Here is a 101,820-nt window from a genome sequence, read left to right on the forward strand (position 1 = left end):
AATGGGCTTTACATTTAGCAGGAGCTTAGATGATTTGCAATTTCTTGTATGCAATAATGAATACACACTTGAATACATGAATTCACACATGCATACTATATAGTACTCCTCAGCTTTTCTTTGTGGAGAAAACACAGAAGCTCCAACAAAATGAAATATTGTGAATCAGTGCCACACTCTTGGGTGAAAGATGTATTAGGAAAATCTATGTAAACTGTGTGTGTAGTGGGACGTACAGAAATAAGGAGTGAAATAGCAAAGATATCGGAATATAATTTCTCTACCGTGCCGAGAGTGCAGGTTGGGGTCACAGAAGAATGTTGCCAAAGTGCACTTTATGGGGGACGAGGCATTACCCCTTATCACATTCATCTTCAAGCTCCCCAATGGCGCAGTCACATGATTGTGTACATGCATTTGCCTGATTTTTTTTTTCTTTTTTTTTGGGGGGGGGGGGGGGTGGGGTCTTCCTTTGGCCCAAGTTTGAACAGAGTAAGGGCGAAATGTGATCACATGTGGTCCCCGTCTCATGAACGTTACCTTGAGAGCCGTGATATCATCACTCAATTATGCGGAAGTAACCACCCGAGTCAAAGAAAAGGGCGGTATTAGGGGAATGCAATAAGGCCGCACATTCTGCTGGGACGTTACCCCACATATGAAGTGTAATGACAGGAAACATGACTTCTCGTGATGTTCATTTACCACCAGACATGTGGAATATCAATGCAGCAGACAATAGAACAGTCGGCTTTGAGAAACTCGGACCAGGGAGAATAAAAACCTCGTTGTTTTATTGGCTTTTTTCCCCTGCTAATGTCATTTATTTGGTCAAAACTTACTTAATGATATGAATCAGGTGAGAGCTGATTAATTTTTTTTTTTCCAGAGCAAAAATGATAGTTTATGGTGTAGCCGTACTTCAAAAATCCTACTTCATTTGTGAAGTTGCATTCCAACGTGTTCCCCCCTTTTTTTTTTCCAGCATTGTCAGGGCGTCACATCCTGTGATGCCACACTGATTGGATCCCAAGGTCAAATTCTTGTATCTTTATGACATACCATCTGTAATGTCATCATTCCCTCTCTAGTTATTGCGAGGCAAGGTTAGTCAAGATGTTGTTGCTGTCAAGTTGTAGTGTGTAAGACAAAATGCTTGTCTTTTACATTTTTTATTTGTTAATCATGCAAAAATGTGACAACTTTTGAATGGTTCTCCTCACTTAATGTGTCAAGAAGAAATGAAAAAAAAAAAGCTGTTTGGGGAATATTTTCTTTTGCAAGACAAAGATGAGCAAGTTTCACATATGAAATGTAGCAATGCAATGTTTGTTTAATGGACCTTTGATAAAAGGAGTCAACGAAACTTTTGGGCAAGAAAAGTGTGTATATTGTTCTGATTTGTGATTCTATATTTCTGAGTCTATGCCATGCTGTTCTCCTCTAAAATCTTACAAATTTGGTAAATGCCCTAGTAATGCATCAACAAGAGCTTTGATTTGCAAATTTCTCATGAAACACCAGAGATTGAATGACCCTGTAATACATGATGCTTTGATGGTGGCAGAATTTACATGGATTTAGTCTCTTTTGGTATTTCTCTTTGGTTTCAACATGTCTACAAGTCACACAGTTCCTTGAAGAGCAGGCAAGATGTGTAGACAATATATTGCCATTAACAAAGGAGCATTTATAATCACAAAATAATTGCATTCAGTTTGCAACAGTCATGATGATGATAATTACAGTCACAATATTGATGTTTTATGAGCAATTACAATAATAGCAATAATAATTGTAATCATAATAACAATAAAAATCATGATAAAAAGAAGAGGCAGAAGAACTGAAGACATGTGCCAAAATACTGTAAAATGAGGAATTTTCGTGTGCATTTTAATTTGATGATGATGATGATAATTACAGTCACAATATTGATGTTTATAAAAGCAATTACAATAATAGCAATAATAATTGTAATCATAATAACAATAAAAATCTTGATAAAAAGAAGAGGCAGAAGAACTGAAGACATGTGCCAAAATACTGTAAAACGAGGAATTTTCGCGTGCATTTTAATTTCGCGAATTTCGCGAGCACCAAGATTCGTGAAATTAAAATGCACGCGAAAGTTCTTGTCTACACTATATGCATTGAATGCCAGTGGCAGTTCGCGAAAATTTCATGCCGCAAAAAAGGCCGTCGGCTCCAATTCGTGAAAAATTCATGCCGCGAATATATCATGTTTTGCAGTATCATCACAAACAGTAAACTAATACATCAGAGGAGAAAGGGCAGATTTAATGTGTGACATATCTGTAGCCAAAATGATTGACCTGCAAATAAAGCAACTAAACATGTGTAAGGGAATCAAAGAGATGTGACATAATTATGCTTAATGTTGTTTTGACGTAATCCAACATACAAATTTTCTCAGACAGTTAGAAAGAGGATTTGTGTGTGTGTTTTTTATCAAATGCATTTCAGTATATTGTATTAAAATATGTATTCTGATGGTGAGACGCGATAAGATGCATACTGCGTATCAGTCCCGGCTATCTGATTACGTACAGCATCACAGGGCTGACTTCAGTGGCGGTGGGTTCAGTACGTGCTGTCTGGCTTAACACACAGGGTAGACAGGCAGGCTGGTAGACGGGCAGATTGAGGCAGCATCCTGGAATCTGCAAGCATGAGGTTGCCATGACAACCAGATACTCTCCAATTTGTATGCAGTGGCCAGTAGGAGGTGGGGATGGGGAGAGAGAGAGAGAGAGAGAGAGAAAGAGATGAAGAGGGAGCTTAGAAAGCGGATGGGGGCAAATGTTGGGGGGGGGGTGGATGGAGAAGGATGGGGGAGTATGGAGATGGGGGAACAGGGGTTATTCATGGCCACATCATCACCGAGGAAGAGGAGGATGCCTCGGAAGAGGAGGAATACTCGTGGTGAAGGGCCCCTCCGTGTGCTGAATTGATTTGTATGCAGCTTGCTGTGGGAATGGGGACTTCTTCCTTTTCTTTTTTTTTTTTTTTTTTGAGAAGCGAGGTGGCAATGCGGTGTGCCAGATGGTACGAATGTGTACACTAGACAGCCAAGCTGACAAGCAGCTGCTTTTTGTATGTTGTAGCTCTGTGCACACGCACAAAATTGAGCATTCATCACTACTTATCATGAGAATCTGTTGCTTCTTTAAAATGAAAATTAAAAGTGTTTTATTCAATTCAGTGTCATGTTCAGCCGACATAAGATTGCAAAACTGCAGAAGAAAACTCTCACATACACATTCAAGTGCATTTGGTTTAATTCTTGCCTGCTCTTCATCCAATCTTGATATCATAATTAAATTCATATTATTCCCCTATTAAAGTAGCTGTAATGGAAAGGACAATATGTTTATAATTCTTCATCCAGAAACTTTGAAAAAAGGAATTCAGAAAATTATTTTCTTTGCATTTTCTTGTGTGGAGTATAATCCCAGCAAATCAAAATAAAATGTAAAAACACTAATACCAGTAGAAGATAAAGCAATGCAGAAATCTATGCCTAATTTGTGTTACTCCTTGGCTTTGTGGTGCAGTGCAGAGTCGACACCGAGCCAGTGTGCACTGCACATAGAATTATCTGCCATATACAGCTTCACATCACACACACCATATGGGAGAAAGTAATTACACAGCTAATCAGGAAGCATCTGCATGTCATTGTTCCGTAAAATGCTATTCAGCTCACAAAATGTACTATGGAGTACTATTGAGGCAAGCAAATTAAATGTTGGCAAGCCAGAATCTCAAAGACCCAATCAGTGTTGGGAGGAACAAATTTAATTTGCCTCCCCCCCCCCCCCCACCACCAGATTGCACCCAAATCTAGTCCATTGTTCCTGCTTCTTATATCAGCAACTTCTGCACAAAGCACCATGTTAATCATTGTTATTACTTTGTGTGTGTGAAGGAGACATCTCCATAACTCATCGGGTAGCGTGCACCTATTTTTAGAGGATAAAGAGAGTTTTAAGTCTGCTAAGATGATAGTGAGAGGGTAATGACCTGAGGAGCGGCTGCATCCATCTCCAAATTACCATGGGAGTTTGGACGAAAATCAAGGTCTGCTATGATCTATGTCTTAAAACTGCACTGTATGATCAATGCATTATGAAATATCTTTCTTTTAAGTGAAACATATAATGATATGAACACATCTAATGTAAGGGCTACAGGAAGATGTGTGATAATGCTAAGCATTTTAATCAACATTAGCAAGAATGAATAAAAAACCAACACCCACACTTCAAAGTAACAATGAGATAGAGTTGCAATGAACTGGCTTACTAGCATATCAATAACCTATATTACTTTTGTGCATACTTTTATGGCAATGTTTTCTCAAACACAATTAGACAGCTTTCCTTAGGAATGCCCAGTGTAGCAACAGACCTTTATGCAAGCAAACTAGATGCATTGACTTGAATGCACTGGTGCATCACCCTGTTGGTTATGTGCAGCTGTGACAGCTGCTGGTGTTTTTACCTGATTTGAGGCTGAAAATGTGAAGACCTAAAATTGAGGGAAAGACTGTCAAGAAAAACTGTTCCATTTCTGCTATCTAATGGGGACAAGGTTAATCTGAAAGTCTGATTTTGTTGGACACAGAAAGGATGTTAAATTAGCACAGTTTAGTTATGACTGATCATTTGAATGTTGTTCAAGTTTCGTCTATGTATTAGACATCATCGGTTTCTTTCTTGAGCCGCGATAGACTTCCAAATCAGCTTTGAACCATTTTGTCTACAAATGCTCTGAAGCTAATGGAACATTTATGCTTTCCCCAATCAAATTGATGGGGGGGGGGGGGGGATGTAGGCAGTGTGCTGACCATGTACCCCCCCCCCCCCCGAACTGTTCCTGTTTAGTGCAATAGCTGGTCCCTGCCCTGCGTAATAGGTCAATAAATGCCACCAAAGTAATGTGATTCACAGAGAGGGAGAAGAGTTGTGGCTGATCAATTACCGGCACACCATTTGACACTGAAATTCCCCACACCGAATGCCTGCCCTTAATAATTGTTCCATAATATCCGCCTGCTGCTCCCTCCCCCCCCCCCCATGCTGAATTACTCTGTAGCCATTTTCTCTGTGTGTGTTTGTGTATGTGTATAGATTTATGTATATAAATTTATATTATACTGGCATACCTGTGATTTCCCAAGGCTGTTGTGAATAACCTGTAGTCTTGAGACCTGGCTGTCCAGTCAAAAAAAAAAAATAATAATAAAGAATAAACAAATGAATAAAAATGCACAGTTGAGATGCCTCTTGCCATGTGGCATTCCCTCTTATTTTCATGCTTAAAAAAAGAACAATGGTCACCTGAAGTTTACCTTGACCTTATCAGCAGTAGATGGCATCTTTCTATATATATTGTTGTTGCTATTGAGTGGGTTGAGGTCGTGCATTATTTGATCGTTGTGAAGAGTGCAACATTATCATTTTCTTTTGCTCCCTTTGATGCATATTTAACTTTGCAAACGTTCATCTATCTTTCCTATCACTGCCTTTCCATAATAATGTCATATTGAGACTTCCATAGCCCTGTTTCATGGCAAGAGATAGACAATCATATCAGAATTATGATAGATCACAATGGACAAAATGTCCACAGCCCACTCCTCTGTTGTCATGTTATCTGTCATAATCACATATAACGACTGATAAAGATTTCTTGGTTCTGAATGATATTAAATGTTACATTGATCTACTTATGTTTGATCATTTCACATTCCTTTTTTTTTAATACTTGATAATATTCTGATGATACACCTACTGCATTGACACAAATTATTGTTTTTATTTTTTGGGGGTTAAAAATATGAGAGACAATAGAAAGAAAAATTGACTGAATGGAAAACTCTGAATTTTATTAGCTTTTTGGTGTGTATAACACATCCCGTCTCCTAGAATACCTAACCCCCCTCCCCAAAAAGACCAACAACTAGTTTTGTAATTTTCTGTATACCACAAAAGTGTGACTTGTATGCCCTACTTCATGTGATGCACCCAATTTCTGTGATCACTTTAATGATATATTGCTATTTGATGAGTGAATTCCTTTAATATTCTTGCAGTGCATTCAATTTATCTCTGTCTTTCTCTCAAGATGCTGAATCAGATCTCTCTTTAAATATTCAATACAAGACACCATCTAACCCATCATTATATTCATTTTTGCAACAATTCAAATGCTTCTTTTCCCCTGATCTTCATGTCTCATTCACAATGCAATTTTAAGCCACTCACTTATAATGTTCTTTGTAGTCATTGGTCTAATACAGATCACTGTTCCTAGGACCTCAATAGTTAAGTCAGGAGAAACATATATTTGTTGTTAATTATTGTATATCATGTTAATTACTGTATATCTTTCTCCATTCTTGTCATCATATCATCTTATTAAACAATTGACTAAAGTCTCATTGCAGTTTTTTTCCCCTCTCTTTCTCTTGTCTCATTCTGCAGGAATATGTAGAATATGCTTTCCTCATCATCTTTCTTATTGAAGCCCTGCTGAAGATCACTGCCCAGGGTTTCCTCTTCCATCCAGGAGCCTACCTTAGGAGCGGCTGGAATATATTAGATTTTGTCATCGTAGTAGTAGGGTAAGTCTCATTGTTTGAACCCACAAAACCTCCCTGCAGCCATAATCCTACCATTTACTCGACTGCTTCTCTTCTCCTTCTACTTCTTCCTCTTATTTTCTTTCTTTCTTTCTTTTTTTCCCCTCTCTCTCATGTCGCAGGGAGACGGCCGTAGGATTTGTTTCCATGGCGATTTGCACAGGGAAGATGAAATTATGTTAATGATGATTTTTGAAATGCAGTGATGATCTATGAATAACTTGATAAATGCTGGACTCTTCTCCTGTCTTTCCCTGATGTACTTCTTCAGTTTGCATTATCTCTTTTTTTTTTTGGGACATAGCTGGTATGGGATTACAAATTATACATCTATATGAACCTCCATTTTTTTATGCCATACTGTATTTTCACTAGCCTGTATCACTTACTGTTTGAATCCAAAATTCTCGTATGATTTGCATTGCTCAGTACCCAAGAGAACTTTAGTGAAAGCAAAGCTGTTTTAACCCATTCCCAGTGGATAGTGGATGTGTCACATATCAAATCTGTAAGACACAATCGTATCTTAGAAGCAGTGGGTTACTCACCAACAGTTCTCTTCCTGTTCATTGCAGTGAATATAATCTCATTTAGTCTGCAAAATCTGCCATTAAGTTGCTCCAAGTAGCCTATCAAGATAATATTAAAAAAAAAGCCCCAAACAGACATTGTTTCCTCACACGGGTAACCACAAATGAAACATGAGACCAGTTTTCACTTCGTGAAATGAGTTACTAAATATACCACACTGTCCAAGTTTTGCAAGCTGAGTGTAAAAATAAATAGTTAAAATGCTGTGTAATAGTAAAACACTGTCAGGCAAAGCCACACAATGTTTTGTAATGCCGTTTTGATGGAATTGTCAAAATCTTACATATCGAGAAAAAGAAAATTACTCATACTTGTTAAAATGAAGGGGAATAGATCATGAGAGGAGAATTTTTAGAGTAATCATCATTTAGTATTTTATACTGATTTCCTAGATAAGCCCAAGGCATACATTTCTGTTTTTTTTTTTTCTTTAACCAAAACCCGACCCACCTTGCAAACTAGATATGACTTTTTTTTTTTTTTTTTGCTTTGGATTTGGGTTGTGTGGGTGTCATGTTTGTGCTTTAAACTTACATGTGACTAGCTCTATCTTAGTGATGACAATAGCAAGGTTAGGAACGTGTTCACAGAATGTTAACATTATCATGATTTTTATATTTTCACAGGGCTATCAGTACAATATTATCAGTTGCCAAGTTCAAGAACAACAATTTTGATGTCAAAGCTCTCCGCGCCTTCAGAGTGTTCAGACCACTGCGCCTTGTATCAGGAGTTCCCAGTGAGTATACTATGTTCAATAGTGTATTTCTTTTAAATGTGAACACAATCAAATGGCTAGAAGTTAAGTGAATTTGTCATATCAGTTTTTTGCTGAAGCAGTGTGTGTCTTTTAGATAGTATGTGGTTTCACGTTCAAAGTGTAGTCATCTTAGAAATTTGTCAATGCAAGCTATTGTAAATTGTCAAAGAAATTACACTTTGTGCAATTATCATTGCTGCTAGGTTAGTAAAAGTGTCATAATTCATAGATAATAGAAACTTTGTTATTGATGGTATCCATTTTTAATTCAGTCATTTACGTTGAGGGAGAAAGATTCATTGTTTTCTTTCCGGTCAAGATATGAACATGTTATTTCTATCTTTTTGTATATTCTTCAAACATCTGTCCAATTTCAATCATTGTGTTGTATATTCTGTTAAGGAAAATAGATAAAGTGTTAATTGAAAATTTTATGTGTATAAATATATATTAAACTATATGCATACATATATGTAAAATGTATATGTTTCTGTATATCTATGTGCTACTTGCTTCTCTTTTCTGTGTACCTAGGCTTACAAGTTGTACTCAACTCAATTGTGCGTGCCATGGTTCCCCTCCTCCACATCGCACTACTGGTCATCTTTGTCATCATTATCTATGCCATCATCGGCCTTGAGCTCTTCATGGACTACATGCACAAAACATGCTACATCAAAGACACAAGTGAGTTCTTCCATCAGATAAGTACTGTGAAACCAGAAATGTTTGCGTGCGTGAAAATTTTGCAAATTTCGCAAGGAGCCAAGATTCATGAAAGTTAAATGCATATATGGAAGTTCTTGTCTGCACCATGTGTTTAATGCCAGTGACATTTTGTGAAAGTTCCATGTTGCGAAAAAGCTCCAATTTGCTTAAAGTGCACCAATACCCTGAGTATTATATCTATACTTAAGACATGCGCATGCCCTCTGCAAAATATATGTATTTTGCCACTCCAATATATTGGGGTTTAAATGTAAATTTTTAAGAGTGTACGAAAACAAAAATGACTTAAAATAGACTAGTTGATCACCCGATTCTTTCAATCAGATGTTCGCGATATCAATATGTTTTTCCAAAAACGTCTTGACTGATAGTGATATATGGATGCGTGTGCCCGATCAGCTAACTGATCGACATGGAATCTCGATAATTATTATTCATAAAAATCGTATGTGTATAGAATCTCGATATTATTCATAAAATCGTATGTGTATAGATAGAATGCGCGCACATCAGTTGTACGGGCGCTTACAGAGCAGAACTTAAATGCGTGGAGCACTGATACCAAATTTTTATAGAGATATGATCTGATTTATCAAAATATGTAAACTTTCAGGGTCTATCACAGCTGAATTATGGCTGTTTTTTGTGTATTCTAGCTGTGCACAAATTTGATTTCCAGGGTATTGTTACTCTTAAAATTTCATGCCGCAAATGTTTCTAGTTTTACAGTTACCCATCTATCACCTTTCACTCCACCCCTCCCCCTTTCCCTACCCCTCCCCCTTTCCTTATCCCCTCCCCTTTCCCTACCCCTCCCCCTTTCCCTACCCCCTCCCCCTTTCCTTATCCCCTCCCCCTTTCCTTATCCACTCCCCAACTGGCACTTTTCATATTTAGCCAAGCTGTCAGCTAGTGGGATTTGTTGTTGTTGCTGTTGTTGTTGCTGTTGTCTCAAAAGTCTTCTCGGCAACTGTAAGATATAATGTAAATATCAGCAAGATTCAGTTCAAGCTCTCTGTTAAGAGTTGCTTGCAAAATACCAAAGTTCACACCACAACACACAAATATACCCTAATACCTGAGCTAGTTAAAACTACACTGTTATAGTGTTTGGCATTCCATACCATAAATTGATATATCTGGGTGAACATTGATAATCTTTTTGAGCAGGGAATATACAATATAAAATCCCACATCACAGCACTGAAGGTCAGTGGCGTGTCATTACCTACACTGGACTGCCTCCCCCGCCCACCCACTTTTGGAACAAAATTTAAAATTCACAACTTTTGATAAATGCATCCAATCTGCAAAGGGATTTTATGAAATCATTTCTCTTTATAAAGTGTATAACTACTATTAATATGTATATATACAAACTGTTATTTATTTCTTCTAGTTTGATATTTCCAAATTTGGACTTGTAAGACAATGTCATGAATGGTTGAATTTGCAATCCAGAACCACAATGCTGGATTGAGAATGAATTATTTTCACTTTTCAAGAGAAAAATGAGCAATATTTCCACTTTGAACTTGATTAATGCACCAAGCATATGTAATATGGATGACATTATTTCCACCAGTGATTAATTTTGCAAGTATCAGTCAAAACGTGAAAATGACCACGTATAGAGAAATCACTTATGTACATTGAGCAGTAAATCTATGGTTTTGTGTATTGTTGTCAATATAGACATACTGGACATGAAAGACCCGCACCCGTGCGGGGCGGGGTACTCATGTCGCAACGGGACATCCTGCGACGAGGGCTGGGAGGGGCCCAACAACGGCATCACCACGTTCGACAACATCGGACTGGCCATGCTGACCGTGTTCCAGTGCATCACCATGGAAGGGTGGACCGACATCATGTATGACGTGAGTAAATATCTTATATCTTACATTGTAGTATACAAGATCTTATTCTTACTTTATCATAATACAATAGTATTATATTATACTGTACTGGATATGGAATATTGTCCAAGCAGGCATTTTCACACAACCTATTGCTCTTCTCGGCAGGGTGAGATGAATTTTGTGTGTTTTCTGTTTCGCTAACAGTGACCACAAACAGCTCACTTCTGCCACAGTGATTGATGGCCTTAGGAACACATACTATAGTAAAAGGTCTAATTTCTTCTTGTCAAGAAAGGGCAATTATATCGTAAAGCTGGCGAGAAAAGTGTTAGTGAATGACTTATCTTCTGTTGTAATGTTTTGTATGATTTCTGCCTTGTGTCATTAAAGGGATTGTATAGTTTTGGTTGAGACCTAATTTCAGTTTTCTAACATTTTTTGATGAGATAATGAGAAACCTCTTATGAAATATAAAAGAACATGTAATTCTATGAGGAATCCATCGTTTATTTGATGAAAATTGGTTTTGAAATGGCTGAGATATCCAAAAAAGAGCAATTCTGATAAAGTGCGGGACCCACACTTTATTACGATCACTTTGTTTTACTTTGTTTTTGGATGTTTAAGTCATTCTTAACCCGATCTTCATCAAATAAACTTTGAATTCCTCTTAGAATGGTATGCTCTGTACTATATTATCATACATGATTTCTTGGTATCTCGCAAAAAAGTTAAAAGCCTAATTCTCATCTCCACCAATACTGTACCATCCCTTTAAACCCTTTGTGAGCTTTGAGTGCCGACTAGCACAGAAAACCCCATAGAGTTGTACACACTGTCCAAAGTCTCTGGTACAGAAGGGGTTAAGGTACTGTAAAAGTGGATATTTTCGCGCGACTAATTTTTCGCGCTAGGCCGGGTCAGAAGAGTTTCGCGTGTTTTTAATTCCGCGGAATCAAGACATCACGCACAGGAACGTATGGCAAGCAAAAATATTCTCGTGTTTTTATTTTCGCGCTAGTTTCTGGTTGCGCGAAATGCGCGAAAATTTCAACACCGCGAAAATTTCCACTTTTACAGTAGTTGAGGCCTCACCTTATTCAGACCCTCAAAAAATTCCAACCATTATTATTGGTACAAAAGTGGAGTGTATTCTTGAGTGACATGGAGTTAGTTTTTCATGTCACTTTGGAGAATTCTGAGGTAAATTACCATAAGATTTTATACATAATGTTTGGAGACATTATTCTTTAACTGTGCTTATTTTTGTGATGTTTGCAAAAGGGATATACTCGCGACCATTAAACATTGTTTTTTTTTTTCTAAAAACACCAAGAAAACCATGACTTGCTGGTCCCCGCCCCTTCCCAATGTCCTGTCTTACATGCATTGAGCATCCATGATTTGTGAGCACAAGATGGAGAAATGCATCGAGGACTCATCGTCTAGAAAATTGGAGAAGAGCGAGAAAGAAAGAAAAAAAAAATGAGGGCTGTGTTTGCAGTGCCTGGGGTTTAATTTATGGCTGGACGGGAACCGTGCAAACCTCGCCAAAACTGCTCATTAGCATTTGACAGTGTGGCGATGTATGTCTGAGATGTAATAAACATAATGAGTGCCAACGCACACACCTTAACCAAATGGTTCATGCCACATTCAAACCGCTTGTACCCGATTTTTTTTTTCCATGATCCTGGCAGGCAGAATTCCGTTTTGTTCTCTTTTTCCATGAGGTAAATAGTGTTTATATATTTCAGTGATAAATATGTCATTCTATACCAGCCCAAATTATTCAGGCAGCTCTTCCTTTATTCACTTTTCTCAACCTCACCCCCCCCCCCCAAAAAAAAAATAACAAAAAAATGAACAGAACTTTTAATGCTTGCTCCTTCATTTTAAATGGATGCTTTCTTGTGAGAGAAACTACTTGAGAAATGCAGGAAATATATTAAAATCTATGTTGCTAGAAATACAGGGGATTTTGGAATAATTAGTTTCCATAGAGGAAACCAAAACTGATGCAAGGGGGGGGGGGGGGGGACACAGGATGACAAAAGATAAAATCATGTAATAGGGATCCAAATGGGATAAGGTGGAGCAAAAATATTTGATTGTTCTGTATGAAATCAGTTGAGATCATGAATTTGAATAGGTAGATATGAAATATAAGAAAAGATGTAGAAAAGGTGAAATTGAAAAATGATTATACCTATTACCTCCTGGAATCTAGTAATCCTTGTACAGATCCCTTGAGGATTTCTGGAGCTGGTAAGTAACAGGCTAATCTGGACCCTGTCTTATCAAAACTTCTAATCGACTATAAATTTCCCCACCACACAGGCAGCCATAGACTTACCATAGAAATCAACTATATAATCAATTATAATGCTTCATATAACAACCAACAGGTGTATTTAAAGAGACTGTACAGTACTGGTTGAGGTGGGGATTCATGTTTTGAACATTCCTAAGTGAGATAATGAATAGCCTCTTATGAAATATGAAAGAGCATGTAATTTTAAGAAGGATTCAATGTTTATTTGATGAAAATAGGTTTTCAAATGGCTGAGATATCCAAAAAAGTGCTAATAATAAAAGGCGACATGCCACAACTTTATTAGGATCTCTTTGTTTCACCTTGTTTTTGGATATCTCAGCCATTTCAAAACCGATTTTCATCGAAAAAACTTTTGATACCCCTTAGAACTGCATGCTCTTTGACATCTCATAGAGTGGTTTCTGAATATCTCGCAAAACGTTAAAAGCTAAATCCTCACCTCGACCAGAACTTTACACACCCTTTAAGATATGATTATCCACTAGGTGCATTTACATTAGAATTAATGTACCTTGGAACTACACTGTTAATATTGTTACTGTTCTCATTCCCAAACTCTCACGTTCAGTTGTTACCATTTTCATTAACAAAATACCATGGTGCAACTAGTTCAAAAGTTTACCTATCCAACACAATCCATGTGAGAAGTACACCGCAGTGTAGTGAATGGTTTTTCGTGACACAATTCACACACAAAAATTGCATCCGTATTTTGTCTGAAAGTTGAATTACCCTAAATACAACCATATTTCACTATAAGAGTGAATGGGGCTAGTGTATTTCTCATGTAGGCCACACCCAGTTCATATGAGCAATGAGTTGCGATTGTTTGTAGCAAACTAGTTGTTCCATTGATATCATTAACATTAGAACAAGCCCTTTTAGAAATGATGGTAAGAGTAATATAAATGTATGTGGATAAACAAAAACAAAAAACAAACACAAATTTTTCTGTCAAGCCAGAAATCAAGAATAATATTAGAATCATGTGCTGTAAAATACTGATAGGGAGATGGGATGCACATAGGTGTGTATGTCAATGCATCAGTTCCCTGTGTGGTACAAAACAAATGCTTGTGACTTTGTGATGTGCACTCTGCAGTGGAAATCTGTCAATTTTCATGATACGCCGGAGATTATTGTATACAGATTGCGTGTCGGTGTCATGTGACTTTTTTCCCCCGGACGACCACTGATCGATGTGTGTCGACAGTGTGTATGTATACCAACCCCCGGCAGGAAGGTTTCGGATGGTTACCGAGTTCTCCCATCCAAACGACACACTGATTGATATGTGTTTGTCCTGCAAGATTGGTCAAGGCAATATTACAATCATTAGGGCGACAGCTAGGCTCCTGACCGATCAGACTTTTTTCCCCTTCATTCCCCTACCTTGATGTATCTTGTATTCTATCATTATAATTTTTGCTCCATTTCCCCATCTTTTTTTCTCTCTTTTTTCTCTGCTTTCAGTCTTTTATTTCCATTTTGTCTGTACCTTTTTCTCATTCTCTCTGTTCTAATCTCTCTTTCTTTCCCTTACTCACTTTTGCTTTCTGTCTTTATCTCACTGAATCAAATAGTTGTGACCAGAAGATACATTTATAATATATATATAGTTTAGAAAGAGTGGAATTATCATTTTTTCCCTGCCTGCATCTTTTTTCTTCCTTTGTCACATCAAATTTTCTGGAGCAGGAGTGTACAAGATCTGAAAAATATTCCCAATCCAAAAAGCATGTCTAATGTGAATGACTTCATGTCTTTATGGAACCTTCTTTACATGTATCAAAAATATTGACTCATCCCTGCAGATATAGCTGTATAGCCTTGATGTCATGTTAGCTTGAAAAGAGTAATAGGTCTTTGTTAGATCAACTTTAAGATGCACTGTATGTTTCCAGCCCATGAGAATCTGGAGGAAGGAGGGGTGGGGTATACAGAGCTTCCATGGTCAGTCAAGGAATTGGGAATGTTCAAAGAGTCGTGTCTATGCTTAGAAGGGAATGAAATTCACAATATACGTGAATTGAGAGAATACAGCAGTATTAGTAGAACACCATCAGTGAAAGTTTGAGGAAAATCAGACAGTTTGTATAAAAGTTATGAAACTTTAAAAGTTTTGGTGTTGCCATTGCTGGATGAGAACATTACAGTACTTTGTGTCATCATGTATGGAAAGTGATGTGAAGAAAATATGATTAGAAATTTAACATATTTTCACTCTTCTTGCACAGTGAAAAAGCACTTGACCTCTTTCAGAACGAAGGGGGAATAATATTGCCACGATGGGTTTTCAGTGACAAGTCGAGGGAATGTAAGATTTTCTTAAAGAATGTGATTTTGTGGAATTCTCTGTATATTTTCCTTATGTCATTTTCCATAATGTGACATCATGAACTGTAGTAGTCCTCTCATCCAGCAATGGCTGTACATAACTTGAACAATTCATAACTTTTCAACGGATCATCTTATTTTCCTCAAAACTTTTCTGATGTGTTCTGCTAACATTGCAGCATTTACTCAATCCATATGTATGTTTGAGTTTCATTCCCCTTCAATTGCATGCCATCATGTGATCTTTTACTGCACAAATGGCAGACAAATGGCAGACATTATTTCTTTGGAACCTACACCCTACAAGCATTGCTTTTTAGTAGGTTCCTCATATTTACACATCATTATATTACTGTCCTTATACATTTGTGAAATTATGTCTAAAATTGAATGTTGTGTTATACATATTTTACTCCGAAATCAAATGGAGTATGAAACCTGAATATAGAATGTGGAATATGGAACTTGAATAAAAAAAAAAAAACATTGCTGTGATCTTTCTACCATGACAAATTTTTGTGATGGTCACATGGTTTAATGGCAAGTAGATGGAATCACAAGCCTTTGGCTTTCTTTATGAACCCCTTGACACATTTTACACTGTATATATTTCTGTTTTTATGATTATCAATAAACTCAATTGAATTCAACTTTTCATAAATGCAGTATATAGGCACCCAAATTTTCAATTCATTATGCATGATCAAGTTCAGCGTTACAAAATATAGACAACAACAACAAAAACAAAAGCACAAGAGAAATGGAAACAAAGATATTTATATCATGAATTAATTTGATTGTTTTCATAAATTTCTGGACTGTGAGTTTTACTTCCTTCCCTTCTCAGTTGATCTTTTTTTTTTCTTTCCCTGTCCCTCTGGCCACTCAGAATGTGTCAATGTGAGGTTTGTTATTCTTGAGCCATTTGTTGCTAATGCCATCTTTCTTCCAAGCAACCCCTTCTACCCTCTCCAGTCGCTTCTCAAAGCGTGCCCAGCCTTTAGGGTGATCCTCGGGTATATGATACAGTTACCTACAGCACAACAGAGCCGTGGCAGGGAGGGGTATGTTGAAAGATGGGGACATGGGGGTCCCCGAGACACAGCCCTTCTTCCCTTGCCCCCCCCCCCCCCCACACACACACATACCGAAATGTGTCAGAATTAATCCTAGAGGGTCCCAACCCTCTCCCCTCCCCTGGGAGGATGCCTGTCCTCATTCATGAGGCGGTGGAAGGTTAATGGAGGAAGTGATTCCATGAGTAGACTGTTGTCGTAATTAGAGCGTGTCCGCGTACATGAGGAGTCATTTCATGCTTAGAGAGTGACTTTCAAGAAGCTTTTCCTATCTTGCTCTAAGGACAGATACAAATAAGGGGGAAAAAATCTTTGAAAAGAAAACAAACAGAAAATTCACTGGATATCTCATAAACATGTCTCCATTTCACTGTACTCCATTTGTGCGTTTCCCTTCTGTCTGATTCAAGTATGTCATAAAGTATACTCAGAATGAAACGGAAATTATTGGTGTAGATTTCCAAACTGCTAGTGGGCGGATATCTGTGACTCTGTGGACATTCCATCCTTGCAAAGTACAAATTTCAGAGGAAGTCACCACTTGACAGCTAAGTATGTCCTCTGCACTTCTGATTAAAAAACACAAGAAGACAAAAAATGTCCTCTATTCAGGTTATGGAGGGCCCTTCTTGCAATGCTCATCATATCATGGCCGATGCCATGACATTTACAAACTTCTGATTCTGTTTCTTGTTTTGGGTGTGCATTTATGAAATCTCCCCACCCCACCCCCCCCCCCCACCCAAAAGAAAAATACATGTACAAACACACAACCATGCGCATCTGATCTTCTAAACAGCAGGGACAGTTTGAAACTGAAAACAGCATGGTGTCTAGCTTATGGGAGGTGGATGAATAGTTTGTGCCTGGGATTGGAATGTGAGGCCAGACTGTGTGTTACCTGGTCATCCTATCTGTGTCTATAGCTGACCGCCAGATGACCGGGTGGGAAAAACCATGACCTTTGCCGAGCAAACTGGTGCCGGGCAAAGTTTGTGGTCTGAGTGGGGTTAAAGGGGGAGGTGAAAAGGGAGGAGGGATCCGAACGTAGCTGGTGTGCACGGAGAAGGTCAAATTTTAGTGAAGACAAAAAATACTAGTAATCTTTAAGATCAAATGAATAACAATTTAGCTAATGATCATAATGGTTGTAATAATGGTGAGGATTTTCATCACATTGACTGTTTAGCAGTGATCAAAATATTCATGGTATTCCAGATATTTGTGATAATGATTGATAATATGATAGCAGTGGAAACAATAACACCTCAACCATCATTGTTGTTTGTGATAGTATATAACCCATGAAAATATATCCAAGGAGATTTCAGCTGAAATGCACACATTCATTATTATATAAAATTGATGAAATGTATTGGCTCATTATGTTGACTGATTATTTACCCACTGATATATTACAGTAGACTTTTATAGACCCAGTTGTAATTTTTTGCCAAACTCAATTCAGAAATAATAGCAGCCACTATTTGAGCAATATTTTATTATTATTGTTATTATTATTATTATTATTATCATCATCATCATCATCATCATCATCATCATTATATTATATTTTATCATTCAATTTTCATCATTATTCATAACTGAAAACGGAATAGCAGAAATGAGAAGTACATGGAAAAATGTAGAGAGTAAACATGTTTAAAAGAAATAAGTGCATTATTTGCAGAACAGGAAGTGAGCTGGCCTGAAGGAGAGGAGACAAACAGAAGGAAAAACTTAAAAATAAGCTGAAGAAATGAGAAGATGTTGTGATGAACACAAGATAGGGAAATGAGCAGAGATAACTGCAAAAATGGAAGTTGATAGAGAGGAAAGGGGGTTATAGAAATAAAACTGTTGTGATAAAAATGGAAGCAATTAAACAAGGAATAGCAATTGGAAAAGGATTGGTGAGAGGTGGATATAGATAGAGAGATGGAGAAGGAAAGGAGAAAATACTTTGTGATAAAGAAGGGATAATTGAAGAAGACGGAGTAATTGGAAGGGAATTGATGAGAGATATAGGTAGATGGGGAGGGAGAGAGAAGGAGAAATAGAGAGCTTGAGTGAGAGGGAAATAATATAAACCTTAATTCACCTCTGTTGAATTTTGATGATGTTTGACAATCTGCGTCTTGGCCATGGTGCTACCTCGGCAACGACTCGGACAGCAACGTCTTGGGAGAGGGAGACTCTTTCTATTGCTCTAATTACCATGAAAAGCAAAATCTTTTAGCTAATGTACTCCAACCTTTAAAGCTTGTGCCTGTAGTTTCCTCTGTTTTTTGTTTTACTTTGTAATATGCTTTTTTATGATGATAAAGCCATCTCGTAAATGCGTGGAAATATAACCCACGTGGTCTGTCACCATTTTACTCCAGTACATGTCAGAGATATAAAACCAAGAAAACTCTAAAGTAATGAGATATGGCTTAGTGATGATAAATTTGGTATTGGATCAGAGTATGTCCAAATTACCTCCTGGCCAAAGTTTTATTTTAAGGGATCCTTTGAAATACATGTAGTTAAGAAATCAATATATATCATACAGATATACCTTTCATGTAGAAAATATTATATTTCCTGAAAAAACATATCTTGTACAGATATATCAAAAGAATGGAAGAAAATGATTTTACTCACACAAATCACTTAAGATTCATTGATCAGTGTTAGTCTGCATTGCCAAATATTGGTAGAGGTATTTTGGTGATATTTTCTTTTACTTCTTCGATTCCTTGACATCATGGCAGATAGAATCATTTGCATCTGTAGGGCGATGCACAAGTAGTTTTGTTCCTCTCTCTCTGATAGGGATTTATAAAATCAAAAGTCAGATTGAAAACGGGAGGCTAGATTATTGAGTAATGACCCCACTGCAGTGAAAATATCTGTACTCCTTTTCTCTCCCTAATAAGAAATATCAAATTAGCCCTCTGCAATCAACCTGGAGGATTCTTAGGAACATTATCGAAAATTGCACCAATTCTGCCGTCTGGTTGGTTTACGAATCGGTGCTGAATGTTGATTCATTCGGACATCACCTGACTTTTTCAGTAATCATGTGACTCTGAACATCTTACTTTCCTACGTGTGTATGTCGTGTCCATCTTCACCCTCCTTGTGGAAGTGGGAGCAGGAAGCAAACAAATTTGGTAAAAGAGCTGAGAGGGCAGGTGGGGGAAAAAAGGGGAAGATTGCATGCATGATGAGCATTTAATCACTCTGATTATGTTTGTTCTGATCTTGGACTTGGGTTAGCTTGCTGGTATGTGCCTTTTCTGAAGACTCCCCCACCCCCCCCCCCCCATGTATTCAAGTGTTGTGGGACTGATTGATTTCTGCTTTTTTCTTTTTGCGCGTGGGTGAGAAACAAGGATGGCAACACGAGCTGTACAGTGGATATGAGACGTAAGAGGCCTAATGTTTGGGATGGGACCCGCGATGCGATTCACTCGATACCCCTTGTACGTTTGGACTTGTCTCCATTTCAAGGGTCCGGGTGATGGCAGATGTTTGCCAGTGCACTTACATCAAGCAGGCTGAGGTCATCGGTGGGAGGAAATGGAAAAGGATAAGAAGAAAAAAGAGAAACAGATAGATAGAGAAAGAAATACAGACAGAGAGGAAAGATCATGCTCATTGAAACTACTGAACATAGAAAGGAAGAGAGAGAAACAGAGAGAGAGAGAAACAGATAGACAGACAGACAGACAGACAGAGAAAGATGGGGATGGGGGGAGAGGAAAGTGTAGGCACATTAAAACTAAAAACAAAATAGGGAAGGAGAGAGAAAGTTTCGGCTCATTGAACTAATAAACATAAAAAAGACATTAAAGGGGGAGATAAAGTATAGGCCTATTAAAATGATCCAAATATGTAAAGGGAAATAAAGACAGAGAGATGAAGAGAAACTGTAGGCAGGAAGGGGAGAACAGGAAGGCATCAGGGCAGAGTGAGTAGTTTGAAAATCCCAGATTTAAAGAGAGTTACTCAACTTTTGCCCATGAAGTAGTGAAGAGTAAATGTATTTTGCCCGAGATACAGATGTGTATTCAATAGGATGATGCATTGTTGGAAAATGTTCTCTCTTGATTTATGTATTCATATCTTTTTTTGATTTCATCAGATCAACGACGCAGCAGGAATGGCGTGGCCATTTATTTACTTTGTGAGTCTGATCATCATCGGGTCCTTCTTCGTCCTTAACCTGGTTCTTGGTGTTCTGAGTGGGTAAGTCACCTGGCCTGAATGTATCAATGGAATCTAGTTCTGTCAACTCTTGCCAGTCCAGCTGCATCAACTCTCATGCTACAACATTCCTTCATGTGGATGAATTCCCATGTTGGGATGTATGTATGTCTAATGTCATTACTACAGCATGATAGGGTAAATGTACGTGATTATATGGCAAAACAGAGAGATGAACATAATTATGATCTGTAGAGATACTAAGTTGTACAATCAGAAACATTTCCCAGTGTTGGTACCCTCTTGTACCATATTTGTCGAGTGGCACATCAGCTTACTAGCTTTCTTTGCAGATTGGTGTCAATGTCCCAAACTAGCCGCAAATGGATATTTTTATATCATTACCGTAGTCCATATCTTGCTGCAATTTTGTTTGAATATTTGTGTGCGTGCGTGTGTGTGTGTGTGTGTGTGTTGACTATAGCATTGTTACACATGAGTGTACTGTCATAGTTCACCCACCACAGTCAAGTGTATTGTAAAAAATAATCTGCAGCTGACAAAATGGTTTGGCAAGGTAGAGGATGGCAGTATTGATTTCTTGTAATGTCATCAAGTGAAAGGGAGATTTTGGCAACCCCTTTCTTCAGGCCAGCTCCCTCTCTTGTTACAGTGGATTCCAGGAGTCTTTCTTTTCTCTCTGTTTGCCATATTATTACATTTCTCATGTGTGATAAAATCTGAAGAGCAAAAAAAGGCTTCCCTAGCATCTTTTTGCAAGTTGTCATATAATTCTGTTCTGAGATGCTAAATAAAACAAAAATTCAATTCAATTTGATTCAGATTTCATTTTTATTTTTTTTTGGACAAAAGATAATTATATATTCTTTTCTCTAGCAATTTAGTGATGCATAGGATATGTATGTCATGAAATGGACAAGGTATTCAATAGCAAAACATTGTAATAAATCATCACCAAAGAAAAAAATATGTAATGTATGAAAAATTTAGGTTCATCCAATTAGACAAGTGAACTGTTCATTGACAGCAGCTCATGCGGTATTGCTCAGTCTTACTTGAATGCATTCGGAGAGTACCGACATGTTTACAAAGTGGAAAGTGAATGTGTAACACAGGTATCAATGAATTTATGAGCACATTACATCTGTGAGACGTGTGAAAAGAATACTGCGCAGCTGTTGGGGTCAAATTCAGGACGCATTGGGTCGACCCCCGCACACCCAATCCGGCCGTCCGAGTTGCCCCCAGGGCGTGGCATTCCATGCGTTGCGAGGCCCACTGCCAAATGGTGACGGATCTGGGAGGCGTCAAAAGACCAGCCTGTCTTCCCCGTGTGAAAGCGTATTGACTCTGTCATCTTCACCGTCACATTACTGGACGCTAAGGCTCTCAAAAACACGCCTGCAAAAATGTGGGGCAACATCACAGCAGTCGCCATCGATTCCCTTCGGGAAAACGATCAATCATGTCAATTACCACTGCATTCCAACTTATTGGTTTAATTGCCCTATGCAAGCACAAATGTTTGTTTTCTTCGGTACTTTTGGAATGGTTTCGTCCAGCCAGGCATCGTTGAGTGAAAAGAATGACGAGGCTGTGAGTGACATGTGTCGACCTGCAGTCATACAAAATAAAAGGGGGAACGGGAAATACAGCTGGTTACAATTCTTTTTGTCATCCTGAACTTAGCAATAACCATAATTATTTGAAGTCAGCCCAAATGTCACACTTTTCTCATTTCATATCCCTTCAAGGGCTCTTCCTTAATGGTCACTTACTCTTGTTACAACCACCTGACTGTCCACGCAGAACCAAATCTTCAAGAGACTGCAGGAAAAAAGAAAACTGCATGCAAAGTCTTGAAAGATTACAGAGGGCTCAGCTGCGTAGGTGCTGGAATATAAAAAAAAGAGAAAGAAAGGAAAAAAAAGGCCTGTGATTCATTTGTGGAGCCTGGGTCTCGGGTTTCCTCTGTCTTCAAAAGTTATTAATCTCCGGTCTTGCTATTGAGGCGAAAATGAAATAGCTGAGAGTACAAGGAGTGAACACTGCTGTAGTGTGTATAATCAAATGCAATGTTATCGTGCCATGCCACATAAGTGGCTTTGGGTACGTAATATCAATAATGCACATAGTATGTACATGTGCATTGACAGAGTGCCATGGCTAGATGGTTCCATGACATTTGCTCCTGCACCAATTGTTCCCATATGAAATATTATTATCTATTATTCATATTCATTTTGTGTTGGATATAATGTAAATAGTATTGGAAAATTGTTTGTTATGTTGTATATACTTTGTGAAAAAATGCAGAAATAAATCAAATCAAATCAAATATCAAATCAAATCAAATCAAATCAAATCAAGTATCTGAACACTAAGCCAAACATAAATTCCACCCACAAACATAACCCTAGTCTTAATCCTCTTACAAAAAGATAGGACTGGAGAAACTGTCACAGGAGCAAATGTTGTGTCACCTGGTTAGCTACATCGAATTGTTATCTTCTGAAGATATGAACATGGGATAACCTGAGACCTTATAATCATACATGTGTTTATATATTATATGATCATAAAGAGAGAGAGAGAGAGATAAATATGTACAGTACGTACCAGTATTTATACTAAATATTAGAATATGCATTACCTGTGTGTATATAATAATATGTATGCAAATATTTATTTCGTCAACATGAAATTCAATATTTCCCTTACCCAGACATGTAAGCAGGAAGATCAGAGCAATTCTGTACCATTTATGCACTTCATGCATGTAGAACTTTGCAACTTGCCTTGCTACGTGTAGTTCATAGATATTTGGTCAAACCTCAGCTTACGCAAAGCACCTCCGACATACATTTGTTGTAGGACATATTGCTGTGATTAAGAAGTAGTGGGTCAGTTCTTATATCACTTGACCCCTGATGTAATATCGGTCAACCAATTCAGACTCTGGAGAGTATCAGAGATCCATTTGAGGTCAAAATGGTGGGGTAGGGATCTGAGGGATTATGTTAATCCCTTTTCACTGACCTCTAGTTCACCCCCAACATCTGACCACAGTGGTGAAAAAAGCGACACAGTGAATGGCGTGATTGGCAAATGAAGTGCACTGAGAGTTGAGGGCGTCCTTGTTCGGATTCACAACTTTACACCCTGGCGAGTGCGTGAATGTCGTACGAGGTGTTGCTGAGAACACTTCACTTTGAGGCTGGTACATCTCAGTTGGAGGCGTTGTTGACATCAGACTTGGAGCCGTCAGTGATAGGTGCTAATCCCATCTTCCCCCTCATCTTATTGATTGCCTGCCACAAGAGATTGATGCGACGTCACATTAATGTCAGAACTTAGCTCTCCATTCCATGTGTCAAGATTACCAGTCAGCGTGCTTTTCATTAAACACTAAACAAAATCAAAGTGCACTTACTCAACACTTTTAAGCCTCTGGTTTCCAGTCACATTTCTGTCTCAATATCAGACACGTCTCTACAAGCGCTTATTCTTATTTTCTCCACCAAGGAAGGAGGAGGTTAGGTGATCATTGGCATTGGTTTGTCTGTTTGCAAAATAACTTTAAGTAGTTGTATACGGATTAAATTGAAATTGGTTTTAAAGGTTGATATTGCCAGAAAGAACACTGTATTCAATTTTGGTAGTGATCCAGGAATTTTTATGAACTTTTGAAGGATTTTTCATCTTTTAGCATATAAGGTCAACGAACTTGGGATTCAGGCTGCGTGTACTGGTGGTTTACACACGCGCGCTAAAGCGCGTGCTCTGCTCGGGCAAGGTACCATGCAATGAAATAAAAAAAAGGTGTCTTCTTTGGGAAATTGCATGCATGTAAGGGTGCAAATGAGTTGCTAGCTGGGCAGAGGTCTGTGCTCTCCGAGTGCTTTTTCTAGTTTTCATTTTTTTTTTTTTTTTTTTTGAGGGGGGGTTGGGAGTTGTTCAGATGAAGTTCTATTAAGTTTATTTCAATCAAATATGACACATCAAAGTTTTTTCAATATTTTTGCAGAATCAGTGTACAAACTTGTGATACAGGTGATTACAAAGCAGAATCATTCGTAAATGTAGGAATGTTTATTTTGGCTGAAAGCAATGACATGTATTAAGCACAAAAAGAAGCATTGCAGCAATATCCAGAGTTTGCACTTGTTATGAATGAATTATAACCCATTGAGTAATCACAACTTCATGGCCTTTCTTTTAGAAGTCCTGCATTTCGTAGAAATTAAAAATTGATTAGTAGAACTGACATGACCTTGCTCTTGTGGTCTTACTTTACCCCAATACATGCAAACAGCCTGGGATGATATGCTGTCATCTGAAAGGGTGCTTAGAATATGACTGCTTCAACAAGAAACCAAAGTATGAGTTTTGATGGCCATGTGCAGTGGATCTAATGTCCCTACTTCCATCTGGGTTGACAATCATCTAAAAGACATGTCAAAGTGTAGGGCCGACATTAAAACATTATCACCCCCTTTTCATTAGGGATCCCAGTGCACTGTCAGAGTTTAGCTCATGCGTGTGAGTGTGTTTGTGTGTGTGTGTGTGTGTTTGTGTATGTGTTTGGTATGTGTGTGTATGTGTTTGGTGTGTGTGTGTGTGTGTGTTTGTGTATGCATATGTGTGCAAATATACACAGTTGTAGATGTCTACAGTATAAATTGTAATAGCAACAGCCTTGATGTTTCTTGGAGGTTTTTTTTTTTTTTGGCAAAAAAGAAACTTTTGAATATGAATTCATCTAGATTTCCTGCTTTTTCAGTCAGCAGCACCAAACTCGCATTTTCATGACGACAAAGTGGAGTGCTTTTTTGGTGCGACATTGAATGTGCTGCTGGCCTTGTGTGTTCTTGGAAACTATGCACTCAGCAATACAGGCTCTCCCCACTGCATCTCTCATTATAAAATGATGGAATTACGACTCGCTTCATTACACCTTGTGGTGATGGGTAGCCGCGCTGTGTCCGCTAAGTGGAACTAATGTCTCCATAACAAAAGACGTCATGCATTGTTTAGTGAACTGATGTGATTATATCAAACACATTTTGTTGTTGTTTTTACCATGGTTACAGTGCTGGAACTCTCAAAATTTCCAAACTGAATGAACAGCATATTCCTTGACGTTCTTAAAGCTTTGTGTGTGTGTACTTTATGTGACCTGTCCAGATTGAGAAATGTGATTGTGGTTTCTTTATCAAGCAAGACGATTGATTTCTTTTTTGAATAAGTGAACAAAAGGCAATCATGTATGCTACAGTGAGTTTTTTTTTTTTTTTTGATCACCGTCTTTGACATCTTTTGATGTGGATACATTTCATTCCATTGCTACCCAAAAAGAAAATGTTTAGAAGCAGAAAGGCCTTCTTACTTACTGTAAGAAAGCAGTATTGTCCCTACGGCCCCTGATTGCCAAGATATTGTACCACTTCATATTTAAAATCATCTTATTTTCAAGATTTATGAAGACAGCAGTTCATTACAGCAATTATTATGAAAATGAAGACTACAAAACATCTCTAAACCTTTATCTTATCACCACTGCATCTTGCATAGACCCCAACCCACACATGAGAGTACTTTTGAAAGCACCATACTTAATCTTGTCCCCTGTACCTCACTGGGTTTCATGTCTGGAAAAGTTCATGCAAGACTTTGACACTTCCCAAGTAGCATGACTTTTCATAAGCTTGTTCCGTACTAGATGTTTATGTCTCAATAAACTATGAAGAAGGCCCACCAGCAACCTGTAAGCAAAGAGGTGAATAAATGGAGGACCTTTTGTGAATAAGGAAGAGTCTCCTTGAATGTAGCTTACCCCCTAAAACCCCAACAAAACAAAACGAAACAAAACAAAACAGACCATCTATACAATACCTGTCTCCGAAAACAAGGAGAAGAAACTCAAATCTAGGCTGTCCAATACGTGATTGGCTGGGTGCCAAGCTACATGTATGTTTCTTTTTCTAGCCAAGCTTTATTCTGTGCAACATCGATCCAGGTGCATGTAACACACGTAGATGGGTGGAAATGATATCACTGCGTAGCTTCCTTTAATAAGGCATTCGAACGTCACCGAAAGAAGAATCCCAAATTCTCTCTTAGGGCTGTTGCAAGCAAAGGTAAAAAAAAAAAAAAAATTATAATAATCAGGGTGATGTTTACAAAATTGTAAAGGGTGAAAAAAATGATTCAGGGCAATTAGACAGTAGGAGCAGTAGAGCCTGCAAGATGGGGAAAACTTAGTGAACTTGACATAGCCATCTTCAGAATTGTTTAAAGGTATTGTTTACTAGTGAGGACAGTGATTTAAAAAATGTTTGAGTTATCAAATTTGATGCATATACATGTATGTGTAGGTCAGTTGTATCATAAAATATTCTACCATATAAAAATTTCAAAATAAAGCCTAACATATAGGGAGATATCACTATTTAGTCTAGAAACAATTTTAGTATAACTATTATTCACTTTTTATGTATTTAACAATACTTAGCATTTATTATACTGATTAACATTTTTTACATTGGTTGTTTCTTTCCCTAACTCAAATATTAGAACTATTTTGAAGCACTAAAGCTGGGTTTTTGTTTCATCTGCGAATAGTAGGTAATGCCTTTAAAAAAGTGTATATTGTGAACGAGAAGAGCACATATGGAAGTCAAAACTAGATTCATGCTTCATTCGCTGCACTGAAAATGGCACAAGTAATTCATCACTGACCTTAATCAGTAACCTGGGCATTGGAAGATATATTTTTCCTTCATTCCAACTGACCATTTGCGGTGAATTAATGGCCATTTTGAGTGACCAGAGGAAGTGGCGGGGTCGTCCGCCCATCCACTGAGGGGGGAAATTTAGCTTGATCTATTGTCTGGGGCCGTGACAGAGAGAACAATTTACAATATATAGACTGCTGAGGTTTGCCAGCTTTTGTCTTTCTCTCTTTTTTTCCATCAGTTCTCCCTCAAATAGGCCTCTGCTGAAATAAAGTTCTGCAATCCAAATGATGTCATTACTTCTAATCAAAAAAGTTTACACTTCATTTAAAATATATAATGCAGGTTGATGTGTGCCAATAGCCCTTAACTATTTAGAAATATTTTCTACAGACATTTGCCATTATCATTAAGAATATCATTACCATAATCATCATCATGTGAAACTTTTATACCATGTCTTTCTAATACTGTATACGCTGGATATCTTGTGGGGTTTTTATTTTTGCAAATTTCGCGAGTCAGCTGCTATTCCCGAATTTAAAGACATGCGAAAATATTGACTCTGATCCCGATATGTCTGTACATATACATTTCTCCGTTCAGTACTGTGTACTCCATGATCACGAATATAACCACTCGCGAAATCATCGGGAAGTCCCGATTCGCAAAAATTTTGACTCGCTAAATATATATATACAGTATGCAATTTTAACCTTTTATGTACCAGGGCACCTAGCCTAGCTAGCCTACCAAGGTTTTTCCAGAAGTTTTCTGCACATTGACGATACTGAGAATTACATAATGTGTAGATTCCAGTGATATATGCCAGTTGGCGAAGAAAACACTCCAGCCTGTGTGCATATGGGCAAACAAAGCAGCCTCGGGATTAATGACACTTCTACGATGTGTTTTTGTTTCCAGTTATTCACTGAAGTAAACTTAAATTTTGTTTGGCACCCTCCTTTAAATTGACAGAGGTGTTAAGACATCCAACAACAACAAAAACATGAAGATACTTAAGAAGATATTAAGAGCTCCCTTTGCCAAGCTTGTCATCAAGTTAGCAATCCAAGCAGTCAGTTTATCTGAATTATTTTCCCTTCTGAGGATTGCTCAGTTGCCTTGTTTGTATGTACAATATGTATGCTTGTATTTCCCCTTTCTTTTTCCTTTCTTCTTATATCAAGTATTATATCATATTTGTCTTCAAACCCATTTTTCTTTTTTCAGCGTTGCATTCATCTTTAGGTTTGCCTTTATGAATACCTCAGTAACTCAGTAATCTGAGGAATCACATTTAATTTTTTCTTTCTCTTGATGAATCCAGTAATTTACAAAATCAAATCAGTGAAAGACTTGCAGATGTCACAAAAAAATTGCAGATAAATCAAATCAAACATTTAAGAGTTAGTGGTTGAGTGCAGTTGACTTATGGTATCTTTCGACAAATATCAGCTGTGATTGAACATGATCCATAGACCATCAGCAGAGGGTGGTATGCATCATGAAAAGTGTACATGCACAAAATTTTGATTTACAATGTGTATTGGAACATGACTATTTCTGTTCTTGTCACATATTCACACCCAAATACACAAACACACAGACAGACAGACAGACAGACAGACAGACACAGACAGACAGACACACACACACACAAAATAAAACTGTTGTAAATTCAATCATGTTGCAATCTGAAGACTGCGCATTTCCTTTGTAAACAGAATTTCCGTCTTTGTTCTCCTGTGGGCAAGCTATTTTTGGATGTGAAGTTTTCAGCAAAGCATTCATGCAGATATGTGGGTTGAGAATTCTTCCCATAAAGGCAGCCAGCAAGGAAGCTACATATAGTATGTGCTGTTACCTTAATTGCAACATTGGAGTTCTTTGTGGGGTTGTGTGCTCTATTTCTGCCTACGACTGCACATTGAACATGATGTATGGATGTGCTAGTAAATGATACCGGCAGCAGTGTAGATGGTACTGAAATATTGTACCCGAGGTTCCCCCCCCCCCCCCCCCCCCCCCGAATGGCTCTTCAGCAGTAGAAGCCAAGAACGAGAAAATCTTTGTATGTTGGAGATTGAGAAAAATGTACTGTATCCGCCATACATTTAACGAGTCTAATTTTGGGGGGAATCGGGACTTCTCATCAATTTTGCGAGTGGTTAGATTTGCAGTTGTGGAGTACAGTAGTGAATGGAGGAATGCATGCGTGCATGTCGCATTATGTGGGGGATCAGACTTAATATTTTCGTGAGTTTTTGAATTCGTGAGTAACACCCGACTTGCAAAATTCGTGAAGATAAAAATCTTGTGAAATATTCGGCGAATACAGTACGCCATAGAAGAGAGAGGGGGAGACAAAGGAGGAGGAAAAAGAAAAAGAGCGTTAGTGGAAAAAGAGAGGGAGATATTGTTTAATCATCAAATTATCCGTGCTCGTTTTCCTCATGGCAAAAGATAGTTTATGTTTCATTGAGTTATGCAAGCCAAGAATGAGAAAGCAATTTCATACTTATAAAAGAGAGAGAGAGACACACACACACACACGCAAACACACACACACACAAACACACAGTGTTTTTGTCTAAGCATAGACGCAATTAACAAGTGACCTCCGCTTTGTATTGTGGTTGGGTTGTGTTCTCATTACCGTGATTGTCTTTATGTTGCAGAGAATTTTCCAAGGAGAGGGAGAAAGCGAAAGCTCGTGGTGCCTTCCAAAAGTTGCGAGAGAAGCAGCAGATAGAAGAGGACCTGAGAGGATACCTGGATTGGATCACGCAGGCGGGTCAGTATTGTTACCATGGCGATCGGTTATGTAATGTGTTCAGTTCTGGGGCATGCTGTTGTAATAGCTGCTAATCGTAGCATAACTAGATCATATGATATGATTCCACAATAGCTTTCTGATATGAAAGCAAGCCCGTGTATACTAAAGATGGAACTTTTTACCCATCCTGGATGTCAGGCGTAGCACATGCAAGTCTTTTTCAGTGCTAGTTCTTAGGTATCAATTTGGCATATAACAGAACAAAAAAAAAAGGAAATAAGAGAGGGAAAATACAAGAAAAATAAGTTGGAAAAACTTTTTACAAAAATATAGTGAATATTATGAACAGGACCCTATCAATTTTTTATTACTTTTTATTTTTCTATAGACTTGTGACATAAACTTGGAGTATGTATGATATGGGGTCATGCATGTTGGGCCTCTGGATCTTATCGAGTATAGCATATTGTAAGCTAACTAAAGTTCTATTGGTGATAAACATCCTATGAATGCAACTTGAACACCTGTAGTTAGGAGGTAATTTTCAAGTTAAGTATTAGTGCATGACCATGTGAACATTGCCTATGTCAACAAGGCAAAAATGCTCTTGCAGTTTTTGTCATTGCATGTTATACATGATCATCTTCATTGGTTTATTTCCTCCATTCTTTTTGTTTACACAGAGGATATTGACCCTGATAATGACAGTGAACAAAATCAGGGGCCACCCAAACACGGTAAGTTTGCATATTTTTGGAATAGAATTTGTGAAGACAGGAACCATAGAATTGATTTCTTCAGTTTGTTTTGATTTAGCATCTGCTTGTAAACTTTGTAGTGTCAGAAAGTATTGCTGTTTGGCATTTCTTTCTTGAATTTTTATTTGACGTTCTCAAATTAAATTTTCTGTTGCAGTGGTCATTGACAGAAGATGTTCTGGACACTAACTTTACTTTTTTTTTTCAGATATGGTATTTACAAAATGTTAATTTACCATGAATACAGTGATAATGAAGGATAAAGATTCAGGATGCCATGTCTGTTCAACAATTTTTTTACACATTCCAGAAAAAGTATCTAACTGTGAGGAATTAATTCACTGTAAGCTATCTAGCATTTTACACACAGTTGTATTAGGAAAAACATTTGGTGAAAGTTTAAAATGAAAGATATTATATGGAGCATCACCTGGATTTTTTTTTTAACATTTTTTTTTAAATCTATGAATTATTATACTTCTAGTTAAACCATCTCATAACCAAAGGCAAACATTTCCAAGTATTTGTCTTTCATTTTAGGAAAGCAATCAGTAATTTAAATCCAGTTGTGAAGTATAGTAATGATTTTAGCATTGAGTGCAAATTTGCTCTTACTGTTGGAGTAGGAGCATGAGGAATTGAAAGTTTGTTAATATGAACATTATGACCCATCCTTTAAAAGTGATATCTGTGATGTTAATGCTGTGAAGTCTACCATTATGTGTGTTTTCCCTAAGGAAAAAAAAAAAGAGAGAGGAAATACCCAAGTCCTAGTACACTTTCCACTGAAGTGGTTTGATGAGTTTATGCATTTATGCATTGCTGTCTTGCATAGATGTGAAACTAGTCTTGCCTCCCACAAAAGAAGGAAAAAAAAGTCAAGCATTGTTTTTAACCCCTTCCCATCACTATTTGCTCAATCATTGCAATTACCTCTGTTACCCTTTCCTGAAAAATCAACGAATAAACATACCAGAGCATTGATCTCATGTCCCCTCCCTGTTTTTCAGACAGCAAAAGAAATGATTTTTTCCCCTTTAGTTACTGATTGTTGTTCATGCCCCACCCATCCCTACAGAAACCAGTGTGTCCATTCCCTGATTTGGTACTTATTATGGATTTTATTCCATTGTAGACAATTTGAAATTGGGAGAAAAAGATTAACTTGTCATCTATCTGTTTGCAGAATAAAATGGCATAAATTTGAGAGCAGTTACAATGAAAATCTTTCCATTGTTACCAGATATGGGATATTAAATTCTATATTTTATAAACGAAATGAATAAATGAAATCAACAAGTACAAAACCTTTCTAGAACATCAACTCATTAAATGAAATGATGACTGAATGAATTACTATGCTTCAGGGAAAAATGACATCAAGTATCTAAAATTCTCATATGTTTGATATATCAGGAATGTAACAGAATGGAGTTGTACTCTTTTTTGTTTACTTTGTATAGCTAAGATTCTTATAAAGCTGTATAAGTGCCTTTGATAAGGTGATAAGATGTGATCATATCCGTATAGCAAAATGCTCTTGTTGATCTCTAAGTACAGCAATGCAAGTTCGATGAAATTTCTCCCATTGACTCACTGTATAAGTATAACATTTACATGCTTAATCTTGATTTTAATCAGTATGGGACAGGTGTTTTTGACTTACTTTAATTTTGTGAAGTATTCAACATTTGAAAAAGTTATAGATAATAGAATTCATCTCATGTTCATTGTGAGTAATACTGTATTTCATTTGAATGCCAATTTTCCTCCATTTGCAGAAAAGCGGTTTTTCAAAAAGGGTAAACTCTCCCCCACTATTTCCATTTGAGTGAAACTTCTCACACATCACCCTAAATGGATGTCTTAAAGTGTTCCTAATCCACAGATAGTACTAGTTGAGCAGATAGCTACTAAACATGATACTGAAAGTTAGATAAGAATAACCATAAAAATTCTTGGACTGCCAAATTCTTTTGGCAGTCCAAGTACTAACTAGTTTTGGTGTAAAATGCAGAAAATAGTTTGCTTTTTCACTTCTAACTCTCTTCCTTACTATATGGAGGAATTCATATAAGTACACACATTCACCTCCAAATGTATTTGACTTGGTGGCAGACATATATATATATATTTATATACACTTCTCATCTGCATAATATGAGTATATTCACATGTCTGTTCATATGTATATACATTTATAAGCACATGTTGGTAATTTGATGGAATGCATTAACCAAACCTAACACTCTCTCCTTGGGTCCATCTTTAACCTATAATACACCCCTGTTGCATTAACCTACCCAACTGACATGATCTTGACCCCTCACCTTGTGACCTTTGACACACGCAGTCCTCTGGAAAAGACTGGGTACCTTAAACACCAAAGGTATTATTCATGTCATGTTGCATGCTTGTCACATGATATTTTTTTTTCTCCCATCTTATTTTTTTCCTGGCTCAAACACAAAAGGAACAGCTGGGAATGTTATTATGAACATTTTGCTATGTTGTAGATTTCAGCTTTAGAATGTTTAGTATTTTTTTTTATTCTTTTTTTTTTTAAAGATGGGAGAATGCAATGCCCTGTGATGGTATTTGTCCCTGGATGTTTCTGTTTCAAAGCTGACCATTACTCTGCTAGACTTCACCTCCCAGCAACTTTCTTTGCAGTACCATTTTTAAAGTAAATTTGTTCCATTTGAATATCCCTTCTCCTCCTTCACTGCAGCAAAAAATACCTCTGCCCATTGCAATGCCATTTCATGTCTCCATTCATTTCTATTTGCATTGATATCAGTCCTTATGCAGATATGCAACCTGCTACTTTTATTGCAGAATTTTGTACTGTTCTAGCCAAAACTGCTGCAGATTTTACAAAAATACTATTTTTCCCAAATTGTATTACTATGCATGTCAAGTGCAGGAAAGGTAAAAATATTGTTTTCCTCCAAGAGTACGCCTTTTCAATCCTCAGAATACTACAGTGCTGTTTACAAGGTTGGCATCCCTGCTTATCTTTTTTTTTCTCCAAATGATGAGAAATCTTTGCTTTCTTTCTTTTTTCAAATGATGAGAAATCCTTTTTTTGATAACTGCAAGTGTGGTGGTTTTGGCAAAAATGTGTTGTGATGAATTTCAAGAATAGGAAGTGTACTTTATAGGGGACAGTGGTTTACAAAGGGGGGAAAAGATCAAAATAGTTCTTATTCTTGTTCATCTTTTAAATCAAACTTCTGGAGAGTTACTGATTGAATCAGACATTTTTTCTTCTTCAGAATTTGTAGTTGTGTTCTTACCTGAAGATATTTGAGATACCTCCTTATACGTTGTCTAGAATATAATATCTTAAAGGTTGTGTGTGATAATATTGTAATGAGAATAAAGTGAAAAACAGTATTACTTTAAATATCAGTGATGTTAAAAGCAGATATTTATTACCAGGGAAGATGACGCTTTTGACTAAAGTGGTGTCACCCAGCCCCCCCTTCCCGATTCTGTCCAGTTTGATTCGTGCGGCAGCCAAAGTCATTTCAGAAAACGTGCTTTGGGCACGTGTTCCCAATTACGGGAGAGGGAAAATGGAAGGTCCATCTCAGAAAACGACCTCAAAGCTCTCCATGGAAAGGTTAATTGTGCTGGAAATTATTTACGTGCCGCATTAAAGGAGTGGACAGTGTGTTTTGTTGTTTGTGTGTGGGTGTGTATGTGTGTGAGCGTATGTATGTCTATGTGTGTGTGTATTGTATGAGTGTTTATGAGTGTGTGCTTGTGTTTTGTGCATTAATATCTGCTAAGGGCACATCATGTGCAATATATGGGGCTTATCAAGAGATAACATTGGGCATCGACTGATGTTCTTTGTCATTCATGTTTTCTCTAAATGCACTGGCAGCAAAATCTTATAAAACCTTCAGGGGTTTTCCAGCAATGTTTGTAAAACTCCTAAGAATTTTCTTCTCACTTTTGTGCTTTCATGTGTTGAGAGATCCAGATGTTTTTCATATTTGATGGAAAACTTATTTAATGGAAGACAGTGACAGCAATGTGATATTAAAAAGATGAGCCAAAGTCTGTTCAGTCATATAAATTGGCATTTTCAATATCAGTCTTGTTTTTCATTCACTAAAGTATCAAGCAATATTGTGGACAGTAGTAAGCCTGTATCAGCAAATTTTTGTCTGTACCTACCAGCCCTGTAGTTCAAAACCAGAAGGATTAAATGTAGATTATTTCCACGTTGGAGCAAATTTTTATTACTCACCCTGTTCACAAACTGTTCCCTACTGCCACAAAAATCTTAAAACACTTGTCCTCCATCGTAGCTTGTAAAGATATGGGTTCTGGGGGCTCTTGTGGGCTCTTGGGGCTATAGGACTCCAGGGGGCTATAGGGTCTCTAGGTTTGTCCATTGTGGATTAGTAACCACTGTATTTTGTGTGTGTGCTGAACGTCTCTTGTTGAATGGAGCATTTTCTTCTAACCCCTTGTTGTATGCACTCCCCACATCGCACCCCATCTTGCACATTAACTGTTCATTGCTTGTGCTTCTCTTCGGCACTGTCGTGTTTTGCATCACCCTTTGAGTGGCATCTTGGCTCGTACATCTTGTGTCTGTTTTGGCCTGTGCATGCACTGACATCACCCCTGTGCAAAAAAAAAAAAAAAAGAAAGAAAAAAAAAAGTAAATCACTACTTGCAGTGGGCGATGTTTTTCAGCTCACGTTCTATCACTCTTTCAACAAATCTTCGATAGTGCAAGTCAGTCTCACAAGTGTGATGTTTATTTGCAATAATCTGTACTTCCGTGCTTCTGTTCGTTGTTGGTGTACTTTTTTTAATGAAACAAAGCATCTCTTCAGTAAGAAGAGTGAGAATTCTGCTGGAAAGGGTGTGGCTGGCTTGATTAGCAAAACTTTTCAGTTTCTACCCAATTGGGACTTGCTCATGACCCTTTCCTCTCCCCCCCCCCCTTCTCCCAACCCCTCCCCCTTCTCTCCCCCCCCCCCCCACCATTCTTTCTTCTTTTTTCTTTTTTCAAGTAAGCTAATGAAGGGCTCTACCATGGACTTATAAACTCTTCTTTCTTATATCTTTCTGTGACAATGCACTGGCTTTCTTTCTCTAATGTTCTTACTGATGCATCATGTGTTTTATGTATGTATTAACACTTCAAACTTTGTTGTTCTCTATTCAGAAATGTTCGGTCTAATTGCTAAATGTTCATTTTCGGAGGTAACACTAATAGAGCAGTATATCTTGGATTGTTGTTGTATGTGCCACTATTTGTGTGAATTTTGTGAAGCAGTCTACTTATTTCAACATGACTGTGGTCAATGATTGTACTCATCCTGTTCAGTTTTTGTGTTTCCTTTAGCAGCATTTCAGGTGTGTGAACACAGAGATGAAATATATTCTTAATTCATGTCCCACGATCTTGAATTAGAAACACTCATTTAAGGAAATGCTAATCTTTTGTCTAGTTAACCTTCAACTTTGTCTTGGTATAAGTGTGAATCTATTAAATTGACGTTATTCCTTTAATATTCGGTGATGGTGAGTATGGGAAAACATCATTTGGTGGAATATCCATTTTTTTTTTTTTGGTAGACCAGTACATTATCTCTGAAGCAGTTATCTTAAAGACAAAACATAGTTCTCATATGCCTGCAGAAACTGTCAATTTTTGGTCAAAATGTATCCACACATGTAAGAAATGTGTTGAATAATGCTATGGTAACCCAAATTCAGTTGGGTAATGAAGGAAGTGTGAAATATTAGCCAGAAAGGTTCGCCAGAAGTGCTTCAGCAATATCCACTGTCCCTGATCTTTCGTGCAAGAGTGAATCGCGTGCAGCTTGATGGAAAGTACTTGCGAGGGCACAATCGGTCATCACGTAACATTCTACCTACCCACTACTGAATGGGCACAATGCTTTAGGAATACAAATTGTATGCAGACGATCCAAATTATTTTACCCTTTAGATCTCAAAATACTCCAAAACGATTCATTATCACAACAAATCACATCAGTCAGACAAGTGTGGTGGTAGACACTTTGATGTATTGCAAATTCTAAATTGTGGGAGATGAATTTGAATCCTTCTGAGAACTTTGTTTTTGGCTTTGAGGTCTAGTTTTACTACTTTAAAATCAACTTGCTAGATTTTTAGTTTTATGTGTATCAGTTTTGCAATACCACTTACAAGAAAAAAGTGAATTGTACTGACAAAATAAAATCAAATTGAACAAAATGGTAGGAATTGGATTTAAGGACAATTGCTTAACATTTGACATTTCTGGGAGTTAGGCATTGCTACATTCTTGACTTTCTGCACCCCCAACCCATCTTGTGGTGAGATGTCGCCTGAATGATAATTAACTTGCCCTAACACTGTCTCTGACATTTACGGATTGTTGGAATGGCAATGTCGGCGCCCTAATCAAGTTTGTTTGGGTGAGAACGAGGCTGGGGTAGCTGGAGGGAATGGGATGGAGTGTTTGTAGCAAAAGTGGAGACATGCACTTCGTGGACTAGATGTGTGCTGTATGCCAACAGACAAACAGACTTGAAGAGATGGACCCAAGATGGTCGAATTTAACTTGATTTAAGTTGCAGCTCTCGCCAGCAAACCACCACCACGTTCACATCCAGAGAATTTTCAAAGTTTGTTGTTCGTCTCCTGAATTCAAGACTCATCCATATGTGTCATCTTCAGTTTGCAAAATTGTTTCTGTAAGTCCAGTTTGTGAGCTCTAGGAATATACTAAATCAGATAGAAAACCCCCAGTTGTCAGAACTTTTCAAATTGTCCAGTCAGAGAAGCCTTTTGACATCCACAGGGTATGTTCCATTCTATACAAAGAATTTTGACTGTGGTAAAGTGAAATCAAGAGCTAATGAATGTCTCTTGCAGTTGCCTTTGAACTAAAAAAAAGAAGAAGAAAAGGTCTTATACATGTTATCAACTCATTCCTTCAAGGAGTGGGGGGCACCATTGGGGTTTTCACATTTTGGAGGCGGGTGGGTTAAATTTTCTTTGCGGCTGGGAATGTTATTGTTTTTGATGTCACGATATGTTTAATGTAGGAAATGAAAATGTGAGCCGCACTCTCGCTGTCTTTTGATCAGTTCGCTACTGAGGAAATCCACACTGGATTATTTTCAGTATAATTATTATTATCATTTTTGTTTTTGCTTTTGAAACCTTAGTTCAATGTTCAGTGAAATGGGAAAAGGGATGTTGTTTTTGAGATTGTCAGTTTCTTGCACGTTTCCACATGACAAGTGATGGTGTCATGTCATAGTGAATTCACTCAAAAAAAAGAAGAAGAAATCTTTGTCATTGTTTTACTGTTGAGGGCGTCTGCATAGAAGTTCGAAGTAGTCAAAGAAGTTGTGGTAGAGGAAAATATAAAGAGGATCAGGTGTTCGGGTGTAATGATATAGGTCACTTCAGTCGGAAAAGTTACGAGAATGCGTCACCCAGAACGTACGAATGTACTTGGCTAACAAAGCACTGTCTTGCCAAATGTGGGACATTTCACTAACTGGGTTTGTAGGACTTGAGGTCAGAGTAGTTTATCAAGAAAACCAAAACCCCCAAAATCAAACATGTTTAGAGCAAAACAGAAACAGCATGTCGATGACGTACGTGTAAGAAATACAGTTTAACATGAATGAGCTTCCCTCAGGTTTGTGGAAAACATCATTCTCACTCCATTTTGTGAGCCAAGGGGAAAACCCCGAATCGAAACCCTAGTCAAAATGTCAGCTTCATCTGCTCTGCCAAAGAATGCAGTTTTGTAAGCCAAGATTTCATGAGGTAAGTATATGCTGATGAACCAGCCTGGATTAGGTCCTGCCAAATCTGTAATCATGATAGTGTGATCTTGCTCCACATCTTCAAAGAAAAATAAAATAAAATCTGACACTTTGAAGATATATCTTTATCTCCCATGTCTAACATTTTCTTTTTTCCTCTACTGTAGTTCCTAAACCGCTCAGTGAGTCGGACTCTGATGAGAAGTCGGAAGAGATGGGGAGCAGCGAAATCCCACAGCAGCAGTGGATGCAGAAAGAGAGGTACAATGGACGTTCCTCCGTCCATGTCACTGTGTGAGAAGATCTAAATAGGTTTGTGGGTGTGAAGACTGCTGTAATAGTGGGCAGACAGAGTCAGGTTAAAGCCAATTGGGGATTTTGTGAGTGTAGTTAGTGTGTGGAGCAAAGTAAAAGCAAAATCTTGGCCCTGTTTCATAAAGCTATTCGTAAAGTTACGCATGACTTTACGAACACCTGGAATATGAAGTGCCATTATGTGTGCCCATTTAGTTTTTCCTTACGTTTTGACAAAGTACACCTGTACGTCAATACACCTTCATCTGCATGGGGCAAAAATACACTTTCAATTAAAAACATGTGCTAACATGTAAGAATAATCATTATCATCTGCAAATTTCAACTTTAGCTATTGAAATTAGCAATGATTAGGAAACCCCCTTGGTTTGCCATATTTAAGTCGTTCATAAAGTCATGCGTAACTTTACAAACAGCTTTATGAAACAGGGCCCAGGTGTTGTAAAAAATGTCATTAACCCCCAAACAAACAAACAAACAGAGAAACAAATCAGTTATGGATGTTGATTGGCACTGGAATGAACAGGATGCTATAAACAGAAGAGCAAGAATTTGTAATTAGAGAAATGTTGATACAGACTAAAGAAGTGACAGACAGTCTCAGATGTATAAAGCAAAGAAAAAAAAGAAGAAAATGTCAATCATGGAGTGTGTAGTCTTATAAGCTACAGCTGTATGCGTGTGAAAAGTAAGATTCAACTTGTCTTCTACACACTGCCCTCTACTGTCCTGCACCACAACAGGCGACAACTGAGACGATGGAATAGAAGGTGTAGAAGGCTGTGTCGCCAGGCAGTGAAGTCGCAAGCTTTCTATTGGATCGTCATCGTCATGGTATTCTTCAATACAGTCATTTTGGCGTCGGAGCACTACAACCAGCCAACATGGCTGACAAATTTCCAAGGTGAGTTGCTCTAGCTGTAGAACATTCACCCTAGCTTGTACAGCTAGATGTCTCATAGATAGAATAATAGTGCTCAGCATGCATGATATCTATACGTAATGGGTCAGTGTTTTTTGTTTTTTGTTATACCCCCGCCAAACGAAGTTTGAAGGGGGTATATAGGAATCAGCGGACGGTCGGGCGGTCGGTCGGTCGGGCGGTCGGTCGGGCGGTCGGTCGGGCGGTCGGGCGGTCGGGCGGTCGGTCCGTTGCAAATCTTGCGTCGCGAACTACTTCCTCAGTTTTCAACCGATTCCCATAAAACTTGGCACAGATGTGTGCCTTGGGTTGTAGATGTGCAAGACGTATTTTTTGACAGTACCCAAAAGTACGTTGCCATGGTAACGGCATATTATGGGCAAAAATGGGTACAAATCTTGCGTCGCGAACTCCTCCCACAGTTTTTGATCAATTTTTATGAAATTAGGTACAGATGTTCATCTGAATATGTTAATGTGCAAGACACATATTTCCGCAGTGGCAAAAAGTGCGTTGCCATGGTAACGGCATGTTATTGGTAAAATGTAGGGCAAAATGCTTCATGGCAAAACTGCTTCATCAGTGTTCTTCCAATTCTCATGGAATTCATATTGAATGTTTGTCTTAGGATATAGGTCAGCATGACACATTTCTTGACAGTGACAAAAAGTATGTTGCCATGGTAACAGCTCACATATTATGAGCCAAAATGATGGAAAATTTTGTGTTGCAAACTACTTCCTCAGTTTTTGCCCAATTTCCATGAAACTTGGTACAGATGTGTGCCTTTGGTTGTAGATGTGCAAGACGCATTTTTCGACAGTACCCGAAAGTACGTTGCCATGGTAACGGCATATTAATGGCAGAAGATCAAGGAAAGATCTTGCGGATTTAACTACTTCCTCAGTTTTTTGACCAAAGCTTATGAAATGTTGTTTTGACCAAAGCTTATGAAATGTTGTTTTGCGGGGGTATAACCAGTCGCTGTAGCGACATTTCTAGTTTTTTTAACATTAACTTGCTGCACTGCTGTAGAAAGTTAGCTGTCCCTTCTTCAATTCCTAGATTACTAGTGACGGTTGTCAGCTCTTGGCCCTGAGTAACCTGGCTGATGATAGATGAAGTCCTGTTAATAGTAATATGGTGATACATGAATTGTAAAGAAGGGCACCTTTACACAAGTGTATACCATGAAATAAACTTTTTTTATTTCAAACGAAGCTCGGCAATTTCCGGCTTGTAGAAATAAGGTGAAAATCAGTTGGTACATGAAAAAAATACTACTTTAACGTGGTGCCAGAGATGATTAAAAACATCCGATTTAATGGTAATTTAGCACCTGAAAAGGGGTTACAGATCGTTGCCGGTCACACGAACCGACAAATCACTCGATTTTGGGTCAAATTTTCGATTTTGAGATTTTCAATCATTTCGATAGTAGACATTCCATACTACATATTCTGAAATTCTCAGTGTGTAATTCGGTGTAATTTTTACGTAGTTATCACTTTTGTAGAAGTATGTAATTCCATTTGTGAAAATTATTTGTTTTCCCCATAGACACGTGTGTTAAACAATCAGGCGATTCGACGGTTCGGTGACCGCGCGTACTAGTATGCGCGGTCACCGAACCGACGAATCAGTGCGCATTGACTTGCGTGTAGTTTTTGAGATTCAACAGTTCATTGACCGCGCGCACAGTGCGCGTACTATGTAATACATGTGTTGACAATAACAACGCTCAATGTACATGTACATATGGACACACATGGAAAATGACAACGTTCTTTGCAGACCGAAAATACATGCATGCAGCTCTTTGACGATTTCCCGCTTATTTGTTAACAATACAATTCGATAAAAACTTCACAAGTTAGAGCAAGAATTGAAGTCTGATGTACTACAAAAATAATTGGAAATTATAGACATGAAAGTGTAGCAACCATAAGTCAAAAATGGGTTAACTTCAAACGCGATTTTCTCGAATTGTCATTCTTACGCAAACCTGAGGGATTCGTCGGTTCGTGTGACCGGCGACGAGATGATGAACAGAGCTACTGATCATCAGTGCAATCCACCAAAAGCAATGTTGTAGTAGAAGTGTTTTAACCTTTATGACTCACAAGTAGCAGAACTGTTTAGTGTATCACCAGCCTCCATTATAACTGCCAGTCTTTTTACACAGCCGAGTCCTCTTCCTCTCAGAGTTTAGAATCCAGTGGTAAAATAAACTGTCATATGAAGTGTTGAGGGCGATCTACAGTTGATGATCCCCAGACCTTTCCATCTCCCTCATTTTCTTCTTCTTCTTCTTCGAAGTCTTTGAAGGACTTTACGCTTGTCGTACCGTGTTTGACATTGTGGCGGGTATTGGATAGGTGTTGAAGCTGACTGGGCTATTTCTGATTGATCCTTGCTGTAGACAGGTCTTCTTTTTTTCTTTTTTTTTTGCGACGGATTATGGGCATCTCCTGGTGACATTTGAGGGACGTGCAATTTGTCTCTTTTTTTTTTTTTGAGTTATATGTGTTCCCCTAAGGATCAGTGACACATTGTCACAGTAATGAGAAATACATGGGCGCAGGTGTTCCAGTGGCCAATAATTGATGGGCCAAATGCTTAGTGGACAGGTGCACCTTGAGATCCACTGTTGCGGCGTTCTTCATTATCGCTTCTTTGCCATGCCGTGACAGATATGTAGGGTCTTTATTCCCATATCTCATGGATTTTGGGAAAAATGACATCATTGCTCTTTTTGTGTCGTCTAAAGACGGACATAAATAGACTATGACGAGTACATACTTGCCAACTAGTAAGATTTTATCAGATTCACTAAGATTTTTTACGTTAAAAATAGCAAAATCAGATTTTCTGTCAGAGAAATCAGATTTTTTTAAAATATTTAGATATACCTTTCATGTGTATTTTCTGAAGATTTGACCGAAAGTAAGATTTTTGACTTCAGTTTGCATAGAAAATAAGATAAAAAGAAAAAAAGTAAAAAGAAAATGTTTTGTGTCAACTCCCTGGAAAGTTTGGCCGACATCTTTGACGATGATTGTGCAACGGAACTCTGCAATTGAAGCAGAACGAGAGCCCTTTTGAAGCTGGAGTGCCGTGGGTATCGATTTAGAAATCATTGACAGCGAAGAATACTCCAGATAATGTTCTAGTACATCACAGCATACGTGGTATTCCCCACAGAAGTGCTTACATGCTTGTCTGCTATGCCCCTCAATAAGTGCATTGCGTGGTTTATGCACACCAAAAGTCATTTTGAATCCATAATTAGAACTTGACACAAAGTCAGAGTGGGGTGAGATTGCAAACAATGGCACTTATAGGGTTAAGAACCCACCATGTCCATATTCTGAGTTTAACATATACCACAGTTCTACTATATTCCTTGGTAACAGCAAAATGCAGTCTTCAGTTATAAAGTACATACTGCAGGAAGGCTGTTTTGTGAAACTTGACAAATTCCTCTGTTTGTGCCTTTAGATAGATATGTGGCTTTTGTATCAAAAGTCATTGTCAAGTGCACTGAAAGTGCAAAAACTGTTTGGCTTAAATTGGAGCAATTTGACTTCATAGGTAAATGGCTCTCCTTAAGTACGGTCTCCAGTCTTGGAGGCTGATTTGTGCCTTTGAAAAGAACCACATATTGGGATGACTGGTGTTGGAATGTCATTTTCTATTAACAACACTCACTGAACAGCTATGATGTAAGTGGATGGTAACATCAGCTTGATACACTGACTATCACTGTTTCACTGGGTTGCAATACAAATCAGTGTGCCAGCAAACAAGTTGCAACCCTTCTAGGTGATCCCCCCCTACAAAATAAACAGAAGCAAATACATGCAGGGCCTTTGATTACTGATGCATTGATTCAGATATATTAATGTTAGGATGGATTCGTGCAGCTAAACCTCTGTGTGGGGCCTTCAAAGATGACTGTCCATGGTGTACAGGTAAAAGTGTTAAAAGATAAAATTAGCCAGTGGCAACCACAGCAAGAGGTAATAAACCAACACCAGACTTGTATTTGAAGAGTTTGATTGCAGAACGACTTAACTTCCTTCTTGTTGAATTAAGATATTTCCAATCAATGCTGCTAAAAAGATATGAAAATAATAAGAAAATGTTGGATAATTTAGTCATGGCTTCAAGAATGTTCTTTGCTGTGTTCAAGAGAGGTATCACCAAAAAAGTTTTCTCATGATCTGTCTGATGATGGACTTACTTTAAAATTTCTAAGAATGGTGCTTAGCTCCATTTTGCAATCAAACTCTCATTGTTCCCTTACTCTTTTCTCCAGATTTTGGTAACCTGTGCTTTGTGGTTATCTTCACCGTGGAGATGATCATCAAGATGTACAGCCTGGGACTCCAGGGCTACTTCGTCTCGCTCTTCAACCGCTTCGACTGCTTCGTCGTTTGCTCCAGCATCATCGAGGTGGTCTTCATCTACGCCTCCATCATCCCGCCCATCGGCATCAGCGTACTGCGCTGTGTCAGACTTCTCAGGGTTTTCAAAGCTACCAGGTCCGCATTGTTACAGTCCCTCCCTCCTTTGTCCAGTCTCTATCACTTGGTGTCACTTTGTTGTTTATCTTGTTTCTGTTTAATGCCACTTGATTCACTTTATACAAACTTGTTTTGTTTAATGTTGTTTTCATTTTGTATTGGCCAAGTATTCCGTCAGTCAGCTTCCAGAAGATGACATGTCATCCACTTCTTATACCTGGTAAAGGGACAGCAGAGTCTGCTGACATAAGTCTCTCTGATATTGCAAAAAGCTTTCTGAAAATTTCCTTTTCTTCAAAGTCAAGATATAAGAGCTAGTATGAAAATGTCTGTGAATTCATAATTATTTTCACTCATTGAGACACATATGTTGTACACACCAGCATATGTCTGATTACACCTTGGAGTCTCCCTCATTTTGCTGGATGAATGTCGGTAGCCCTGTAGGACAGTAATATGGATGACATCTTGTCCAGAAATTCTCTAGGGCTTAACCCTTTCAGAACAAGTAGCAAGTATACTTACCATTGTGGGTCCATGGGGATCCATCTCAAAATAAAAGCAACTCATCTTCTACACTGCTCTGTTAGGTCAAGTGTTATACAGTGTAGCTTCTTGTACCATATGGCATGTGTGACCATGAGTATAAGTCTTGCATCAATACATTTTTTACATCACTGTCTTTGCTTAAATTGTTTCTATACCAACATCATGTATTCAAAGCCTTCAAGCATTCTTGCTGATGGCACAGAATTCACACTTCCACTTGACTTTTAGATGGCCTACAAGGTTTTGGATCCACTTTGAAACCTTGTGACATCTTTGATGATATATTTGCCTTGTAGGCCACTGGTCTGTCACATTTCTGGAAGAAAAAAGAGTAGTCATTCATGATTTCCTCTTCTGTCTTTGTTTTTTTTCTTCCTGCTCTTTGTTGTGTCCATCAGGTACTGGACTTCCCTTCGAAACCTCGTGGCATCCTTGTTGAACAGTATGCGCTCAATTGCCAGCCTCCTGCTCCTCCTCTTCCTCTTCATCCTCATCTTCGCCCTTCTCGGGATGCAGGTCTTTGGCGGACACTTCAACTTTGAGAGCACCGAACTGAAGCCCAGGAGCAACTTTGATAGCTTCTTTCAGTCTCTCTTTACAGTGTTCCAGGTGAGCGGACCTTGTGCAGGCCAGAAGTGGTAGAGAAATATCCAACTGGCGCATATACAAATAGACAAACAAACAGGCAGATGGACAGAGAGATGAGCGACAGAAGGATAGATGGAGAGATAGATTGATAATGACAATGACAATGAAAATGTGATTGATAGACAAGCAGATGGATAGAGAGATGAGGGATGAAAGGATAGATAGATAGATAGATTGATGCAAATTGATTGATAGACATGTAAATGGATTGAGAGATGAGAAACAAAAGGATAGATAGACAGACTGACAAAAATAGACAAACAGGCAGATAGATGGATAATGAGATGAGAGATAAAAGGAAAGATAGAGAGATAGATTAAAACATTGATAAAGAGGATGGACAGAGAGTAAAAGGATAGAGAGATGGATTGAAACAAATTGAATAAAAAGACAGGAGGATGGATATAGAGATAAAAGATAAAAGGATAGATAGATATAGAGATAGATTGATACAAATTGCTTGACAGGCAGATGGATGAAAGGATAGATAAAAGGTGAAAAGGATAAATTGATGATGGCAGATGGATAGAAAGTATATATGTTGTAGATGCAGGTAGACATTTGAGTAGAGAAATAGAGAGATAGATAAATGCATAGATAGATATAGATAGAGAGATAGAAAGATACATTGCTAGATTGATCGAAAGATAGGTGGGTATAGAAATGGTTGTTTGTCTGTTTATCTGCATTCAGGCAATTGTGATGAGTAGATCAAATGTATGAATAACTGTATAGAGAGGGTTGCAAAAAGAGGGCTTTTGAAAATGAGGCCAAAAAAATCCTGGAAGAAAGAACAAATGATTTTGTGATACTATGTATATATCGTCTTATATCTAAGACACAGCATTTCACAGAAGAAAAATCATTTTGGATGATCACAACTTTGTCTGCCAGCAGCAGCCAAACGCTATGTGAAATGCCTTTTGCAGAGCAGAGTATCGTCTAATTCCTCCTGCGATTGTGCAGTATTTGGTATTATACAATGCCTGAAAAGATTCCTAGTATGAGATTGATCGACTGTCCATCACTATTTGTATATTGGTTTACCATCCCACCCTGTAGATCTTAACCGGCGAGGACTGGAATGAGGTGATGTATGATGGGATACAGGCCTATGGAGGTGTCAACTCTATCGGCATTCTGGCCAGCACATACTTCATCATACTCTACATCTGCGGAAACTGTATCCCTTTTCTCATATGAAGATTATTTCATCCAGAGCCCAAATTGTGCACAGATCACAGCTGTGTATCTGTTTTTAGGTTTGTGTTTGTGTGTAAATACCATTAAATTTATGTCATACGTAGTGTGACTACAAACTCATGTTTCTTTGAATTATTGATGACATAACAGAGGCTTTAGAATTGGAAAGCTTGACCTTACTCCGTTTCTTATGCGTACAACGAATATCTTGAACAAAAAGTTATGATTAATGTGGAGACCAAATGTGGTGTAGTCACTGTTGATGAAGAAGGTGTCTAGGATATGTTACTAGGGCTATCTGGGTATGAAATGAATATTCCATACCTGTTAGTTTTGACCAAATAAAGATTAAAGAAAACAAATTTGTAACCTTTTTAAATTGTGGCATTCATTGTGTGACATACAGGGCTTGTAAATATGGTCACTTTTTTGTAAAGAGACTTCTTGTGATATTTTGATAAGGCTCATATTATCTAGTTAATGCAGCTAACATGTGAATTGGTATCCCCTCTGTCTCTTAGCTTTGTCATAATTAATCACAATGCAGATACAAATGTACATTACCCTGGTATTTGATTGAGTGCAATACATCTATCATGCCACACACAATCATGCTTTGAGCTTGTTTCCTTGACTCTGACAACCAAAGACATCCTTCTCAATGTATTCTTGGCCATCGCCGTCGACAACCTGGCCGATGCGGAGTCGCTCACTGCCCTGGAGAAGGAGAAGGAGGAGGAGAAGCGTAACAAGTCCATCCGGAGAGCCAACGAGTTTGACCTCTCCAAGCAGCTGCCCCCTGGAGTTGACCCCAAGGGGGTCATCCGCGGTCCAAAGAGACTGCAAGAGAAGCGCAAGGCAGTATTCAGCAAAGAGGCCGACGGGTCTCTCAATCACAAAAGCAAGTGAGTACAGCAGTTATGGTCGTCTCCTGAAAAATAGATATCATGAAATTGATTTTTAGAAGCAAACATTTTTCTGAGCATGTAATTTAGTACTCAGCTGGGTGAGATACATTGTAAATTTTGCAGGTTTTTAATTTTGTGGAATCAAAACATTTAAAGTTGTTATGTACAACGTATGAGAAGTACAAAAATTTATGCACTTTTATTTTCATGCAAAATACATGAAAATTTCCACTTGTACAGTACTCACAGATATATGAATTTTGACAATTCAAATTCAGATACGACCTTTGGAAACTGTGATAAAGCCATCCTTAGTTATCATCTTTCTGCTGCAGCTGCTTGCCAATCCTGTCCCATGAAAATAAACTTGGCAAAGAAAGTTTTCCGTTAATTCAGAATAGACTGTAATGTCACTTTTCCCATTAGAAGAGATGTTAATGAAATCCCATGGTATAGTCATGCCAAAAATGATTTTTCTTAGCTAAGTTTGTCAGTTTGGGGATGCATGATAAAGAAACAAATTTGTCTTTAACTACGTCTTCACCAAAGTGTCTTTAGTCACGTTTTATTTGTTTCTGAGAGGACCATTAGCTTAGGTGCAGCTACATTGTACAGTATGTGTGCTATAATAAAAGCTCTATCAAGTTTATTATGTATTTTTTTGATCTGTTGTCTTTGTAATTGAAAAAAACCCAAAGGTATGCAAGAACTTGCAGTTCATCAGAACATAGTCTCACTCCACAGTTCTTTCATGAAAGGAACTGCTTCCTTGAACAACAAAAAATTCATTCTTTAGAATCACAATTGCAGATCTAGAATTACTACATGATGAAGTATTCAGGGTCCACTTCCATGAAATATTCCAGATGCAATTGTGACGGTGAATGTTGTTGTAGCTTATTGGATGCAACAGAATTCTGCATAGATACTAAGTGCCTCTCCTTGTTTGGCTACAACTACATGTAGTCACATGATTGCATCACTGACAGGAAAGTTTTAGAGAACAGGACCTCAGAGAGGATGAATGCATCAATAACTAGAGAAGTACTCTGAGAGCGCAGACCTCCGCCAAGCATGCAGCTCATTTCCATCGCTGATCTTGTTCTTCCATAGAGATATCAGTGATTTCCACCCATACGTACTTATAGCATTGTGTGCTGAATGTTGCCTGATTTCCCAATATAGAAGCCTTTGTTACATCATAAACCCTCAATTGCACAGTGTGCCTCGCCCTAGCAGAAACCAGAGCACGCACTTTAGTGCGCGCATGCAAACCTCAAATACGCGCAGCCTGAACTCCCAAGTTCATTGACCCTACCTGCTGAGATATCAAAAATCCTTCATAAATTCCCCAAAAATTCTTGGATCACTACCAAATTTAATCATCTGGTACTTGTATCATTCTAAACATTTTTTTTTGCACACGGACAAACTAACTGACAAATGAACAAACAAACCAACGGTAACGAAAACATAACCTCCTCCCTTGGTGGAGGTAAATATACCTATCACCTCCAAGATGTAAATTCTGACAGGCCTTATTACTTGGTTCATCTGTTTCCTGTATTCAAAGAGTGAATCTAATTTTTTGTCTCCTTTCTCTCTGTCCTTCATTTGCCTTTTATCTGTTAAACCCTTTCTATACCAGGAACTTTTTTGACAATGTGCACAAAGCTATGGGTTTTCTGTGTCTTTTGATACTCAAAGCACACAAAAAGCTAATATCACCTGTTTATCAATCTTCTTTTTCTGCAGATCAACAGACAGTGAAGAAAAGGCTCATGTAAGTATGCCTTCAGATATATAAAAAAAAACAACAACACATAGCTACAAGAAAGCTACAACAGCAAATTTATGAAAGTGCAGTATATCTTGCATTTCTTTGCAAAGCTTGCTCTATTTTATCTTTAAATATATGGCACTGAGAGGTGTTAGATATACTGCAGTCCTTTAAAGTGATATGATTATTAAAAAAAAAAAGCAAGCAGTCTTGAACTTGGATAATGAGCAGCAGTTTCATGATTTTATACATGTATTTTGTATAAAAGAGACAGTACATTTTTCTTTCTGCCACTGTTGAATGATGTATACTGGTTGATATATATCTACATTGTATCTATTTATCTGTCCATCTATATTCATACATCTATCTATTTATCTGTCTATACATCAATCTTTCTCTCTATATTATGTCTATATATTTATAGCCATCTATCTATGTATGCATATTCTTTTTCATGAAAAATGCTCTTGATGTCTTTCTGGAACTGAGTTGATTTTCTTAAATATTTTTTGTATTGTGCTGTTGTGTTTTTTTTTTTTGTGATGAACTAATGGGAAAAAGATAAGTAGCATGACGACATTGTTTAGGAGTAGTTACTAAGGCACATGATACTCGAAGAAGTATATAACATTTGCTTACCTTTGTCCCGACATCCACCAACAGGTGATAGATGAAGACGATGTGAAGAAGTCGCTGAAAGAGCCGGGTGAAAACGACGAGGAGGAGGAAGAAGTGGAGACGCTGACGACGGCCTCAGCGAGACCCCGCAGACTGTCAGAACTCAACATACCCACCAAGACTCAACCTATGCCCAAAACAAACTCCCTTTTTATATTCTCTACAACAAACAGGTATGAACCGGGCACACTAGAGGGGAGAATTAGCATTCTGTGTTCCCATCACTGCTGTATACTTTTGGTGGTTCTCCTCTCTTGTAGCGAAAATTTCTGGCAGTTTTGTTAAGATGTCTCTGAGAGCATGTGTCCCCTCAGTGCATTGCAAACTAAGGTTAGGACCTTTTGGTGTTTTACAGGAGGTAGACTGAAGCTTGAGACGTATCCCGTTTGCTAGTAAAAAAACGCAAAACATAAAACGTGTGGAGGCTTATAATCAGGTTATCTACAGATGTGTTCATGATTGCCATCTGACATTCATGCCCTGTTTCAGGCAAACACTCTCATCTTCAAAAACTTGTGCTTTCTGTGGTTAATGCCTAGTTTTTTGTTTATTTTTTTTTCAGATTTTTTTTTTTGAAGGAATTACCTGAACTTTGCTATGGTTTTGTCTGCTTTAAGACAAGTAACTGCCCCTCTAGCATTATGGTCCTAGCTACATTGTAGCTGTGCAAGATGTTACTTGGAAAATCATCAATACTTATCTTGCCATTGTCTGCTTGTTAGGGGAATTGACTACCGGCTTCATCACTTTCTTGTCAATCTTCACTGTTTATACAATAGAATTCTCAACGCTCCTTATGGTATCAAAATGCTGCTAACAGTAGTGCATAAATTTAAAATAGTTGACTATCCATAATTATTTCCAACATGCAGTTAGGTCTGATGTTACTTCTACAGAGAAGTCTATCGTTCTTATCTTGCTATGAATATCTGCCATTTCATGTCAATGTCATGCAATTCCTGATATGTATATCAAATTTTGTGTTCAGGTTCCGGTGTCTATGCCATAGAATAGTCAACCATCCTTATTTTACCAACGTGGTGCTAGTCCTGATCTTGGTCAGCAGTGCTATGTTGGCAGCTGAGGATCCGTTGGACAAGGCCAAAACCCGAAATAACGTCAGTGGAACCCTTTTCCTACCTCTCATACACTCATACCAATGTCTGGGGCTTTCAACTGTGATTTTGCTTTCATTCTGCCATTCACATGTTAGCAAAAAAGCTGCTGAAAACTGCTTTACCCAATAGTGGCAAGCCAATGGAGTGAGGGGCCTGAGCTTTCAATCCTAGCAGGATCTTAGTCAGAGACCCTTTTGACTCCATTCATATGTTACCTTACAAGGGGTGATGTGTGATCTGTTGCTATGAAGGCCTGGTAAAGTTTCCAGGCATAAGTCAATATGCCATGTGTTAATATCTTTAAATCTTTATACACAAGCAAAGCTTCCTAGTCATGCATGGCTTGATCCAATTGATTCCAAAACTCTACACCAGAAATGATAGGGAAGACCCCAATCAAACAGAGACAACTAGTATTCTCAGATACTGAGCTGTGAAGTTGAGATGCTTAAGAGTTTAAAAAGGAGTTAAGGTATTTAAACACCATAGGCGTATTCAAATCATTGCAGTACCTTGCTTCATATAAACTAATGTTGAATTTTGAAACATTTTTAGACCTTGAAAATTGTGCAGGGTGTGGTTGAGATGTTAACATTTTGATTTAAAATGTTCAGTTTAAAAGTCTTTATTTTGGGGGCAAATCACCTTTTTTCTTTTTTTTTTTTTCTTTTTTCTTTTTTTTTTCTTTTTTTTTTTTTTTTGGGGGGGGGGGGGGCAATGTTTTCTCAAACTTTATCAGGCTACTATGGTGACCAGTCATGTAAGCATTCATAACATTGCTGTTGAACCCTTTGCATGCATTGAGTGCCAGTTGGCTAGGAAAATGTGATAGCATTGTACACACACATCAAAGTCCCTGCCACATAAAGGGTTACTGTAAAAATGGAAATTTTCGCCGTGTTGAAATTTTCATGCATTTCGCGCAACCAGGAACTACCGTGAAAATAAAAGCACGCGAATATTTTTGCTAGCCATATGTTCCTGTGCGTGATGTTTGATTCTGCGGAATTAAAAAAACGTGAAACCCTTCTTACCCCGCCAAGCGTGAAAAATTAGTCACGTGAAAATATCCACTTTTACAGTCAGTTACTATGGATCTCTCTGGGGTAGAAAACTGTAGAGCACGGAGTATTCCTATCTGTAGGTGTAACTAAACACAATGACCACATATTTGTCATTACTATAGAGATTTCATCTTGAGGACTGTGTTGTAATAAATGTCGCAAGTTGATTGCATAATATGTAGCATGAGTGTAATAACTTTTGTACTCTGAAAGTCATGTACACTTAAGAGAAGAAAGTCAAATTTTGAACTTTGACGACATTCAAATTCACTGTATTTCCTCATGGTATATCCAACTACCAGGAAATTGAGTGTTGGAGATAGCACAGTGAGAAATTTATCAGTTCAGCTATTTATCCTGTTTTTGTCTTTCTTGCTCCAACAGATTTTGAACTGGTTTGACTACGGATTCACAACAATATTTACTATTGAAATTCTACTAAAGGTAAGCAATTAAACTATTCTCTGATTCATCAAGGAATATACTATCACTGTACATGACTACCGGTTCTGTCTTTGATCATTTTGTAATTTTTTCAACGGAAGGCACATCTAATGGTTTACATTCTTCTTGACTATTTTGCACTTTTACCACCAGACCAGTTGTTCCACGTCTTTAGAATAAAGCCATTAGATCACCTTATAATTAGTTTCATAACTTTAGAAGTTATAGAGAAATGTATATGGGCATGTGAAATGTTTAACTCTACTTCATAACCCTACTTGTCTATGTTGAGGTATTTGTACCTTGTTCTATGTAGTTAGATTATAAAAATAACAGAAATTAAACTCCTATTTTAGAATCTTTATTTCCCTGAAAATTTTTTTTGTTTTGTTTTGCTTCCAGGTTGTTGCCTATGGACTGGTACTCCATAAAGGTGCCTTCTGTCGTAATTCTTTCAATCTGCTGGATCTTTTGGTTGTTACAGTAGCGTACATTTCAATAATCTTCAGGTAAGTGGAGTCAAAGCCATAGATGTACACAGTCCTTTCTTTCTGTTTGCAATTAAAGCTCTCCTTTTCTGCTGTCATCTGCCATTTGAAGTTGACTGACATGTATGTCCCTACATATTTGAAGAAATGTATTCTATCTTGTTTATTAAACCTACCTGTCTGTGTGTGTTTGTTGTATGTCAGTCTGTCAGTTTTGTTGTGAAGATGTCAAAGGTGAAGATTACAGCTTCCAGTCATTATCTGAAATATATCACTGAGGCAATTAAGTCTTATTCAAAATTTGTGATTGTGTCAGATTTGGTGAAAGGAGTAACAGATATGTTTGTATGACCATTTATGTGAAATGAAACACATTTCACATCAGTTCATTCCTCCCTCACTATCCAGAATACGATTTGTGATACTTTTCTTTTCAATCTGATCGTCACAGTGAAAATCAGTGCAGTAGTGAATCTTCTTATTCATTCTTGTTGAATGAGATATGTTTCCCACAAACTTATTAGCTCTCCTTCCCCCCCCCCCCCTCCCCCTCTCCACAGAGGTCAGAAGATCTCTGCTGTGAAGATCCTGAGGGTTCTCAGGGTGCTTAGGCCACTCAGGGCAATCAACAGAGCCAAGGGGCTTAAGGTAAGAAGGACCGAGACCGACTCGGGGACAGAATGAACATTGATGGTGGTAACAACTTCCAATAGGAGGAATGATTTTGGTCTAATTGCAGTGATGATGGTGATGGTTTCAATGATGACATGATGATAATGATGAATTGGATGATGATGATGATGATGATGACAACGATGATGATAGGACTGATGATTACAAGAATCATCATCACATTGATAGTGCTGGGAATGATGATGGTAATGATGAGGATTAAATCAGGAGATAGGAGGAATGATTTTGGTCTAATTGCAGTGATGATGGTGATGGTTTCAATGATGACATGATGATAATGATGAATTGGATGATGATGATGATGATGACAACGATGATGATAGGACTGATGATAACAAGAATCATGATCACATTGATAGTTCTGGGAATGATGATGGTAATGATGAGGATTAAAATGACAAATTATGACTATGAAGAATATATACAATTTGTAAATTACAATGATGAATGATAGTATCAGTTAGGCTGCTGCTGCTGATGATGATGATGAGAAAAGTAAGGTTATAATGGTGATGATCATGATGATGGTGGTAATGATGAGAAAGATGATGGTTGTTGCGATGGTGCTGATAATGATTAGAAAGATGATGGTGATTATGACAATGTTCATGATATGAAAAGTGATGGTTAAAGGGATAGTACAGTATTGGTGGAGATGAGAATTGGGCTTTTAACTTTTTGCAAAATACCAAGAAAACACTTATGATATAGTACAGAGCATACCATTTTAAGAGGAATTCAAAGTTTATTTGATGAAAAACGGGTTTGGAATGACTGAAACATCCCCCCAAAAAAGTAAAACAAAACAAATGTTAGAAACCTGAAATTGGGTCTCAACCAAGACTATACGATCCCTTTAATTGTGATGTTGATGAGGTAAGAGAGGTGATGGTTATCATGATGGTGATGACGATGGTGATATGAATGACGATGATAATGATGATGGAAACAAATGATTACAGAGCAATGGATGACAGTGTTGACAGTATTATTATGATGACAACCATGCCAAGGATGCTTATAGAGACAGAACTAAGAATTATCAACAATCTAATCAATGCTATAATGAGTACAATCAGACAATAAGCTAGTTCGGGGTTCCAGTTTGAGCATGAGCAGAAAAAGGTCATTTGTACCGAGAGACAGGTTGGTTTTTAATTTCACTGAGATAAGCATTTGTAATGCTATGAATATTCATGTCATCCTTATAAATGGTGCTTGCCAGTACAGCCACCTGACAGCAAGCCTGGTATTTGGCAATGTCAACAGAAAAAGTTTGTTAATGTATTCAAAACAGCACTATGAAATGGATGCTTCATTTACACAGGTTCATTCTTTGTTAGAATACGAGTTCCATAAATTGCTATGTTGGGCAAGCTGCTGCATTATGTCACTTTGAATTGAGTGAAGTACCTAACCAATTGAGAAAAGTGAAAGGTCATTTGTACCCATGTGCACCTGAGCTATCTTTGAACTGGCTTATTATGACAATGATATGAAACATGACTATTTCCCCCCCCCCCTTCTTCTATCTCCCCCACTCTCCTCCCCCTTGCAGCATGTGGTTCAGTGTGTCTTCGTTGCCATCAAGACAATCGGCAACATCATGCTAGTGACACTGCTCCTGGTCTTCATGTTTGCGTGCATCGGGGTACAGCTCTTTCGCGGTACCTTCTTTTCCTGCACTGACAGCTCCAAACTCACGGAGGATCAGTGCCAGTGAGTCACTCTTGGCTTTCTCTCTGCCACCTTTTTGCTCTAAGATGCCTATTTCTTTCTTTTATTATTATTATATATTTTTTTTTACATATCTGTACTTGTTCTCTGTAACATCAATGTGTTGGGAAATATATCTGAAAAAAAAAAACCAACAACATGCAAATTAATCTCGGTAATGATGTAAATCATATGTTCTGCAACTGGTAAAGATATCTTCCTAAATGGGAATGGATAAGGTGAAACTGTGCACATTAAACAAAATAATGGATGAGGTTTCAGTGTATGCCCTTTTTGCAGCAGTTCAAATGTCAAGGCAGTCAAGTTTTCACTGCAATGTAAATCTTTCAACCGACCAGTTATCTTAATTTCACCTAATCATATTGTATATCTGATCTTGATTGATCTTGGCATTTAGATAATATCCTGCATGAACCTATCATAGTGTGTAGAATGTTAGACTTAACAATAGTTATGATGTTTGTACTTTTTCCATCATAACTTGTCATTTCCTTACTCATTTTTTTTTTCTTTTTATACCATTCATTAACCTTAACTAGCTCAATTCATCTTTCCGTGTTATTATTTTTTTTGCATGTTTAATCATGGCAGTTGTTCATCCACATAGAGTAAATGATATTATCAGAGCCAATATTACATGGTTGGAGTGTTTATCTATCTACACCATCAGAGATCATCTCTCAATCATCCCCATTAACATTTGTTGTGCCAGAAACTTTGAACAATGTGTGCAATACTATGGGTGTATTTGTGCCAACCACCACTCAAAGCACACAGAGTTTCCTGCAACATTATTGCATAAATCACATACTGTATAGGAATTCTGAATACATGACTCAAATGAATACCTCAGGCATTTCTTTCATTACTTTTTGTGTACGTCTGCTTCTACATTCACAAGATTGTCTACCTGTCCGCTTCTCTCCTTCCTAGGGGTTACTACTTCGAGTACGAAAACGGTGACCTGAACCAAGTGACTGTGGCGGAGCGTGTGTGGAGCAACAACGAGTTCCACTTCAACAACGTGGGTAGCGCCATGCTCGCCCTCTTCACTGTAGCAACGTTTGAGGGATGGCCCAGGTATGTCAGCGAGTGCATCTTTTTCCTTGAACCTCTTTGAAATTAAAAAAAGAAGAAGAAAATATTGATTCTAGGCATTGCGTGATTCCACCATGCCATGGAGCTTTTACATCGTATAGTATTAAAGGGATCGTATAGTTTTGGTTGAGACCTAATTCCAGGTTTCTAACATTTTTTGGTGAGATAATGAGAAACCTCTTATGAAATATGAAAGAGCATGTAATTCTATGAAGAATTCAACGTTTATTTGATGAAAATTGGTTTTGAAATGGCTGAGATATCCAAAAAAGAGCGATTCTAATAAAGTGTGGGACCCACACTTATTGACAATTGCTTTGTTTTACTTTGTTTTTCGATGTTTCAGTCATTCCAATTCCGATTTCCATCAAGTAAACTTTGAATTCCTCTTAAAACGGCACGCTCTGTACTATATCATAAGTGTTTTCTTGATATCTTGCAAAAAGTTAAAAGCCAAATTCTCATCTCCACCAATACTGTACCTTCCCTTTAGTATCTTGACTAGAATCGAACCCGCACCAACCATGCTTATTATCCATGCTGTGGGGAGTGTTCCAGTGAGGCACATCCATGCTAAATATGTTCAGCTTATTTTCAGGCATGTACTCAATATTCATTAAGTTCTTGGGTAAAATGTGATGGCATACAGAAAGAAAGCAGGACATGTTCAAGACTTTTGGTTGCATCTCACGAATGTTGTAATAATAAGGAGTGCATGGTAGTAATCCTTAGTGATGCATCTTTATAACCTCCAATGAAAGGGTATAATGGGTAAATCAGTTAAGCCTTTTCATACAAATCAAATTGCAGCTTTATTTGTTGATTTTTCAGCTGGTGGATTTATAACAGACTGATACAACTGTTCAAATTACTTATTTAGTTACGATATTTAAAATCTTGTACAGTTCACATGAATCTAACTTTAAAACCAAATATAGAGTGGGATTGATATGGTTAATGTGTTATAAATGGCTGTATATCTTCTTTTTTTTTCAGACTGTTGTACGTTGCCATCGACTCCACCGTCGACGACCAGGGCCCCATACACAACAATCGCATGGCGGTGGCGGTCTTCTTCTTTGCGTACATCATTGTCATTGCCTTCTTCATGGTGAACATCTTTGTGGGTTTTGTCATCGTCACCTTCCAGAGCGAGGGAGAACAGGAATACAAGAACTGTGAGCTGGACAAAAATCAGGTCGGTAGTCAGTACATAGAGATGCATGCAGGAAAGGGTCAAATGTTAAAGGTCATGTGGCCATGAAAGCAGGAATACACAAATGTTAAAGCTTGATGCTGTGGTTGGTGAGGTTGCAGACATTGAATATGGTCAACTGTCAATACAACTTGAATAATTCTTTAAAAAGGAAGAGAGAGAACTAAGTATGAGAATTGTGATCTGGACAAAATCAAGCAAAATAGTTTGGAGGAGTAGACACAGGAAATTGTGAATAGGTCAGTGTCAGAGGGCAAGCATACAAGAACTTGTAGTGGCATGGGATCACCAGGTCAGCTACTTTAGTGGACCAGATCTGCACTACAGCAGAATATCAAATTGTTAATCTCTTCATGCCGCTGATGTGTTAATTGTGGTAGTTTGCCAAAGGTAAAGACTTGCTCAGGATATTTTTTGACTGACAGATTTCTCATGTGTAGTCAGTAAACAGGGGATATGGCATAATCAAAATGTGAGAGTTACTTTTGGCTACTGTGTTAATATAATTATACATGTGTGTGTACACGTACTGCAAGTTATATTTTTGTAAAATCATATCAAAAGAATGAAGCAAGTTATGACCTCCATAGTAAAAGTCTTTTTCAGCAGTGATGGCCACTATATACACATGATTTTGACTCCGTCCACCCTCCCCCCTCCCCACTCTTTCCTCCTTTTCCACATTGCGCACTCCTTCCGATCCTGCAGAGAAATTGTCTGGAGTTTGCGCTGAAGGCCAAACCCCAGCGGAAGTACATCCCAAAGAACTCCAAGCAGCACCTCGTATGGAAGCTGGTCACGTCTAGGGGCTTTGAGTACTTCATCTTTGTGCTGATCATGGTGAACACTATCATTCTGGCAATGAAAGTAAGCCTTTTGGTGAAGTTGTGGATTTTCATACTTATATGTCTTATCCTGTGTGTTTGTCTGTATAAGTATATGTTTATAGGCACATATCTATGTGTATACATGTATGTCTGTGTGTGTTTATATGTACAGATACTTGTATGCGCAGATCCTGTATATGTGTGTGTATATGTATGTGTACATATGCAAGTATGTGTGTATGTATTTATGTGTATGTGTATAAATCTATGTCTCTTTTATATACACATGTATATGTAATATAAATTTTGTCAGTCAAACGAATAACACTGTATGAATTAGAAACAAGACGAATGTCGTTTACTGCATTGATCATGATGAGAGTTTTATTCTGATTTATGCTACTTTCATTTGTATTTGAGTTCTTAGTCATAGTCATCACGGTCAACACTAACATTCAAATGGTGAAATTAGAATGAATGTAATGTCACAAAAAAATGGACTGAATTGTGGAAGGTGATCCTCATATTTCTCTTGTTGCAGCATGTTGTGTGCGGTCAGGTGACAGAAAATCATCGAAATTGCTCCACTTGAATACGGTTACATTAAGATGCCTAAAATTTGATGTTTATCCATGTGCAATCTTGGCTGTGAGATGGGCAGATTCACAAACATATATCTATTTGATGTCATTTAGCTATATATTCCGGTAACAGTACTGCTAAATGCCAGAAATGATTTCCGATTCTAGACTATTAGATAGTGGATATTAGAGTGGCTAGCACTGCCAGCTCCAGCAACCCAAGAGTACAAACTTCTAAAAAAATAAATAATTCAACAAAATGGCTGATTTTCATTTGGTGCCCCGGATACCATTTATGTCATCATGTGTCAATCTGTGACAGTGACCATGTTTGGAAGTCAAAGGGTATTTGTATTTTTGCTTGTTCTTACCCACAGTACCGTAATCAACCAAAGCCATATGAGAAAGTCCTGGATTACATGAACATCATCTTCACAGCGGTCTTTACCGTAGAGTTCCTGCTCAAGATCATTGCCTTCAAACCCAAGGTTGGTAGACTTTGCGTAGAATTGTGATTAGCTGCTGCAGTTGTCTCGACAACATGTCATGACCTTATTCTCTCTGGTAAACGACACGAGCCCAGATCCAGGAAACATTTTCTGTTTGATTTTTCATTTCATTTATTTTCATTTCCAGCAAAAGAGCAATTAGATTAAAACATTTACATAAGGTTCTGCAAAGTCAATACAACGTGGAAATAAAGGAAAGTACAATCTCCACGTAACTAATTGCTGAATTGAAAAAATAAATAAAACTGGGCATCAATGCCCCCTTCTCAGCCTTCACTGGCCATTTGTCTCTCTCTTTTTTTTTTTTTTAGCCAGTGTTGTGACAAAAATTTGACACAATGTAGTTGTGACCAAAAATGTCAGTAATGGAGACAAAAATGAAGGAAAGTTTATTGATGGTATGGGAGAGTCTACAAATTAAATGCTGACTGTGCTCAGGTTTCTTTCTTGTGTTATTGTTTGCAATTAGTGAATGTAATATTAAACTAATTATAGAGTGTTATTGTATAACTAGTACTTTGAAACTTCTGGTCATATCAAACTTCAAACATAAATCGAAATATCTTGAAAGGAATTCACTATATAGGGTTTGTTTTCATGTTGTAATTACTGTTCCATTCCTGCTAGTCTCGGTTGTAGAAGATATTTTGCATTTAAGATGGGATGGAGTGATATCATTTTCAAGCCTTTGTCTAGTTTATTTGTTTACTCTCTGTTTTCTATTTCTGTGATCAGAACTATTTCCGGGACTCTTGGAACGTGTTTGACTTCATCATCGTGCTGGGGAGTATCATCGATATTGTGGCCGATGAGGTCAACGTGAGTCTCACTTTTAAAATTCTTTTTTTTTTTAATTCTTTTTCGCAATATTTGTTATTTCTCAAACTTTTATTCTTCTGTGTATGCATTTTCTAGGCACAAGTAGTTTTAAAAGGTTTAAATCAACCAGATATGAAAGGGGCAAGACTTTTATAAATGGCCAGGGCATTTATTTTCTGGGAGGAAGACAGTTTGAAAAGGTTGAAGTATGCCTAAAGAAGAAGGGAAAACAAAAAAACCATGTGACACAGAGAATAGACTTCTTGTCATTGTGTCACTGAGAAATAAATTAATTTTAGATAAAGTTAAAAAGTGTGATTCCATATTTACTGGGTTTCTGATCACCTGATCTTAATCAGAAATGTTTCAGGAATTGTGATGAAAAAATCCTCAAGCATTATTAAGCATTATGTATATCTTTCATGCCCTACTTGGTATATTCTTTAAGCACATCTAACCTTATGTTCTTACAAGGATATTGAGCCGGTAGATACAAGTAACACTTGATCAACTACAAGTATGTCTACGCTGTTCCTTTTAGTACTGCCACAGATTCAGTTATAATTGACATCTCAGAAGTGAACATACTTGTATCTACACATTGAAGTTTTGGCCACAGTGAAAACATTTCTTTGATCAATTTTAAAATTTTATGTTGTGTGGGTCAAGTTCCTACAGGAAATCCAAGAAATAAGATAAAACAACTCCATCCCCGCTTCCCCTTCCCCTTTAGAAGAAAAAAGGGGGTAAAAAATAAATTGTCAGTATTCATTTTACCAGAATCACATATAGTACACGGCACAGTACTTTGTTAATTAGAAAGGAGCCATCACAAGAACTTCAGTTATTATCAAGAAATGGCAAACACCCTTCAATTTTTGCGGACAGAGTAGGCTGTTCTAATGAGCATTGGAATCTGAAAGGGGAAAACACAAAAGGAAACCTTAACTACAATGAATAATTTAAGTGTCTCATTTTAGTCCAAATCCAACGGGGGAAAAATTGAATGGATGAGCTTGCCATCTTCTTTCCCTTACTTTGCAGTGAGAACTGCTTACTCTGGCATTGGCAATGTCTTGAAGATTAGTAACATTGACAACTTGAGATGTCCAGAATGTGAAATTCCTACAATGTACAGGATTTGTTAGTCTGCAGGAGGCCTAGGAAAAAAGATACACGCCACCCTCTCAGAGAATCGGTTATACAAGCTCTTGGTGACCAGAAATGGATGTGCCATGTGTTCACTCTTATTGACAAGTAGAATATTGTAGAGACAAAGGGTTACTTGGCTGTTAGTGCATAGAAATATCTTCAGATATCAAGTATTCAATGTAGTTTGATCTTAGATGAAAATAGAAGAAAGTTAGGAACAAATAGTGATGAAAGGAATTAGTTTGAATTGGGTCTATCAGCAAAATTAAAGTGATATTCATGGATTTGGTGGTATTTGAAATGATGATAATATCACACACAGTTAATCTCTTTCAATTTTATTCCTTCCTGAGATGCATTTGTACTTTTTCTTCAGGATCCATATGGCAGATGATTACAATCGTTATGAATTTTTGGACATGTTTTGTAATGTGTGATGTTTTACCTTGTCTACACTACCATCATATAACTGACACCAATAATGTGTCCCTTTTTGGTACTTGTGGTGGTAGTAAGTGTAAATTGTGTTGGTACAGGGATCTTCTACCAACTGACCAAACTGCCAGGGACTTGTCGATTTGTTTCTAATCACTCATTACATGCCCATTTACTAATTACATGACAGTTCTGCACATCCTCCCATGTTTATCAGAAAATTCCCCCTCCTCCCCCCCCCCCCCAAAAAGAGAAAAGATATGTGCATTAAGGTTAAAAGTTTTTTATATGTTTGATACCAAAATTCATTTATACACTTTAGTCAGTCAAGATCTTCATGAGATTACATGTGACCTTGCATCGAAAAACAGCAAAGTGTCATCAGATAAGAGTGTGTAAATTGAATTAAAGTTTTTGCTTCAGGATAAGGCACTGAAATTTAAGCCAGAAGGATTAGTGGCTGTGGTCGTACCACCTACTGTCTCATCTCTTAGTGCTTTTGCACAGACGATGGAGGCAAGACACGGCGCAAACAAAAAGAAGAATATTCAGGCTTATTCTCCTTGCATGTCCTGTCTCATACTTTTATCTGTGCACAGTATGTGTAGATATGAATTAAGACATGTAGATGTGCCATTTCGGTAGATCAGTGATATTGTCCATTTTGTTGATGTCTGAGCAATTTTGGCAGCTCTGACACTAAATCTATCATAACCTGCGATTTGATAGGGCGATGAACAAAGTTCATTATCAGATTTTCAAAGTGAGGTTTGAAATCTACAGGATTCCATCTAAATTATTCAATTCTGGACCTTAAAGGTCCAGTATACCTTTGGGAGCAGTGATTTCAAAAATGTTCAAGATATCACATTTAATGCATATGTGTAGGTCTGTTGTATCATAAAACATCCTACCATATGAAATATTTGCCATAAAACCTAAAATATAAGGAGATATCAGGATTTTTCTCAGTAAACCGTAACTGTATACGGTTTAGTCTGGAAACATTTTTATTATAACTATTGTTCACATTTTGTGTATTTAACAACACTTAACATCCTTTATACGGATTCAAATTTTGACAGTGGTTGTTTCTATCCCTAACTCACATTTTAGAACTATTTTAAAGCACTAATGCTTTCATCTGCAAATGGTAAATTATTCCTTTAATGATCACTGTGGTTCCAGATTTTAGAAATATAGAAAGCATGACTCGTAGTAGGGTTTTGTGTATGGATATGATCTTTCTTGAATCACTTTTTGTCACTAACACAAAGAAATGTCAAGCAGCACAAGTTACAGATACATGTACTAGTGTTTCAAGGCATATCAGCCACCAGTATGTGCATATACATTGTACAAGGTAAAGAGCTAGATCACACATGGTTTTGGCTTGAGGTTGACATTTTCAGGCCTACTCGAAAATCATCCCATGGGACTATTTGTGTGTTTTATGATGCAGGGTCACATATGTAGTCAAGAGTCCATGAAAGCTCGAAGGGTTGTTACAGCTTTACAGAACCCCTAACTGGCATGTAATTCATAAAATATCTGATTACCATTATAAAGCCATTGTTTCAATATTCCCTGTGTAAATTGATACTGCACAAGATTTGTACTTCACCTGTTTTGGACGAGCTGATTTTCCTGCAACAAGTGTTTCCCTAAAGGCGTGTCTTCATCAGCCCGAAGTTTCAAAATAGCGCGCTATCTTGCGGTTACCAAACTAGTCCGATGTCAAAATAGCGCGCTATCTGTGTAGTGAAGACGCAGATAGCGCGCTATTTGATCGGGAAAATTTCCCCCAAAATCTTGGTCTAGTTCGTCAACTAGAGCGCTAATTCGTGAAATAGCGTGCTATTTTGGGTGCGTCTCCATCAGCCCGAAATTTTCTCGATCCCTCCACGCTTCTGGTTAGCCAGCTGGCAATGGAAAACGCATATACAAGCTAGTAATTGTGTATAGTACATTACCCCCACGCACGGTGTATTCATCCAGGATCACATAATATATCATGTATATATAGGCCTACTGTTGCTGACATCTTTAAAACCAGGGAGGTGATTTCTCTCACCTCCCTAATAAAACTCAGTGCCGTGCATGCTAGCTGTTTTTTGTAAACTTCTTCTTGGTCCACTCTACCTTAGCTGAAGATTCTTGCAGATTGTGTGTATTTTTGATTTGCTTAAACATTGCAATTTTTTAACTTCATATAAGATGCCTCACTGGATAAAAGAGTAGCGTTATTAATATCCCTTTGGAGAGAATTTGCTGTACCGCTCACCTCCCTGGTTGTAGAATCGTACATACGGTGATATAGGAGATTTTGAGCGGGGAAATCCACTTTCGAACCGCGAGCTACATTGTAGGCAGAGTTATATTGCAAAGTGCGCATGCGTTAATTTTCGGACTAATTTCCCGAAGCAGGCTGTTCGAGTTGATGAAGACGCACATTCGCTGTATCGGGCTATTTACATGTACTAAGACCGCAAAATGTCCCGCTAGTTTCAACTTCGGGCTGATGAAGACACGCCTATAGACACCTGCCCAAGTGTACTCCGGGCTTATTTTTAATGGGGTAGGCTTGATTACAAAGCATAATACATGACAAAATCATTCATGATAAGGAGTCATGAAAAGAGGTAGGGGTGCAGAGTAAGGTTGGTAGCGTGAGAATTGGTGGTTACCTAACACCTTGTTAGTTTTAATAAAAATGTATCGAAATGTATCTTTAATGTGAGCGATGCTTTTAATACTAAGAATAACATGGATTTTTTTTTTTTTTTTTTTTTTTTTTTTTTACTTCGGTTGGATTGCTGTACTAACATAACCAATCCTGCTTGTTTTTCTTTTGTTTGTTATTTGTTTATTCCTTCCACCCCTCCCCTTCCAAAACACCCACATCCAAATTGACCACCCCATACTCATTTCTGTTCTCCCCCCTGGCATTTGAACCTGCTATTCAAACCAAATCAAATAATCTACAAAAATACAGAGGGTTGGTGCAACATCTATTTTGTTCTCATTTTCCTTCCTTTCAAATAAACATGGCTTTCTATCCATCTTGTATTTCTGTTGAAAAAACAGTTTTGCATGCATTTGGTTGGAAATCTGTTGGCTTATTCTGTAAAATTTACATGTGGGGCATTCAGATTTGTGCATTCTCCTTCTTATTTCATATCAGTGTCTAACAACAAAAAAAAGAACCATATTCTAGTTTCATCCTCTTTGTATAACCTTGTTTTGTCCATGAACATATGTATAAAAAAAAGAGAGAAATTAACATTGGTGATATTGGGATCTAATGTTGCCCTTTAAAAAGATTTATTCAAGTTAATATAAATCTTTATTGCTTATTCTTTCATATGACAACATTCGTTTTTTTTTTTTTTTTTTGGTGTGCATTGAAACTGTTCTTATTTTCTTTTTGCGCACAATTATATGTAGTCATTTGATGTATTGTCGGCACTGCATTCTGTGGTGTGTAGTTCCAGCTGTGAAACCATCTGTTGTAGAAGTGTCATTAATTTTATCACTTAAAGAGGAAGTGCAAAAAAAAAAGTAGTAGTAATCACCTTTCTGGACTTTCTTGCATAAGGATATATGCTACTTGCTTGCACATTTCATACATCGGGATATCAGTGTCAGCTAATAACCTTTATAAATGCTGAATGAATTTTACCAATATCACACAGGATATTTCAACAGATATTCTAACGAGGCACATTGCTACATAAAATTTGATATCACCGAAGTGTATCATTTTGTTTTGCCTGATAAGAAGGTATACAGAATCCAGTTGCTCTTGGTAAAACAATCACTGGTGGTTTTGTTGATAAACTTTGTCCTCCTTAAAGAATACCTTAAGAATTTTTTGCTCACAAGTATATCCATTCAATGTTTTTCAAATTTATCTCCTTTTTAAATAATGAAAGTCAATAGTGCATGCTTTAATATGGAGATAATCCCACAAATAATATTGTACTCTTTCCTCGTCAATTTATTATAAGTATTGCATTTTGGATTCTTTACCAAAAAAAAATCAGTTCTGTATTTCTAAATTCATATCATGAATTTCATCTTGCTGCTTATGAGGGCAAATTGTTTATCAATACAACATTTCTTGATTCCATAACTGGTATAAATATGTGGAAATCATTTTTTGTATGTTGGTACTTTTAGGCATTTAATTGGGTACTTAAAGAAGCATCAATGCACAAGATAGTCTTTGCTGTGATTTATTTGAAATATTTCTTAAAACTGAGGTTGAGAGAAATTCTATTCCAGTATTATGTCCAGTACCAAACAAGTGAAACATCCAGAGGAACACCCTCTAAAAATAACTTTAAGCATCATGTACTCCTGGAGTGAAATAATTTCATCTTTTAAAGGGAGAATTTTTTTTTCTTAGATGATGCATGCATCTTGTAAATGTTTGTGCATCGTGAGCATCCATGCTTTTATTACATTCTTTATACCCCCCTTTTGTTTCTTGCTAAATTCTCATTTTTGCAATTAACTTTTAGGGCACCCATCTTATTTATTTATATGGCTGTTCTGTTAGTAGTATAGTGTGATAATCCTTGACCCTTTGCATTTTTTTTTAATCTTTTACTCTCATTTTGTTTGTTGGTTTGGGTTTTTTTTAAAGAGCAGATGGGCATTTTTACCATTTTTAGGGTCTCTCTATGTGTTCTCTCCTACCTTACTACTCTGATCCTTACAGTTAATCTTTGCTCTTTTTTTTTTTTCTTGGCTAATATTTTGTTGATATTTCTGTAAGCTATGGAGCCTAGGACATTCTCACCAGATAGATCTCGTAATACCAGTGCCACACTATCATCTACTTTAATCGGAAAATAATCTGAGAAACCTTCTTGTCTTGTGCCAGTAATTTTGGTTCCTATGCAGGGCTTAGAAGGTTAGACAAATCAGTTAAATGAAAAACAAAATGCCTCAGTGCCCTATGTTACTTTAATATCTGAGTTATTTTGATTATTGTTCAAACAGATGCATTTTAAACAGTTCATATTGATGACTCGTTTGCACTTCCCCTTGCAGAGTTGTTCACAGGGATTTAACATAAGTAATGCTGTTGTGATTTGTCGTTCATTTTTTTTTAAAAATTGAAACAATACTGTCATTCTTATGGAAGATATTGAATTTACTGCGGAAGAATTGTCTATTTTAAAATTCTACTGGTGTGCACTGTAATTTGCCTGTACGGTGCAAACCATTAGAGAATGAACATGTGAACATGCGTGTCGTTATAGTCATATGTGGAATCGTAATATGTTGGTACCTGCTCCGTAAACAATGGGTGTTTGGGTATTACTAGCAAAACTTTGATAATGAGGTGTCTCATTGTTCCACCTAATCAATAATCATGTTTTGATCAAAATTAATTGAGTCAATCTCATACATCAGAACTTGTCTCAAGAGTGGTTTGTTATATAATCCACTGTCTGAATTGAATATAAAAGAAAGTCTTTTTTTTTTTTTGGTCAGTTATGATTCCTATGGATGAATGTTAGTATCTAATAGTGCTGGCTGATAAGAAGCTAAATAGTGCTAAAGTAGGACCCGAGGAAAATCAAACATTTTATCTGATAGCCTTTTACTTTGTCAACTGTTTCAGCTCTGTCATACTGTCATGCCAAACTCTACATTTCTCTTTCTCCGATTTTTATTTACCTCAAGTTATTTCTATCACCTCTATAAATGTATCGCATTTTGTTCTTGTTGAACAGTTTGTTTGTTCTTTTAAAGTGACATTAAGTATGATTTAGTTTCTGCACTTAATTTCCTTTTAACTTAAGATGTTGTTTAGTTTCTGCACATGATTTGTAATTTTTTAAAGGCTAAGCTGACACATCGTAGAGTAGACATGCACAAATTGCCATGTCACCAGTGAATGAACGTTACAAAGATTACAATGATATGATTTTTTGGTGACCTTTTCTTTTAGTTGTACACATTTTTTTTTCTTTTTTTTTTTTGCAACAAGTGAATTTTGTGACCTCTAGCCGCACATTCTTTTTGCGTGTGTGTTCTCACAGCTGTCATTTCTTCACATGAATGCCGCCGAGGTTGGCAGAGATTTCAAAACTATCTCTGTTTCGATACCTTGGAAACTCTTCTAAAGTGCGCACATCCACTGTGGTAGAGATAAATCTCAAACACAATGGGAGGATTTCCCTATTAAAAGATCGTGGACGTATTGGGCGAGATGATTTGTCCACAATCCTAATGTTCATCTGATGGATGATGGGCAACTATGCTACATCCTATTAAAGATTGCAATCTGTTCATTGAATTTGATATCTTGTAATTGTTTTTGTTTTTGTCAGAAAGATTTGCTTTTTATTTATTTCTATTTCATAGAAATTGCCCAAAAGGCCTGATTTTCTTTTTCTTGCGCAAACCCTATGAAATGGAACCCGGAGGAAAAAGAAAATGTGGAGTTTGGCTCAGGTTTAACCAGCAGTAGGGAATAACACCAGTTCTTGCATATTCAGAAACTAATATTACCAAATTTCTGCCAGCTGAATTGTCATCGTATCACTTTGTCTTTGTTTGTCCTTTTCTGTATGTCTGTGTATCTGTATGTTGTTCACCATATGTGTATAACACATCAACCTTTTCATAAACGTCATATTATTTTGGTTTAACAGAATTATTGATATCAATTGTGCATTATCTAAATGCTAACAAGTAAAAGCGTACCTGCTATAGTGCAATCATGTGATGGATTTTCTGTGCATTTTTACAGACAATTAACCTTGAAATTGAGAATGTTTACTACCCATCCATGGTATTCTATATTTTTGTCCAATATAAAACTTAACAACTTGGAAAAGACATATGGGGCATATCAAACATTTCCCCTTTCACATTCTTAAAAAAAAAATGATATGAAATTATGTGCATGAAAATGAAATAACTACATTTACCATGAATGGTATTACCATCAAAGTTTTTTTTTTTTTCAATTTTCCCCTCCTGATGTAGATGAAATAGAAAGTTGCTGACATTAATGATGAGGAGATATCTTTTCTGAGGAAGTTGGCTGTAGCAACATAAATTTTCTTGATCTCGGGTGTCAGGAGAATTAAAAGAAAAGAAAAATGTATATAAATTTAGGAGGCTTGCATGTGTTGTTTGAAATATTTAAATTTCACTGTCTTGCTCCTCTTAATCTCACTGCAAATATAGAAAGATGCCACACATACAATACCTACCAGAGAATAAAAATGCCCGTTTTGCAGAATGGTTGCACATGCATGTAGAGACATGGCCCTTGAGATTATAGTCTGAAATTTCACGATATAACTAGTCAATGTCGTCACCGTCTACACCTGTCGTATCCTTGTTGTGATGTCTGGTTCTGTTGTTGGTATTTGTGAGACAAGTTTCTTTAATTGGTATTATCAAGAAGTCTTGACATACTAGACAAGTGAATTCTCTATTTCTCCTTTTTTTCACCCTATTTTTTTTTTTCTGTTCGATGGCTACATTTGGTTGTTGGGGGCGAATGCTCGACAGGTTATGCAATCGGTAAATCAAACGACAATTTCCGCGATCATCTTCTTCCAAGTATCTACTCATACCTATCCGTGCACTCTGTACTCTGAAAATGTTTAGCCTGTCCTCCTCACTAGTACGTCGTCGCGACTTCATAGCTGCACTTTCCTTCTCTGATATTTTCACTCTCTCAGTAGCATTAAATGCACCTGAAGCTGGTACAGATGATTTTTTTTTTCTTCTGTCTTTTCTAGCTGAATTAGCAGCATCTTCACTTCCAACATATCCATTATCTTTTGGCCTGTACCACTCTTGGTAGTCACACCTATGCCTGTTTGGAATGGTTACACGAGGGACTACTATCTACGCTGAAAGTCTCTTTGACTGACAGAGACACTCCCCATCCCTCATATTGAAACAAACAAACAAACAAACTCTCACACACATACACACACACACACACACAGACAGACACACATGTTCACCCTCTTACGCATACATTTTTATACCCAGGTGTAATTTCTCGTAGAATGTTCCTTAAAAGAGCATATCTCTGCACAGTTTTTTTTAATATGGCACAACGTTCTTGAGTAGGTCATTTTTTTTTTTTGAGGATGTTGGTGTCATGGTAGCATAAAATTTCAGTCAAATTGGCCTAGATTTGGTTCTTTGACTTTTCCAAACCTTGCTGAACAAAATCTGTGAAGCACTGCCCATAGAGATACAGAAAATTTCTTGTAAATGTATGCGCTATGTGGCAGTGAGTCAATACACCATCAATTGGCAAAGATTTGTTTTGACTGCCTCCAAATAGGATGGTCCTTTCCCTTTAAAAATAGGAAAAATGCCAAGTTTAGTAATCTTTTTTCGCATTAATGCAATCCAAAGAATAAGAAGTTTATATTTTGAATTGACAAAAAAAAAAAAGATGAAGTTGCTACTTTTCTGGTGGTGAATATGAAGCATATATAGTACTGCTACTCACATACAGAAGTTTGCATTGAGTTTGCATTTTTAAAATATCATTCTTGATATTCTAAATATCATTCCCCTCTCCTCAGTTAACGGCAGGAATTACAGGTCATACTTATTGTGCATGTAGGGGGATGGTTTTCCTCCTTTAACCTTTGTTTGCAATGTGAGCAACCTGATTTATCACTTGCATAATAACTGGTTAATCTAATTGGGGCTTTGCTGGATGACATTTCTTTTGATCTTTTTCTTTTAAAGCTTAGATCTCTCTTGATTTTTGCATCAGCAGCAAGCCTGTGATATTATATTGCTACTTTGCTCAGCACTGGTACATCTTCGCTAACACATTTTCTTTTTTTGTCTATCATTACTCTATGCAAGCAACACATGGTTAATGCTGAAATGTGGCTTTAAGTTTACACATCATGATCACACAGTGCATTGGGAATTTCTGGCGTGACTTTTTTTAACACTAACAAAGTTATGTAAAGTCCATTAGATACCCTTTGTGTACATAATCCTTGTGCATTTATGCCTTCTTCCTAGGACATCACATTCTATTATTTCATAATACTCAGTAAAAGGGGGAATGTAACAAATATGTGTTCCCCTCCCCCCTCCCCAAGAAAAAAGGCTAGAAAGAAATTTATTGGATTTTACAATTTTCCAAATCTGCAACAAGTTGCTTCTAAGACCAAGACTTAGGCAGGGATGTTATGAAAGACTCTCTGCGATATTAACAAGACAGAGAGAGAGAGAGAGAGAGAGAAAGAGTATAATATTTTCATTTCCTAGTCACCTGTTAAAAGAATGCTATTCACACACACACACACACACACACACACTGTCTGCCTAATTGGGTGATGTTCATTATTCCAAAGGTTCATTATTCCGAAACACACAAATTCCCTATATCTACATGATCATTGATCTGAAAATGAAATAGGGTCTCTTAATCCGATCATTTGCGACCTTATTCCGAAGGTTCGTTTTTCCAAAGGTTCCTTAATCCAAAATTGAAATCATTTTCTTTATTCCAAAGGTTTGTCAATCCAAAAATGAAATAAAGTTTGTTATATGGGAGGTTTGTTAATCCAAAAATGAAATTAAGTTTGTTATTCCGACGGTTTGTTAATCTGAAAGTAAAAAGAGGATGTGAACATAACTCGCCTTCCAAAATTACCAACGTTATTTTGTTGTCAGATTAACAGAACTTCAGAAAAACAGATCTTATTTCATTTTCAGATAAATGAACCTTCAGAATAACAGATCTTATTTCATCTGCTAATTAAGAACTTTTGGAGGAATGAACCTTATTTCATTTTGAATTAATGAATCTTTGGAATAATGAGCATTTGAAATAATGAACATAACAAATTACTATGAAAGTAGAAACTTTTACGGTATTGAAAATTTTGCACATTTTGCGCAACCAGAAGCTTGTGCAAAAATCAGCAATGTTCCAGTAATCAATGTCCTCATTCTTTGGAATTGAAAACATGTAAAATTCATCTTACCAAACAGAGCGCGAAAAATAATTACTCACGCAAAACTATCCACTTTTACAGCATAACCCTATAGTCGCCTAATTACACTCACATGGCAATTAAAGATTGTGACTATAAGGGTGTGAGGGGAATATTGTAGGACACAAACAGTAGAGCTTAGATGACACCAATTTAATTATCATGAAGACATGCAGCATGTCCGCCCACCAGTCACCTGGCTGCACCTCAACGTTAAAGGGACAGTACAGTACTGGTTGAGGTGGGAATTCATGTTTTGAACATTCCTAAGTGAGATAATGAGAAACCTCTTATGAAATGTGAAAGAGCGTATAATTTTAAGAAGGATTCAACATTTATATGATGAAAATTGGTTTTCAAATGGCTAAGATGTCCCCAAAAAGTGATAATAATAAAAGGCAACAGGCCATGCCTTTTATTAGGATCTCTTTGTTTCACCTTGTTTTTAGATATCTCAGCCATTTCAAAACCGATTTTCATCAGATAAACTTTTGATACCCCTTAGAATTGCATGCTCTTTGACATCTCATAGAGTGGTTTCTGAATATCTCGCAAAACGTTAAAAGCTAAATCCTCACCTCAACCAGAACTGTACACCCCCTTTAAAGCCCCACCCTCCCCACTGCAAAGAGGTATGACATTATCCATGCCAGACTCCTGACTACTTTAAAACTTTTTTCCTCCTCCTCCCCCACCTCCCAAAAGAGAGATACCAATCTGCTGTTTGGAATCCATTTAGACTTTTGCATTCAAACTAGGAAACTTGACGTGGTCTCACTCTCACGCCCGAGATATGGTCTACCCTGTAGATCTTCCCCTTCTAGTGTAATTCGATATAGATCTGCACCAGCGTCACTGGTTGTGGGTTAGCCCGACATGGAAAGCAATGCCATAGCCACCAATGCTACTTGTATAGGGAGAGCAAAAATAGTGTTTGTGCATGAAATATGAGACCTCACAAATTAGTACTTTGCACTTGCATCTGTCAAATATTGCAAATACAGTAAGTATATCATTGTTTCATACCTATATAAATAGAAAATGAAACATAGAACAGTATTATATTTCTGTTTGTCACTCTTCTGGGTTAAATAGTTGTCTTGAATCACTGATTTTTTTTTTATTCATTATCATCAATATAATTATTTTTCTTTTGCAAAGCACATAAATGAAAACCAGATGTAAATTTCAAAAAAAAAAAAAAAAGATATCTTGCCTTCTAGGTATAACAGTATTAATTTCTTGTATATTTTAGCATGACATCAGAATTTTTAGTATAAGTGTGAGTTTGTTTTCCATTCTATCCATTTCTTTAGCACGGAATATGTACTTATATATGTACTTAAACAAACTGTTATAACCAATGCCTTTTTAACAGCCCTTAAGATTTTCATCAAGTATGTCAAAAATAATTGGTGGTGGGAGTAAGATTGCCAGGAATGTGATGAACTATAAAAGTGATAAAATCCAGAGAATTCATTACCAATTAAGATGGACAGAGAATGAGTAAATAAAACAGGAAAAATATCATATAATTTTGGATAGTCAAGTTGATGATTGTACTATTCAGATTTCCCATTTTCCAGATTGGTTTGTGCTTTATTGAATTACTTAATAAGTCAGTTTTTATCATTTATTTTGCTTACCTGAGCAAAAATATTAGTAAGGAAAAAAAAAACAAAACAAACAAAATTATTTGTTCTTTAATAGTAAGACAATGACAGGGAAAACATTCTACATCTAACAAAGGTCATAAGGGTGACCACTCTTAAAAAGGTGTACTTTCAAGCATTGTTGATTCAGTAAGTTAATGTCTTTGTAGACATCTTTGGATTTCTTTCAGTTTTCATGAGGCCAGTAGGGTTTTGATGAGCACTCATGTTTTATTAAGACAGAAAAAGATCGCTATTAAAAGCACCCAAGTATTTTGGGGGTTGTTTGCTGTTGTTTTTGTTGTTTCTTTGTTTCTTTGTGCTTTTTTTTGTGGGGGTGGGGGAGGGGTCCCCAAAGATGATTACAAAGGTGTTAAGGACATCAAAACTGCTCTCCAAGGCTGTCAGCTATTATGCACATGCACTGCAAGTGAATGAACATAATGGTGAAACACATGTATGCGAGTAATGGTGTACATTTGGCATGCTTTACATATCTCCGCAAAGGATTGCCGAGAAACATACTATGAAACCTCTGAGTGTAATCTTATATTATTCTTCATCTAGTTTTTTTTTTTTTTTCCTTTTGTGTATGGGCTTTATACTTTCATTCTGGGTCCCAAGCTCACTAATGTTATTTTGCGTGATTTTTTGCCCCTCGCAGCCGGGTAAGAAGCAGTTTAGCATCAACTTCTTCCGCTTGTTCCGTGTGATGAGATTGGTCAAACTTTTGAGCAGAGGGGAAGGAATCAGGACTCTGCTCTGGACATTTATCAAGTCTTTCCAGGTAGGGGAAATTTTTATTTTGTGTGCATAGTTCAAGTGGGTAAATAGTATCATACACTGTACATGTACACCTTTGATGCTCACACATAAGGGGCTTTTACATTGTTAACCAAATGAAAGAATGTTTTTGATCTCTCCGGATATGAGCTTTGGCATTTAGATGAGAGGCAGTTAAGATATCAAACTTTTGATTTATAAACAAACATCTGTATTTATTTGTGCATATTCTCCACCAATATCACATTTGACCTTTTTTTTTTCCTGGTTTTAAATTTTGCGAGTTTTATCAGGATAGTTCCATAGTTGTGTATAACAGCTATGTGGCAGTCTCACTTGAGCTTTAATTGAATTGTAGAGAAATAATTATGATAGATATGATTATGATATTGTTTTCCTGCGTTATTTTTTTTTTCATAATTTTTCCTTTTTCTCATCCCTTTCAGGCCCTGCCCTATGTTGCGTTATTGATCGTCATGTTGTTCTTTGTGTATGCTGTGATTGGAATGCAGGTGAGAACTTTGTCCTCTTCCAAGTGAGCATGGACTTCGGTAACATTGTCTTTAATTGGGTGCTTTTGATAGAGTACAAACATTGACCAATTTAAAATTCTTACTCTATACTCTAGTTCCTCCTTGTCTACCGCTGTTTTCAAGGGGACAATGGCATTTTAACAATTTATCTATTGTGGCTTTAACCTTTTTACTGATGGTTTTGATGAAATTTATGAGAATAACAGTAGTGGCAGTGGTAGCAATGAATGAATGATGATACTGATACTGATTTATTCAAGACATTAGCAACAGAATAGAATATAGGATAAGAAAGAACCATGACAAGTAAATCACAGTATTAGAAGTGGAGTAATAAACCCCTCAAAATAAGTTCTGCAATTAAAGTTTGATATATCATATTTCTCTTATCCCGGCATTATCTTCATTAGATATGACATCATAAGAAAGCCTGATTAATTATCTTTAAAATGACACCTCACTTGGTGTGATTATGTGTTCTTGGAATGTGCAAAACAGCTGAGTATGGCGACAGATCAAAAGTGAAAAGTCACAACAATTCTGCTCTGCTATTGATAAGGTACAGTTTTGATGACAAAAGGCCACTGGAATAAGCAATGCTGAAATGAGAGCATTTTCAAAAACTCCCATTTTCTAAACTTTAGATGACTGTTTGGTCAACCTTTATGTTTAATTCTAATCTGCAGATACTACTGCAGTTTTTGATTCATGTATGAGGCCTGGAATTTAATGATAATCTCACAATGCATTCTTTTCAAACACATTTCTTCCCTGAAACGACAAAGCAAATGGAAATTATACTGTTTGACATAATATGTTTGCTCTATTTTGTAACATTTCACATTTGACCTTTCCTCATACCCAGTCATACTGTGCATTCCAGGAATGCATAATGTAAACAAGTGAGTTGTCGTTGTAAAGAAAATTAATCAGGCTTTCTTATGATGTCACATTTGAATGAAATGATGTAGTTTTAGGAGAAACATGATACATCAAATTGGAATTGCAGGAATTTTTTTTTTTGAGGAGTTTAGATAAAACATGATATAGGAAAAATGTATCAGCTCACAAAGTCCAGTCTAAGTTACTTTCAATTTAAGATGTTCTTGGACCTTTGGATTACATGTTGTAAGTGGTCTGATAAAACTATCGGGTAATATTCTTTTTATTCTTTTCTCCACAGATGTTTGGTAGAATTGAGATTACAGAGGATGGTGCGATTAACAGGAATAATAACTTCCAGACGTTTTTTGCTGCTCTATTGGTGCTATTCAGGTGAGTCTAGCTCAAACCTATCGGAAAATATCATATTCAGTTTTAAACTAAGATCTCCACCTTCTCTCCAAGTCTGGCAATAAACAGTCAATTGGCAAGGAGATATCCTCAAGTTGCCTACTAAGAAAAGAAAAATTCTACCAATGTTATTGTCTCACAAGAAATATACAATTATTGTATGATGAGATAAAAACTGATTAATGTTTTTAACAAACTTGGAACGAGTTGCAACTCAGTCCAAATCATGCTGGTTCCCCTGAACTTGCAGATGCTTCTATACGATTGTGATTAAATCAAGAAATGGAGGAGGAAGAATTTTTATGACACCGATAGGATCAAATTCTGTGTAAATAGTGAAAAGAGACTTACACTATGAGACGCAAAACATGCCCGTGTTCACATGTTTGTCGCCCCCTGTAGATCAGCAACAGGCGAAGCGTGGCAACAGATCATGATGGCGTGCGCGGATTCGCCGGACTGCGAATCGGAGGAGGTTGGGAAGTGTGGCAACAACTTTGCCTACTTCTACTTCATTACTTTCTACTCCATCTGTTCATTCCTTGTGAGTATTGCCAGAGACACATATATAGGGGCTTTTATACCGACAAAATAACACATTTTTTAAACATATCTCATACCTATCGAGTGGTCTCTTTTAATTTTGATCTAAATCTGATGAATTAAACAGTGAGTCATATTTTTCAAATTGTGCTTGGCAAATTTATGCGGTCTGGACGTGTTTGCCTAATCAGGTTTCTCTCACTTCCAGGTGCACATTTATAAACTGCTAGAACACGCTGTGAGTGGAGTCTACTTCAACATTTCTGTTCACTTGTGCTATAATGTGTATATACTCTTGTATGTGAGCAATATTTATGCCTTACTTTATCAGTGATATCTATTTCACAGTATTCACAAGATCGCAACTCAGTATTTGTCAATATTTCCTGTGTTTCTTTTGTCGTATGCCAGATCATCAATTTATTTGTAGCCGTTATCATGGATAATTTTGACTACCTGACCAGGGACTGGTCAATTCTTGGGCCCCACCATCTAGACGAATTTGTCAGACAGTGGTCAGAGTTTGATCCCGACGCAACGTAAGTCAGATTCATTCCTTAAGGCTCAAGTGACCCACATTATATATATCTGTGTTTTTCAATCTCTTCCCTTTTTTCTTATTCTCTCTAGATTAGTCAATGAATAAATCTATGTCATCTCTCTCTTTTTATTGATCCATCTATATCTATCCATCTGTTCGTCTATCTAGCTATCTGTCTGTCTATCTATCAATCTATCTATCTGTCTGTCTATCTCTCTATCTGTCTATCTATCTATCTATTTGTCTTTTTATCTGTCTGTTTATCTATCTATCTATCTATCTATCTGTCTTTTTATCTGTCTGTTTATCTGTATGCCTATCTATCTATCTATCTACCTATCTATCTATCTATCTGTCTATCTGTCTGTCTATATATCTATCTTTCTATATGAAGAATGCATGTATATACAAACCTGTTCATATACCACTTTCTTCCTTACAATACGCCTATCTCAACATCTATCTTCTCTGCCCCTGCTTTTTCAGCTCCTAGAGAAGAGATCGAGTTAACAAGAGATATTTGTCTGTATGTAATTCATGCAAGAACAATGTTTATCTTTCAATGAAAGCTTGAGTCTCTCCAAGAATATTCCTCTTTGAAAACATCTCCATGATTTGTCTATGTTTTTAAGTAAAAATTTGAAAGAGGAGTGATTGTTGATTGAAGCGGATTCTTTTGAAGAGTTTCCTTTCTTTGTTCATCCTTTGCCATCTGACTTGACAGGGGTCGAATCAAGCATCTAGACGTAGTGACGTTACTCAGATCCATCTCCCCGCCTCTAGGTTTTGGCAAACTCTGCCCCCATAGGATAGCATGTAAGGTGAGTAAGGTCTCCTCCATGCAACTGGGTATACTCGCTACCCAGGAACAGTTTTCGGGAAGCTGTTGCTGTGTAACACCATTTTTGCTGTGGCATGTAAATTTATACAGACTCCAATGGCTGCATCACTTTTAGTTTGAAGTTTATAATGTGTTGACAACACTGTGCCAACGCACAGCACATATGCAGCTCTGTTCGGTCACACAATTAAGGTAAGCATGTAAAGTAAGTGAAGTCTCCGCTACAAAAAAGGGGCAATCTTGCTACCCGGCAACAGTTTTCTGGATGCTGTTGCTGTTTGTAACACAATTTTTGCTGTCGCAAATGAATTTAAAGACTCAAATGGCAGCAGCGCATTTTGACAGTAAGTTTATAATGTTTTGACAATGCTGTGCGAGTGCAAAGTGCTAGCTCTATTTGGTCATACACGAAAAACATCAACCCTATCTCCAAACTACCAAACACACAACCCTATCTCCAAACTACCAAAATTTTGTAGGTTTTGTCGGCAATTGTTAAGTGTTAGGGGGAAGAAATATCAACTGTAAGCTCAGAAAGTGTATTTGTACTAGGAAGTGACAGTGTTTCAATCATGGTAAAAAGGTAAAAATAAGATGCAACTAGAAAAGCACTCCGAGAGCGCAGACCTCCGCCAAGCAGTTACTTTCCACCGGGTCTTGCTCTTCCATAGAGGTCAGTGATTTCCACCCACTTCTCTATATAGAAGCCTAATTGTTACGTCATAAACCCGCAGATGCGCGGTGCGCCTCACCCCAGCAGAAACTAGAGCACGCACTTTAGTGTGCGCATGAAAACTTAAAAAATGCGCAGCTTGAACTCCCAAGTTCATTGACCCTACTTGGCAAAATATAGAAAATCCTTCATAAATTCCCAAAAACTTCACGGATCACTACCAAAAGTATATCGTTTGTTACTTGTGTCATTTTCAACCTTTCCTGCAAGTTTCATTCAAATCCCTCAACTGCTTTTTGAGTTATATTGAACACGGACAAACAAACAAACGAACGAACAAACCAACGGTAAGAAAAACATAACCTCCTCCCTTGGCGGAGGTAATTATTGCATATTCACCCTACATGTGCCTGCTGCACAATAACTCTGCATTATCAGAAATAAACAAGTGCACTGTAAACACCAGAAATACATGCCCCACTTCACCTCTGTGTGTTTCACTTGGGTGCGTAAGATCACATCATTCATTTGAACGTAACAAATCACCATCCATATCATCTACATTGCTTCATAAAGGCATTTTGGTTAGTCATATATTTCACATAGTCCTCTGTCATAGATTATATGTATATTCATGCTTGGCTTGCCATGAGTTAAGTCACCAAATACAGTAAGAGCTGATGCTTAATATTATAGCTTATATCATAGCAAACTGTGCAAATGTCCTTTTAGTTATGAATTGCAGTCCATACAAATATATACTTACAGTTTGTAGTACCTTAATTTCCTGATAGGTGAACTACATTTGTAATGGTTACAGATTGCAGTTTAGTAACATCAGAATGCATATGAAATTATCTTCCTGATAATGCTGTGTCTAAAATTTGTGAGTAAAAGTGATAATCTTTACTCATTCCTTGTGTTGCAGAGGCTGGTTTCAATGAACATGCCCTTAAACAGTGACGGCACTGTCATGTTCAATGCAACGTTGTTTGCACTGATCAGGACGTCACTCAAGATCAAAACAGAAGGTGAGATTACCGCTCCCATTTCATCCAAACTGTTCTCTCTAACCTTTTACAACAATATATTATGTGATGTGATGTCACTGTCTTATTTTTGGTTTATATTGTTGGTTGTTGTTGTTGTTCGTGGTGGTGGTGTTTGAAGTTATAAAAAATTTATGGAGAATATACATGACCAGTCTTACATTCTTTCTTTTTTCTTTTTTTTCTTTTTTAAGTTCAGGAACCTTCTCTTTTTTAAATCAATTCCTTTACCCTTACTGTATTTTTTGACTGATCGGCAATCTCCAGTGGCATGCTCTCTCTGTTAATTACAGATGGCGTAAATCAAACTGTCTATGTATAGGTGTAGATTGATCTTGATATGACGTTATCCTACCAGAGCCTTTAGAATTAAAATGGCAGTTTCTGTAGAGCTGTTGTGTTGTTGTGACACCCGACTGTTAAATGTCACACACATTATGACCATGTTTTGGGATGAGATGGATATTTCTGGCAACATGAAAGAAGTAACCTCGGCGCTATACAGATGAATGCATTGCCAAAAGTTTGGTCCATGTAAACGTATATTATAAAGCTTCATATGTAACTTTTTCACCTAACACGTTATCAGTGCCTCTGTAAACGAGATACAGTGTAGTGACTCACTCCCCAAGATTTTTACAAGTGAACTATATATTGACAGGATTTAATTCTTTTGTAAGCAGTTTTTCTTGCAGACGCTTGTTGGTCATGTTCATTTTGACAGGAAATATCGACAAGTGCAATGAGGAGCTACGAGCTGTCATCAAAAAGATTTGGAAGAGAACAAGCCCGAAGCTTCTCGACCAGGTGGCCCCGCCCGCCGGAGGTAAGTATTAACCCTGTCTCGCTCCTTTCCTGGGGGCCGGCTTCATGGCAGCTAGGGATGAAACTGTCTCTGTCAAGAGGGATTTCTACTTTCTTAAATGCATTATTATATATAATATGTATATATGTATATATGTATGCATATATATATATATATATATATATATATATATATATATTTATTTATTTATTTATTTATATATGTATATTTCTTTTTCTGCTCCTTAATAATTTTTTCAAGAACAATCATGTTGTTTTGTTATGGTAAACAATTGTTGTTGCAACCTGCTACAAAGGACAAAAGTTATTTTGGACATGGATATGTTAGGTGAACACAAGTACAGTTGTATGCATAGCAAACATGATTTAGCAGTGTGAGTAAATTGTGTCACAGTTATTGGGTTTGAAATGTAAGGATTTAGTTTAGAGGTAAAGGGGAAAATTTCAAATTGGAAGAAAACATGGTTTACCTGAACAGTATAATTTCTGCATCGATCAGAATAGTTGTTGAATTTCCTAATGCTGAGTGCATGGCTTCTTTTTTCCCCTCCTAAATCTCCTCCCCCTCCCCCTCCCCCTCCCCCACCTTTGCTACTCCCGTGCCACCTCCAGGGGATGACGATGTGACGGTGGGCAAATTTTATGCAACATTCCTGATCCAGGACTACTTCCGTCGCTTCAAGAAGCGCAAGCACGAAGCCATCAAGTCAGCAGGAGGGCACGACAGCACGTTTGCCCTCCAGGTTAGTCTCCTCCCTGTGCTTAATTCTGCCAATTAAAAGTTTTGCAAAGCTCCAGGGTCTTGCAGATGGACTATGAATATCCCATCTCTGAGAAGAAACTCTTTTCTTATGTGTTACAGTGACTACTTTTCAATTTGTTACTTCTTCAAGCATATGTTTGTGATTTGGAACAATCTCTCAATTTGTGAAGTACTTGTGTGTACTCTTTGCTGACCTATGTTGTTGCACATTACCATCAGTGCAAGTACAGTTTTACTTCAATTTAGGGTGCACCTAAGTTGACAGATTCGACCATATTAAATGCTTCGTATTGGCATTAAAATGACTTACCACAATTAAAAAAAAAGATTGAACACGATAAACTCGCCTCAGAAGATTATGTTTTGCTGTAGCTGATGCTATTTCATACTACCAGTAAAACAGCCTCTGGGAATGTATCATCTGAAATACCTGGCCAAATGTGTAAAATGAGACTGCTTACACTTTCTCTCACTAACACACACACAGACACATGGAATCAAGATTTTCAATCAATATCACTACACCAGTGCGAATAAATGCACCATAAATGAAAGAGAGATTATTTACTATAGGCTACAGTATGTGGCCACCACTATTGAGCGATCAGATGCATATATAATCCAAGAAATGGTTCGTAGGCTAAACAGCGAAATAATTCCAATATTATACACTCTTGGTGCCCTTTTACAATGTTTCACACCCCTGTATTATTTTCACCCAATTCATGTTGTCGTTCTCTTTCTTCAGGCCGGTTTGCGGACCTTACATGAGATTGGGCCTCAGATCAAGCGAGCCATCTCAGGTAACCTGGAAGGCATGGACGACAATGAGCAGTTTGAACCGGACGAGCCGAATCATAGGGTGGGTATATTTCTTCTATTCTTGGTGCCTTTACACCAACATGTGAGACTAGACCAACAAGTCAGACACCAATGCAGTCATTTGTTGGGCCAACAATACCATTCAAACTCAGAGATCATCACACTGTGAGGTCTTCATCTGAATCATCAATCCTCTAGGCTGCTCCAGAATTGATAAATCCCAAGTTTTCAGGATATTTGTATTTTTGAATAAGGGATATATGTTAACACATTGAGGATGGACTGATTTTGCTACAACACGCATTTCCCATAGACACTCTGCCCAAGTATACCCGGGACTTGTCCTTAATGGGTTAAAAAGTGTGTATAGATTCATGTAAAAAAGAACAGTCAATTCTACAGTTTGTTCATACTCAATTTTATTGGTTTATGTGACTTATAGTGTGTCTGTTTAAGATGTACAGAATTAAGTAATTACGTGTTCATTTCTGGGCTGTCTTGCCTATTTTGCATAACAGCGAAGTCACTCATTATTCGGCACCGTCCTCAACATGTACCACAATCGGCGGCAGTCAACGCCCATGGCCAACACCCAATATCAGGGGCGTGACCCCCCACCGGCCTACTACCCCAACAGCCTGGTCATTTCGCCGCCCTCCAACCAGCACCGCAAGCTGTCCCCGGCCAACAGCCTCAACAACTACAACCACAACCCACAAAACAAGTCCCCCTTCAACATGTCGCCGCGGCCCCAGGGCCATGGGGTGTCGCTACGCGGGGGCAGGGGCGGACATTACTCCCCCAACAGCGCAAACTCTCTGCAGGTGTCGTCGCCCCACTCCAGGGGTTTCTCGCCTATGTCCAGCAGGATACCAGGAGGGAGGGGCGTGCCCAACAACCGGGGCCCCGGAAACAGGTACAGGTGAGCTTGCCTTCGAGTAAAGTGCAAGGCGTAATGTTTCACCACATTATTTTTTCCTCATTATTGAAAAGTTTCATCCATTTTTTTATATTTTTTTACAAGGTGTCAGTGTTAAACATCATTTCTTGTTGACTTGGGAATTGTGATGTCATCTTTAACAGATAGGTTCCCTGTCTTCTCATGACATTTTGAATGTATTTCAGTGAGAAACATCTTCAAATTAAACCCCCATCACCTTTCTCTTTTCCAGCAACAGCAAAGAGGGACGCCAGCCGCTCCTCCCCAACGAAGACAATCACCACCACCACCATCGTCATGACGATTCGCCTTACCGCCATGACGATGGGGAAGACGGTGGGGAGGTCGAGGCGGATCAGCCGCCGCCATCGCCGCAGACCAAGGCGGAGGAGGAGGTCGGAGAATACCGACCGGAGCCTTACCAGCAGCCTTACCGCGAGCCCTACAGGGACTACTCAAGGTAGGTGTATGGAAGAGAATCGCTTCCCCGCGTACTTCATTTGATGTGCCTTTCGATTGTGATTTGATTTTGCTTTATGATTTCATTTCACTTTTCAATTTAATTTCTACCTTCAATTACCATAAACATGTGCAGCATTAAAGAGTTTTGATTTCATTTCATTTTTCAATTTCATTTCTGCTTTCAATTACTATAAACATGTGCAGAGTTAATACTATGCTTATGCTATTAGGAGATAAAATGCAAAGTGTTATCCAGCATACATGTAGCTCCAAATTACAACAACATCAATGTATATAACTTCACAGCTTTGTATATTTGCATCAGGCCATATCAATAATGTTTCAGATTTATCAAATTTTAAACAATAAATAAAGTAGGTGTCTGTGATATTACAAAGATTGATATAAAAGCTGAATACAGTTAAAGAAAGTTCTTTTTTTTTTTGCCATAACTGTGCCAACATTTCCTCATGTACATCAATAGGCCAGCATGGAATCCATTTTTAAGTGCATTTCTTACTGTCTTGTGGATAGAATTTGTAGTATAATCTATCACCCACTCTGTCTTATTTCCATAGAAATATATAACATCAAATAACATCATATCACCTTGTCACATATACAACAACAACAAATGTAAAACACATGGAAAAGACTCTGCTAATTGATTTGATGTTCTTATCTTTTAAGGATTATATATCTCTAAATATGTATATGTGGGACTGGCCAATATTCTCCTGTCTAAATATTATTATTTCACAAATGCCTCTCTTGCTGGAAAGGCTGTCCACTGTTTATGAGTACGTATATAATATTTCTTTTCTCTTCGTGTTGTTGAGTCCCTCCCCAAATGAAGAAGGATGAAAAAAAAAAAAAAACAGAAAAGAAAACAACCCCTTGTGCAAAGTGAAACACCAATATACCCAGTGATGCAATGAGATTGTAAACAAGATCAAGTTAAAGTTGTAGATGCCACCTAACATCTTAATACTGTCCCTCTGTCTCTATATGTTCATTTGTTCCGGGGGTGGGCTCTGGTTATAATGATAAACGGGGAAAGTGTCTGCAGAGTGGACCATGCTCCAATGATCTTTTATCAGCACAGATGTACACAGTAGAGATCAAAGGAAAATGAAACACAAATGTATATCTTAATTGAGGGAATGCAGCAATATTATTAGAACACGTGCATTAGCAAAGTTTCAGGAAAATTTGACAATCTATTCTAAAGTTGCAAGGTTGTAAAGTTTTGGTGGAGCCATAGCTGAATGAAAAGACTACAACACTTTGTGACATCACACATGGAAAGAGATTTAAAGAAAATGTTAAAAAAAGAAAAAATATCACTTTTGGAGTCCAATGAAAGAGCACTTGACTTACCTGTATCAGAAAGTAGGGGAGTAATATTACCCTTAACATATATCATTAACAAGTCAAAGGATTGTGTATTTTTCGTGAGAAGGAAATTTGGAAGAATTTGCTTTTTATTTCATGTATATCATTTTCCATACATCACAAACTATAGTGGTCTTTTCATCCGGTGATGGCTCCACCAAAACTTTTAGATTAAAGCCTTTCAAGGAATTGTCCAATTTTTCCTGAATATTTCTGCATTCACTCAATCCACAGGTATATGTGGCTTTCATTCTCCTTTAGCATGTTTAAACTGTGAAATCTGGGACCAAAGTGGGTTGTGACACACAACCGTAAACTTTTTCACTAACCTGTAAATTCTACCATATAATATGAACACTGTGTCTATGATGAAAACATCTAACAAATGAGTGTTGCAACTTCTATGAACCATCTTAAAGACTGTTGTGTGAATGATGTTCTGTGTACTAATTTGATGGAACAGTCATAAAATGTGGGTCATAGACTCAGGTTTGTAATAACCTGTTGTTGGATTCTGTATTCTTATTTCTTTTCTTCAAATTTTACTAACTATATAGGCCCAGAGCTGTCTTTCTGAAAACAGTAGATAGGGAGTTGCTGTGCTTTACTATGAGCAAAGTGATTATCATCTAAAAGCTCTTTGAATAAGCTTGATTGTCTACTTTGCTGTGTATGAATTATGTTTTACTTGTTTATGTCATTTTTTTTTCTCTTCTTGTAGATCAATTGGAGATCAGACAATTACAAATGAATTAGATTCTTGGTCTAGGAAGTTTGTCACTTCTATTGTCAGATACTTCTCTCGATAGCTTTGTAAATTTAGCACCAGTTAAGAAATATTTTAATTTGGCAATCAGCTATTCAGTATACCTCTTGAATGTGATTTTGATATACTTTGTGGAGGCTGGCTATCTAATTGTTCAATTCTTAGACATCAACATGGCAAGAAATGTATTTTGTTGTGTCCTCTACAGAAAGAAAGGTTCAAGGCTTTCATTCTTCAGAGTATACTTTCATTCCAGTGAACCTGTAATGATGAAAGTGTATTGACTTTTTATGTGATATCATTCAGCGTAACATATTCAGTGCTTAGTTTTGCTAAGTTTTGTCTTGAAAAAAAAAACAAAAAACAAGCATCTTGCTAATTTGCTTACATGTATCTAGCATCACACTTTCCATTGTCACTGATGAAGAAGTCTTGGTTATTCTTGTCACTCTTTGATTGAGATTGTTGGTTCTCACGCAATGATAGCATGGTTAGTTTTCATACACTCAAACGCACAGGGGCAGAAGAGGATTTGACCCGTTGAAGACTAGTTCTGAGTATACTTGGATGGGCAGGTGTTTATGGGAAGTGCATGTTAAAGCAAAATCAGCTAGTCCTAAACTGGTTAATGCAATTAATTTGTTTTCTACCCACAGGGAGCCTCCTGCACTAAGAACAGAGTGCTACCAGGAGGAAGATGAAGACAATCTCTCTGAGACGTCCTCCCATCCGCCCACCTCACCCCTCCTCAGCCCCGAGCGCTCCCCGTCCTCGTCCCGCAGCCACACCCCGACCCCGCCCCCAAACCGCCACCCCAACACCGCCACGCCAACACCCACGCGCTCCCCCTCGGCCACCCTCAGCCCCGACTTCTCCACCACGGTTCCGTCGCCGACGGAGACAAGTCTTCCAAAGTTGGGCAGCGAGAGTCTGGGCAGTCTGGGCCACAGTCCCCGCAAGATGGGCTCCCCGACCCGCCGGGCCCTCCTCTCGTCCCGGGTCGGAAAGTCGGACAGTCTGGTACCCGCTGGAGATCGCAAGACAGCAGTGCCTCTCAAACTAGCACAAGCTCAGGTGAGTCTAGTGATAACCTTTATCACATTTAGCTCTTTTTTTTTCTTCTTGAGTGCAGAATCTCATTTTCTCCTTGTCTTTCTGTCTTTTTTCTCTCTATCTCCCTCTCTTTCAAATTTGCCTTTCTCTCGATGAGTTTGAGAATGTTCATTTTCTGATTGTTTCAAGCTTCTTTTTCCTTAATATGCTTTGCACTTAAAGTGCTTGTTCTCCTCCTCGTAACGTCTGGCTCTGGCCAAATCATTGAGTGTCTTAATTCATTGTACCGTTTGACTCACTCGTCGGCAATGTTGTCATTTTTTCAGCGCAGTCTCACAAAAACTTCACGTACCATTTTGAAACGTACTTCAGTTCTGCTCATTTTTCTTTGCTATGCAATTTTATACCTTCTCTTCAATGGCTTCTTTTTCATTCTTTTTTTTATGTGCACCAAAAGTGTAATGAAAAGTAAATGGACTGAATGCTTGTTACTGAAGTTTTACCAAAAAACGAAGCCTTTAAAGTTTCGGCACAAAAAGATGCGCTGTTGTTTGACTTGAGTCATTCCCGAGGCATGTTTTTCTCACGCTGACACCACGTGGTCTGCGATCGATTCTAATGCACCCAAAGCACGGTTGTTTAGTTTTACCCCTTGACACTGAAGATGACTACATGTAGTAGAGACTGAAGAGCATGAGATTTAGTGAATGGGGCAATTTCTCCAATGTGTAGATTCGGTGAATGCTGACAGATTAGTGAAACACTCAGAAGTTTGGGGAAAAGTGGTTAGTCTGATCAAATGGTGTGAATTTTGAAAGCTCTTGATCAATGTCATGTTCTACGCTTTCAATGTAGGAAATATACAACTGTCATTGTGGCATCACAATAGTGTGGTGAAGATTGCAGTCAAGAAAATTTCACAAAAATTGGTATTGCTAGGACATACAAAGAGCACAATTCTTACAGCTTACAAATTCTCAAACAGTTAAAATCTAAAGAGGGTGGCACATGTAATTAACAACATATGTAAAAGAAAGAAATCATATAGTATGGGAAGCTTGTCTGGTTAAATAGAGTTTCACAGTCGTGTGTTTCACTAACCTTTCTGCATTCACTTCATCCACCATACATTTGAGGAGACTACCCCTTTAACAATGCAAACAAATTCCCTGGAACACAAAAAATCGAAGCAGAGTTTGGTCAACAGTTATTCAAAAAGAGGAAAACAAACAAAATGTAGGCTAACCGTTTTGTGAGAGAAATTTAGTATAGAAAACTTTGACTCATTCCCACACAAAAAAGGCAAGATAGATAAGGATTGAAAAAAATAAACACTAAACCTGTGTGGCAGAGTTATAAAAATAAAGAAATATATAAAAAGAGTTAGAACCAAAAAAATGTCAGAATTTAAAAATGAAATTGCATGAGGATTAGTTACTATCAGAATTTTAACAAAACCTTGAATTCAACAAAGCCTTTCATTTAATTTGTTGATGCTCACTGAAATTCAGAGTGAAAGATTGAAATTCATGATTGAGTACAGGATGATTTATAAATGCATCTTTTCAAAGTTTGAATCTTTATCAATAAGTTGGATATTAACATGGCAATAAAGGCAAATTGAAGTTTTCAATGACTACATTGTAATGAGGTAAGTCTTAAAATGAACTTGGAGACATTTAAAGATCAGGCTTAAAGGACATTGTTAAAAAGCCCAAGGTATGGTAATAGCAAACATTGTAAATATATGAGATCAGAAAAATTGATTCTCTCTGTGAGCAGATATGCTTCCTTCCTTTTTCTATGTGTTGACTTGGTTTCCTAGAGGAGTAGAATAGGAGTCACACTCTCTCCCCCCAAATTCTTGTCTCCCAGTAAGTCACTTCACTGTTGCAGTGAATTGTGTGGTAGCCTAACATTGTGTCTCTCTGACTGTGTGGTGTGCTGTGTCTTGCATGTGATAGATTTGCCGTGTTCCTTACGCCCTCCTCTCTCACAGGTCATGGCTGTGGCAGGAATGACGCCCGAGGGCAAGACCCGCAATGCCCGGGAGTCCAGCCCGGGCCAGCGGGCGTGGCTCACGCCCCCGTCCTCCCCCCGGCGGGTGCGCTCCTCCCTCCACACCCCCATCCCCCGCCCTACCACTCAGAGCTCCCATCTCCTCCCCACCACGGGCGGCTCCGGGGCGGCCACGCCCAACAACATCGTTGTCAAGGAGCCCCTGGCCCTGCGCCACTCCACGGGCGAGATCGGCACGTCCCGCGACCCCTCTGCCGCCTTCTTCAAGTCACTCACCAAGTCCAAAGTGGAGCGGCAGTCTGGGGTGGGGCAGAACCCCAGCCCTGAAGAAGTAGCGGGTAGCGCTGAGAGTTTAGTTGCACAGGTAGAGTATTGATCCTAGCCCACTAACAGTCTCACCCATTTTAGTTGCTTTGATAGATCATACTGATCAAATCAACCAGCTCTAATCTCTGTTGACACTTGGTTTAATGTTTGTGAACCTTTTATGCAGTCCAATGGTTGGATATGGGTCTCTTTATTTTTTCAGTAAAATCTGTTTGCATGAGTCTTCATAATTTGCTTTTCCTTTGTTTGTATTTTATCTGATCACACTGTTGCTTTAAAATTCCTGTATTTATTTTTTACATGCAATTCATCGTGTGGGCTTTGAGATGTTTGTGTTGAGCATGCACTTTTTTGGTATCCTTTGCCCCTGGAATCACTCTCAAACTTTGCCGCTTGTCTTTTCATTTCTACTGTCCTTATAGATTCAATAGAAATTTGCTGTTTTTTATTTCTTCATTCAATGAATGTTTGATACTTTTTCATCTCCTCAGCTATCAGGTGAGTACGAATCATGATATTTATCAGGCATTTATAGTGTACCAGCTGTATGGAACATGTAATAGCAATTTGATTCATGTGTTTTGTTTCTTTGGAGTCATTTAATTGTCTTGTTACTGGTGAGGTCATCTAGTGGTAATTAAAGTCACCACTGATATTAATTTTCATCATGTCGGCATAAACCATGTTGTTCATGGCTCCATTTTTTCACCCCTTCTGTTTCTCTACGCAGCCCGCCAAGTCGGCGTCAACGCCCAAAGACTTAAACAAATCCAAACCCGAAAAGAAACAGAAAGGTAGAGGGCGCCCACACCCTTTATTCTCTCTCTCTCATTTTGGCCTTGAAGCATCCCGAATTTTTGAAGAGAGTGTGAATGCAAATGGCTTTAAAAAAAAAGATCAAAGAAACTGTGAATGAGCTAAGAATGCTGTGTGACATATACACTGTGTTGCATTTGAAGCACACTTCTTGCAGTCAGCTTTGCCTAGTAAAAAAAAAAAAAAAAAAGACAGCTGAATTAAATCCAGTCCTATAACTTTATTAGTGAGAAATGTTTGGTAAAATTTTGCCCACTCCCTTTCCCATAAGTTACAAAAAAAAAAATGTAAAAAATTGTAGAGAAATTTATAAAACAATAGTCAAAATGAAAGCCAAATTTCTTTTAGGCAGTGAATATTACCGAACACCAGTTATCACTTTTTTTTCTTTTTTTTTCTTTTCAAGAGAAGACTAAGATGTTAGTAGCACTTTTCACCAAAATCTTTTCTTTCCAGTGACGACCAATCTTCATACAACTGGAAAAACAGAAAGATAGATGATATGATACAAGAGCGAGTTTGACAGCTTTTTGTAAACTTCGCAAAATATTCTAAAACTTCATTTCAGTGACGACGTGATTTACAGTTATCTGTTTTAAACTCTGCTGAACTGATTCACACCAGTAAGCTAAAGTAGAGTTACCCCAGAAAAAAGAAAAAAAGATCTGAAAATGTCTTTAGTCAATTTTTAAACCAAGGACTTTGTATGGCGTAGAACCAGATTTATAATAGATAGAAATGATTTCACAAGATCTACCAGTGACTGTCCATTTGAATAGTTGGTGAACATATTTTCTTTTTAGTTTGGGTCATGAAAAATGAATCCTATCATTGCCATTAACCCGTTGAGGACGAGTCCCGAGAATGCTTGGGCAAGTGCCTACGGGAAGTGCGTGGTATACAACTTGTAGCAGAATCAGTCCATCCTCAACGGGTTAAAAATCTCTTGTTTGTCAGGCATTTATAGATGTTTGGCTCAGGGAAGAGCACTGTACAAAAGGCAAAGCTTACGAGAGGCAAAGCTGAATGTAAGGTTTTTGTTTTTACTTGCATGGAGTTTCACAGAATGTCCACAGGAAGGGGAGTGGTACCCTTCCATGTCGATCTATCCGCATTTCTATTTACTCATCATGGACACAAATGCACACGGCCGTGTAATCATTTCATCATCACATCCCTTGACATTTGTATACCAACCCTGGCACGGGATGGGGTGGGGGTTAGGAGCACACATTGCATTAGCATCTCACAATCGCAGCTGACGTAATCATTAAGTCTGGACCTAAGTGTACTAGGTTCGGCGGACATAGTGAATGTGGGTCCACTGTAATATCGACCAAAGGTTTAATTTACTGCTATATCTTGCCTGAACTTGGATACTGATAGGGTTATTGCTATTGTGTTGCAATGCAAAATGGTGTTTCATTTCATATTGAGGCAAATTACTTGATTTATAAGGTCCTTTTTGCTCTCTCTATCTCTCTCTCTTCATTTTTCTTTGAAACAGCAACAGCAACATTTCATTTCATTTATTTTCATGATTATTGAATGAAAATACAAAGCGATCTGATAAACTTACTGACAGCAAAATGATACAAATAGTCAGTGATGGGGGTAATGCTGGTTTATGAAAAGAAACAAGAAATATGATGGAGTCTACATAAAAGCAAGTTTTTTGGGATTTCAAGTCCTTTTTGATCATTGGTGTCATAAGATCACACAGATCTGCAAAATGGCCTGTGTTCGATTTCTAATGCATAAGCTCATTAAATATGGGTTGACCATCAGGAACAGTGTAGGGCATCAAAACAGTAGGTCACAGGATCTACATCCGTTCGTGTTGGAATTATTTCACATCTACTGTGGATGAGTCCAATACTCTGCAGTGTGTCTGAGCAAAAAGGTCTGAGCATGGGATTAGGCTGTTTTTTGTTTTTTTTCTAAATCTGTCATGATTGTATCATGCAGCTGTCACAGGCAGCAAGAATTATTCTCAGGGTTGATTCAAGGTCATGATGGTGATGACTTTAACCCGTTGAGGACGAGTCCCGAGTATACTCGGGCAGGTGTCTATGGGAAATGCGTGTTGTAGCAAAATCAAACCGTCCTCAACGGGTTAAGGACCATTTAAAGGGATAGTACAGTATTGGTAGAAATGAGAATTGGGCTTTTTAGTTTTTGCAAGATACCAAGAAAACACTTATGAAATAGTACACAGCATACCATTTTAAGAAGAATTCAAAGTTTATTTGATGAAAATCGGGTTTGGAATAACTGAAACATCCAAAAACAAAGCGATCATAATAAAGTGTGGGTCCCACACTTTATTAGAATTGCTCTATTTTGGATATCTCAGCCATTTCAAAACCAATTTTCATCAAATGAATGTTGAATTCCTCATGGAACCACATGCTCTGTCATATTTCATGAGAGGTTTCTCATTATCTCACCCAAAAATGTTAGAAACCTCAAATTAGGTCTCAGCCAAAACTATACGATTCCTTTAAGCTGTGTAGCTCAGGAATAACGATTGTCCCCATTAATTACCTGTGATAGAGTGCATAGTCAGTCGTATGCCAAAAGGCCCTTGACACTGTACAAATCCTATGTGTTAAGGCCCTTTTGGCATAAGGCCGACAATATGTTGGTCGCTACAATTGTCATTGATGCTACCATCTCACCCGACTGATCTGTAAAAGCCTTGAACCGTGCTGTTATTCCTCAGACCACATTTGTAAAATACACTTGACTGGAAATCTGACTAAAATTCTCTTAAACTGCTAAATTGCTTTTTTTTTTTAAGGGGGATATTTGTTTACATGCTTGAACATGTGCAAGAAGATTAAGACAATTCAGAATGGCATAAGTTCTAAAAGGCATCAGTTTTATTATTAGCTTTAAATTTGGATTATGTAATTACACTTTTTCATTGTAGTCTCTCATAAATCGTGTTCAATTGGTAGGAGATACATTTTATGATATAAAATGATATCTTGAGATTAACAGCTAATCATCACAGGCAAGTTTTAAGAAGCATTTATCTTTATTTCATCAGTATTTTGAGAGCAATACGAGCCAAATCTTACTCCCTTTTGTTTTCATAGGTGTGCAAGAAAAAAGTTGTATTCTGTCAAACTTCTTGCTTCAGTGTAGTACGAATTAGTAATCGGCCGAGTAGACTTTTGGCTACCTAGGATAAATGTTTATGTCAGATTTTATGATTATTTTCTGAAATTTTATTGTCCAAAATTTATCAAGAAGAGATCAGGCACCTGGTTTGAGCAATTTGAGCTGTTTATAGGTAATAGTTTGTCAGAGTCTAAATACTTACACTGTTTATTCAATTAATGAAGCCGTATGCATTGATGGCATTTCATCAAATCATTGCGGTTATGAATTACAGTGCAACTAATTTGATCAGATTCTGAACAACAAGCTAAAAGATATCAATGAAGTATAACTCTTGATATTTCTTGGGACAATTACAATACATTTTGAAAAGCATAATCAAAATCATGGCATGCCTCAAGTGCAGCATCTGAAATTTTGTTTCTTCATTTGAAATTAGTAATAGAAGTGATAATTCCAATTATCCTCCCTTTCTTCAAATCAACTAACTTCACATATATGGCAACAAGATGAATCAAATAATTTCCATTCCTTTAACCACACAGGGATCAAGGGGACTGTTGAATAACAAACCTAGTCTTTCCACCCAAGAAGACATTAAGAGCACACATTTTCATACAGCAAGCGCAGTTTGTAAAGCATTCACCGACCATGTGTACTGTACATGTACCTGCATCTTGTAAAATTGTTTATTTCTTTTATCCACAGTTTGTTTAGACATAATGACTGCACCAAACCACCGTAATTACCATTAATTATCATTTTGTGCATGTAGTTCACTATATATTCCTCATATGTAATCATATATTCTTTCATTATTCTTATATGTATATAATCCATCAACCAATATACACATTTGCTGAGCTTGTTATGCAGAGTTGAATTGTTAGTTCAAATTAGTGGATGTGATTTTGCTGACGTGGATAAAGAGAAAAAGAATTGCGCAAACCTGGCATAGCATGGTAATGGTTCACAGAATTTTGCATTCAATCACTGGAACCCTCCAGACACCCCCTCCCCATGTTTTCTTCCACACCCCTACCACCTCCACATTATCATAACCTCCCATTGAATCCCTTAGAATTTCATCCATGCCTAGAGAGTTTTATCACAGAACAAATGAGTCCATTGACGTGCTGTGAGATATGGGGAGTATTCAGCAGATTTTGTGTGTGTGTTTTTTTTTTATGCCTCAGCCACGAAGTGGTGCCGGAGGCATTATGTTTTCGGGTTGTCCGTCCGTCCGTACGTCCGTCCGCTTTCGTTTACGCGATAACTTGAGTAATATTTACTGGAATTTTACCAAACTTGGTCCAAGTATGAAGTATGATGGGGCAATTATTTGATTAGATTTTGGGTGAAATCGGCCAAAGGTCAAAGGTCAAAGGTCAAAGGTCAAGGTCAAATCACGAAATTGTAACCGTTTACGCGATAACTCAAGACTGGATGGAGCAAATTTCACCAAACTTTGTTGGAGGATTATGTATGATGGGACAATTACTTGATTGGTTTTTCAGTGAAATCGGACAGAGGTCAAAGGTCAAAGATCAAGGTCAAATCCTAAAATTTATCTGTTTACGTGATAACTCAAAACTGGATGAAGCAGCTTTCACCAAACTTGGTCCAAGGATGATGTATGATGGGACAATTAGTTGAGTAGATTTTAGTGACATTGGCAAGAGGTCAAAGGTCAAAAGTTCAAGGTCAAATGCTACAAATGTTGCAATTTCCCCCATATCTATGCAATGCCCAAAGGTATTTTCTTGAAACTTGGTGTGGAAATGTACTACTGCGTAAAGATTCTCCAGAGAGAGTTTCATGTCATAAGGTCAAAGGTCAAAAGGTCAAAGGTTAGGTGAAAATGTTGCAATATTACTTTTCTTGCAAATGGTTCAATGTATCTGCGTGGAACTTGGTACATATGCATGTACTGTCTGGCAGGGATTATCTAGGGAATTTAGGGGTCATGGGTCAATAGTCAGGGGTCAAAGGTCAAGGTCAACTCCTCAAAATTTTACTATTTCCTTCATATACTAGTATATGCAATGCTTGCATTATTAGTTTCAAAACTTAATATATGCATTACCTAATGGAGATTCTCAGGGAAATTTCCAGCCAGAAGGTCAAAGGTCAAAGGTTAAGGGTCAAAGGCCAGGTTTCAATGCCCCCCCCCCAAAAAAAAAAAAAAAAAAAAAATCTATTTTGTACCGTCATCACACTCTTTCTTCGTACCTTGGAACTTACTCAATGCATAAACTTCCCCAAAATTCCCCAAATATGTGTACCTGCACTCTTAGAAAATTATAGCAAACCCAGTTCAAGACATTTCTGACGAACCTGTCATTTCAATATTTTGCCATTTATGTGAAACTGTCATGGATCACACATTGTGAAGATATTGTACTATACGCCTTTTGGGAGAATCATGCATTACGGCGGAGGCATCAGTCGCCATAGCGACATTTCTAGTTTCTTTCAAGGGCTCTACAATTTGCTGTGAGTGGAAATTATTTATTTTGCATGGAACTGTTTCAGACAGTTACTCCCTAAAAAAATGTTTACTACATAATGTATAAATGCAATGTAATATACAAATACAATATAAAGCTAAAACCATATTGATGTGACAAATGTCTTGTAAACATTTTGAGTATTTTCTAGAAAAATTGCACCCGACTTATCCTCCCGCCCATATTACCATCACAGATACAGCTGCCCTTTTATTTGTTCGTCTTGAAGTTACACATTTGCAACCTGACCATGTTTATTGAAATATAGTCTGCTAAATCTGCCTTCACCCTTTACAAGCTGAGAGAGATTTCTTTTTGTTTGTATATGAACTTCACATCCCCTCTGAAAAAAAAAGAGCCCCCAATACCCAAACATGCCTTTCACAACTACAGGATATCAATAAGAACTGAAGATGATTACTATTCAGTGTCATGTCCTTCATTCAGAAACATTTCAAATTCTTCCGACTTACAGTGCAGCTGCAGGTTCAGAATTACCCTGGACAATCAAGTAATCTTTGTCTGTGTCTTTCATATTTTTTTCCCCACAGTCTTCTGGCATTATTCACATATTGTTAGATATGTAGGTCTCTTTATATTTTGATCTACGGCAAGCATTGGAATAAAATGATTTTGACTGTGGATGTTTGTGATAATTAGAATAAAAGTGCGACATCTCTATTTCACGTTCCATAACAGTCCGCATTGTCAACCAAAGTGAGTCCAGTTTGGTTAGAGACTGACTCTACATGTTAGGAAGATGACAATAACTAAACTTTTAGTCCTAGCTGACACTTGCTAACAGTGATAGGACTTCATTCAAGATACCAAAACCCTGGGTTTAGGATAAAAGTGTACAAGGATTTTGTTTCGTATTGTATTAACAGGGTGAAGCTACACCTAACCCCCTCCACCTGCCCCGCCATGTAATTGTAATGTTATCACTCATTGCTAGCATTCCACAGGTAAAGTAAAAGCTTCTCTTCCATTTCAGCCCTATTGGTTTTAAACCACTGTATACTTTGGTAGCAAAATTATCAAAAACCTTCCCATTTTTAAACCCATGTTACTCATTAACTCATCCTTACATAAATTTGCAAGCAACAAAGGTTAGACTATCTGCCCGTCTTTATGAGGACGATATATCGATACCCACATAACAGTTATTACTCCAAGATATTGGGTTTAGTGATGTGTTCACATGCTTGCAACCCACCACTTTGATTACATTCCATCAAAATTTATCTGTTCACCGCCCACTTCTCCTCCCATATCCCCTACCCCTCCTTTTCTCCCTACCCTACCCTACAACAAATCAGAGACCTGCAAGCTTGCTGTTAAAACGCTTACATTAAGTGGCAAAGCTCATGTATATATTAATCACAAAATCACCAAACATATATTTGCATTGTCATGAGCAATTTTATGTAGAATTTATTTTCCTTTTTTTTTCATTTTTGCAGTGTTTGGCAGTCTGTACACAGATTAGTATTTGTGTGGCTTGCCGCTCCTAGGGACGGTTATACTTTTATTCATTCATCCAGACAGTACTGGGAAAACATAACTGAAATGAAAGCGTGTGATGTGATTTGTCTTGATGATTTTCAATGATTTTTCCTATTTCCATTCGGAGATACAATTCTTATCCAAGGGGTTGCCTCGTGGGACCAGTGCCAACTTAAGGTGTAGCTCAATAAAGAGTTTTGAATGTGTCACAGCTCAAGTGGATATGATAGGAGAGCTACTTTATTTGATATAAATGTAATTTCATTTATTAGGGTTTGGGGTTAAAGTATATCCATATGATTTCATCCTCGTATGTCAGTCTGCAGCTTCTGGTAAAACCAGCCACAAAGTAAACCTTGCCTGTCCAACACCTTCTTTGTTTTTCTACTACCAAAAGTGGCGTAGACACATTTTTTATATGTAAATACAAGTATAGGAACCAATGCATTTAAGACTAATGCCTTGATACTAGATAATTTGAAATGAAAGTTAGCATGTGGCTGAAGTGAATCAGTTTTCAGCACTCTTGGATGTTGCCATGGTTATTGCTTGTTTTCTGTTTTGGAATGACAATAGAAATCTCATGTAGATAATAAAGGGCTTTATGAACATCCCCAATGATGTGCTAATTTTCAGTACCTGATTGTAATACTTTATTCAGCATCAAGTGCCTCCTGCCATGGAGTGAGTACGGAAGGTTAATGAAGGTAAATTCTAAAAATTTGCCTAAAAAAAAAAAAGAGCAGACCACAAAGGGGTCTTTTGGAGCAAGGGATAATTTGTGGAGTCAGTCACTTCTTTTCAACTTTTTGAAGCTTTTTCCTTCCCCAACTCTCTGTCAAAAAGCTTGTCATTCTTTTTTTTACTATGTCGTCCAAAGGAATTTGTCCTTTATTCCATGAAAATTAGTAACTGAATGCAATCCTAGGTTTGGGATGAGACAAGTTTTGCACAGTGAACTGGAATTCATGCAGAAGACAGTTGCGAATTTCAGAGCCCAATCATTGCTTTGTGCCGTCCAACATGTGTTTAACTATTATCATACTGTCGGGAGTCAATGTAACATGGGACGTTACCACAGCTCCCATCATAAATCTTGACTAATTGGTATCCTCTTTGTTTTTTTTTCCTCCTGCTCATCCTCCTGTGATGGTGTAGCTACTGGCAGGGGAAGGCATCTCACCCATTCATGATCGAGATCTCATCAGCATGGCTGGGAGGGAGCTGGCCGAGGCCTGCGACATGACTCAGGCTGAGCTGGACTCTGCCGCCCACCGCCTCCTCTTCGCCAAGGACAACCCCGCCTCGGTGCCCGTCGTCAAGACGACCAGCACCTCCGTGGACACGCAGCTGCCGTACTTTGACCACCTGGGCGGGTACGAGCTGAGGGACTACACGCGGCGGTCGGGGCGGGAGGGAGATGGGGAGGGCGGGGACAGGGGCGGGGGCAGTGGCGGAGGCCGGGGAGGAAGAGAAGGGGGAAGGGACAGTGATACAGAATCTGGAACGTTGGAGGCTGATGAGGAAGGGGTGCTGTATGTCACCACTTTATAGCAGTGACTTCCCACCCCTACTGCACTCCTGCCCCTCTCATCCTCCCCCATCCCCCCCCCCACCCCATGTCTTGGGCCCACTTAAACTCTCTGTTATGTATCTCCCACACCATGTACCTGTACATACTCTCGCACATTCAAACATGCTTGAAACGTGTTTGCAGTGTGATCTCTGCGCAGAGTCCAGTTCGTTTCCTTTTGGCGAGACGACATAGAAAGGTCAATCTGATCCCGGCGGCAGCTGTCACCCTCAAAATTAGAGATGATGGAGATACGACCAAGTGCTCCTTATTGCTGAAGCGGGCTTGGATCATCCACTGCAGGGAATAATTTGCACTGAGCGAATGCCATTTGTCAAGTGTCACAGCACCGAAGGGGGATAGTCCAAGATTTTTAAGATTGTATGATCAGGATTTGTTGGATACCGTGGTGATGAAGGATCAGCTACTCATTTCATGGGATTTGCTGAAGTGTCTTTGTGCTTCGTGTGACTCCACTCAGCTTTTCCCTAGAATCAACAAGAGGAGAGTAGCATTTTGTTTGATTGATTAATTTTGTGTGATTTGCAGGAGAGAAAAACTGTCTGCACCTGCTCTGTACCAAATAAAGGAAACGACCGTCATGGACACCTCCAAGAGAGAGAAAAAAAAAAGAGTCTGAATGAATCGAGTATAAGTTTTTATGTGCAACATTGCTCACTTGTAGCTTTGGTAGTGCACTGTATTTTAGGACCTCATACGTTGCTTCGTGCCCTATTGCTTGTTTTTTAGGAATATTCAAACTGTTTGTGGCATACCAACGCATGCCACAATATAAAGTATTTTGCAAAATTTCTGTGCAAGAATTGGAGAAAATAGCAAACATGGAGTACATTTCTTGGTGTCTGGTCGTCACGAATTTCATGCAGTAACAGAGTTGTACATACACATATATTCTTGTGTATTTTGTGTCCGCTTTGTCGGAAAAAAAAAAATCATGTTTGAAGCATGCCTGGTGCACTGTACTACTTATATGTGATTTTATATCATCACCATTATGTATATAAAGTGATTATAAATTTTGACGGAAATGGATATAGATGTTTCTTTTTTTAATGATGAGATTGTATATAAAAGGTATATACAGTCATTTCACAAATGTCTAAGAGTACTAAAATATGCTTTTTTTATGACAAAAGAAGAGATGCTTTTCTTTTTGTTCAGAGTTACAGAGAATGTGTTGTCTGCACTATGGGGGAAAAATCACAGGATATATGATTTTTAGTATATACTCTGTATTAAAATGGGGCATTACATTATCAGGGAACAATGCTTTGTGGAGGACAAAACCCCGTAAGTGTTCATCCTTTTCTGACGTGGGCAGATCTCTGTCATAATAAAGCCACAAAAATTACCGCTTGCTAACTGCATTGATTTCTCTATCTCTCAACACTCTTTTTCTCTCCCCCACTGTAATTAGTTTCTGACGCATATGCATTGAACAAGCAAATTTCCTGCGACATTGTCATTGCCGCTTTGTTTTGATCTTAGAGAAAATAAAAACAACAAAATTCATTCGTTCATGGATCTGAACACATACTGAAAACATTTTGGCTCTGTATACTTGGTGTACATGCCCCTGTTGGCATTGTAAGCGGAATGACTGGATTAGTGTATGCAGCATCACTGTAACACTGACATTGCCATAGATTTCATGTTGTTAATATTCAAAGGTTATTTGAACAGAAATATCACATTTAACCACTTGTGTGCCATGGACTTTGAATAGTGTGTACAATACTTTGAGGTTTTCTCTGTCACTCAGTACTCAGACCACCTAAAGGAGTAATCTGTCTGTAGGAGACAAGATACATGCAGTGCTGTCTGTGCTTGGACGTCCTAGGCATTACTTTACTCATATACCCATTCAGTTATCTCATAGATCAACTAAGTAGACGGGCAATCATGAAAATGGAATAGTTTTGAAGAGGCGTCAACAATTTCAGACTTGATCTTCAGTGCCTGTAGTCACAGAGTCAGCTAGGATGTACCCATGAAGCAGCTTCTGAAAATAACTGTGCATTTCTGGTCTTTTTTTTTTATATTTTCTCTGAGGAAGATATCAGTGTTGAAGATATCAGTGTTGCATTGAAACGATAATGGCATGAGCATACAAAATTCATTCAATCTGGTTTGAAAGTTTGAAAAGTGTGACCATACTACAGAAGTGCCATATGCCTTTGACAATTTAAGCATGCACAGATGCAGTAATAGCATGTCGATTCCATGAGAATATTTTCAGTTCTCACTGTGACATCGTATACCTTTGTCCTTTTCCCGTGAATGCCAAACATGAATACACATATGATCAGAATTTACAGGGTTTGCAGTACAACATCACTTTTGACAGGTTGATGGCAAAAGAACTGATGCCATTGCAGAGATGTTTGTCGTAGGAAATAAACATTGATGAGCAAATATTTAGGCATTTGTTATTAGTAATTGGTGAATATGCGGCCTGCGTATTTAATTTTGTACAATGGTTAAGTGGTTTCCTTTACATACAAGCCCCCCCCCCCCCTAACAAATACAGAAAAAAACCTCTTTCATGGCTGCTGTTCTAGAGGCCCTC

General features: G+C 37.7%; 1 protein-coding gene across 1 annotated transcript; it reads left to right on the forward strand.

The window, feature by feature from the left end:
* The first annotated feature begins 7,916 nt into the window (after positions 1 to 7,916).
* LOC140246255 (voltage-dependent L-type calcium channel subunit alpha-1D-like) lies at positions 7,917 to 99,211 on the forward strand. The gene is made up of 41 exons (XM_072325713.1): positions 7,917 to 8,000; positions 8,556 to 8,708; positions 10,446 to 10,630; positions 20,496 to 20,599; positions 29,997 to 30,112; positions 30,778 to 30,831; positions 32,634 to 32,654; positions 38,846 to 38,939; positions 39,737 to 39,897; positions 44,237 to 44,462; positions 45,392 to 45,602; positions 46,704 to 46,824; positions 47,494 to 47,749; positions 49,508 to 49,535; positions 50,199 to 50,386; positions 51,202 to 51,331; positions 52,780 to 52,839; positions 53,242 to 53,348; positions 53,888 to 53,975; positions 55,579 to 55,739; positions 56,691 to 56,837; positions 57,852 to 58,053; positions 58,780 to 58,938; positions 59,857 to 59,967; positions 60,724 to 60,807; positions 74,733 to 74,855; positions 75,298 to 75,363; positions 76,568 to 76,659; positions 77,080 to 77,221; positions 77,632 to 77,759; positions 78,486 to 78,582; positions 80,204 to 80,306; positions 81,049 to 81,150; positions 81,762 to 81,892; positions 82,661 to 82,774; positions 83,253 to 83,656; positions 83,907 to 84,134; positions 84,919 to 84,936; positions 86,954 to 87,371; positions 89,350 to 89,733; positions 98,816 to 99,211. The coding sequence occupies exons 2-41, from the start codon at positions 8,591 to 8,593 to the stop codon at positions 99,209 to 99,211; spliced, it is 6,078 nt and encodes a 2,025-aa protein (XP_072181814.1). The 5' UTR covers positions 7,917 to 8,000; positions 8,556 to 8,590.
* The last annotated feature ends 2,609 nt before the right edge of the window (positions 99,212 to 101,820 follow it).

Source organism: Diadema setosum, chromosome 2 (genome assembly GCF_964275005.1).
Source record: "Diadema setosum chromosome 2, eeDiaSeto1, whole genome shotgun sequence".
Taxonomy (NCBI): Eukaryota; Metazoa; Echinodermata; class Echinoidea; order Diadematoida; family Diadematidae; genus Diadema; species Diadema setosum.

Excerpts from the sequence above, each read along its gene's own strand:
- LOC140246255 (XM_072325713.1), top strand. The coding sequence starts at position 8,591 with ATGGTTCCCCTCCTCCACATCGCACTACTGGTCATCTTTGTCATCATT. Across the intron at positions 8,709-10,445 it reads ATGCTACATCAAAGACACAA|ACATACTGGACATGAAAGAC; the intron begins GTGAGTTCTTCC and ends TTGTCAATATAG. Across the intron at positions 58,939-59,856 it reads CTATCATTCTGGCAATGAAA|TACCGTAATCAACCAAAGCC; the intron begins GTAAGCCTTTTG and ends TCTTACCCACAG.